Raw genomic sequence first — 121,757 nt, forward strand, 5'->3', positions numbered from 1 at the left:
ACAATCCGTGATATTATTTGTAAAGTTTTTTCAGATATGTTACTCCTAATATCACAGGGGCTGTACACCCTGTCATACTATTCGTAATATCCTAAAGAAATGTTACCACCAGTGTCACAGGTGGTGTATACCGTGGGGTATTATTCCCAATATTGTAGGGTGATGTTACTCCTAATGTCACAGAAGGTCTTCACACTCTGATAATATTCGTAATACCCTAAAGGGATGTTACTACTGATGTCACAATGCAGGTACACAATCTGATATTATTTCTTATATCCTCGGGCGATGTTACTTCTAATGTCACAGGGGGTGTAAATTTTTGGAAATTATTCATAATATTTTAGAAAGATGCTACTCCTAATGTCACAGAGGGTGACATGGGGGTGACCACCATGTACATCACTGAGGCCACTGCACCCTGTCTCAGGGAAGATGACACATCTGAACTGAGGTAGCTTCCAACGCCTGTTCCATAAAATCAGCAAACAATTGACAGGTAAGACCCACAGGTGGAGAAGACCTTATACTTCCCACCTGATGATGAAACCCTCAGAATGGAGGAAACAATTTTAGAGTAAGAGAAAAGGGTCCCCAAGATGGGAGGAAAACCAAATATGGCAGCAGGGAAATGCATGATTATGTTATTGGTGAAGGTGTCACAACATGCAAGATGGGGGAGTTGAGAAGGGTCACAGAAGAAATTAGGAATTTCCACATCCTTGAAGCAGGTCATTCATAAGGCAATCAAGTTGTGCAGCTGGGCTTCTAAAAGACCGAGAAAAAAAAAAAAAAGACAACAAAAGTAGGAAGCCACAGAAACACGGGTTCATGGTGGCTGAATGATATAGAGGGTGACAGATGGCTACAAACCAGTCATAGGCTATCACACTCAGGAGCATGTCTCTCTTCCATGCCTCCAAAAATGGCAAAGAGAGACATGTGAGTCAGACGGCCTACATAGGAGATGACTCTGCTGTGAGATTGGATGTCCACAACCATCTTGGGGACGGTGGTGGAGGTGAAACCGATGTCAGGCAAGGACAGATTGGAGAGGAAGAAGTACACGGGGGTGTGGAGGTGGGACTCAGGGCTGACAGCCAGGAGGATGAGCGGTTTCCCCAGCACCATGACCAGGCACATGGACAGGAACAGCCCAGCGACGACCAGCTGCAGTTCTGGATCCTCTGAGGTTCTAGGAGGAGGAATAGAGAGAATCTGTTAGATTCTGTGGGTCTGTAGAGTTTGGACAGCTTTTGCCTAGAAAAGAGGGTTGAAAAATCGGAAACAACTAAACCAACACCCAGCATTGTGTCTGCATTTTGGATAGAAGCAATTCACAAGTAATGTTTTCAGATTTCAGAGCAATCCACACTCAGCAATATTTTGCAGTTCTGACAAACTCAATTGTCTTCTAATGCTTTCATCATTGATTTCTGTGTTATTCACTTCTTGCTATACACACCTGCCTTAGAGATACTAGATTCAAGAATGCTCCAAGAACCAGATCGTCATATAGAACAACAAATTCGTAATTGCTAGAAAATACAGCCTATCTTTTCCGAAGAAAAATATGTAATAAAACCATTCTCTTCACTTTAAGAAAATGGTTATCCTAATTAAAGGAAATTAAGAACTCAAATATTTTATTTGATTCGAATAGATTGATACAAATTCCCTTGATTTAGAACATTTGTAAACACTGTATAACAGCTGAGACCATGCCATCCAGAAATGAAATGAAAGTTGATAGTTCATAAGCAGAAAATAGTTCCACATGCCAGTTAGGTCCTAGTGATTTCATCATTGTGTTTTCGGACTTTTCTCCTTCGAGAGAGTAATTGCTTAATCACATCGGTGGGTCTTGTTTTAAAATTCATGGAAGCTCTAACTCCTGTCCTTAGCTTCGGTGGACTTAGAGTTTTCATCAGAAAGTTTGGCCGGACGCGGTGGCTCACGCCTCTAATCCCAGCACTTTGGGGGGCGGAGGAGGGCGGATCACGGGGTCAGGAGATCAAAACCATCCTGGCCAACATGGTGAAACCCTGCTTCTACTAAAAATACAAAAACTTTGCCCGGTATGGCGGCGCGCGCCTATAGTCCCAGCTACTCGGGAGGCTGAGGCAGGAGAATGGCTTGAACCTGGGAGGCAGAGGCTACAGTGAGCCGAAATCACACCACTGCACGCCAGCCTGGGCAACGAGAGCAAAACTCTGTCTCAAAAAACAAAAAACCAAAAACACACGCTCTGTGACACTGACGTCACACTGATGACAGCCAATTTTTGTGAACCAAGGAAGTGTCAATGCAATAATTCACATAGGTGTTTCCTTTTGCTGTCTCCTATGTGCCAAGCAAGATATAGGCTCTGGGGAATCAGAAACAAAAGAGAATCACTTGTTCCTCTCACAGTACTCAGTCCTTACTGAGAGAAGGAAAAAACAAAATGTCCTGTCTGGAATGCAGGGAAACCAGAACTTCAGGTCAGGGGATATTTCTGTTGAACCGTGTGGAGTTTAAGCTTAAAATATTAACGAATGTATCTAAAATTCACTTTGCCTTTACTTTACGCGTCCATCACATAGAGATCACGCAGCGGGCACCCACGATCGGTTTAATCGTCGCTCACTTCCATTGGATCAACTAGAAATCAACTCAGATGAGAGTGCTGAATCTCAGAGGATGGACGTCTCACCCTTTGCCATACAGATAAGTAGAAAGGGTGGTATTGAAAATTAATGGCCAGACTCTAAGTCCCGGGCAATATACTTGATGGTCTCCCAACACTCAAAATGTTTGGGTTCTCTTTTGTTTTTGTTTTTTATTTTGAGACGGAGTCGTTCTGTTGCCCAGGCTGGAGTGCAGTGGAGTGAGCTCGGCTCACTGCAACCTCCGCATCCCAGGTTCAAGCTATTCTCTTGCCTCAGCCTGCCGGGTAGCTGAGATGACAGAGGCCCGCCACTACGCCTGGCTAATATTTTTCTCTTTTTAGGAGAGAAGGGGTTTCACCATGTTGGCCAGGCTGGTCTCGAATACCTGACCTTGTGATTCGCCTGCCTCAGCCTCCCAAAGTGCTGGGATTACAGGCGTGAGCCACCACGCCCAGCTTCCAAAAGTTTTCAACAGAGCTCAGAGGTCTTAACCACAGGCACATCGGAGGAGCATTTTTGAAACACTTTCCAGCTTCCTCAATAAGAATGGAAGCCAAACCCCGAAATGATGAGTCCTTTGAGGAAGTCGAGAGCTGTACGGAAAGCCAGGAACAGGGGCAAGGGAGAGATGCGTCCTGAATGATCCTGTGCCAATTCTTTCTGGAATCCTCGATGTGATCTCAGCTGCCCTTTCCATTCTTGACACAGTGATTGTGGCACCCACTGGTCTAGCTGTGGTCTACAAGGAACCCCCAAAGGGAAGGGCACAGTGAGCAGGGGCATCGGCCTGAGTGATGAGGATTTGAGAGGGCAGGTTGATTGCAGGGAGAGGACTGGCCAAATGCCATGTGTCTGGACTTAGACTGCCTGGTTCAAATTGGGCTTCACCCTTTTTGACTTCATGATCTGGTACAAGTTCTATGAAAATGTGGTGCTCCTTTTCTAGTCTGTAAAATCATCATGAAATGTGCACTAATAACTGGGAGACTACGCAGATGAAATGAAACAAGCTGCATAGAACACAGAGCTCAGAGCCTGGCCTTTAGGAAGCCCTCAGGAAGGGTTCATGATGCCATGGTGTCTGTCATCATCCTCTTTATCCTCATCATCACCTTCATCATCTTTTTGTTCTTCTGAGGGAACAGTTTAGAGGGACTCATTCCCTGCTATCATGGGTGAGATGTCTATGAAAAGGACAACAAGTGGGGGAGGGAAGCAAAATTTTGAAGAAGATTCCTGAGAGAGACCCCCCACCACAACTAAGAACAGGAACTCCACAGTCTGCTGAGCTGACAGTTTGCACATTGGTCTCCTCTCGTCTGCCCACCGCACTGTCCTGTTTGTCCTGAGGATGAGGAAACAAACAAGGTTCCCGACCGTCCCTCAGCACTCACTGAACTGCCCTTCCCCTCTGCTAGGCCATGACCACTGAGAACAGGTCCACTGTTCTCCCTGCATGGTGCACATTGGAGGCTCAGACTCCATCCACAAGGCTGGCCAGAAGACAGGATGAGACATGAGCCTCCCGATACAGGTGACGGTTGTGGAGCCCACAGGACTGCAACCTCACACTGCAGGGCTGGAGGCACAGACTGAGTATTTACTATTCTATGGCCTGGGGGGCTCAAGGCACAGAGCCCCGCATTAGCCAGAGTCACCCAAGTTCCCCAAGCTCTAAGGATTTCCTCATGATCATGCAAGAAGAAGAAGAGAAAAGCGAGTGTCCATAGGAGCTTTGGGGCTCTTCCTCTAATCAGGAGAGAGCTTGTGTGTATTATTCGCTTCTTTCTTTTCTTTTACAAGATCCAAGTGCTTTAATTTTCATCTTTTATTATGGGAAAATATACCACGTATAAATGTTAAAAATTATAAATATAGATTATTTCATATAGAATGGCCAGTATAAACATTTACAATTTCCACTGTTTTTCAGTTTATAGTTTAATCACATTAGATACATTTGCATTGTTTAGCAACCAACACCGCCATCATCTCCAGAACAGTTTTATCGTTGAAAATGGAAATTGCACCCATTAAACAAACTCTCCATTCCTCTCTCTCTCGCCCACCCCTGGGGGCCACCATTCTAGTTTGCAACTCTATAACTTTAACTACTCTAGACACGTGATATAAGTGGAATCATACCGTGTTTAATTTTTTTGGTTTGTTTGTTTTGGAGACAGAGTCTTTCTCTGTTGCCCAGGCTGGAGTGCAGTGGCGTGGTCTGGGCTGACTGCAACCTCCACATCGTGGGTTCAAGTGATTCTTGTGTCTCAGTCTCCCGAGTAGCTGGGATTACAGGCGTGCGCCACCACGCCCAGCTAATTTTTGTATTTTTAATAGAGACAAGCTTTCACCATATTGGGCAGGCTGGTCTTGAACTCCTGACCTTAAGTGATCCGCCTGCCTCAGCCTCCCAAAGTGCTGGGGTTACAGGTGCGAGCCACTGAGCCTGAGCGTGTTCATCCTTTTGGGATTTCTTTATTTCACTGATGAGAATGTCTTCAAGGTTCATCCGTGTTGCATCCTGTGTCAGAAGTGCCTGTCTGGGTGTTTGGGTGTTTTTTTTTTTTTTTGGTTTTGTTTTGTTGTGTGTTTACATGGAGTCTCACTCTGTCGCACAGGCTGGAATGCAGTGGCACAATCTGGGCTCATTGCAACCTCCACCTCCCGGGTTCCAGCGATTGTTGTGCCTCAGCCTCCCGAGTAACTGTGACTATAGGCACAGGCCACCACGCTCGTCTCATTTTTTGCATTTTCAGTAGAGACAGGGTTTCACCAAGATGGCCAGGCTGGTCTTGAATTCCTGACCTCAGGTGACCTGCCCATCTCGGTCTTCCAAGATGCTGGGATTCCAGGCATGAGCCACCGCACCGGCCAGAAGTGCCTGCCTTTTGAAGGCTGAATAGTCTTCCATTGTATGAAGGAACTGCAGTGTGCTTTTTCATTCATCAGTCCACGAACCCTTGGGTTGCCTCCACATTTTGGCTCTTGTGAATAATGCTGCTATGAATTTGGGTGTACAAATCTCTCTTCCACTCCTGGCTTCTAATTCTTTTTGGCAGGTACCCACAAGTGCAACAGCGGGAACATCTGATAATCCTGTTTCTACTTTTTCCGGTACATACCATACTATTTTCCCTGTTCCTTCATGGTTTCACATTCCCTCCAATCAGATTCGAGCATTCCTACTTTCCTCTAGTCTCACCAATGCTTGTTTGTTTATCATATCCATCCTAATGTGTGGTATCACATTCTTGGTTTGATTTGCGCTTCCCTATGATGAGTGATTTTGAACATCATTTTAGATGCCTATTGGCCATTGCTATATCTTCTTAATGACGCGTCTACTCGAGTCTTCTGACCATTGTTAATGGGATGCTTTGGGTTTCTTGTTGTTCAGTTCTAGCTGTTCTTTTTATATGATGCATATCAGCCTCTTTTCAGAGATATGATTTGCAAATATTTTTCCTAATCCATGGGTTATTTTTTCACTCAGTTCACAGTGTTTGCTGATGCACAGAAGTGTCTGTCATTTAGATGTAATCCAAGGAATCTAATTTTCTTTTGTTGCCAATGCTTTTGGTGTCATATCCCAGAAAACATTGCCCAATCTGATGTCATGAAAGTGTGGCCAATATTTTCTTTTAGGCATATTATACTTTCAGCACTTGGGGTTAGGTCTTTGACCCAGTTTGTGTTAATTTTTGCACCTGGTGTGACATAGGGTCCACCTTCATTCTTCTGCATGTGGAAATCAAGTTTCTCCAACACCATTTCTTGAAAAGGCTGCTTTTCCACCAATGAGCTTTCCTAGCATTCACGTTAAAAATCATTTGAACATATAGGGGAGAAGTTATTTCTGGGCTCCAGAACAAACCAACAACAGACAACAGATAAGGATACAGCATGGGCCAGGCACGGTTGCTCATACCTGTAATCCAAGCACTTTGGGAGGCCGAGGTGGGCGGATCACCTGAGGTCAGGAGTTCAAGACCAGCCTGACAGACAGGAAGAAACCCCCATCTCTACTACAAATACAACATTAGCTTAGCATGCTGGGGCATGCCTGTAATCCCAGCTGCTCGGGAGATGGAGGCAGGAGAATCACTTGAACCCAGGAGGCAGAGGTTGCGGTGAGCCAAGATGGCACCATGACACTCCAGCCTGGGCAACAAAAGTGAAACTCTGTCTCAAAACAAAAAGCCAAAAACAGAAAATCCAGCACGATTTCGAGAGCAGAAAGAGAGTAGCTGAAAAACCAGCATAATGAGAAAATGGGGAAGCTTCTTACCAAAGCATCTGGAAATATGCAAGCAATTCCTGTGAACTAAAATTTTCATACTGTACTATCAAACACTAGAACTCACTTATTCCATCTTTCTGTATTTTGGGACCCAATTATCCACTTGTCTTCATTCCCTGTCCCACCCCTTTTCTTCCTAGCATCTGCTAACCCCCTTTATACTCTCCACCTTCCTGAGATTCCTTTTGTGTGTAGGTGTGTGATGGAGTCTCTTTCTGTTGCCCAGGTTGGAGTATACAGGTACAATCCGGGTTCACTGCAAGCTCTGCCTCCCCAGTTCAAGCGCTTCTTGGGCCCCAGCCCTCCGAGCAGCTGAGACTACAGGCACGCGTCACCACGCCTGGCTAATTGTTTGTGTTTTCAGTAGAGACGGGGGTTTCACCATGTTGGCCAGGCGGGTCTCGAACTCCTGGCCTCAAGTGATCCGTACGACTCGGCCTCCCACAGTGCTGGGATTACAGGCCTGAGCCACCACACTTGGCCAAGATTTTCTTTTTTGTTCCTACATAGAAGTGAGGACATGAAATAGTTGTCATTCTGTGCCTGGCTTATTTCACTTCATATACAGACCTGCAATCTCATCCATTTTGTCTGCAGTGGAGAGAATTTTATTTATTCCTTTTTAGGCTGAATAATACTTCATTGTGTGTGTATACCACAGTTTCTCAATTGAAACAAATTTCTAAAAAACAAATATTTTTAACATGTCTCGGAATGTGAACCTTCAGGGATACTGTGCCCATTTTATTCTTTTCTATTTCCCATCTTATGTATATGCAAGTGTATAACAAAGCAGCAATCAATGTGTGTATAAATCTGTAATTTCAACAAATGTAAAATGAAAATGCTAAGTGGTGGCTGGGCGCGTTGGCTCCCGCCTGTAATCCCAGCACTTTGGGAGGCGGAAGCTGACGGATCACCTGAGATCGGGAGTTCAAGACCAGCCTAACCAATATGGAGAACCACTGTCTGTACTAAAAATACCAAAAAAAAAAAAAAAAAAAAAAAAATTAGCCAGGCATGGTAGCGCATGCCTGTAATCCCAGCTACTTGGAAGGCTGAGACAGGAGAATCGCTTGAATACAGGAGGCAGAGATTGCAGTGAGCCGAGATCGTGCCATTGCACTCCAGCCTGGGCAACAAGAGTGAAACTCTGCCTCAAAAAGAAAAAAAAAAAAAAGAAAGAAAAAGAAAAAAATAGAAAATGCGAAATGGTAAGAAACAACAGCATAATAAACATTGGTACGGTGTTGATGGACAATGCATTTGAAGACAATATTTGAAGAAATCATATTACAATTAACTTCTGTTCTTACTCATTGGAGCTTGATGCCTCTAAAAACTTCGTCATTGCAACCCCCTCTGGTGCTTAAAAAAAAAAAAAAAAATCCACACACTCACACAGGTGCAGAGAAATCAGAATCTCAGGTATTGAGACCCAGGCCTCATCATGTGTAAGCTCCCCAGGTGATTTGACTCAAAGCCAAGATTGAGGAACGGCGACATGGATCTCTACACAGAACCTGCCTAAATAGATTCTCTAGAAGCAGTTTATAAATAAATTCCACATGAACTGTGGAAGAGGATATGAATTTGATGTACAGTATGTCCTCACTTAACATCTTTGAAAGTCTCTTGGAAACTTCACCTTGAGGCAAAATTAGGAATAGTGAAACCACTTATTCCTCTCCAACATTATAACTACACAACTTTGAAGAACCAGTGGTGTTGGAGGACCTCCTGTACATTGTTTCCATAAAGTCAATTTTCAAGGAATTCCAAAATGAAGTGAGGACTTCACGTATATAAAAAGATGGTTGTGATTCCACCTGGATGACAGTGTTATTGCTCAGAAACCAAAGGAGGCCGCCTAGGTATAGACGATTCAGTCATGAGGTTTAAGCTAAACAAAGGATCCCAGAATCCTCACCCATTCCAGTTAAAGACATAAAGAAGAAAACAATATTCACATAGGAAATGCGGAAAGGAATAAAAGCCATCAAGCCACAAAAATAACGTGACTAAGGGGCAGGATTTGCAGATGTAGAGATTTAATGTGGTTGCTCTTTCTCACCCACACAAGAAAAAGGATGGAACAGATCATGAGATTCCACTGTTCTGCTGAGCAGCCTCCGCAGGGCACTTTGTATGTCCCTGTTTCTCAGGCTGTACATGAAAAGGTTCAGCATGGGGGTGACCACAGCGTACATCACTGACACCACCACACCATTCCTGGGGGGTGGTGACACAGCTGAAATCAGGTACATGCCAATGGCTGTTCCCTAAAACCAGCAAACAACTGCTAGGTGAGAGCCACAGTTGAAGAAGGCTTTATACTTCTCATCTGATGATGAAATCCTTAGAATGGAGGGGCCAATTTTATAGTAAGACAAAAGGATCCCTGAAATGGGAAGAAAACCAAACATAGTACTATCGAAATATATGAATACGCTATTGATGACGCTGTCAGAACAGGCAAGTTTGAGAAGTTGAGAGGGGTCACAGACAAAATGAGAGATTTCCACAGTCTTGATTATGGTGAATTGTAACACAATCCAACTGTGCAGCTGGGAATCCAACAGGCTGAGGAAAAAGGACACCAAAACACAGAAGACACAGAGGTGAGGATTCACGATGACTGGGTAGTGCAGAGGGCGACAGATGGCTACAAAGCAGTCATAGGCCATCACAGTCAGGAGCATGCCTTCTATACATGCAAAACGGACCAAGAAAGATATCTGTGTCAGGCAGCCCGCATGAGAGATGACTCTGCTATGCGACTGCATGTCCACAATCATCTTGGGAACCGTGGCCGAGGTGAAACCCATGTCAGCCCAGCACAGGTTGGAGAGGAAGAAGCACACGGTAGTGTGGAGGGGGGAGTCAGAGCTGACAGCCAGGATGCTGAGCAGGTTCCTCAGCACCATGACCAGATACATGGACAGGGACAGGGACAGCAAAGCGAGGACTGGCTGCAGTTCTGGATCCTTTGAGAGTCCCAAGAGGAGGAATTCTCAGACACCTGTGAGATTCCGTGGCTCTGTGTGTCTTGGACACCTTGAGAAGGAAAGAGGATTGGAAAAATAAAAGTTAAAAATCAGCCCTTAATGCTAGATGCGAGCAATTCACAAGGAACATCTTCACACTTGCGGACCATACACCACCAGCAATGTTTCTCAGTTGTGACAATTCCAAAAATCTCAGAATTATTACGTGATTTACTTTTTAGCTATAAGAGGCTTCCTGTACATACTACTTTAGAGAATATCCACTGAAGAACATTATAAGACTAAAACTTCATATATAACAAATCCGTGATCTCAGTAAAATACGGCCTCCTTTTTTCAGAAAAAATACAATGCAATGACAATGTCCTTCTCTCTTTAAGAAAAATATCTCAGTCTAATTGAAAGAAATTAAGAAGCCATGAAATACACTCTATTTTATTCTGACACCGTGCTACAACTTCCCTTGATGTAGAATATGTAAAAGGACGACACAAGAGCTAGGACCCCATTATATGAAAATGAAATCGAACCTTATAGTTCTCAATCGGAAGACCTTTTCACATGCCTGTTACTTTTCATATTTATTATCATCCTTCGGCTTTCTGACATCATTTCTTCATAAAAGTACATGCACATTGAAAGATGGGAGCTGTGTTTCCAAATGAACAGACTCTATAACTCCTGGCCCAGCACCATGGCTCACACCTGTAATCCCAGCACTTTGGGCGGCCGAGGCTGATGGATCACCTGAGGTCAGGAGTTCCAGACCAGCCTGGCCAACGTGGTGAAACCCCGTCTCCAGTGAAAATAAAAAAATATTAGCCTGGTGTGGTGGCGGGTAACCCTAGCTACTGGGGAGGCTGAAGCAGGAGAATCCCTTAGAACCTGGAAGGCAGAGATTGGACACCCTGTGATAGGATTTTTGATATCCTAGGGAGATATTGCTCCTGACAGTAGAGTGGGCGTATACCCTGTGATATTATTTGTAATATCCTAGAAAGATATTGCTCCTAATATCATGGTGGCTCTACACCCTGTGATCTTAATTGTAATATCCTACAGAGATCTTACTCCTAATAATACAGTGGGTGTACACCCTGTGATATTATTCATAATATATTACAGAGATGCGACTCCTGACATCACAGTGAGTGTACACCATGTTGGTACACCCGGTGATCTTATTTGTAACAACTTAGAAAAATATTACAGCTAATATCAAAGTGGGTGTACACCCTGCCATGTTATTTGTTATCTACTAGGTAGATATTACTCCTAATATCACCTAGGGAGATACGATTCCTAATATTACAGTGCGTGTACACCCTGTGATAGTATTTGTAATATCCTAGGGAAATATCCTTGTATACCCTGTGATATTGTTTGGGACATTTGAGGGAGCTATTTCTCTTAAAGTCAGAGTGGGTGTACACCCTGCAATATTCTTCCTAATATCACAGTGGGTGTACACAGTGAGTGATATTTTTTTCTAATATCCAGCGGGGGAGAGGATGATATTGCTTCCAATATCACAGAAGTTGTACACCCCCCCTGTGATATTGCTCCTAATATCCAGGGAAGGAGAGGATGACATTATTCGCAATATCACTGGGGGTGTACCACCTCCCGCCGGGATATTGTTCTTAATATCCAGAGGTGGAGAGAATGATGTTACTCCCAATATCACAGGGGGTGTACACCACCCCTGTTTGTAAACACCCCCTGTGATATTGTTCCAAATGGCCTGTGAAAGAGTAAACATGACTCCCATTATCGCGGCGGGTGTTCAGCCCTGATGATATTGTTTTCTAACATCCAGGGAAGGAGAGTGTGCTATTACTCCCAACATCGCGGGGGTTGTACACCCTTTTGTGTTTTTGTGCCCAATATCCAGGAAAATAGAGGATGGTATTACTCCCAATATCGAAGTAATTGTACAGCACCCCTGTGATATTCTTCCTAATATCCAGAAAGGAAAAGAATTATATTACTCCCAACAGCATAGGAAACGTATAACCGCGCTGTGGTATCTTTCCCCGTATCCAGGTGGGGAGAGGATCCTATTACTTCCAATGTCGCAGGGTGTGTACACCCCCTCTGTGATCTCGTTGCTAACATCCAGGTTTGGGGAGGACGACATTACTCCCAATATCGCAGGGGGAGTACACACCCCCATGACCTTGTTAGTCATTTCCTGGGTGGAGAGGATAATCTTACTCCCAATATTGCAGAAGGTGTACACACCCCTGTGAAAATCTTCCTATATTCAGAGGGAGAGAGGATGATATTACTCCCAGTACCGCAGAGGGTTTCCACAGCCCTGTGATACTCTTCCTAATATCCACAGGGAGAGAGGATGATATGACTCCCAATATCACAGGGGGTGTACACAACCCTGTGATATTGTTCCTAACATCCAGAGCGAAAGAGGATGATATGACTCTCAATATCGCAGAGGGTGTACACCCCTCCTGTAATATTGTTCTGAATACCCTGGGAGGGAGAGGATAAGGTTACGTTGAATATCGCAGGGAATGTACACCCTCCCCCTCTGATACCCTTCCTAATGTCCAGGGGAAGAGAGGAAAATTTTACTCCCAATATCACAGAGGCAGTACAGCCCACCTGTGATGTTGTTCCCAATATGCAAGGGGGCAGAGGATGATACTACTCTCAATATCGCAGGGCTGTTCACATCCCCAGTGACATTTTTCCTAATATCTAGGGGAGAGACAATTCTATGACAGCAAAGGTCGCAGGGTCTGTACATCCCTTCCTGATATTATTCCTAATATCCAGGGAGGAAGAGGATGATATCAAATATGAAAGGGGGTGTACACCCCCCACCCCTACGATATTGTTCTTAATAATCGTGAGGGGAGATGATGATATTACTCCAAATATCGCAGGGGTTGTTCATAACCCCCTGTGATATTGTTTCTGATATCCAATGGGGAGAAAATCATATTACTTCCAATATTGGTGGTGTATTGGTGTATACACCAAAATCAGGTGGTGTATACCCCACCTGAAATATGGCACCGAATATCCAAAGAGGGAGAGGATGGTATTCATACCAATATCGAAGTGTGTGTACACGCCCCTTGTGATATGGTTTTTAATATCCAGTGGGCGGGAGGATGATATTAGTCCCAACATCCCAGAGGGTGTACACTAGCCCTGTGATATTGTCCCTAACTTCCAGAGGGGAGAGGATGATATCACTCCCAATATCTCAGAAGTTGTACATCCCCCATGATATTGTTCGTCATATCCAGGGAGGCACAGGATGACATTCCACTGAATTTCGCGACAGGCGTACACGCACAGTGTAATATTGTTCCTAATATCCAAGAAGGGAGAGGATGATATTACTGCCAATAAAGCAGTGGGTGTACATTACCCCTGTGTTATTGTCTCTAATATCCGGGGCCGGGGGAGCAGAGGAGAGGATAATATTCCCTCAAATTTAGCAGGTGGTTTGACGCCCCTTGTGGTGTTGTTTCAAATATCCAGCGGGGAAGACAATAGTACTATTTTTGATCGTCCGATTCATCCGCTCCACCTTTCCGGAACTCTGAGGCCGGGAGACATCATGCAAATTCCATGTGATCCCCAATACCTTCGCCGTCTTCTGTATCAAGGCAGCCAAAAACGCAGGCCCGTTATCTGAGCCGATCCGTAACGGCAGTCGAAACCTAGGAATCACATCTCGAAGAAGCACAGGGGTTACCTCACAAGCTTTCTCAGTTCGTGTTGGATAGGCCTCCACCCACCCAGAGTAGGTATGCCGAAAAACTAGTACATACTTGTTACCTCCACACTTTGGCATCTCTGTGAAGCCTACCTGGAGATCTTCAAAGGGGGCTGCTCCATAAGCTCGTATGCCTGGCGGAACGGCTGGACTTTGCCTCACATCATGCTGTCGGCAGGTAACACACCGCTGCCTCACCGTTTTGGCAAGGGCTGACAAAGGCGAGATGTACAAATACCGGCCTAACAACTTTTCCAGTGACTCCTGACCTCGATGGGTGGTTTCTTGCACTGCCAGTATAACTGCAGCTCCTAGCAGCTGTGGCACAGCTACTCTCCCATCTGGTAACCGAATTCATCCTTCCTCCATCACTTGTCCTTCCCTCTACCTGGAGAAAGTCCTTTTCTTCTTTAGAAGAAGCAGGTCCAAGATCAGGTGCTTGAGGGAGCACTGATGCCTGGAAGGGGGCAGATGCTGCTTTCCAAGCCTCTGAGTCAGCATGCGAATTCCCCAAACCCAGCAAGGTGGAAGCTCACTGGTGTCCTCTGCAATGGGTAACTGCCACCTTGTGGGGTTTCCATACTGCTTCTAATCATTGCAAGATTTCTTGTGGATATTTTCTGTCTTTTTCCCCCAGAGTTCAATAGGCCTTTTTCTTTCTATCATGCTCCATGAACTTGAAGGGTCAAAAAGACATACGAGAATCAGTGGAAATGTTGAAAGTCTGACCCTCACTGAGTTCTAAGGCCCAAATGAAAGCAATGAGCTCAGCTTTCTGGGCTGAAGTGGCCTGGGGCAACGTTCTGGCTTCAAAAACAGTGTCCAGAGTTATCACTGCATACCCTGCACCTCTCTTTCCTTGGGGGTTGAAGAAGCTGCTCCCATCCACGTATAGTTCCCAGTCTCCTGATGCCCAAGCCTGGTCCTGGAGGTCAGGTCTGCTAGAGTCAATTGAGTCCAACACTTCTACACAATCAGGCTTGACAGGGCTCTCTGATACCGGCAGCAAGGTGGCGGGGTGTAGGCTGTTACAAACTTCAATGGTTATATGGGGATTTTTGCAGAGCAAAGTTTGGTACTTGGTGAGTCTGGCATTCGTTAGCCAATGATGTCCTTTAGTACTCATTAAAGTTACCACAGCTTGGGGGGCCTTTATGTTCAGGCTTTGCCCAAGAGTCAGCTTATTTGCTTCTTGTACTAGCAGGGCAGTTGCTGCCAAGGCCCTTAAACACTGGGGCCATCCTTTAGAAACCCTGTCTGGTTGTTTAGAGAGGTAGGCCACCAGCCTCGGCCAGGGCCCCACAGTTTGGGTTTAAAGTCCAGTTGCCATCTTTTCTCTCTCTGACACATATAATGAAAAAGGCTTTGTCAGATCGGGTAGCCCCAGGCCTGGGGCTGACATAAGTTTTTCCTTTAGGTCATGAAAGTCTTGCCATTGTAGGGATCCCCATTCAAAAGCTTCCCGGTCCCCCCCCCCTTTGTGACCTCACACAAAGGCTTGGCTAATACTGCAAAGTTTGGGATCCACAGTCTACAAAACCCCACAGCTCCTAAGAATTCTCTCACCTGCCTTCTGCTCTTAGGCTCTGCTAGATTGCAAATGACCTGCTTTCTTGCTAATCCCAGGCTGTGTTCCCCCTGTCAGATAGTAAATCCCCAGAATGTACCTGCTGTCAGCAGATCTGAGCTTTCTTCTTGGACACCTTATACCAACAGTCCTCCAGGTGCCAGTGTAGGGCATCCATTCCCTTGGCACACCCAACTGCCGTGGGGTGTCCCAGCAAAAGTTCATGAACCTACTGGAGCAACACGCAGCCAAGGTCTCTGGTGGGAAAATTCTGGAGGTCTTGAGACAATGTCTCCCCAAAGATGGTGGGGGAGTTCTTGAACCTTTGGGGAAGCCGGGTCCTAGTGTACGGAGTAGTGACACCTGACTCTGGATCTTCCCACTGAAAGGCAGACAGCTTCTGGCTCTCAGGGGCTAATCCAATACGAAAGAAAGTGTCTTTCCAGTCCAAACAGGTGAACCAGCTGTCCTTAGCTGGAAGTAACCCCAACAATGTGGACGGGTTAGGTACTGTTGGATGTAAAGTCAGTGTAGCTTGATGAAGCAAGCACAAATCCTGTACCAGCCTGTAGTCCTTGGTCCCTGGCTTGGGAACAGGCAGGATGGGAGTGTTCCATGGAGACTGACAAGGAACTCTAATTCCAAAAGTTCTTAGGTGCTTGAGATGGACCTGGATACCTTGAAGGGCTTCTCTGGGGACCCGGTCCTGTTTTTGCATAACCAGCTGGGCCCCAGGATTCACTTCTATGAATATGTGGGCTGGGTTGACTGCCAACCCTGGAGGGTTGTGTCCCACCCGTACTCTTGGCCACCACTTAGCCAGAGCTGGTCTTCACTCTTGGCAGGGCTCAGTTAAGAAAAGTCTCCATTCCTCCTCTCGGGGGACCATAAGGGTCATAATGGCTCCCGTTCCAGGTAACTTTAGCAGCAAAGAGCTGTGCTCTGTAAAAGAGATAGTGGCTCTCAGCTTGCTAAGCAAGTCTCTTCCCAACCAGCGCAAGGGACAGTCAGGCATGGACAAAAACTGCTGAATCACTTTATGTCCTCCTACAGCACAAGTCCGAGGCAAGCAGAAAGCTTGCTTTGCTGAAACCCCCGTGGCTCCGATGATGTCAATAGCCTTTTGGGATAAGGGGGCGACCGGGGTAGTTACTACCGAATGTTCAGCACCGGTATCTACAAGAAAATCAATGTCTCTACCCCCGACTGTCATTCTCACCAGAGGCTTTTTGGGGACACTTGAGCCCGGTCTCTCTCAGTCCAGAAACACTTCTGCCAGGTTGACCAGGGCCCCTTCCTCCTTGTCCAGGGCCTCCTGCTCTCAGTCACCTGGTTTTCTTTTTAGCTGAGGGCATTTGTTCTTCCACTGTCCTATTTCTTTACAATCAGCAAACTGGTTACGTTGCAAACTCTGACAGCCAAGCTGAGTTTCTTTCCCGGGGCCCCCCTTCCCTTGCCCTTTGTGGTGACCCCTCTGATTACTGCAGCTAACAAACAGGTTGGCATTTATCCGGGCCTGACGTTCATTCTCTTTGCCATTTTCCTTACGGCTTACTGCTTCCCTGTTTACAAACACCTGGTTAGCTATTTCTAATCATTGCGATGTATTCATCCCTGCAAGCCCAGCCTGTTTCTGCAGTTTTCTTCTAATGTCTTCTGCGCTTTGACTGACTAAAGCCATGTTAATCATGTGCTGATTTTCAGGGCTATTGGGATCAAAGGGAGTATACATACCATAGGCCTCACACAGTCTCTCCTAGAATTGTGCTGGACTTTCTTCTTTTCCCTGAATGACCTCAGAGAGCTTGTTAACGTTTGTGGCCTTCTGAGCTCCCCTCTGTAATCCTTCCAAGAGAGCTTCTCTGTCTTGGTTTAGCCTTTGCATATCCTCTCTTTCATGTGGGTCCCCCTGGGGGTCGGTTCCTGGTAACTGGGTCCTTCCATACTCTTGGGGGTTTTGATAATCAGCTGGTGCGTGTTCTGCTAGCCACTTAGTTGCTGCTTGGAGCACTCTCCACCTTTCATCTCTGTTAAAGAGGAACATGAGCAACTGGTGGCAATCAGCCCAGGTGGGGTTGTGGGTCCGGATATTAGTTTGGAGTAAATCAATTAGAGCTCGTGGCTTTTCAGTATAGGGCGGGGTATTATTTTTCCAGTTGAGAAGGTGGGCAGAGGTGAAGGGCTGGTTCCCAAAAACACGCCTCCCCACCAGATGACCATCCTCATCTATCCCTGTATACCACTGCTCTCTCAGGGGCATTTGGATCCCCGTTTTGGGTCTTAAATGAGCTGCCAAGGGAGGGGTTTCTCCCGAGTCCTCGCCTCCTCTCTTGTCTACTCTGGGTGGCCTGGGGATACGCTTGTCTTACAGAGGCGCAAGCACTGATGGCTCAAGAGTGGGGAGCCTCTTTTCCTGGTAAGGGGAGGACACCAATGGGATCTCTGGTGCCATCTCCTGCAATGGATCTTCTGATGCTGGGTGGAGCAGAACTTCAGGAGCTGATTTCTCTGGGTGGGTGGAGCGGGATCCTTCCTTAGCCATCTGTCCCTTTGGTACTAGTATTGCTGCTGCCTGCCCTCTTAGCCAGTGTGGGGGGTCTAGCACCAGCTGTCACCAAGTGTCTATGTATGCGAACTGGTCTAGGTATCCTTTACCAGTTACCTCGTGCCACACCTTAGAAACAAGGGACATGTCCAGGCTTCCTTCGTATGGCCAACCCACTTCTAATTGTGAGCAATCTATTTCCCACAAGGTTCTAGGTCCCCCTGGTAGTCTAGTGGTTAGGCTTTGCCGCTCTCAGTGCCGCTGCCTGGGTTGGATTCCCAGTCACGTGAACCAAGAGATGGAGCAGGAGGAGCTGCAGAATAAGCCCCTCAGACAGTGGATTGAAGAAGGAAGAGATTTTAAGCCCCTCAGACAGTGGATTGAAGAAGGAAGAGATTTTTTTATTCAGCCGGGAGTGTCGGCAGACTCTTGTCTTAAGAGCCCAACCCCCAAAGGAAGACAGGGTTCCTGGCCCGTTTAAGGGCTTACAACTCTAAGGGGTTCCACGTGAAAGAATCGTGATGGATTGAGAGCACATGCGCTTAGAGTGGGGGTGGTTAATCTTTTCACCTCAGGCCGGCTCATCAGTGCCACCGGCTGGTCTTGCCACCGACTTCATTCCTGTTGTTTTTCAACTTTTACTTCCTCCTTCTCTTCAGAGACAGGAGACAGCAGAGAAATGGCTTCTCTCCTCAGGTTGACAGGATGATATTACTCCCAATATCGCAGGGGGTGTACACAGCCCTGTGATATTGTTCCTAAAATCCGGAGCAAAAGAGGATGATATGACTCTCAATATCGCAGAGGGTGTACACCCCTCCTGTTATATTGTTCTTAATACCCTGGGAGGGAGAGCATAAGATTACATTGAATATCGCAGGGAATGTACACCCTCCCCCTCTGATACACTTCCTCACATCCAGGGGAAGAGAGGATAATTTTACTCCCAATATCGCAGAGGCAGTACACCCCCGTTGTGATATTGTTCCTAATATCCAAGGGAGGAGAGGATGACACTTCTCCTAATAAAGCTGTGGGTGTACATTACCCCCGTATTATTGTCTCTCATATCCGGGGGCGGAGGGGGGGGGCGGAGAGGATAACACTTGCTCAAATTTGTCAGGTGGTTTGACGCCCCTTGTGGTATTGTTTTTAATATCCAGTGGGGGAAGACAATAATACTGCTCTCAATATCACAAGAAATGCACATCCCCCTGTGATATTGCTACTAATATCCAGGGGTAGAGAGAATGGTGTTACTCCCAATATCGTCAAAGTGTCCACCCCCCCTTTGCTATTGTTCTTAATATATGGAAGGCAAGTATTATATGACTCCCAAGATGGAAGGGGGAATACAAGCACCGGTGATATTGTTCCCAGTATGCAGTGGAGGAGAGAATGATATTACCCCCAATATCGCAGGAGGTGTACACCCCTCTGTGATCTTGTTCATAAGGTTCAATGGAAAAGATGATCTTACTGGAAATATGGTAAATACACTGTGTGTCCACAGTGGCTGCTAACATGCAGGGAGGGACGGGGATTGAAATTACTCTGCGCATCAGCGGAGAGTGTCCACGCCCCTGCGATGTGGCTCCTAATATCCATGGGGAAAGGGGATAGATATGACTCCCCGCATCACTGGGAGTGTCCACCCCCCTGCGATGTGGCTCGTAATATCAGTGGTGGGGGGGGGGGTGATATTTCTCCCCGCATCGTGGGGGTTGCCCGCCCCGCTGCGATGTGTATCGTAATAGCAAGGGAAGAAGAGGGGGATGACATTACTCCCCGCATCGTGGAGGAGTCCATCACAGATCGGGATACTATCCACCCTCTGGCATATGGGGAGTACACCCCCTGTGATATTGGGAGGAATATCATACTCTTCCCCCCTGAATATTAGGAACAATATCATGAAGGGGGTGTTCACCCCCTGCCATATTGTGAGTCATGTCATTTTCTCTACCCCTGGACATTAGGAGCAATGTCACAGGGGTGGTGTACAACCCCTGCGAAATTGGGAGGTATATCTTCCTCTCCACCTTTGGATATCAGGGACAATAACACAGGGGAGGTCTACACGTTCTGGATTATTGGGATTAATACCGTCCTCTCCGCGCCCGGATATTAGCTACAAGATCACAGAAGGGATGCCCACCCGGTGCGTTATTTGGCGTAATGGCATCGTCTACCCCTGGCTGTTAGGAACATCACAGGGGGGGTGTACGTTTTCTGCGATACTGTGTGGAATGGCGCAATATTACTTATCGGAATTAATAATATCAATTATGAATTAATAATATCAATTAATAGTATCAATTATTAATTACTACTAATAATTATTAGTATTTATTGGTATTAATTATAATTATCAGTATTAATAACTGATAATATAATTTTTAAAATCAATGCCGATAATAATGATAATGAATATTAAATAGTTATACTAACAATAACAATAAATGATTGATATTAATGATTAATAACGCCTCATATTAATAACTGATACTGATCTTATTCATTAGAAAACAGTAATATTAGCTCCTAATAATATTAATATTAGTAACCTGAAAACTTTTTATTAGCAATTATTTCTAAATATTAATATTGGTAATTCATATTCATATGAATAATAAATGAGTAATAATGAATACTAACATTACGCCTAATACCTCAGTGGGTGTACACCCACCTGTGATATTGTTCCTAATGTCCAGGGAGGGAGAGAGCATGATATTCCGTTCAATATCACAGTAGGTGTACACCCACCTGGTGATATTTATCCGAATATAATCTCCAGGGGGTGGAGTATGACGTTACTCCCAGTATAGCAGTGGGTGTACATCCACCCAGTGATATTGCTCCTCATATTCACGGAAGAAGAGAATGCTATTACTCCCAGTATTGCAGGCAGTGTACACCCCTTCTGTGATATTGTTCCTAATATCTGGAAGGTGAGAGGGTGATATTACCAATATTAATGGGAGCCTCTAGGCACCCTGCAGAGGCAAGCAAAATCGTTTTTGGAGCAAGGTAGTGTCATCCTGGACCTGAAATGATTACTATAAATATATTTTTAGTGCAATGAGCAGCACACAATGAAAGGTAACCTGACACCAGAAGAAAATAAGGTACTGTGAGGAGAACCAGGAGAAAGAACAGGCAAGAGAATCAGATCTACAAATGCTTTGACTGCTGGAATAGTCAGAGAGGGACTCTCCCACTGACACACACAAAAATAAAACCCACCAAAAATATAATTAGCATGCTTAAGGAAATATAGAAGAAGCTAGGAAATATCTGCAGGAAACTTTCAAGAGCAATATAGCAGATTTTTTTTCCTTCTCTTTCAATGACTTTGAAACACAGCAGATTTTAAAAGGAAGCAAAAAGAACTTGTACAAATGAAAAATACAATAACAGAAAATTAAAAGTTCAGTAATGAATGGGCGTAACAGCAGATTGGAAGCAATTAAAGAGAGAATTAGTGAGTAGGAAATTATCCAGAAGAAATTAAGCAGAATGCGACATGAAGAAATGAGATAATGGAAAACAGAGAAGAAAGGATAAGATATATAGAAGACAGAATAAGTTTAGTTGAATCCCAGAAAAGAGAATAGAATAGAGGCAATACTTGAAGTGATAACAGTTAATTATTTTCTAGAATTGATAAAACGCCCAAATCCACAAATCAAATCTAATAGAATAAATCGTTACCTAAATAAATAAAACATACTTCCACACATCTTAATAAAACTGAAGAAAACCAAAGTCAAAGAAAAAAATCTTAAAGTAGCCAGACAAAAAAGGTAATAATATAATTCGGAAGGTAATCAAATTCTTTCTTTCTTTCTTTCTTTCTTTCTTTCTTTCTTTCTTTTTTTTTCTTTTTTTGAGACACAGTCTTGCTCTGTCACCCAGGGTGGAGTCAAATGGCACAATCTTGGTTCACTGTAGCCTCCACCTCCTGGGTTCCAGCGATTCTCCTTCCTCAGCCTCCCAAGTACCTGGGACTACAGGTGTGTACCACCATGCCCATCTTATATTTGTATTTTTAGTAGAGACGGAGTTTCACCATGTTGGCCAGGATGGCCTCCATCTCTTGACTTCGTGATCCACTTGGCTCAGCCTCCCAAAGTGCTGGGATTACGGGTGTGAGCCATTGTGCCCGCCTCTTTTGTAATTTTCTATTTGTCCTGACTGTTCTGTGTTTGTTTTTCTCTCCTTCTTACCATCACTTTTTAAATTTTTTATTTATTTATTTATTTTTGAGACAGGATCTCGCTCTGTTGCCTAAGGCTGTAGTGCAGTGGTATGATCACAGCTCACTACGGCCTCAACCTTTCAGGTTCAAGTGATTTTTCTGCCTCAGCCTCCATACTAGCTGGCATCACACATGTGCACTACCACCACACCCTACTCATTTTTAATTTTTATTTATTTATTTATTTAACTTTTTATTTTGAGCAGAGATGAGGTCTTGCTATGTTACCCAGGCTGGTCTTGATCTCCTGAGATAGAATGATCCTCCCACCTTGGCCTCCCAATATGTTGGGATTACACGCAAGCGCCACCACTCGCAGTCAATAGCACTCAATTTTACACTTTGATGAGAAGTTAACTCTGTATGTTTAATTGCTAGGGTAATCATGATAAAATAGCGCATATACTTTCCAAATTAGTAGAGGGGAAGAATGGAATGATAAAATTAAATAAAGTGATGAAGAGCCAGGTGTGGTGGCTCATGCCTGTAATCCCAGCAATTTGGGAGGCTGAGGCAGGTGGATTGCTTGAGCCCAGGAGTTTGAGATCAGCCTGGTCAACATGGTGAAACCGTCTCAACAAAAAATTTTAAAATTGGCTGGGTGTAGTGGCTTCCACCTGTAATTCTAGCTATGCAGGAGGCTGAGGCAGGAGAATTGCTTAAACACAGGAGGTTGAGGCCATAGTGAGCTGTGATCACGCCACTGTACTACAGCCTTAGGCAACAGAGCGAGATCCTGTCTCAAAAAAATAAATAAATAAAAAATTAAAAAAGTGATGGTAAGAAGACAGAGAAAAACAAACATAGAACAGTCAGGACAAACAGAAAATCACAAAAGAGGTGGGTGCAGTGGCTCATGCCTGTAATCCCAGCACTTTGGGAGGCTGAGGCCAGTGGATCACGAAGTCAAGAGATTGAGACCATCCTGGCCAACATGGTGAAACTCTGTCTTTACTAAAAACACAAATATAAGATGGGCATGGTGGCACACACCTCTAGTCCAAGCTACTTGGGAGGCTTAAGCAGGAGAATCGCTTGAACCTGGGAGGCAGAGGAGAGATCGCACCACTGCACTCCAGCCTGGTGACAGAGTGAGACTCCATCTCAAAAATAAATAAATAAATAAGTAATTAAATTAAAAAAAGAAAATTACAAAAGAAGTGGTAGGTTTAACTCAAATATGTCAGTAATGACATTAAATGTAAATGCACTAAGTGCTCTTCTTAATAGACAGATCTTAAGACCATATAAGGTAACTCCACCTGGAGCATAGAGAGGAAACTCACCTCCCTCACGTCCACCAGGAGCCATGGCAGGGCCAGCAGCTTGGGTGACCTGCTTCCTGGTCCTGTGTTCTGTCAACTCTGCCCGATTCAATTCAACCCAGCCCGTTTATGTTGAACAGCCTGTGCTGGTGAGGCGGGGGACAATTTCGGAACATACAAATATATTAAACAAGGTTTCTATCCTGAAGGCATTTTCCCAAGTGAGGAGAAAGTATGCTGTAGCATGAATTCTCGGGATACATATTCCTCTAACGGCCTATGGACACATCATATCTTCACGGGGTGCTGAAAACAGCTCAGTCGTGGAGACCCTAACCCAGTGGCACTAGAGGAATTAAAGACACACACACAGAAATATAGTGTGGAGTGGGAAATCAGGGGTCTCACAGCCTTCAGAGCTGAGAGCCTGGAACAGAGATTTACCCATGTATTTATTGACAGCAAGCCAGTGATAAGCATTGTTTCTATAGACTATACATTAACTAAAAGTATTCCTTATGGAAAATAAAGGGATGGGCAAAAGTAAAGCGATGGGTCTGGCTCGTTATCTGCAGCACGAACATGTCCTTAAGGCACAGATCCCTTATGCTATTGTTTGTGGTTTAAGAACGCCTTTAAGCTGTTTTCCACCCTGGGTGGGCCAGGTGTTCCTTGCCCTCATTCTGGTAAACCCACAACCTTCCAGCGTGGGTGCGATGGCCATCACGAACATGTCACAGTGCTGCAGAGATTTTGTTTATGGCCAGTCTTAGGGCAGTTCATGGCCAGATTTTGAGGCCTGTTCCCGAACAACGGGGGCTGAGTTGGGGGTGGTGATGTTTTGGGGCTGTGTCCAAGAATGGCTCTGCCTGTGCCTGGCTGTCCACCGCGTTGGACACATGCAGGCAGTGGGCAGGGCTGGAGTAGGTGCTTTTCTGAATGGAAATTCATCAATGCGCTTGTGTCTGCTGTGGTTATCAGTGTTGCTATTTCAGTAAGTAATGGTAAAGCCTTCACCCGGCTCATGCCAGATGCGGAGGGTGGGGGCACGGGCCTGTGATACGGCTGGGGTCCTCTGTCGTCAGAAAACATGAGCTCATGCCAAGGTTTCCGCAGGTCACCGAGATAGCACCGGCTCTCTGGAGACAGGCGTGACCCCCAGGTCGGCTCCTTGTCATTGAACTAAGTGGGCTCAGTGTCAGCTTGAACGTTAGTGGTGATAAGGGCCGGATAATGGTAGCCAAACTCCCACGGCCTCTTTAGGCCTCCCCCGGGGCCCTGAGGCCAGCAAGAGGGCAGGTCAGGGAGGGGCCAGGAGGAGGAGCAGGCAGGGAGGCTGCTGGTGCCTTTGGCTCAGCCAGTGGGGCTCTCAGCCCTCTGGAGTGTGCCCTAGGGACCAGTTTGTCCATGCCCCTGCCTCCAGGCCAGTCACTAGGACCAACAGATGTCCCAAGGAAGACACCGGCCATGACTGCATCCTGGAACCATATCAAACTGGCAGCACTTACTTCTCTGGACTTGTTTTTGTTTCACCAAATTTGCTGGATCTGTTGGCAAATTTGAGTGAGTGGGGAAGTTGTGGATGTGTGTTCAGGCTCTGCCGTGGACCTGGGGGCCAGGGTTAATCTGCTGGCGGTTTCAGGTGGGAAAGACCAGAGCTTGATCACAGCACACACAGCACCTGGGGATATTTCTCAGCCTCTGCGCTCCCTGGTCCTGAGTCTGTCACCTGTGAGGTCAAGCTTCCTAAGCCTTCCTGGGCCTGAAAGTAAGCCACACCACTTCCAAAATAATGACACCTGTGTGCAACCCAGATGGGAGCATGGTCCTGGCCGTGTGTCTGCATCTCTGGGCTGCTCCCCAGCACACAGGGGAGGGCAGGAGGTGGGTTTTATGCTGGGAGGGCCTCAGGTGGCCTCCTGGGTCAGCAGCATGCATGCTGCCCTGTCCGTCTCATGCCCCTCTATTGCTGGTCCAGGACTGAACCTTTTCTTTCTCTGCCCAGAGCAGCCTCCAGGGAGCCATTGTCAATGGACAAGAGGCGGCATGTGACATGGGATTATTTGCCACCCCTGAATCAGTCCAACTCTCCCATTCTCAGAGGAGGGCACTGAGGCAGGGAGGGGCCTGGCCAGCCCAAGCCCTGTCTGCTGCTCGGCTGAGCAAGAGGGACATGAACGCAGCTCTTTGTCCTCTGCCCTGTGCTTGCATTCTCTTGAGCTTCCTCTCTAGGTAAAGAAATCATCCTTTTTGTTAATTTTTTTAATTTTATTTTTAAATTTTTATTTATGTATTTTGAGACCAGGTTATGAGACTGGCTAATTTTTGTGTTTTTGCTGGAGATGTGGGTCTTGCTATGTTGCCCAGGCTGATCTCGAACTCTTGGCCTCAAGTGATCCACCTGCCTCATCCTCCCAAAGTGCTGGGATTACAGGCGTGAGCCACCACACCCAGTCACAACTGAAATCATTCGAGGTGTCATTGTTTCCGATGTTACTTTACGTTTTGAAAAATAAAGCTACTGCATTTTGCAGGTGAACAGTCTCAGACTGCAAAGCGAGTCAGTACTACCACAGAGGGAATCCCAAACTCGCTGCTGAGAACAGAACAGCTGTGCCCTCGCCGACTGGGACCCGAGTGACATCTACTGGAGCAAGCAGGGGCTGCACGTGAGCAGGCAGCCATTCAGTCACTCCCCGTCATTCCAACACAATCGAATTTATGTAGAAAATTTACGTGCATCATAGGCTATTTATGAATATATGCACACGTAGAAAGAGGAAAAATATGCTTGGAAATGGTAAACATAACTTCAAGATAGTAGTTACCTTTGGGTTGGGTAGGGGTGAAGGAGTGGTAAGGGTTTTAGTTTTATCTTTATCCATTTCTTTTTTCACTTATTTATTTGTAGAGATGGGAGTCTCACTGTGTGGCCCAGGGTAGTCCTGGTCTCAAGCAATCCTCCCACCTTGGCTTCCCGAAATGGTTGGATTACAGGCGTGAGACACCATGCCTGGACACAATTTGGTTTCTCTTTCAAAAGATCCGATACCAGTGTGCCAAAGTATTGACATCTATTAAATCTTTCAGGTGGTCCTACTGAGGTCTGTTTTTCTGTGCTTATCTCTAAGTTTAAAATCGTTCATAATAAACATATAGTTTATATTAATAGTAATAATATACAGTATATATTATACTATATATTTATTATATTGTATACATTTTATATTCATTATATATTGTATACTTACATTTATGGAAGGAAAATAAAAAATAAAAATGGAAAATTTGTTGTCCAGATTCTTGGTCCCAATGGTAGCAGGGCAGTTTAATAGCAAAAGTTCTTAATACTTGTTGGCTGCTGTTACCATCATTAATAAGTATCCTGGAGTTTACTGGAGTAACTGAACAGCAGTCGAAGCTCATTCTAGGCTAGAGGAGAATCACGCTCTTCAGCAGTGGTGACAAGATGAAGATACACTGAGAAGACTCATTTATTTGCTATTATTGAAAAATTGTTCATACCCAATTGCAAGATGTGGCATAGAACATCAGAATGTTCTTAGAATTGGGAAACTCTCACGTAGGAGGCTGAAAGAGAAAGCCAAAATGACTATTTTATTTCCAGATTAAAGTTGTGCCTGGAAATGATCACAAACACAACCTCCCACTGTTAGAACCAGAGTCCAGAAGCACCTAACACAGGCAGCAGTACTAGAGCAGGGCTCACGATATTTTGATAACTCAAGTTATACCTTTATGAGCTTTTACATATCTAGGTACCTATTGTACGATTATTTGTATAATATATTTTTAAAACCTCACTTTTTATGCCAGAGGTTTGAATGTAATTGGTCTGGGTTGTGTCTTGGGATTTTAAAAAATGTCCCCAGTTGAATGTAAATATAAGCCAAGATTGAAAACCATTTCTTCAAATCAAGAAAGGGGAGTCCCCAATGCCAGAGATGAAGAGGACATGGAAAGGTACAGTGGCGGTGGGGCGTGGTGGCTCACGCTTGTAATCACAGCACTTTGGGAGGCTGAGGCAGGCAGATCACGAGGTCAGGAGATCGAGACAACGGTGAAACCCTGTCTCTACTAAAAATACAAAAAATTAGCCGGGCGTGGTGGCATGCACCTGTAATCCTAGCTACTGGGAGAGGCTGAGGCAGGAAAATGGCGTGAACCCAGGAGGTGGAGCTTGCAGTGAGCGGAGATCATGCCACTGCACTCCAGCCTGGGCGACAGAGTGAGACTCCGTCTCAAAAAACAAACAAACAAGCAAAAACACAAAAAACAAAAAGAAAGGTGGAGTGGCAAGTGTGAGAGCTGATGTGGGGGAGCTGGAGCCTGGGTGGGGCACATTCTGATGCACGCTCATGGGGACAGGTGATGAGGCCTTAGAAAGGGGAGCTGGATCTGAGATTTGTGCAAAAGTCAGGACCCTTGAAAAGCTGCCTGCTCAGTGAATGGGGGACCAGACAAATCCTACCTGCTGGTGAGGGAGACTTCAGTTGCTTAGGCTCTCGGTGGGGAAAAAATATCTCTCATGTAATAAACTGAAACCTAAGCTGAGAAATTCACTTAAACATTGGTCCAAACAACTCAAATATCCATCCATGGATGAATGGACAGACTAAACGTGGAATATACGTACAATGGAATATTATTCTGCCTTAAAAAAGAAAGGAAATTCTGATACATACCATAACATGGGTGAACCTTGAGGACATTAGGCCAAGTGAAAGAAGCCAGATGCAGAAGGACAAACACTGTATAATTCTACTTACATGAGGTACCTAAAATAGTTAAATTAATAGAGACAGAAGGTAGAATTGTGGTTATCAGGGCTGGGAAAGAGTGGAATGGGGAGTTAGTGTTTCATGGGCACAGAGTTTCACTTTGGGATGATGGAAAAGTTGTGGAAATGGATGGTGGTGACGGTTGTCCAACAATGCAAATATACTTGATGCCACTGAACTGTACACTTAAAAGTGTTTAAAATGGTCAATTTATGCTATGTGTATTTTATCACAATAGACAAAAATGATCCCAAGTTTATGATACCCTTCATGGAGCATCTGGAAGAATCAAATAGTAAAGTACATGATTCTCTTCCCAGTGTGTAGAATTTCTACAATAGAATGGCAGGGAGTGGGGTGGTAAATCCTCACTGAAATAAGTGAATAAGTGAATCTGTAAATCCTCACTGAAAATAAGTTCAGTAAATTAAAGTTCAATAAATTAATAGTTCAATAAATTTCTACAATAGAATGGCAAGGAGTGCGGTGGTAAATCCTCACTGAAAATAAGTTCAGTAAATTAGAGTTCAATAAATTAATAAATTAAAGTTCAATAAATTAAAGTTCAGTAAATTAAAGTTCAATAAATCCACACTGAAAATACATCACAAAACACATAGAAAAATATCTTGCCATGATAGCCAGTAGGCACAATGAATAGCAGGATTACTGCCAAAGATACTGAGATAATGGTACAATGTGAAAGCAAGCAAATAAACATGTGAAAGATGAAACTATAAGAAAATGCTATTATGAGAAAGATGAGCTATTTACACACAGCTAAATAGAAAATCAACAAATGAGAATAGAAATCTGAGGAAACTGCCACATATGAGGCTCAGAGCTAAAAAGCAATGAAAAATATAGAAATGAAGCCAAGAGATATGAAAGATCAAATGAGAAGTTTCACTATAAATTTGAAGATGATGCTGGTAATGCATTGTGTTAATTTGCTTGACCCACCTGATTTTGTGCAGCCATAGTTCAATGCCAACATTTCATGCACATTTCATGGGCAATGCCGGCATCCCTTCTCAACTGCAGACCACAGTGTCTTTCTGTTCTTCTGACTCTGGGCTTTTCCCAACACTGCAAAAGCCCATTTAGCTTATGCACAAATAGTTCAGACTTTTGAAGGTGTTGACACAGCTGGCAGCAGCCCTCAACTAATGAGGGATGAGAAGAAGTAGATAAGTGTATCAACTCAATTGTCCTTTGGTGAGACAATATAAGGCATTCTCTATTAATTTACTCAAAGAATCCTCAGCAGGACTGAACCCCAGTGAATCTCAGTGGTAGCCAGCTCATAATCCAACTTTATTGGATTTTCTGTTTTATTCTTCTGATTCCATCACTTCTGTTCACCGTGATCACCTCTTAAATTAACTCAAGTCTTCCTTTCAGGTTCTGCTTTCATAGGAACTTAAACTAAGGCAAAAGGGAGAAATGCAAAGAATTAGGGAAAGGCAATATTTGAAGCGATAATACTTGAGAGCTTTTCACAATTGATGAAGGACAGATATCCTTAGATTCAGGAAACACAAGTCCTAAAAAGGTTTTAAAAAATTGATTTCCATGTGCATTGTAGAATACCAAAGATAGGGGGAAATTTTCTAAAGCAACTAGAGAGAAAGAATGGATTAGCAGGCCAAGGCACAGCATTTTGGTGGTCAATAGACTTTTAAACAGTTATAAAAAAACAGAATACAATGGAATAAGCATTGAAGGAAAATGACTGGTGATCTGGAATTTTATACCCAACGAAACTGGGTACTGCTTGAGAATAACGGGGGGAAAATAAACCCAAAAAACCAAAAACATGTTCATACAAAGATGGAGTTTATCTACTCACAGACACTAGTTGAAAGAACTATTACATTATGTACCCTTGATGCTGGTTCTATTCCTTGTAGCCACAAGAGCAAAATTCAATCCATTTTCCAAAGGATCCTCTTATAGTTCTTCTTTGGGCCTGTGGTGGAGGCGTGAGGGATGATTTCTTCTTCAATAGCTCTGTTTAACCTTGGCAGCCCCCTTCTGAATAAAGTTGCCATCTTGACAAGGAGATTTGGGATGGGGTGGTTCAGTAGGCTCTGGGAGCTTTAGTCTTCAGCTTCTGGTTCTAGGCTTCCTGGTTCCCCTCTCTCCTCATAGAGTTAGATTTTGGATTGTGCTGGCCGTCAGTATCTGTGGGTCGGCTCACATTCAAGAACTTTGCCAGAATTTCTCCTTGGGAGGAGGAATGAAAACTCATTGGTGTCTACAGATTGAATTTCCCTCTCCTCCTCCACTTACACAGAGAGAAAGAGAAATAATTGTAGACTTGCAGAAATTAATTTTTACTTTGGGTGTGATACTCTACCTCATTTTTCTCAGTCCAGGCCTCAGTTTCGCCATTGATAAAGACACAATGGTGACCCAAATTAAACCCTTTTCTGAATTTAACACTGAGGAACACTTCCAGCCACCCCCGACCCCGAGTTCCCTGCAGTGGTAGCTATTTTTCCAGGATGTCCTGGCATTGGGGCTGCCTTCTTCCCACCTGCCTCTGCTCCTGTGTCCCTCTCCACCTCACCTGGAGAAGGGGAATCAGGCTACATCACAGTTGCCACAGAAAACAAGGTATTTATTTTCTTTCTTGGCTTTTGTTTAGATCGTAGCATCTACAGTGACTGGATTCTACTCTTGCTGATTTTAAAAAATCAAAAAGTGTTTATAATTTCATAAGTATGACAGAAACTTACTTCCATTGTAGAATAATTCAGATAATGCACAGAAAGCAAATGATACTTTTCCCACCTTCAATTCTAGTCCTTCCTTTTAGAGGTGACCACCACTGTCATTTTAGCATTTACTCCTTCCTGCTCTCTCTCTCTCCCTCGAGATATATATACACACATACACACACATATATATGTGCTTTTTCCTTTTTGTTGCTTATATGGTATAATCCATATACATTTTACAATTTTTAAAAACTTACATATTTGGGGAATCTTTTCATTCTGGTATAAAGACTTTTCTTGTTCTCTCTGACTGGTACATAGTATTCCAGAGCACTGTTATACTGTGCTATAATATAATTTATCTAAGGAAACATCAGATATAAGAAAGAAAGAAAAAAACTAAAGGAAAGATATAAAAGCAACAACAAAATACTATATTTAACCACTCCCTTGTCAATTAACATTTAGGTTGTTTATAATTTTCGCTACTACAGATAATTCTGCATGAGCATTCTTGTACATATTCCTGTGTGTCTAGATGCAAGCATTTCTCTTGGGAAGATATGGAAGGTACACTTCCAATCAAGAGAAGACACATTTAACATTTCAACATTTTAGCATTTAGAGATTACTCTCCATAAGGGCTGTATCGATACACACCCTCATAATCAGTGTATGAAAATACCCATTGCTTCATCCTTTTACCAAAACTAGTTGTTTTCCATTTTTAAAATGTTTTTTCCCTCTGATTGTTGTCTTTCTCCTTAGCATCCTCCACTTCTTGTCTCCCTTCTTGCCATCTCCTTCTCATACAGCACGCCCCAGGCAGACATGATTCACAGAAAATGGTCCCAATGTATAGCCATGCGGTCAGAAGTCATGGGATGAAAACACTCAAATAGACACATACAGGAGTTTGCAAAATCACATGCGCACGTCTTCACACACACAGTATTCTTTCCAGTCAAGATAAGAATATTAGTGGGAAAAGTAGTGCTGGACTATCTCATTTCCCTGTGTGGGCGGCTCAGATAAGTGGCCTCTCAGGTCTGGACAATAATACCCAGCCCGACAGCTTGTCTGTGGCCTCTCCCGCCCCTCCAGAGAAGCCTCCGCAAGGATGACTGTTCTGGGGTGGGGTCCAGCAGTGGGTGCACAGCTCTGAGCAGACCCAATGGGCAGACAGTGATGGCAAGAGGCGCTCTTGGGGCCTGGGAGGGGGATGCAGCTCACGGCGGCGGCAGTGCTGGGGATACACCGGCGCCAGACCGGTGCCCAGAATCACCGGGAGTGTGATGATGGGGCACATCAGAGTCATTAGAGTAACTGGGGGGGGCCCAAGGAATCATGCTAGGAAGCAGGGACGCGAGGTGGCTCAGCTTGTGGGTGGCCACAGCAGCTTTGCAAACCTCCTTCCTCCCTTTCTTCCATTCCCAGGGCACACAGGCAGGATGGTGCCTGAAAACAAGGCCTCCCACTTCCTCCGCGGCATCCCTCCTCTCCCACACCTCTCAGGCTCTATCCTGCGCCTCTTCTTCAGCAGTTTAGGAGGTTCCTGGGACTCTGCTAGTTCTGGAGAATACAAAGAATAAGCCCCATTCCTGCATCCGAGGACCTCACGATCTCGGGGGCCCTCCAGGGCCCATCTGCCACTGCAAGTCTAGATGGTCTCTCCCGCTTCTTGTGGTGCAAGGAGTTGCACACAGCCCCTTGCAGCTCTCCCTGATATTTATGGTCTTGGTCCCACTGATTCAGGTTGCTTTTGCTATCCATTTTAAGTCATTTTGTCTTCTTTTTAAAAGTTCTTTTAAAACAAATTTTTATCTTTGTAGAGATGGGATCTTGCTATGTTGTCCAGGCTGGTCTCAAACTCCCGGCCTCAAGTGATCCTCCTGCTCTGGCCTCCAAAAGTGCTGGTATTACAGCCGTGAGCCACTGTGCCCAGCCGTCATTTCCTCTGCATGTCAAGTGAAGTCATGGGGAAGGGCATCTGGAGTGGTGAGTGGGGCTCTCACTTCCTCAGGATGGCGGGAAGTTCTATCTTGATCTGAGGCCGGGGATCAGGTTGCTCCTTGTCCCCACATCCAGGGTTGGGAGGAGAGGCTGGAGCCCGGGAGACTCTGCTTGGAAACCTGGAGACTGTGGCAGGCATTGAAGAGTGTGGAGTCGCCCACATTGGTGGTCTTGTTTGATTCCTACCACCTGGAAGGGAGAAAGAGCAAGACTTCTTGTATCTGTCACAGATGAGGAAACTGTAGCCTACAAAGGTTAAATGACTCACTCAAGGTCGCACAGCCGGGAAAGAAAGAACCCAGGTCTCTGGACTTCAAATCTGGGGTCCTAGCCATGGGCCATGTTCTTGGAAACTTGCACCACATGGTAGCACCCTAGAAGGAGGAGAGGAAGGAGGCCAGATGCTCTGGAGGGCATGCTCTCAGGTCTGAGGCCAGATGCTCTGGAGGGCATGCTCTCAGGACTTAGACCCCTGTGGACACCCTTAGTGAGGGGTGGACAGAGAAAGTTACACTTATGCGCTACGCAGCCCTTAACACTGGTAGTAGATGTCACATTGTTAAAAAGGGGGAAAGAAACATTAAGGGTGGACTTGAGGGGCAGCCTGTCTGGAAGTTGGTTATGAGCTGCCTGCATATATGCCTAATATTTTCAGCTCTAGTTGATGAAGTTACTGGCCTTTTTCTTAGACACAGCCTGAGTCATTTTCTCTCCAGTCTGATTGAAACCCCAAACCCTCAGATTTTTTTTTTTTTTTTTTTTTTTTTTTTTTTTTTTTTGAGACTGAGTCTTGCTCTGTCGCCCAGGCTGGAGTGCAATGGTGTGATCTTGGCTCACTGCGACCTCCATCTGCCAGGTTCAAACAATTCTCCCTCTTCCCAAGTAGCTAAGTTTACAGGCACCCGCCACCAAGCCACCACGCCCGGCTAGTTTTTTGTATTTTTAGTAAACAGAGTTTTGCCATGTTGGTCAGACTGGTCTTGAACTCCTGACCTCAGGTGATCACCTGCCTCAGCCTCCCAAAGTGCTGGGATTACAGGCGTGAGCCACCACGCCTGGCCTGACTTTTTACTTTTTATTTTCTCCTTTCCTGCCTTCCTTCCTCCCTTCCTCCCTTCCCCCCTTCCTCCCTTCCCTCCTTCCTCCCTCCCTCCCCTCCCCTCCTCTCCCCTCCCCTTCCCTTCCCTTTCCAACAGGGTCTTGCTTTATCACCCAGGCAGGAGTGCAGTGGTGCAATCACAGCTCATTGCAGCCTCAACCTCCCACACTCCAGAGATCCTTCTGCTTCAGCCGCCCAAGTAGCTGGGACTATAGGTGCACACCACCACACTGGGCTGGGCTAATTTTTAAATTTTTAGTAGAGACCGGGACTCACTATGTTACCCAGGCTGGTCTCGAACCTCTGGGCTCAAGCAATCATCCCACCTCAGTCTCTCAAAGTGCTGGGATTACAGGTGTGAGCTATTGTGCTCAACCTAGACCCACCCGCCCCTCCTTCCTTCCTTCCTTCCTTCTTTCCTTCCATCCCTTTCTTTTTTTGAGGCAGAGTCTCGCTCTGACGCCCAGGCAGGAGTGCAGTGGTGCAATCTCAGCTCACTGCAGCCTCCGCTTCCTAGGTTCAAGCAATTATCCTGCCCCAGCCTCCCGAGTAGCTGGGAGTGCAGGTGTACACCACTACACCTGGCTAATTTTTGTACTTTTAGTAGAGATGGGGTTTCTCCATGTTGGCCAGGCTGGTCTCAAACTCCTGAATACAAGTGATCCCCCCACCTCGGCCTCCCAATGTGCTGGGATTACAGGCGTGAGCCGCTGCACCTGGCCTACTTTCTTATTTACTGAATAGCTGATACCCTCATGGCAGTAGCAGTCACATCCCGGGTGCCATGTGCTCAGGCATGAGGGGCCATTGGGAGCATCCTACCAGGGTCCGTCTGTCCTGGGAAGAGTCAGAGAGGTGAATCCAAGCCAAAATTTTGTAAAAGAATTGAGGGTTAGGCTGGGAGCAGTGGCTCATGCCTGTAATCCCAGCACTTTGGGAGGCCAAGGCGGGCAGATCACGAGATCAGGAGTTCAAGACCAGCCTGGCCAACATGGTGAAACCCCATCTCTACTAAAACTACAAAAATTAGCCAGGCATGGTGGCATGTGTCTGTAATTCCAGCTACGCGGGAGGCTGAGGCACAAGAACCCCTTGAACCCAGGAGGCGGAGGTTGCAGTGAGCCAAAATCGCGCCACTGCACTCCAGCCTGAGCAACAGAGTGAGACTCCATCTGAAAAAAAAAAAAAAAAAGACAATTCAGGGTTAATGTCAGGTGCACAGAAAACCAAACACAAACAATGGGGTCAGGGCAGGAATGAAGCTGAGGAGAGCAGCCAGGGATTTGGAGTTGTGTTGAGAGGAGATTTGAGTTGGACATGAGGTTTGAAATGAGAGGGGAGGGTCAAGAACACTGGAAGTGCCTTTGGGACCTGGTTTTTAAGCGTTGTGAGCTGCAGAGTCCAGTTGTGTCCCAAAAGGTTTGTTTCGGGTTTGCTATTCCCCGTGAAGTGTGGCAGTGTCTGTTGATGGGCACTTTCGCCAACACTCATTCTCACCATTAAAAAATGGCATCTCATGAAGACTGTGGGCCTGGAGGGTCTTCCCGTCTAGGGGCATGTAGGTGCCTGGGGGCTTCCCCAGTGCTCAGCGCATGGCAGGGCCTCCATGGCCTCAGCAGGAATCTCTGCAGGTCATCAGTAACCATGACTCCCAGGCTGTGCAGAGAGAGGCGTGGAGGTCAGCACTCTGGGACCTTACTCAACTGTCACTCTAGGGACAGAGTGAGCATCCTCTCTTGGGGTAACTGGCTGGACATCGGGGCTCCTCTCCAAAACCAGAACCAGAAGACCCTGATCTGATTTTGGAAAAAGCTGCTTGGCAGGGTGGTCACTGGCTCTCTCCTCTCCGTGTTCACAAGCACAAGATGGAGACCCATAAACACCCTCCCAATCTGCGGAGGTGTCGTGGGGCAGGGAACGCACGCTAGTCAGGTAGAGAGACAGAAGAGCCTAATGCACATGCAAGGATCCCTCAGAGGTGGGCAGAAGATGGGTAAAAACGTGAAATCTAACGAGAAACAGTGTCCACGGCCCTTCCTGCTCCTGGGGTTACTCCCTGACCCTGTCCCACATCCACCCTTTAAGAGACAGGAGCAGGCTCTACCATGGAGATGAGTCCCAGCCACAAAGAGGTGAACGAGAGTCACTCAGAGTCTGCACAAAGGCTCAACAGAGTAAACTGGCCTCTGGTGCCCTGAGATGCATAGGAAGTTGCTCCCAGGGAGTGGCGTCTGAGTGACAACATTGACTTGGGGAGATTCGAGAAGGGGAGGGCATTCTCCATCCACTGGCACCTGCGCCTCTTAGGGAGCTTTGAGAAGGGAAGAGCATTCTCCATCCATTGGCACCTGCCCCTCTGGGTGCAGAAGAGGCATGACACAGTTCTCTTCTGTTTTTTGTTTGTTTGTTTTTTGATACAGAGTCTCACTTTGTCACCCAGGATGGTACAATCTTGGCTCACTGCAACCTCCGCCTCCCTGGTTCAAGCAATTCTCATGCCTTACCCTCCCAAGCAGCATGTGCCAGCATGCCTGGCTAATTTTTTGCAATTTTAATAGAGATGGGGTTTCGCCATTTTGGCCAGGCTGGTCTCAAACTCCTGGCCTCAAGTGATCCACCCGCCTCGGCCTCCCTAAGTACTGGGATTACAGGTGTGAGCCGCCATGCCAGGCCCAGTTCTCTTCTGATGTTGGGCAAAGCCTACTTCTCCATCTAGTGATTCTGATGTGTCTAGACACCAGGAATTGCAGTGTGTCCCATCCCAGGCTGAAACAGAGAAGGACACCTGAAACCCACGATCCAGCACGTAGGAGTCCGGGGCTACCCTGGGGGTCCAGAGCCCCCACTTATACACTCGAAGGGTGGTGTAGTCGAACTGAGAAAGTCCGGCTGAAGCTGACTACCCCACCAAGGCCATCATATATCATAGAAACCCTCACCAGCAGACAGACCCAGGTAACAAAAGTAACTCATGGAGGTCAAGGCTGCAGTGAGCTATGATCGTGTCACTGCACTCCAGCCTGGGCAATAGAGGGAGACCCTGACTCTATTTAGACCAAAACAAAACAAAAAAACTCACATTTATTGAGTGCTTACTATGCACTGGGCATAAAGTAGTAATTATTACAACAATGTGCTGAGATGGTAACAATTATGTCGCCGTTTTACAGATGAGACCACTGAGGTCCAGCAAGGTTAGGTAACTTACTTGCTGCAAGCTCACATGGCTGTGGGAAACCCAAGCCCAACTCCAGTGCGTGCCCTCTTAGGGGTGCTCCATTCCGTCCAGGGCAGCCACCAGTACTTCTAAAGCATTGGACCAGGTGGAAAAAGACCAACAGTAAAGCCACCAGTGCAGTGACATGCCGAGGTGGGATGTAGCCGTTTCCCTGGGGCCACTGCCTGCCTGAGCAACTCTCCCCACACTCCCTGCGGGCCCCTCCATAGTCACATATGGTGCCGTCAAGGAAGGGGGCTGAGGAGCAGGAGAGTGGACACCCGGATCTAGACAGTGATCGAGGCTTTAATTCCTGCTCTGGATTAAAAACGACTGGACTGCACTGAGACTTTCAACGTGGACCAAATGAATGGTCTGTGGTCAGCAGCCTGGGGGCTCAGGACGGGGAGCAAGGACTCAGAAAGGGAGGCTCCTCTGTCATCTGTTCCTAACTCAGCTGCTGTGCACCCCAGCGCAGTGTGGAGGAGGGAGGAGGTCAGGCTGGGAGAGGCGGCCACGTGCAGGGGCAGTGCTGGCCCAGGGTGGCAGGGACCCTGGAGCAAGGCTGTGGCTCCTCTGATTTGAAGGCTGTGGCTGACACTCCACAGAGCCCCGTCCTGTGCCAAAGTAACCAGAGCAGAGGCCAGCCTTGGTGCTCCCTTCCGCTCCCGTTCCGGAGGGCTGGCTGGCTGATAGCTGAATCCCTCAGTGAAGTCATCTGTTTTGGTGCCAGGGAAGGGAAGGGCTGGGGGAGCCGGCGGAGGGGCCATCAGGGCCCGTGCTCTGTCTGCTTTTCCCAGGCTGGCGCCGCAGGGAGGAAAGCCTGGGTCTTGTCTGGGAGTGCCCATCGCTCGGGAGGCAGTGGGTGGGTGGCTCGAGGGCAGGGCCTGTGCATTGTTAGAAAATCAGGAAGGGAGAACAGGAGCTTGGTTGAAATGTCAGCGGGGCGGTGGGGGGTTGGCGGGGGGGCGGGGCGGTCTGTAGGCTTCTTGCTAATGTTCTCTAGCTAATGTTTTGAATGATTTCCTCCGTGATCGGATGTGAGCACGCATCTTGGAAGACACACTGTCCTACAGTCTATGGAAGATGAAAAGGACTGAAAGGGCATTCAGCACTGTAAACACTTGGCCCTGCTGTCAGGCACTTCTGTGATTTGTTGCTCTTTGAGGGAAGCCCTACGCAGTTTGCAAATTTTCTATCTACACCTCAGCAAAGCTTGGATTTTTGATAAATTCTATCTTGTCAAACGGAATCTGGGTGTAGGTCTGACATGTGCTATCAATTCTTATCATCAATGAATAGAATCAGATGCACTCAACATCTATTGAACTCACATGAGGTACTAGATATTGTGCTAACTGCATTAACTTCCTCATGCTGTATAGTGCAATTATTATTTTTCTGTTTACCAGTGAGTAACTGAAGTTCAGAAAGTTCAATACCTTTCCTAATGTCATGTAGCTAGTAAGTGACACACTGAGCAGAGCCCAGGCTGACTGCATCCAAGTCTCTAACATCTTTCAGTGCTGTTCTCTTGGTACTCTTTTTTTTTTTTTCTTTTTTTTTTTTTTAGGGGGTCTCACTCTCACCCAGGCTGGAGTGCAATGGTGCAATCTTGGCTCACTGCAGCCTCTACTTCATGGGGTCAAGTGATCCTCCCATGTCAGCCTCTGGAGTAGCTGGGACCACAGGTGTGCACCACCACATCTGGCTACATTTTTTTTTTTTTTGAGACAGAGTCTCACTCTGTCACCCAGGCTGGAGTGCAGTGGTGCAATCCTGGGTCACTGCAACCTCTGCCTCCGAGGTTCAAGCAATTCTCCTGCCTCTGTCACCCAAGTAGCTGAGATTACAGGCACGCACCACCACACCTGGCTAATTTTTGTATTTTTAGTGTGGGGTTTCACCATGTTGGCCAGGCTGGTCTTGAACTCCTGACCTCAAGTGATCTGCCCACCTCTGCCTCCCAAAGTGCTGGGATTACAGGTGTGAGCCACAGCACCTGGCCCCAGCTATGTTTTTATTTTTAAAAGAGATGTGCGGATGGAGGGTGGGGGGGGGGTCTCTCTATGTTGCCCAGGCTGGCCTCGAACTCCTAGATTCAAGTGATCTGCTCGCCTCAGCCTCCCAAATTGCTTGGATTACAGCCGTGAGCCACTGGGCCAGCACGGTGCTGTTCTCTTCACTGATTATTATTAATATTTTTGTTTTGCCTCCACCTGCCTTGTTTTCCAAATTTGTGTCTTTCCTTTTATAAACATTTTGAATGTACAACTTTTTACAGAATTAAACCCAATTGATGCATCTTATCAACTTATCTTTGCTAAGGATTTCCACTTTCTAAGTGGTCAGAAACTGATTTCCACCCATCGTTTTTGCCAACTTCCTTCCTTAAATGCACATGGTGTGGTGCATGGGGCACTGGGCTGCCCCTCCGCAGACCTGGGATCCAGTGCGGTTTCTGGCCTCCCTCACAGTGTGTTCCTGGCAATGTTCCTTTGCCTCTCCGAGCCTCAGTTTACTCATCTTCAGAGGTGATTTCCAAGGGCCTTGCCAGATCCATCTCCAGGCATGTGTGTGTGTGTTTGCAGGCGAAGGAGCTGTCATGGGCAGCTTGGCCTTCTGGCAGCTGTCTCATGGGCCCACAGCAGGTGCTGCTTTCCTGCGTCAGACCCAGCAGTGGCAGGAGGGTCCCCCTGGGACAGCCTCACCCAGTGCTCAGCCTCCCGTTATCCCACCATTAGGAAACTCACTGCTGTGCTCCTTGGTTTGAATGTTTATTTGGGCCCTAGCTCCCCCTTGCTGCGAGAGGAAGGCCACAGCTGTAACCTCATGTGCCTTTATTGTTGTAAACTGTCAAGTTCTGCAAACAGGTCACAGAGAATTTGGAGAGCGGACATTCTTGTAGAGAAATTATGCAAAGAGAGGCTTTGCCTTCATTAATCTACTTTGCATTTATTTATTTATTTATTTGAGACGAGCCTCGCTCTGTTGCCCAGGCTAGAGTGCAATGGTACGATCTAGGCTCACTGCAACCTTCGCCTCCTGGGTTCAAGCGATTCTCCTGCCTCAGCCTCCCAACCAAGTAGCTAGGATTACAGGTGTAGGCCACCACGCCCAGCTAATTTTTGTATTTTTAGTAGAGACAGCGTTTCACCATGTTGGCCAGGCTGGTCTTGAACTCCTGACCTCAGGTGATCCACCTGCCTCAGCCTCCCAAAGTGCTGGGATTACAGGCACAAGCCACCGTGCCCAACCCATTAATCTACTTTGCTTTTAAATTTTGTGTTATTGTTATTATTTTTGATAGAAATGATAACAGGAGGTGTAAGCACATGATGATGAGCGCCACCTTGGGGTTGGGGTTGGGTAAAGAAAGGCCTGATTTATTTATTTATTGAGACACAGTTTCACTCTTGTTGCCCAGGCTGGAGTGCAATTGCGCGATCTCAGCTCACTGCAACGTCCGCCTCCCAGGTTCAAGTGATTCTCCTGCTTCAGCCTCCCAAGTAGCTGTGATTACAGGCATGTGCCACCAGGCCTGGCTAATTTTGTATTTTTAGTAGAGACGGGGTTTCTCCATGTTGGTCAGGCTGGTCTCGAACTCCCAACCTCAGGTGATGTGCCCACCTCGGCTTCCCAAAGTGCTGGGATTTCAGGCATGAGCCACCGCGCCCGGCCTATTTTTTTTATTTTTTACTTTTAATTGTGCTGCAAAACATATAACATGAAATTTATCTTCATAACCACTTTTGAGAGTACGGTTCAGTCGTGTTACATAGACACACATTGTTATGCAATAGGCCTCTAGAACTTTAACTTACAAACAAAAACTGTGTCTGCTTTGCTTGTTATTGAATGCTGACTCTATCCAAAGCATTGTGCTGACCACGAGGACCAAAAAGAAAAGGAAGCAATTGATCGCCAAGCAGAACTTCAGAAAAGATACAGAACTCTATCAGCTTGTCCACCCCCAACTCCCACCGACACTAAGCAGGCAGGAGAGGTGGCACAGCAGGCAAAGTCTGCCACCTGGTGGCAGGAAAGAGTCACAGCCCACAAGGGAGGCTTCAAGTGGATCCCACAAAAGAAGTGGGGAACAGGAAAGCGGAAGAAGACATTTAGTGCCAGGTATGCAAAACAGCAGGAACTGTTGGATAAATGGAAGTGAAAAAATATTTTTCGCCGGGCACGGTGGCTCACGCCTGTAATCCCAGCACTTTGGGAAGCCGAGGCAGGTGGATCACCTGATGTCAAGTGTTCAAGACCAGCCTGGCCAATATGGTGAAACCTCGTCTTTACTAAAAGTACAAAAAAAATTAGCTGGGCGTGGTGGCGCATGCCTGTAGCCCCAGCTACTCAGGGAGGCTGAGGCAGGACACTCGCTTGAACCCAGGAGGTGGAGGTTGCAGTGAGCCAAGATTGCGCCACTGCACTCCAGCCTGGGCAACAGAGGGAGACTCTGTCTCAAAACGACAACAACAAAAATTTTTAAAGAGACACATTTGGATAATTTTAAAATTATTTTTTGTTTGGCAGGGCACAGTGGCTCACGCCTGTAATTCCAGCACTTTGGGAGGCCGAGACAGGTGGATCACCTGAGGTCAGGAGTTTGAAAGCAGCCTGGCTAACATGGAGAAATCTTATCTCTATAAAATATACAAAAATTAACCGGGTGTAGTGGCATGCTACTCGTGCTGGAATCACAGGCATGTGCCACCGTGCCCTGCCAAACAAAAAATAATTTTAAAAGGCTGAGGCATGAGAATCATTTGAGCTGGGAGGCTGAGGTTGCAGCAAGCCAAGATCGCACCACTGCATTCCACTCTGGGCGACAAAGGGAACCTCTGTCTCAAACAAGACAAAACAAAACCCATGAAAAAACAATGAGATACCACTACACACCCACCAGAAGGTGAAAATGTAGAAGACAGACAATGCTGAGTGTTTGTGAAGATGTGTGGCAAATGGAGCTCTCCCTCTTTGCTGATGAGAATTAAATTGGTGCGAACAACTTGGAAACTTCAGGTATTTACTAAGAAATCAGTGCATGTATTTAAAAAAAATATGTGTACAAAAAGGTTTATAGTAGCTTTTTTTTTTTTTTTTTTTTTTCCTGGCAGAGTTTTGCTCTTGTTGCCCAGGTTGGAGTGCAATGGCATGATCTTGGCTCACTGCAGCCTCCACTTCCTTGGTTCAAGCAATCCTCCTGCCTCAGCCTCCCAAGTAGCTGGGACTACAGGCGCCCGCCACCACACCCAGCTAATTTTTTTGTATTTTTAGTAGAGACGGTGTTTCACCATGTTGGCTAGGCTGGTCTTGAACTCCTGACCTCAGGTGACCCACCCACTTTGGGCTCCTAAAGTGCTGGGATTACAGGCATGAGCCACCGCCCCCTGCCAATAGCTCTATTTTTAATAACCAAAAAGTGAAGGCAAGCCAAATGCTCATCAATAGGAGAACAGATACATTGTGGTATAGACAGTAATAAAAAAGAATGAACTGCTCTTCCACAAACAGAATGAACCTAATAAACATAACCTTGACCAAAAGAAACCAGTCACACGAGACTGCACACAGTGTGATTCCATTAACACCAAGTTCAGTCACAGACAAAATTCACTGATGGTCACAGAATTCAGAGTAGTAGTTGTCTCTGGTAGGGTTAATGCCTGAGAATGGCATGAGGGACTTTTCCGGGGTGGTGGGAACATCTGATATCTTGATCTGAGTGTGGTACGTACGTTGTGCAGCACATTACGTGTGTATGTATGTACACACGTTCACACATGTACATATATAAATCTTTCCCTGCACTCTTCCTTCAAAACAATTGCCATTTTTGTAATTATTAACTTGTTTATTTTTATTTATTTTTTAGTTTATCATCTCTACTATGCTGTAAACTCAGAGGACAGACCTCCAGGCTTTTTGGAGGGTGTCTACTTACATAGTAGGCGAGAATTATATGTTTGTAAGAAAAACTGAATGAATGAATAAATGAATGAATTTTGGCATTTTGGGATGCTCTAGAGGGAATAACACTACTCAGAATTGCATGGAATGGTCAGGAGTAGTGTTCATCAGAAAGCTTTTTGAAAATTTTTAAAATTATTTTTAAATTAAAAAAAATTTTTTTGAGACAGGGTCTTGCTATGTTGCCTAGGCTGGTCTTGAACTCCTAGGTTCAAGTGGTCCTCCCACCCTGGCCTTCCAAATGCTGGGATTACAGGTGTGATCCATCTTGCACGGCCCCATTGGGAAGTATTTTTTTATCCTTTCATAGATAAAGCAACAAAAGTATCAATTAGTAAGCATCTAACTTGTTTCAGGCCCTGTGCTTTGCACATGTGTCATTTAAGCTTCATAACAATCCTTGGGGATAAGCATTGTTTCCTCAAATAGGAGGAGGAGCTGAGATTTAGAGTTCATAACTCATCCAAAGTCATACTGGAGGGCTGAGGACGGAAGCTGTGCGGGTGATTCAGGCACTCCATTTTTGCCGTTCCTCCTTTGCCCTCTGGTCTCTGTGCTCCCTTTGGTATTCCTGGAGAGAAGGCCAGAGCCTTGTTCACACAGCTCCAGAGGGAATGGGGCACTCCCTGGGGCAGTGTGGGGACTTCATCTCTACCTTCCCACGGGCCGAGCACAGTGCCTGGCACACAGCGAGTGCAGGGTAAACCCTCTAGGAGTGAATGGAAAAGCTGTGATGATATGAAAGAATATTATTACATGTTCCCCCTTCCTATACTTACTCATCTTTCACAAACGTGTAGATTAGAAGCTGCTTGAGGGCAGAGTCTTGGTGCAAGCTTCTCTGTGTGGCACTCTGTGGTAGGCCACAGCAGCTGAAATGTCCCATTGGAGTAGGAGTTGGCAAATTGCACCCTGTGGGCTAAATCTGACAACTGTCTGTTTGTATAAATAAAGTTTTATTGAAACACGGCTTCACACATATATTGTCTACAGCTACTTTCACTCCATCACAGAGTTGAGTAGTTGTGATGTGGACTGCATGCCCTGCAAAGCCTACAATATTTACTCTCTGGCCTTCACAGAAAAAGTTTGGTGATCCTTACAATTGAGATTCCCTTTGTGGATTCAGCTTGTCTCAGCCTCTTTGAGATGAACATTGCTGAGAGTGGGGTGGCAGGTGCTCTGGTGAAGGAGGAAGTAACCAGCAGTAGACAAGGGCAGAAGCCTATAAAGCTTGACCTCCCCCACCTCATAGTTTACTCATTGTTGCCCCAAACTTACACTACTCAAGACAGGGATCACAGGATGAAGTCGCGGGGTACAGGCGTTCCCTAAGCCTAGCTGGTTGCACCTCTCTACCAAAATAATAGTAATCCAAACGCAGCATTTCATGAGGCTGAGGCAGAAGGATCACTTGAGGCCAGGGGTTTGAGACTATCTTGGGCAACATAGTGAGACCCTCCCCCCATCTCTATAAAAAATTAAAATTTAACCAGGCATGGTCGTGCACACCTGTAGTCCTAGCTACTCAGGAGGCTGAGATGGGAGGATTGCTTGAGCCCAGAGGATTGAGGCTGCAGTGAGCCATGATGGTGCCACTGCACTCCAGCCTGGGTGACAGAACAAGACTCTGTCTCTTAAAGAAAAAAATCCTGGGAGAGGTGCTGTCCATCTCTCCCATCCCTACAATGAGTTTCTTGCCATGCCAGAGGGTGGCAGAATCTGAAACCTAGATGATATCAACAGGTTGGCATGAGAGGCCAAGTCTAATAAAATGAAGGCAAACTGGGATAAACGGAAGGTTGCACCCTCAGGTAAAACCAAAATCAGTACCATAAGCATCCATTTTGGGAAGATAAAGGTTAATTACCATCTTTGAGACAAAGCATGACTGGCTTTTGTAGATGGAAAATTCATATGAGTAGTCATTGGTGTGACTCCCACAAAATGAGTTTGGACTCAAGCTGTATTCATGGAATTTTGGAATCTGAGATTAGAGACAAGAGCATCCCATTCTTTCTCTGTCTTCGGGCAGGACCAGATGTGAAATATCCTGCTTGAAACAAATGGGAGTGCAGCAGGAGTGGGGGCTGCTCAGACACAGCTCTGAGCAGTGTCCTGGGAATCAAAGCAGCTGGGTGCTTTAGCCTAGAGATCAGAGCAGAGTGAGGGCTGAGAAGAGGAGCGAGCTCACTTGTCTTGGGAGGTCCCCAGGGTTGGATGTGGAATATGTGTCCTGAAGTTCTGGGCAGAAATTGCAATGTCCATCTCTCTTACCTGTAAGTTCGATCTTTGAGCCCACGAGTACTTTCTGGACACATTCCGGGCAGCAAGAGTTTGGGGAGATGGGGTTGGGATTAGCTTTTAGTAGATGATAAAGCTTAGGCCAAAATAATCAACCTGGTTCTTCTTTTTTCACTGCATTCGAATGGAAAGAGCGCTAGACTGCGAGTCAGGACAGCTGCCTGGACTCCCAGCTCTCCTACTCACTAGCTATATGGCTTTGTAGAGATCATTTTACTGTCTGAGCTGCAGTTTCCTTCTCTAAAAGAAAATGGAATAATGAACTCTGTCCACGTTATGTGAAAGCAGCTCATGAATCCTGCCGTGCTCTGTGGGTGAGGGACTCGCTCAAGAGTGCTGTTGGGAGAAGCCTTCAGGTGCAGTTCCTCGGCTCCCTGGACACTCAGCTGGGGGCTCATGGGTCCCGGGGAGGGCTCCGGATGCAGGGGGCAGTGATGGCCAAGGCCCTTGGGGGCTCTCTGTTGGGGCCACTCACAGCAGGGATGCAGATTTTCAATATCAGCACCCCCTCTCCCAGCATCTGGAGAAAGAGCCTTGCCACTGACTCCAAGCAGGCTCTAGATGATCAGCTGATGATGAAATTTACATCTGAGCCAGTTCCCTTGAGATCTCACCCATGATTCCATTTTGGAACCTTTCCCATCCCCCTCATTTCCTTCCCAAACCTCTTCTCTCAGTGGGAAAGGGTATCATCTCCCTCCAGGGTACCCGGGAAATTCCCATAGAAACGTCCTCAGGGCTTTTCCACCGGGGAACATTGGGCAGCCCCTCCTCCTGGTTCCAGCAGCTCTTAGAGAATTGAGATTGACTCTGCAGGTGGGTGATGCAGGGAGGCCTAAGTATGTGTGTGAAGGTGACTCCAAACCTCCTGGGTCCCAGAAGCTCTCGGGCAGCTCAGGGAGGAGGACCTGGACAGCAGAAAGCACATAGATAAAGAGAGAAGAGGAAGCATTCCTCCAGCGACTCCTCCCACTTATTTTCCAAGCAGATCTTTGGCCCTGGCCTTGCCTGGCCCAGCACTTGTCAGGGTCCCAGGGCTGGGCTTGAGCTGAGCAAAATAATGAAAATGGTGATAAACAAATCAAAAAGCAACTCATACTTGTGTAACTCTTTCAAAGACTCATATATATAGTATCTCAGTAGATCTTCACAAGTGGGTATGGCACAAACCATCTCCATTTATAGATGAGAAAACCGAGCTTCAGAGAGTCTACTTGAATAGCTCATGATTTCAGAGCTGGTACAATGAATATTCAAGCCTATATTCTCTTTTGTTGGGTATGTTTTTTCAACCTAGATAACAGACAGAAAGAAAATGATGTTTATTCAGGAATGGGAATTGCAATGGGAATACATCCAACTAAGAAGTGTAATGCAGGTTTGGGAAACAATGTTTTTTCTCTCCTTTTTTTTTTTCTAGAAAAATCATGTTTATTTGGGGGGAATAGAGCATTGCAATGGGGCTACATGTCTACATGTTTCCTAGTAAACTATGTGCATATTGGGAAAAAAGAAGACAAATGTTGTTAAAGGAAAAATGAGGAAGATCACATAATTGTTTGGAGATAATTATCCTTGGCTACAAGGATCAATAACAGGGGTGGCACCTGTCTGAGGCTGGACAGGAAGCTGCCGGGCAGCTTCCCTCACAAAAATATTTGTGTGTGTGTGTGTGTAAGGTTGTGACGGCTTTTGTGCAAGGTTGTGGTTTTTGCAGGGTTTTTGTGATAGTTCTGATTGGGCATTTGTGCAAGACAACCCTCCCTTCTCAACCTTCCCTGGCTCTATTTGTTAAGGTTTTTGTTTTTGTTTTTGAGACGGAGTCACTCAGGCTGGAGTGTAGTGGCACAATCTTGGCTCACTGCAACCTCCATCTCCTGGGTTCAAGGAATTCTCCTGACTCAGCCTCCTGAGTAGCTGGGATTACAGGCATGTGCCACCATGCTTGGCTAATTTTTTTTTTTGTATTTTTAGTGGAGGGGTTTCACCATGTTGGCCAGGCTGATCTTGAACTCCTGACCTCAGGTGATCCACCCACCTTGGCCTCCCAAAGTGCTGGGATTACAGGCTTCAGCCCCCACGCCCGGCCTTCTTAAGGTTTTTTTAACACAAGGGACTCCGTTTTGATGCCGGAAACTTTCCCAGTTTCCCTGCCAGGTACAGAGCAGGGAGTGGGCACAGTCAGGAAGTAAAGGTGAAAGGAACATCAGGAGCCCAAGAGGGTCGAAGGCTCCCAGCTAGAGGTGATCTTAGTGAGACAGGGTGGGGAGCATTCAGCAGCCAGAGCAGAGAGAAAAATAATATGATTCTGGCAAAGGGGGCTGGGCCCTGGCATGGAGCATTTTAGGGAATGCGTGAATCAGAGAGGTGGGAGGCTGTGGCCCCCGGGCAATGGCACACCAAGGTGGAGGACAATGGGACTGACTGCCCTCGCCAACCCCCGGGAGTGTTATCACTAACCTTGTCTAGAATTGCTGGAGCATGGTGATAATAAATAATACACTCACTCTTAGTCGCTTTTATGATTGTTTTGAAATTCTCTTGTGACGATGCCACTTCCCTTCACCCCTGGCAGGAAACTGACCATGGGGCACTGCATATTCCTCTTTCTTCTTCTTTTTTTAAGAGACAGGGTCTCACTCTGTTGCCCAGTTGGTATGGTGGTGTGATCATGACTCACTGCAGCCTTGACCTCCAGTGCTCAAGCGATCCTCTCACCTCAGACCCCCAAATAGCTGGGATTATAGATGCACACCACCATGCCCAGCTAATTTTGTATATTTTTTGTAAAGATGGGGTCTCACTATGTTGCCCAGGCTGGTCTTGAACTTCTGGGCTCCAGCAGTCCTCCCATCTCAGCAACCCAAAATGCTGGGATTACAGGTGTGAGCCACTGCACCCGGCCCTGCGCTGTGTATTTCTGCAATGCCTCCACGCTAGTCATGAGCTGGTGCTTCCTGGGCACTGTCTACTGTCTCCAGATGTTTTCTAGACTGGTGCCCTCTTTCTTCCTTAGTAGGGAGCACCATGGTACCTCAGTCCTGCATGGTACCATTGCAGGCAGTTGAGGTGACGTGCCTAGAGTCATAGACACGGTCAGTGCATGGGTGAGGAAACCCCCGACTCCCAGACCTGGGCTTTGCTCATGAGCCACGCGACCTCCTAGCAGGCAGGTGTGAGGCTGCTAAGGGAAGGGTGCTTCTGGGGGAGGGGTGCTGCTGTGACTGGGAAGACAGCATGGCTGTGGGAACTCTCTCCCTAATGGGTGGGCCACAGACTCTCCTGTCCATTAATGGGTACATCTAGGAACAGGTCCTTCTAACTGTTAGTGAATCTGAGCCTATGGGGCACTGGAGGTGGCTGTCCTGGTCCGTCGTGCCATTGACATGGCGCAGCGGGAAGATAATTCGGCAAGAATTAGAAGGCAAAACCCACTTCCAAATAACAGCAGCAGCAGCAGCAGTGACAGCTACTACCTGCTGAGTGCTTATTTACTGGTTACTACTCATCGAGCACTTGCTATTTGCCAGCCGCCAGGCTCAGTACTTTTTAAGCTCACTTAATCCTCCCAACAGTCCTGTGAATTAACTTCTCTTATTATCCCTGTCTTAGGGAAGAGCACATTGAAGCTGACAGAGGTTAAATGACTCGTTCATAACCATCCAGCTAATCAGTGGCTCAGGAAGAATCAGGTTTGAGATCCAGCTGTTCAATACTAAAGCCCACTCACAACCAGCCCATGGTCCTGCGCCCATGGATGACATTTGGGTGGCATCCCAGGCCCCTGTTCCCAGGACAGGCAGCCAGCGGCCCTGGGAGCAGCATGTGCTCCCTGCCTGCCCTGTCCCTACTGCCTCTCATGCACTCTGTCATCGGATATTTCTTGAATCCCACACCAGGTGTCCTGCAGGCACAGGTCAGGATGCTGCCTCGGCTAAGTGGGTAGAGGGGTATGGAGAACGAGTTCTTAGCCATGGTGGTTTGCCATGGGCTGAGCAGAAAGTCAGCATACCCTGGGCCAGCACAACCCAGTATTTATTTGTAATTACTCTGTGTATCCTCCAAAGAGTCTGCTTTACGTGAGACAGAGAGGACTAAGAAGGAGAGCGAGAATGAGGGTGAGGGATCTTCATGGCTTAGACACTTGCCTAAGCAGCATTTCCTTTAGAGAAACGAAGGGGAAACATCATGTTCTTCCTCAATGAAGATGTGGAGCATTGCATTACTTTCCATTTTCCTTTGAAAGACATTGAGAGAAGAATAAATAGATTTTGTCCTAAAATGAACCTCTTGCTGCTTCCAGAATAACTAAGGCTTCTGAGCCCACAGCCGGGAATTGCAGAACTGGGAGGGATTTTAGATTCCCCTAGAGCAAAGGTGAAGAAAAGCACAAGTACCTTCAGTAATATTAGGCTGGGTCTCCTGAGGGGCTTTTTAAATTTTAATTTTTGGGACAGGGTCTTGGTGTCTCACCCAGGCTGTGCACAGTGGTGCGATCATGGTTCACTGCAGCCTCAGTCTCCCTAGGCTCAAGTGATCCCCCCACCTCAGCCTCCTGAGTAGCTGGGAGTACCGGTGCGAGCCACCACACCTGGCTAAGTTTTGTATTTTTTGTAGATACGGGGTTTCGCCATGTTGCCCAGGCTGGCCTTAAACGCCTGTGCTCAAGCAACCCGCCCCACTTTGGAGTTCCAAAGTGCTGGGATTGCAGGCATGAACCATTGCACTCAGCCCCAAGGGGCTTTTATATTTGGGCCTGGCTCACAGTTCTTAGCATTTGAGATGAAAAAAAACCCAGCAAATAGAAGTTCAGAAACTTGATTTGGCTGCATTCCCTAGAAGCCATTTAGGTTGTGGTTACCAAGCCCACAAGACATCTGCTTGTAAAGTCAGAAAGCCACTGATTTCTGGTGTGTGTGAAGGGCGCATTCTACACAGAACACCTGCTCAGTGTCAGGAGGCCCAGCTGCAGCTGCAGATGACAGGGCCTCGTGAGTGTACACGGAGAGGGTGTAAGGCTTTCGATATTCTGCCAAATCCAATAAATGCCTTTCCCTACTCCAGGGAGGTTTTGGTCTGTGAAACAGACCTGAGACACCAGCAACATTTGTACTCCTTCTGCCCTTTTCCAGGCCCATTGAAGGCCATCAAGATACAGGATGCACCTGTCAGGACTCAGGTTGGAGCCGGCCAGGAACCCGGGAGTCAGCTTGCCCCTGAGGTTGTGGGAGGAAAAGCACCATCAAATGCAGCCCAAGACTTTGATTCAAGGTCTTTTATCCCTCTGGGAGTGAGCTAACTCCAGGGCAGTTGAAAGAAAGGTCAGTTTCTTCTGCAGCTTCTCCTTCTTCTCAGTTCCTCTCTTGTCTAGCTCCCCAGTTGAGCAGAGCTGAGCAGTGCTAACCTCTGGGGGAAACCAGACAGAAGCTAGAGATCTGCCCAGATACTGGGAAGGGAATTTCTCAGACGAGGTTCAACCTGTCAGGTCCTGTCAAAGTCCCAGGCTATGAGCTTAAGGATCCCTGCCTCATGGTCTGGTTTGAAGGGAGAATTTCTCCTGACATCCTGACCCATGCTTTTCTAACCTGACTCCACATCTCCAGAAAGTTGCAGTTCACCTCTTCCCCTTCCTGTTCCAGCAGTGCTCTGAGAGAGACTGAGGCTTCATGTTACAGATCAGGAAGCAGAAAGGGAGTGGCTAGATCTGTGTTTGAATCCCAGTTTTGCACACTGATGAGTTGTGTGGTCCTGGGAAAATGTCTTGCCTGCTCTGAATGTTAGTTTTTACACCTGTACTTTAGTTATGAAAGATTTTACACTATCAGGTCCCCTGATGGGTTGGCAATTAGTTGAGTAATCTGCTTCAATATTTTTTTTTCGAGACGGAGTCTTGCTTTGTCACCCAGGCTAGAGTGCAGTAGTGCCATCTCGGCTCACTGCAACCTCTGCTTCCTGGGTTCAAGCGATTCTCCTGCTTCAGCATCCCAAGTAGCTGGGATTACAGGCACCTGCCACCACGCCGGCTAATTTTTGTATTTTTAGTAGAGATGGAATTTCATCATATTCGCCAGGCTGGTCTTGAACTCCTGACCTCGTGATCTGCCCGCCTTGGCCTCCCAAAGTTACAGGCATGAACCACTGCACCCAGCCAATTTGCTCCATTTTTTTTTTTTTTAATTGAGTCAGAGTCTCGCTCTGTCGCCCAGGCTGGATGGAGTGCAGTGGTGTGATCTCGGCTCACTGCAAGCTCCGCCTCCCGGGTTCACGCCATTCTCTGTCTCAACCTCCGGAATAGCTGGGACTACAGGTGCCCGCCACCACACCTGGCTAATTTTTTGTATTTTTAGTAGAGATGGGGTTTCACTGTGTTAGCCAGGAAGGTCTCGATTTCCTGACCTCGTGATCTGCCCACCTCGGCCTCCCAAAGTGCTGGGATTACAGGCGTGAGCCACCGCGCCCGGCCAATTTGCTCCAATTTTAGAGAATAAGATTGGAAGACTTCCTTACATACAACCTCAGGAATCAGGGCGAGGAATCCGTCTGAACACCTCATGCTCACAGTCAATTGCTCCTGTATTGCACACTCGTCCTGGCTCCAGCCTGAGTTAAGAAGCCATGACGTAGGCTGGGCGCGGTGGCTCATGCCTGTAATCCCAGCACTTTGGGAGGTCGAGGCTGGTGGATCACATGAGGTCAGGGGCTCAAGACCAGCCTGGCCAACACAGTGAAACCCCTTCTCTACTAAAAATACAAAAAAATTAGTTGGGCGTGGTAGCCCTTGCCCGTAGTCCCAGCTACTCAGGAGGCTGAGGCAGGAAAATTGCTTGAACCTGGGAGATGGAGGGTGCAGTGAGCCAAGATCGCACCACTGCACTGCAGCCTGGCGACAGAGAGAGACTCCATCTCAAATAATAAAAAAAAGAAGCCATAACTGAGGTCTAGAATACTGTCATTGTCCCTTCAGCATGTGGCCATTGGCATTGCCTGCTTAAAGCCCTAACTGTGAGGGTTGACACGGCTTGTGAAATATGCTGCAATATGAAGCAAACAGGTATCTTTCGGAGGGAGCTTAAGGAACTGCTACTCCCATCAACTCTGTGCGATGGAATTGCTTTTGTCCTCAGAAGCAGATGACTGGGCTAAGAAGAGCTGGGACATCTCATAATTTGAGAAAAAAGCTGTCCGTGTGCCCAAACCAAAGCATGAGCAGATAAAGAAGGCACTATTGTCCCAACAGGTTGACTCCAGGATTTCCTGCCTGATCGGGTCAGAAGCTCTCTGCTGGTGCTAGCGGAGAAGGCCTGAGCAGCAGAGGCTTCCACCTAGATTTTGTGGGGATAACACACCACCTGGATCCGATAGGTGGAGCTCACTATTGCTCGATGGTCGGGGGAAAGAAGGCAGGGATTTTAGCTTCTATACCGCTGTGGCTGACCATACTTTCCAATAGGCCAGGCCTGAACCTCAGGGTCTGCCTGTGACCCACCAGCCATGCCATGCTCAGTCCCATCTGCTGGGATGTCTGGGCATGAGCCCAGCACAGTGGGTGGTTATCGTGGAGATGGGAGACATGTGCTCCCTGCCAAAGGCCAATTTCAGGAAACTGATGAGACCTCTGCTCTTATTCGGGATCTCTGAACATCCAATGGTAGGCACAGCTAGTCTTGCTAACAGAATCCTTCCTTTCTTAGGGTCTGACACCATCTCAGTGATGGTGGACATCATAATGATCTCGGGGGACACAACACGACCTGGTTCTGTTGTGCAGAAGTTGATTGCTCTTCTCAGGTCCCCTCACTTCCAGACCAATGACCAGAGGGAGAACTTGAACTGGTTTCTAGAAGGGCTCCACAGAGGCAATAATACAACAGCGCCCTCTCCTTTTCACTCCTCTCCTCCCACTTGCTCATTCCACTAAAAATGGTTGTTTCCAGCATGGTTTTTGGAGTTCTTGAGATGCAAAATCAGGAACTGGGTAGTAAGAGGAGTCTGACGTTTGTTGAACAAAACTGAGCTTCTGCATACGTGGATCTTGAAAGGCAGAGATGCTGGCTTTTGGAAAAGTGCTGTGGCTCCAGATCTGAACCCTTTAATGTAACTTGACAGACACAGGATGGGGAGTCCTCAGTGATTATTATTTGACAGCTGAGTACTTTTGAAAATATGTGATTTGGCCAGTTGCGGTGTGTCTACCTGTAATCCCAGCACTTTGGAAGGTCGAGGTGGATGGATCACCTGAGGTCAGGAGTTCGAGACCAGCCCAGCTAGTTTTTGTATTTTTGTAGAGATGAAGTTTCACCATGTTGAAACTTCCCAAACTCGGCTTCCCAAAGTGCTGGGATTACAGGCATGAGCCACCACACCTGGCCAGATTTCTTGGTTTCAAGTAACAGACATTAACTCTGGATGTCTTAAGCATACAGAGAGTATACTGGGAATACATCTTACCCCCACAGAATAGATGTGAGACGTGCCCATAAAGCAAGGGGGCTCTGCAGGGCTGTTCTGTCCAATCATGGCCCTGAAACAGTTTGCTGCACCGGGACGAACTGATATCTCAATGGCACCCATGTGATTCTGTCATTCACCCCAGTAAAATTTCTGGGGATATAGGTCTCTAAGCCTAAATTGTGGACCCTCCTCATGGCTGCCCTGGGACTTGGAGAGTGAGATTGACACCTGTGGCCCCCTCAGAGACGCTGCCCACTGACTCAAAGTCCACACCCAGTGGGCTACAGGATCAATACATTATGCTGTTTGTGTGTGATAATTTAGTATTCTTGTTTCTTGTGTGGGTTTTCAGCAAAAGTAATTGTAAATGTTTCAGTCCTCTCTGAATGCTGCTGGAGAGAGTTGTGTCTTTTCTGCACCCCACTGTCAAACTTAGAGCAGCATCTCCACCAGGCTGGAGTGACCATGGCCTTAGAAACTGCAAGAAAAGGGTTGGAGTTTTTGGCTTTTTTGAGCATTAGATCCTTTTGACATCTGGTGAAAGAATATCTGCTTTTTCCCTTCGCCCAGTTTTCTCTTTTATTTTCTATTTTTATGTTAATTTCATTGCATTGATATTGTTTTGTGAACTTTTGCAATGTCCTTCCCTGTTTTTTTTTTTTTTTTTTGATAAGGGGTTGGTTTGAAATGAGCACGTGCAGGTGGTCTGATGCCACAGGACCACTGTAGACACACTCACAGACCCGAAGCGATCAGCTGAAGCATGATACCCTCGGAGGCTCGCCTCGTGGACCATGATGATCTCTGATATTTCTTGTTTGCTGGAATTTGGGTGATTGATGTTGAGGCTGGGCTCTGAGCATTCGGCTCACCCCTGCTTAGCATTCGGTGCAGACTTTCAGAGTGTGCCTGCCAGGCACGTTTGTGGAGAAGGGAGATCCGAAACTCAGCTACCCTTCTCTTTTCTTAGTAGAGAATGAGGAGGGTCTCAATGCAGACCCGAGGCCTCTGCCTCCAGGTGGGAACCCTGGAGTGGAGGGTGAGGACGTGCTGTTGGACAGTGCTGCCTTCAGACAGCTGCAGGTTTGGAATGGGTGTATGGTCCAGTGTGTCACCGCAGTGGTGAAAGAAGCATGTTCGGTGTGTGGGATTTTAGGGTGACACCGATCGTGACTCATGAAAGCCACTGAGTACAGAGCCATGAAAGCAACTTGGCAACCAGAAGCATGATGGCTTTAAACCACAGGATGAGCACTGAGGGTCTTGCCATTCGGGGGGTCTAGTTGGATTCTTGCCTCCTCATTGGAACCACAATCTAGCTTGATTCCCATGCTTACTAACGGAGAGGTGGTGCAACTTTACACTCAAGACACTGCGTGCAGACTCTGTGGATTTAAACCTGGGACTAACTCTTGTCGTGTGACCTTGGAAAATATTCTTCATCTGCAAAATGGGAGAAATTGTAGATTTTATTGTGTGGAGTAAGTTCCCTAATAGATGTAAACTACTCAAATGTGTGACTGGTGTGTGGTTAGCTTTTGTTTCTATGGCCAGAATATATCATCCCTTGGGCCTGTGAACTTGTATTAATCAATAGAATTTGAATTATTATTATTATTTTTTGAGGCGGAATCTCACTCTGTTGTCCAGGCTGGAGTGCAGTGTCGTGATCTCTTCTCAATGCAACCTCCGTCTCCCGGGTTCAAGCAATTCTCCTGCCTCAGCCTCCTGAGTAGCTAGGATTACATGCACCCACCACACCCGGCAGATTTTTGTATTTTTAGTAGAGATGAGGTTTCACCATGTTGGCCAGGCTGGTCACAAACTCCTGACCTCAAGTGATCCGCTCACCTTAGCCTCCCAAAGTGTTGGGATTACAGGTGGGCAGGCGTGAGCCGCTGCGCCTGGCCTGAATTTGAATTTGAAAGAGGAATGAGTGATTGGAGATGGGAGGGTAGGAAAAATAACAGGGGATGCATTTCATGGCCGTGCTGCCTTTACAAAATGTTTCTGGAATTTTGCCAGTAAATTGTCAGAATGTGGTCCTCATTTCTGCGCACGGCTCACTTACGAGCTCTAAGATCCTGACACACAGATGAGGAGCTTAGTACTTTGAGCCATTCACATATCCTTTTAATGAACCCATGGATCTTTGGCTTGCAGGGGTTGAAAACGTGTCATATTTTTACAGCAAGACAGAATATTGTGGCAGAACGCAATCCACCTGTATCCTGGCGGACACCCGAAGAAACATACGGCTTTCTGGCTAGTGCAGGTGCGAACTTTGACTCCATCATTCCCAAACATACCTTTTCCTGAAGCGGGGAGAGACCACAGAAAAGAAAAATCAATCTTAATGAGGCTGGGAGAAATCCTAGGCTTGCCATCACCTCCTGGTGGATGGCTTGTTCGTTGTGATTTACCTCACCTCTTATCACAACTCAGCAAGGCAGATAAAGCTCAGGGTAGCCAGAGGCATTGGAGGGGAGATAGGAATCTGGGTGGCTGCACGATCTGTGTGCACAATGACATCCACCCCCCTCCCCGGTGCCCTGGCAGATCTTCCAGCTGCAGCAACAGCAGAGCAGGGCAGGAGCTGGGGTCCGCTCACCATGCCCCTAACATGCTGGCCCATCTGATATTGGTGTCCTGTTGCTGGGCTTATAGTTAGAGGGTTTTTTAAGCATCTCAATATTTGGGAACACCCACTTTTATGTTCAGACCCATGCCCACTGTCTTACCTGAAGGCAGTAAGATCACCAGGAAGAAGAGTAATGAAGAAAGACAGAGGTTCATGGCCGAAGAGGGCACAGAGTTGGAACTCCCAGTGGTGGCTGCCTGGGAGGCTCCTTTATAGAGCCAGGCTGGGCTGAGTGGGGCTGGACCCTGGCCTCACTCTTCCTGGAGGGGCAGACTGAGGAGATCACAGGGTTCTGCAGAATTCGAGGAAGAAAAGGCCCTGGCCTTTCAGTGCTACCTCCTTTTCTACAAACCACGGGAAAACAAGAGACTCAGCTAAGGCTGTCACGTTTCCTGATAGCAGAACAGGAGAAAAGACCAGGATCCCCATGCCTAAGCCTGAGCACTTTCCCTCTGCCTTCAAATGTACTTTGATATAAACATGGCAGTGAAAATATCTGCTCTGTCTCTCCTTTCCTCTGGAGCACCACTGAAAGCTCAGGAGCACAGAGAAAGGGTGTTATGAAACACAGGCTGAATTTAAGCCTGGAAAGACAGTTCCAACACACGGAGTCTCTCAAGTTGTCAACCAGTGGCCTGGCCAAGAGAAGGTATGGGCTCAGAACTAGTGGAGAAGGGACAGCTTCCTTGTCTAGCGGCTGACTTATTTACCTGGCTGAAGGCAGATACTGCAAAAAAAAAAAAAGTCCTGGAAAAGTTCACTGATGGACTTTGTTCTCCAAATGGCTGGTATGAAATGTTGGCTAGGATTAGGGGACTCTGAAGGTTCTAGGAGAGATTTCTTTTTTGGAGTTGAGGAGGTGAAACTCTCCCTTAGAAGAGTCGGTTCAGTGCTGTGTTCAAGGTTGGACGCACAGTGTCCAGAGTGGAGCCAGACTGGGCTTCTCTGGAGTGACAGAGACTCAGCCCTGGAGAAGGGCCCTTAGGCCTGTCCCTCTTGGGGTGATGAGGGATGTCGGAGAGTGAAGATGACACTAACTTTGATTTTGTTCTGACCCTGAAGGCAGGCTTTTACGCAGGCAGCCAACGACCACAGGGCTGTGTGTGGTGTGTCAGTGGAGCATGGCGTTCCTGGCTACACTCTGCTTTGCAGGCCTACACCCTCAGATGCATTATTTAGCATCTCAGCCTCAAGATCTCCTCAAAAAGTGCATTGGAAGGTTTTGCGTGGTTTTTTTTCAGGATGAAATGAGATACAGCTTATAAAATGCTTTGCACGCACACTGCCATACAGTAGGTACTCAATATTATTATTATTATTGTTTTTTGAGACAGTCTTGCTCATCACCCAGGCTGGAGTGCAATGGCCCAAACTCGGCTTACTGCAACCTCCACCTCCTGGGTTCAAACGATTCTCCTGCCTCAGCCTCCGAAGTAGCTGGGACTACAGGTGCCCACCACCATGCCTGGCTAATTTTTGTATTTTTAGTAGAGATGGGGTTTTGCCATGTTGGCCAGGCTGGTCTGGAACTCCTGACCTCAGGGGATCCACTTGCCTCAGCCTTCCAAAGTGCTGGGATGACAGGCATGAGCCACCCCACCCAGCCAATACAGTAAGCACACATATTCTTAATTTTCTGGTTCTTGCTTACTAATCTTTCCCTACTCTCAGGTCATAAAACTATTTCCTATATTATCTTTCTTTTTTCTTTATTATTTTTCTTTCTCATTTAGCTCTATAACCACCTGTGATGATTTCTGTGTATGGTGTAAATTAGGGGTCCTATTTAGTTTTCTTTTCCCCTATGGAAAACCAATTGTTTCAAGACCAAAAATTATTGAAAAGATTGTTGTTTCTCTACTGTCTAGCTGTGCCACCTTTGTTTTAAATCAGGTTCCACATATGCGTGAGTCTGATGCTGGGAACCTTAATCTGTTCTATTGTTCTATTTGTCTATACTTGCACTAATGCCATGCTGTCTTACTACTATAGCTTCATAATAAGTTAATAAACTTTTAAATAAGATCTATCTATCATCTATCTATCTATCTATCTATCTATCTATCTATCTATCTATCTATGAGTCTGTCTCCAACAGAGCCAAATCTTCTCACTTATCTTTTTTGTGTGTGTGAGTGTCTTGGCTATTTTTGGTTCTTTTCATTTCCATACAGATTTTAGAATCAGATGGTCAAATTCCCCCAAACAACAGTTCATTATGCTGTTAGTCTTGATTTTTCTCTTTTGTGATGTACAACCTCCTGAATGCCTGTGGGCTGTTGTGTTTGTGGATTGAATACATCTTGTATTCATGCTGTAATGAACACTTTACACGAAATAAAGTTGGAAAAGATTCTGCTTCCTAGAGAACAGTAAAATCCCAAGGACCTGTCTCCCCATCCCATGAATCTCTTTGGCTGTGAATAGCATCAGTGGTATCTGTAATTTCCTCAGTGGCTTGGCTGCAGTTGCTAATGGAAGCCATGGTGAGGCTTTGCTGGGGATAGGGATGCCAGGTTGGCCAGTCCTCAAGCCCTTGTAGTGATAATGACAGACAATGCATACTTGACCTTGGGTCACTGGATGGTGTATGTGGGCACCAGTGTTAGCAGGTCCAGGTGGGCGAACTCCAGGCAGATTTCTTGGTACTGGCAGTGGCAGTGGAGGGCTGGATGAGTGGGTAGGTTCTCAGGTCCCTGGGCAGCATGAATGGTGTGAGTGAGGGTAGCAGTGGTGCAGGATAACACTCAGGCTCCCAGGTGCACTTCCTAATGTTAGTGGTGGCTATGATGGGCTTGGCAGGCTAGTCTCTAGGCTCCTAGGCAACACATGTGGGTGGCTGTGGTTGGTGGTGTTGGCAGCAGGCTAGGTGGGCCCATCTTCAGGTCCCTAGGAGGAGTGTACAAGGACCAGAGATGGTGGAATGGATCGGGTAATTCCTAGTCTTCAGATGGGGTGCTCAGTATCTGGGGGCATGACGTCAAGGCTTTGGTGGCATGCAGGAGTGTAGCCTGTAGTAGGTGGGGCTGAGCGATCTGTGGTGGTGAGTGGAGAGCCTGACCTCAGAGGTTGTGCTAGAGCACAGCAATCCTGCTGCTGGTATGGGTAAGGTTGCTCTCAACTGTCCCTTGCAAGGAACTCTCAGGCTCTGGGAGTTCACACTTCATTTCCAGCAGTAGCAGTAGCTGCCATGGTGTATATGGGGAGGGAGCCTGTATTCGGAACACAAACGAAAGCACAGAGGATGTGCTTCTGATAGGGATGAGGTTGGTGATCACAGCCCTAAGCAGAAAATTCTCAGGCTCTGAGTAGTGCTTGCTTCAGCTCCTGGCTGCAGTGTTGTTCAGGGCAGCGGAGGGATCCTGCCTTCTGCGTGTGAGCTCAAGCACAAAGGCCTTGCTACTGGTCAGGGAGTGGTCGCTATTCACAGACCCAGACAAGCAGCTCCTGGGTTCACTCGCATTGGCTGCCAGTAGCAGCAGCAGCAGCTGTAGTGTTGTGCATGGGAGTGAAGGAAGAGACCCCACCTTCTGTGTATGGGCTGGAGCACAGGGGCTGTACTGCTAGTGAGGGCAGGGTGTTATTCACAGATCCAGAGAGGCAGCTCTCAGACCAACTTGTTTTGACTCCTGGCGGGACCAGCAGCTGCTGCAGTGGCCTAGGGGGTGAGCCCAAGCATAGATGTCATTCTACTGGTGGGGGCAGGGTTGCTTCTTACAGTCCCAGACGGGAGCTGTCAGGCTCTGGAAAGCTCACAGTAGGGCTCCCTTTGTCCCCGCGAGAGTCTCCTGGGTGCACTGCACCATCCTTTCCCCAGGGAGTAGTACTCCACTTGGGCTAAAGTGCTGGGGTCTCTGTAGCATCACTAGGTTCAGCCAGTGCCGAGCCACTGCAGCCATCTGGGTGGACGTCAGGGGATATCAGTGGGGGTTCTCCTCTGTGGAGATGTGGGGCCTGTTGGTTCCCAGGACAGGATTCGGTCTGGTGGAGGCTGGGCGCTTGCACTAGCACTGTGCTGCAGCCGCTTAGATCTCAGGGGATGTGTATAACTCAACATGACTTCCCTGTGTGGAGCAATGCCCTTGAGAGGTATCCTGATCACCACCCACGCTAATCTCAGGGCCCACGTGGGAAAAAAGCCCTCGTGTTGCTAGGGTTACAGTAGTCTGAGATGGAGATGTGAACCCCTGAGAGGCTCTCATTTACCTTTTCCCAGCAAATGGGAGCCATTCCAGGCTCCTAGCCAACCCACATCCTGCTCCTTCTATGGCTCCAGTGTTTCCTGTGACTTCTCTGTTGAACTCTGGAGTTTTCTCATAGATGTTCTATCCTAGGTGTCATTCACAATTTTGGTTCTTTTTTTCTGGAGAGGGAGAGTGTCCCATGTCTTTACTCAGGCGTCTTGACAAAATGAAACTTTGTACCCTTTGACCAATGTCTCCCCTCTCTGCACTCCTGGCCCTAGCCTCTGGAACCACCTTTCTTCTCCCTGCTTCTGAGTTTGACTTTTCTAGATTCCACATATAAGTAAGATTATGCAGTATTTGTCTTTCTGTGCTTGACTTATTTCACTTAGCATAATGTCACTAAGGGTATTTTAATGCTGTGCTTAGGAGTTTAAGCTGGGGGAATCAAGTCCACACTTGTTTTAATATGGGTTTATGGTGTTGTAAAATCAAAGTCATGGAGACCCATGACAAGGCTTTATGACTCCAAGATCAAGTGAGAAGTAAAGTAAGAGTATTGGCAGTAGTGTAAAAAGGAGAATGTTCATCTCAAGAGCAATAAGAAATAAAATAAATAAATATTTGATTTTTAATATCTGTGGAATTTAGAAAGAGAAAGGTAGTTAGGATAATTTCCAGGTTTCTGATTTAAGTTTGTGGGTTCAGTGCTGAAGTTCACTGGAAACACCAGAGGTTTTGGGAGGAAGGATGAGAAAACAATTAGTAATGTTTTGGATAGGTTGAGTTTGAGCTTCCTGTAGGATGTCTAGGTGGAGCAGCCAAGTAGACAGTTCGGAAGTTTAAAAGAGGAACTGAGATTGCATATATAAATTTTAGAATCAAAAGTCAAAGAGTCATAAAAAGGAATGAATTCAACAAGAGAGATTCAGAAGAGTAAGAAGAAAATAAGATTGAGGAGCAAACCTCACATCAGCATTTATGGCAAGAAAAGGGGAGGTAGAATTGTGGAAAAGACTCTGACAATGTGCCTGAAAGGTACAAAGCAATCCAGGAAGATTGTGATGTGATACAGAACAAGAACATCATCTTAAGAAGCAAATACCTGGAGAGGATGCTGATAGGGTTTGGCTATGTCCCTACCTAAAATTCACCTTGAATTGTAATAGTCCTGACCTGTCAAGAGTGGGGCCAGGTGGAAGCCATCCTGAAGGATTTTCCACAGGGCAAATGCATAAATCAATTTCAGTTTTATAAAAGGTCATTTTGGTTACCAAGTGGAGGATAAATGGTAAATATCTAAAAATGATATGGGAGCCATTTAAGAGGCCATTTACTGAGTTTGGTGACAGCGGTGATGGCATGGACGCAGTGGCAGCAGTGGAGATGGAAATGGGTGAGTGTAAAATGCATGCTGAAGGCAGAACTGGGAACGTTTGATGAGCAATTCAATGTGGACAGGGTGAGGGAAAGGCGGTGTCCGGATCATGTCAGGTATCATTCTGGAAATGGTATGGGGCTGGCAGGAGATTGTGAAGTGGGGTTTACTTGTCCCCTGCTGTGTGGAGCCTCCAGATTTGTTCTTTTTGCTTAGCCTTGCTTTAGCTATGTGGGCTCTTTTTTGGTTCCATATACATTTTAGGATTGCTTTTTCTAGTTCTGTGAAGAATGATGGTGGCATTTTGATGGGAATTGTGTGCAAAGTTAAGTGAATTTAAATTCTCTGACATCAATTTTCTCTGTGAAGTAGGAAGCCAGAGGTTCTTCTGAGAGTAGGATGGGGGTGGGGAGTGATTAGGGCAAATAGCATCTGAGGTTGACTAGAATGTATAAAAAGAAGAACAACCAAATTTCTAAACTCAGCTTTCCTGTGGAATCGTGTGATGTGTTCTAGTGGCTTTCAAAAGCTTGAGAGCAGAAGCAGTTCTATAGATGGCTTTTCTTCTGGGTAAATGTGGTGAAAGAAAAATGAAGAATAATTAGTGTTCTAGAAAAAGAGTTGGTTGCTTTGATGTCATTTGGGTCATAGAGATTACTCAGGAAGATCAAAGATGACCACTTGTTAGGGGTTGAATTGTAACCCCACAAAAGATGTTGAAGTCCTAACCGTCATCACCTGTGAATGCAACCTGAGTTGAAAATAGGGTCTTTACATAGATCAAGTTAAGATGAGGTCATTAGGGTGGACTCTAATTCAATATGACTATGTCCTTATAAGAAGGGCAAAGTTGGACACAGACACAGATATACACAGAGAGAAGACGATGTGAAGACACAGGAGAATACCACCCAGAACGAGCGAGTGCAGTGACTATCAGAAACCAGGAGGCCTGGAATAGTTCCTTTTCTGACAGCCCTCTGAAGGAATCAACCCTGCCAACAACATGATCTCAGATTTCCAACCTCCAAAACGATGAGACAACACATTTCTGTTGTTTAAGCCACTTGGCTTGTAGTACTTTGTTATGGCAGTCCTAGAAAACTCACATTTTTTTTTAACAAAAAAATTGGATTTTGTCGATCTGATATCACATATATGCGAGAACATGGTCCATGCTCTTATTGAGCTTGTAGTCAAGTGGAGGAAGCAAATGTTGAAGAAAAACAAATGCACAAATATAAAATTCTAATATTCTACATGCTCAGGATGAGAAAGTGTCCTTTGAGAGAGATTTACAAGACAGAACCTAATTTTTATTGGGTTTCTTCCGTTCTGTGGAACAGACGGATACTGTCCCTCTAAATGAGACTGAATGTTAGGTGAGGATGAGAAGGTGAGTGGTACAGATTTCCAGGCTGTGCAAAGAGCACATGTGAAAGCTTTGAGGTCGACATGTTTGGGGATAGTGAAGGCCAGTATGGCACAATGCAGTGAGAGACAGAGAAAATGAGAGGACTTGGGTGGGGGGATAAGCCAGGGGCCAGGCCAGTATCCACGCTAAGAACTTTCCACTTTAACCCAAAAGGAAGCCATCCTGAGGAGTTTTCCACAGGGCAAATGCATGAATCAATTTCAGTTTTTATAAAAAGGTCATTTTGGTTACCAAGTGGAGGATAAATAGGATAAATGGTAAATATTTAAAAATGATATGGGAGCCTTTTAAGAGGCCATTTACTGAGTTTAGTGACAGACAGTGATGGCATGGACGCAGTGGCAGCGGTGGAGACAGAAATGGGCGAGTGTGAACTGTATGTTAGACGCAGAACTCGGAATGTCGATGAGCAATTAAATGTGGACAGGGTGAGGGAAAGGCGGTGTCAGGATCATGTCAGGTGTCGTTCAGGAGATTGTGAAGTGGGGCTTACTTGTCCTCTGGTGTGTGGAGCCTGGGTCAATGAACAGCTTCCAGTCACCAAGGCTGCCAGGAAGCAGTGTCCTTAGAGAAGGACCTAGCATTTTGCCAAGACACAGAGATGGAAGAGTGTTCTTGGGGAAGACATAAAGTAGAAGGTATGTTTATAGTAGAACTGTGGTTCTGGATGGCACAGTGGGAAGGGTTGAGATGGAGACAGAGGGAGTTTCTTGGAGAACAGAAGATCAGGACCATGGCAGCTGAGAGAGTGCAAATCAGGCTGTGCCTAATGCTGCAGGTTGGAAAGTGGGTCTCAGGAGAGTCCCTTAATGCATTTGTGCTTGCTTAATCTTTTCTCTTTGTGCCCCTCAAAACTCAGGTCCTCTACTCTTTCTCTATTTACTGATTTACTGCTCTGCAGTTCTTTATGAGTCTTTCACAGATGTGCAATCTCAACCACATCACAAACATCCTGAAGTTGGAAAACAAGAGTCCATTGAAGTGGCATACATTTGATGCATTCTTGTGAATAAAACAGGGACAGAGAGAGGGAAGCATGTGTTCCTAGTCTGGCTATTTCACTCTCTAGCTGGAGAAGCAACATCTCTAGTTTTATTTCTTTAAATAGAGAAAGGGGTCTCACTATGTTGCCCGTGATGATCTTGAATGCCTGGCCTCAAACGATCTTCTCATCTCAGCCTCCCAAAGTGCTGCGATTACAGGCACATGCCACCACACCTGGCCAATATCTATAGTTTTAAATGTCTTCTTCTGTTACATGAGTCTAATAGTTCCTTAAATATATGTTCTATAAAGGACTGTCCTTAAGAGTTACTTCATTTGGCCTTGCGACAAGCCTTCCTGATAGGTGGGACTGATGGAGTACAAACTTTTTTTTTTTTTTTTTTTGTTTAAGACAGAGTCTCACTGTGTCACCCAGGCTGGAGTGCAGTGGTGCAATCATGGCTCACTGCAGCCTTGACCTCCTGGGTTCAGGTGATTCTCCCACCTCAGCCTCCTGAGTAGCTAGGAGTACAGGCGCTCACTATCATGCCTGGCTAATTTTTGCATTTTTTGTAGAGATGGGGTTTTGCCATGTTGCCCAGGCTGGTCTTGAACTGCTGAGCTCAAGCAATCCACCTTCCTCAGCCTCCCAAAACGTTAGAATTATAGGCATGAGCAACTGCACCCGGCCAGGTGTACAACCTTCTTTCCAAGTGAGAAAATTGATGGTCAGTGAGGTAAAGTACGTGCTTTATTAAAAGCTTGTCAAGCTACTGCATGCAGAGTCCACACCAGAAAGACTTTCTGATTCTGGGTTTTGTGTTCTTCATACAGTATCAAATAAAGTTGTTGAAAAACTTAAAACACTTCAAAAACTGTCAAACACTGTCGACTTTAGTCCCTCCAAGCAAGAATTTTGTCATAAATTCTTTGTATGCCCCCCCATTACCCGGCACACAGCATATGCTCAATGGGGAGCCATAGACTCAGTGTTTTTCCCTGGGTCATGTTGCGGGTGTTATGGGGACTTGCTTTTTCCATGCTGTTTTTGAGGAGCTCTTATTTTCCTAAAGACATTGCAGCTATACAAGAACTGGGCAACGCCATACTTTAGTACTTCTGTATATAGGAGTCAGGGAAGCCTGCTTATAAATCATGTTGCTACCATTTAAGATCTATGTGAGCTTGAGAAAGTCATTTCTTCTACCTGAGACTCTTAATTTTTGTTTTTAAAATGGAGAGAATCATGCCTACCTGGACTTCGTGTGTGTGTAAGGTTGAAAAAAAAAAAACAAACTCTTTGTCAACTATGTAAGGCAGCCTTATGGTTCTCTACACACTATAGGCATTTCAGTGGATGTACAATGAAGATACACAGACACCTACACAGCACCCTACCAGGGCCTAGAATAGGGCTGCCTACACAGTGTTCATGCAGTTGCTAGCATGCATGTGGCACCCAGGAAGTGTGCTTTAATGAAGGGATGTCATGTTCAAACAGACATTTTGCTGATTGGATTGCTCAGTGGAGCAGGCAGATGTTCTTGTTCCAAAAGGTTCACTAGCCATGCAGCTCCCCGTCTCTTCAAAGCTGCGTAGACAGTGACTCTCCGTTGAGTCACAGCTGCTTCTTTGCTGATGGGTATGGCCACAAGGAGCGTCCTCTTGGCCCTCGTGGTCCTTAACTTACTCTTCTATGTTCCACCAGGTAAAATGGAGTCCCCACCTTGTAGAATTAGGAATAGTAAAGGGAAAAAAGGTGTGAGGTTCTACAAGAGTGAGAAAAAGGCAGGACTTGGACAAAGGAAGCTGCAACAGGGAGGAAGGTGAGCAGAGATGGACATGCTGGGCTGGTCCAGAGAATGGAGAAAAGATCCAAAGGACATAGAACAGGAGGTAGCTCTCTTCAGAAAAGAAACTGGTTATGGATTTTGGTTTGGGGAGCTGGTGAAGTTTGAGGGGAAGGCTGGACTGTTGGTACTGGCAGAAGTAGGGCAGAGCAAAAAGATGAGACTTTCAAAGTATAGGGAGGACTTGGGGATGAGAAGAAGACTGTTCTTTGAGGGCTCTTAGAACTTGCCTTCTACAGTCAGCCACCCATGTTATTTTTCACTCATTTAGAAGCCAAGGTAAATTTTATGCTGAGCAGAATCCACAGACACAGCTGGTTAAGATGTATTACACTAACTTATAGCATGATGAGGTCCTATGAAACATCAGTTTGAGAGGTCAGAATTTACATTCTCTGGACAGAAGCCAGCAACTTGGTGATAATGAGAAGAGTCTACTTCAGTCACTAAAGTGGAGGTTCTCAAAACTGTTTTGCTTGTGGTTTTCTGGGGTCAGCAGAGAGCCTCTACCCTTTGCCTCAAACCTTCATATATAAAGTGTATCACTCAAGGACCAAGTGTGAAGTGTTTAAAAGACAGATATGAGGCTGGGTGCGGTGGCTCACGCCTGCAATACAAGCACTTTGGGAGGCTGAGTCGAGTGGATCACCTGAGGTCAGGAGTTCGAGATCAGTCTAGCCAACATGGTGAAACCCCGTCTCTACTAAAAATACAAAATTAGCCGGGCATGGTGGCGCATGCCTGTCCCAGCTACTTGGGAAGCTGAGAAAAGAGGATCACTTGAACCCAGGAGGCGGAGATTGCAGTGAGCTGAGATGGTGCCATTGCACTCCAGCCTGGGCAACAAGCATGAAACTTCATCTCAAAAATAAAAATTAAAAAAAATAAAACGAAGACAGATACGAATGAGGACCATGTTGAGATGACGGCTGATGTCCTGCATGGTGGGACCTCTGACACTTTGCAATGTGTCTCTACTGGACTCCTTTGTCCCCAGAAAGGTGCCTGAGGTCTAGTGAGCACACGGTGGGCAAGTTTGCCTGCTAATGGCCCTTGACCATACCACATTGATTATTTTCACACCACAAAGGTTCAATCCATGGACTCATGGGGGCACCTGGGTGGAGAAACTGATAAGACTTAGAATGCAAGAGCAGGTGATTCAGTAGGGGCAACTCAGGGCCACCCTTACTCTCTTAAACTGCCTTCCTATTACCCCTCCTCCACCCTCTGGTTTCCAGAGGCTCCCAGTTCTTAAGGTGTAGAAAAATTACTAGCAATAAATTTCCATATTTGTCTCAGGTATTTCAAACCATTTCACACTCATTCTCCCATGGGTGCAAAGTACCCATGGGAGAATGGGTACTTCTTAAGTACCTTGTGATTAAGCACTTGACAAAAAGTCATGCAGAATATTATGGGGGAATACAGGGGTAGAACTGCAGGCTTCTAAAATTCCAGTTCAGTGATCCTTCTTTCTTTATGCTGACACTTTGATAATCACAAACTGCCTCAAGTAGCTATTCCAGACCCTGCATGCCTCCTGGTATGGGACCTCTGCAGGCTCCTGGGATGACTTTGATGTCTGAATATTCTTTCTGAAGCAAATAGTCTCAAGCTGAATATGCTGGGTCCTGTTAACTCCACATAGTTGATCAGTAATTCATGTAACTAACTGTGGATTCATATAATGGCTTATAATAGGGCCCCTGGAAAACAAGGTAAGAGCAACTGAAAAGGGGCATCCAGCTATAAAATGTCTTGAGTATCTTTGATCACGTCTAATTCATTATTAAAAAGTGAAAACTATGGTCTGAGGTCTAATTTTATCCATGACAACATGACACTTCAGGACACTAACTGTGCATTAACCTTTGTTTCTCTTGGCAGGTAGAAGTGGACCCAATGTCTACATACAAAAAATCTTTACTTCATGTTGGCGACTGCAAGGTACTTGCCGGCCAAAATGTCTAAAAAACGAACAATATCATATTTTGTGTAATACTATACATTTGTGCTGTGTAAACCCAAAATATTTACCTATACTGACTGGGAAATAGTTGTGAGTACCTGAAAGCTGTTGCTGATTTCCTCTGGGAACCCAGATCCCTCTCAGTTGCACCATTCGATTAAAACAATGGCTTTAGCCTATCAGTGTTCCTGTGTCTGCTGTATTTCTCTTTATTGTCTCTCTTACAGAAATACTCTAATTCCTTGTATTGAGTATTTTTCTTTTTATTAATTTATCGCTTCTTAAAAGTCTCTTAAGAGCTTTTTGAAGTATAACATACAATTAAAAAATGTACAAATCATGAGTAAACATCCTCATGAACTGCACAAATTTAACACACCTGTGTAACCAGCATCCTGCCCCCCCAAAAGAATATTACAACATCCCAGGCACTACCAGTCACTACTCCACACAAAATAATTCCTAGCCTGACTTTTAATAGCAAGGCGCTGACATCTATTTTTGAACTTTATATAAATGGAATTGTAGGTATTCCTTTGTGTCTGGCGTCTTCCCCACTACATTACTTTGGTGAAGTTTATTAATCTGTTTCATGTAATTGTAGTTTATCCTTCTCAATGACATATTGTAATACATTGGGAAAGATATTACAATTTATTTGAATATTGTAAGTGAAGATGGTCTTATTTGTAGTTTCCAGTTTTCACTTTTATAAATAGAGTTGTGGTGCAGGGATTTCTGTGGGGTTATATACCTAGGAGAGAAATTCCTAGGGCACAGGCTATGCATACATTCAGTTTTAGTAAATACATAGCATCTGATTGTTTTCCAAATTGGTTGTACCAATTTATACTCTCATCCACAATGTGTGAGCATTCTTGTTGCTTTACATTCTTGTCCACATCTAGTATTTTATGCCTTTAAAAAGATATTCTAGGGAGAATATAGTGATGACATATGGGGTTTGATTTGTGTTGCATGGATGACTAATGAAGCTGAGTACCTTTTCAGATGTTTATTGGCCATTTAGATATCCTTATTTGTGATATGACCCTTCAAGACGTTCGTCCATTTTCTATTGGATTGTCTAACTTGGGAACCTACTAAGGAACACTCGTGGTTTGATGTTGAAAACAATGAAGTGAAAGTCATATTGAAAATATTTACGGTGAAATATTGAGTATGTTATAGTTTGCAATGGACAAAGACGTTTTGTGCTATTTAGGATGACCAGGCCATAAAAATGTTTCTATCCTTGAAAAATTAGGAATGCTTTTCCAAAATGGTGGATTAGAGGAACTGCTAGCGTACCTCTTCCACTTGGAAGGACAAAATAGTGTGTACAGATTCACGTTGTGAACTATTTTTCGAGAAGCAACGCAATAACTGAACAGGAAAACCATAGGAATCTATTGATGTTTTGAAGGAAGCAGGAGACTGCAGCCTACACTGAGTCAGTCGAAGGGCTGCGAGTCCCCTGAGTGTGACAGAGGGAATTTGCCTCTGGGATACACATCCCCGCTAGGGATCCTGAAAGTCCAGGACACAAGGTGGGGGTTCTGGCGGGGAAGCCCTAACCCGAACTAACGCAGGAACCGACTTGGGGAGGGTTATGGAATATAAACTATTCCATACTTTTAGGGGGAGACCCTCGCATGCACTTCCAGATCCCAGCGTAGATTAAGTGCAGCCATTCCTTACTGTTCCTCACAGGAGGCCTTGCGGCCAGCTACAAAGTTCAGGCGCTGGTTGCAGGTTGAAAGAATCTCCCAACGGGGTTCACAGTACAACCTCGGTGGGGACGAACTTCCTTGGCCAGGGTCGGGGTTGGGAGGGTGAAAAGTGGGCTGCAAGTGCAGGAGCCGTAGGTGCAGAAGTCGTGGGTGCAGAAACTGCAAGTGCAGGAGCCACGGGAACACGCCAGCTTTGCAGCGGACAGGGAGGGGCGTGGCCTGAACGCCTGGACGGCAATCTCTGCGGGGAAAGCTTATGACTCCCGGCAGCCGCGAGTTCTGATTACAGGCTGACAGGAATCAGCTCGCTGCTTCCAGTGGAACACCGTGGGAGTGGATCTGCCTTGTCAAGTGGGTAGGAACTGTGGAGCTTACCACCGCCTGCTACTCCCTACTCCTTGCACAGACTCTTCTGTGCAGCAGGGGCAGCAACGCTGCCCTCTGAAACATTAACCTAGTGGCCTGAGACCCGCTCCCATCCCCCAATACCCATAGAAGCTCCTGCTTTCTCTGCACACGGAGACCAGTGTGCAAGCCCGCCCGACCCAGCCCCTACCTGGCTTTGCCCGGCCACCCGCCCTGGTAACTCAACGCAAAGGACAGAGTCTCCTGGGAGCTACATGGCCCCGCGCATGTCCAGAGAAACCAGAGTATCCCCCTCTGGGCAACATCAGGCAAGCAAAAATCCCACTGCTACTACCGCAGCTGCTGCTCTTTTGCAAGCGCCACCTCCTAGCTGGAGGCCAACCCACACAGTCCTTGACAGTATCTCCTGGTAGATTAACATTGCACCCAGGAAGGAGAAAACCGCTATGGGATCTCAGCTATCACCGCTGCCTGCACCACTCTGGCTAAACAGGAGGTCCTGAGTCCGTCCACATGACCAGTTCATTACTACTATAACCCGCATTCAAGAAAGCTAACACACTAAGGCTATCAGTAACCCAGGAATTTCACAGAATCTATGTCACAACCTTGCCACTCCCATTAGAGCTGGTGCTGCTACCCACTGCAGGGAAACTTGAGCATAGGTCACATAACTGGATCCCTTGCAGACATTCCCCAACACCAGCCTCGAGTGTGTCAACTTCTCTGGGCAGCTAGACCCAGAGGAGCAAGAACACTCACAGTGACCTGGCTCCCAGGGACTTCCAGGGACTCCCACTTGCAGGGGAAGGAGGACTGCACCACATCAAGGGAACAGCCTGTGGGACAAAAGAACCCAGGAGGCAGGCCTTGAGCACCAGATGGAAGGCTTCCTTCAGTAGACGCACAGTTGAAGTGCTGGGCTCAGCAGGGAAGGTCTTCACTCTACCCCAACAGTCAGACAGCTCTGGCGCATGTGAAGGGTCTTGGAGAAAAGGAAGTCTTTCCCATGTTATCCACCACCATAGGCACAGTTGGGCTTCTCCCATGGGAGCTTAGTGTGGGTGCAACTATAGACAGTCTTCCTGGAACACATCCCCACAGGAGGAGCTCCCTCTAGGTTCAAGGTTGCATGAGAGGCAGAGCCACAATTCCTCTCTATTTGGAACATCAACATTCCTACAGATGAAAAAAAGGTCATGAAGAAAAGGCCTGTCAGTCAGCTCCTGAACAGCAGGAACACTGGGACAGGAGCATGCCTGAGAGGTGGGTAACTTTCCTGGTGATCTGGCAGCAGGGCTGAGGTGGCTCCAACCCTTCCCACAATAAGACCCCAGTGTAACTCACTGAGAGCTCCTCCGGCCTCCTCTGTCAAGCCTGGGACATCATTCACCCACCTGCTTTAGCCACAGCTGGTTCCTACCCAGGGACACCTCCCCTACTGGCCTGAAGCATGAACAATCAAATTAGTAAATAAAATACTGGGGGAAAATTAATAAATAAATAAGTCCACACTATGGGGGAATGGGATAAGCTTTAAGAGACCTCTACCATTCCAACCCCATGGGACACAGTGAACTTGCTCACACACTGAGCACATTGCTACTACAACTAGCATATAAGAAAACCATCATACAAAGACTCTCTATAACCAAGGGTCTTCACCCTCTAAAGCACCAAGAACTGAATTAGGCTATAATTAACTATAAGAATTAAAGTCTCATCCTTAAGGGGAAAAAAGAAATTTAAAAACAAACAAGCAAATAAGAGAAACACAGTCATATCAAATATAAATTCAAGAATAATGAGAAGAAGTAGTCTATCCAAATCAGAAGGAACCAGAAAAATAACTCTAGTAATATGACAAAACAAGGTGCTATAACACACCTAAAAGATCACACTAGCTATCCAGCAATGGACTCAAATCAAGATGAAATCTTTGAAATACCAGATAAGAAATATGAAGATTGATTATTAAGCTACTCAAGAAGATATTGGAGAAAGGTGGAAACCATCTTAGAGAAATTAAAAAGCAGTTCAGGATTTGAATGAAAAATTTTCCAGAGACATAGATATCATCAAGAAAAAAACAACTGGAACTTTTGGAAATGAAAGACACACTGAGGGAACTACAAAATACAGTGGAAAGTTTTAACAATAAACTAGAACATGTAGAATGAAGAATTTCAGAGCTCAAAAACAAGACTTTTGAATTAACCCAATCAGACAAAAATAAAGAAAAATAATAAAAGGAAATGAACAAAGTCTCTAAGAAGTATGGGATTATGTAAAGTGGCCAAACGTAAGAATTATTGGTGTTCCTGGGGAAGAAGAGAAAATACTAAGTCTGGAAAACCTATTTTAGGGAATAATTGAGGAAAACTTCCCTCGCCTGCCTGGAGATCTAGATATGCAAATCCAAGAAGCTCAAAGAACTCCTGGGAAATTCATTACACATTCACTAAGGCATATAGTCATCAGGCTATTTAGAGTCAACATGAAGGAAATAATTCTAAGAGCAGTAAGAAAAAAGCAGCAGTGAAATTACAAAGGAAAACCTATCAGACTAACAGCAGACTTCTCAGCAGAAACCTCAGGGGATTGGGGTTGTATCTTCAACCTCCTTAAACAGAACAACTGTCAGCCAAGAATTTTGTATCCTGCAAAACTAAGTTTCATAAATGGAGAAATAAAGTTATTTTCAGACAAAAAATGCTGAGGGAATTTGTCACTTCCAAACCAGCACTCCAAGAACTGCTATAAAGGGTTCTAAACTTTGAAACAAAAGCTCAATATATATCAAAATAGAACCTCTTAAAAACTTAAAACTCACAGGCCTATAAAACAATAACACAATGAAAAAACATATCCAGATAACAATTAACATGATGAAGAAAAGTACTTCATATTTCAATATTAACATAGAATGTAATATTAACATCGAATGTAAATGGCCTAAATGCTCTACTCGAAAGATATAGAATGGGAGAATGGATTGAAGATCACAATCCAAATATCCACTGTCTTCAAGAGACTCACCTAACACAGCAGGATTCATACAAACTCAAGGTAAAATGGTGGGAAAAGGTATTCCATGCAAATGGGAATCAAAAGAGAGCAGGAGTAGCTATTCTTACATCAGGCAACGATGGGAAGGTGGGAGGTGTTGCAGATCCCTTATTATATCTTCCCCCCCTTGGAGTTTAGACACAACTGACCAGCATTAACATTAAAACAGCGATCTTAAGGCTGAGAAAACAGACTGTGCCAAATTCCAACCTGAATCTGGTATAATATCACATGATAGATAGTGGGCCCCAAAGAAAATAAAAGTATTTTACCCTGAAATACATTTCTTTGACATATTTTGAAATAGCCCTGCAAAGCTGTCTCTTGATGGGGAAATTTACTTTCTGTAGAGAATCTCCTTCCTTTACTAGGGCTCTTCAGGAGAGTCTGACACTTTTTAACCCATTGCCCATTCAGAAAAAAAAAAAGTGCAGATGGCCAGTACTCATATGATTTTATATAACATGCTTTTTGAAGCTGATGCAAATCTGACTCACTTTCAATGTGAAAATAAAATATAAAAACTGTTCTTGGAGTCATTTGCCAACAGAAATTGTCTGTAATCCTAATGCAACAGAAATGTATATGTTACATTAGGATTAGAGACAAGAATATTCTCAGGGCAAACAGGAAATGGGTTAAGGTCCAATAAGAGATATCCACATCTATTCTCTCTGAAGCCTGCAAACTAGAGGCTTCATCTACACGACAGGGACCTTGGCTTCCACAATCCCACCCACCCCCTTCCACCTTACCTTACCTTAAATTAACTTAGGCTGACTTTAACTCTTTAGGCAGAGCTTAACTCCTTCAAACAAATGCCACCCAGGACATCTCTGAATCCACCTATGACCTGGAAGCTCCCCTCCCCCTGCTTTGAGATGTCCTGCTTTTCAGGCTGAACCAATGTATATCTTTCTTTTTTTTTTTTTTGAGACGGAGTCTCGTGCTGTCGCCCAGGCTGGAGTGCAGTGGTATGATCTCGGCTCACTGCAAGCTCTGTCTCCTGGGTTCAAGGCATTCTCCTGCCTCAGCATCCCGAGTAGTTGGGACTACAGGCACCTGCCACCATGCCCAGCTAGTTTTTGTATTTTTAGTAGAAATGGGGTTTCACCGTGTTAGCCAGGATTGTCTCGATCTCCTGACCTTGTGATCCACCCACCTCTGCCTCCCAAAGTGCTGGGATTACAGGCGTGAGCCACCGTGCCCCGTGAACCAATGTATAGCTTACATGCATTGATTTATGCCTTTGCTTGTAACTTCTGTCTCCCTAAAATGCATAAAATTAAGCTGTAACCCATCCACCTTGGGCACATGTCCTTAGGACCTCCTGAGGCTGTGTCATTGGCCACTTTTCTTAACTTTAACAAAATAAATGTCTAAATTGATTGGCTAAAATTCGAATAATTTTAGCAGGTGCTGGAGTCTAGGGAATATCCCTGATTGCCTGGTACTTGGGTGATTAGGGTGAGTGGATAGGGTCCCGTAGTATGAAGGCCTGATAAAGGAGGTGGTTGAGGTGTGGACTCTGAATTGGTTGGTTTGAAAAGCACACTGTGGGCAAGTATGATTTGAAAAGCATACTGTCTCTAGGAGTTGGCTAACTCTGGGAGTGGCAGACCCTCCAGGTTCAACAAGGCTTCAGATGTCAAATTATCAGAATACAGAAAATATAAGATGCTCTCTCTGCCTTTTAGAACTGCTGTAGTAAAATTTCTCAGATGGGGTGGCTTAGAAACAATAGAAATTTGTGGTAATCGTTACATGATGTATATGTAATCAAGCCATGTCCTGCACCTTGAATATACAATTTTTATTTGGCAATCATATCTCAATAAAATTGGAAAAAATGTCAAAAATTAGCTCTAAGTAAAAATGAGTTTCCCTAAAGACAGAGCTTGTTCTTACCCTTGAGGCTTCTCAGAATCTCTATTAAAAATTCTAGATATCCCAGATAAATTCTAGATGTTGCTTTTAGACAATGCAGTTTTCACTACTGAATGAGTAAGATTTCAGGGAGCGATATTCAGAAAGAATTTTGAAGAGAGTTTGCTCCATATTGTGACAAATCCCTTCCCCATTTTGTTTCCATACAGATAGATTTGGTAAATAATTAAATTATTTTTTAAAAAGCTTTGGATCTTGGAATTGGATTTCTTTTGGAAGTGTCAATGTACAGAGACCAACCAAAGTTAGTGAATATCTGTTCAGGTTCCTTCAGCAAAGCTGGAGAGTGTGCATATAACATACACACTTTCTCTCAAAAGAATAAAGTTTGCAGCTACCTTGGTTGTTACAGAGTTCATTTCCTGACAGGGTATATGGCTTGTCAAGGGTAAGGTGAAGGCAGTGCAGGATTAGCAAATTTCCATTGGAAGGAGCAGGGAGTTGGGATAAGCAGGTTTAATATTGGCTAGTGCGAATAGTAGAGCAGGGTCTAAGGCATAGAGGTTGCCTGGCCCTGATGTAATAGCCTTATTTTGATATCATGCAGCAGTGGAAAGTTCTGTCCATGCAGGACTTAGCCAGATTCCAGAGAGTACTTTCTAGCATAGAGAATGTAGACTCACTCCCTGGCTTTGGGGATCAGCTTTCTAGTTAGTCTGTAAAGTGTCATCACACCTCATTCTTCAGATTGTCAGCAGGCTGGATTGTTTTCAGGTTTCTCTTTATCTGTATGTGTAGAGAACTTGCACCCAACTAGGAGGAGTGAGATGAAAAGCAAGCCTAAGACTGCTTTTCCAGGATGTTATGAGGCCAAAGTTTCAGAAGATTTGGTGCTCTTCCAGTAGGGACCCCTCTGTCTCCCTCAGTGTCTCACAGTTTTCCTAGCCATGTCTGGATGCATTTACTCTGCACACTTAGTAACCATAGTTACAATTCCAGGCCATCTCTGATCCCATTCAATTTTAACCAAACTCCTTACAGTCTACATAGGGAGTCTGGGCCTCAGAGAGGACACATTCTACTGGATTTTTAGTACCTTCCTCTCCAAAGACACCAACACTGAATTTGCTCAAAGGTTGGACATTTGCTGGAAGTACAGAACTCCTTACAACCCCTCATGCTTTTTCACCTGCTGTTCTCTTTTCATCCCTTCCCAGCAGCCATGTGTGGTTAGGCAGGCAGTACTGTCATCTCAGCCCCAGAACTAAGACGCTGTATCCTTTTCCTTGTACCACATCAGCAACTGGCTATTTGCGGCAAGAGCCCCACACTCTCAGTCTCACATCACTAGAGAGCCTGAGCCATATCGAGCACTGAAGATAGTGAAAGTTGCTCCACAGCCAGAATCTACTCTCCTTTGCCACCCAGTCTTTATCGTGAGCAGCAGATACAGAACTCACACATTCATGCATCCATAAAGGTGAATGTTGTTGAAAAATCAAGCAAGAATTCACCAGCGTAGCCAGTAGGGTCAGAAGCAACATGACAGAAGTTGCTAAGTTTTCCTGTTACACCTTCATAAAGTTTATTGGTAAAGAAAATCATGAGTCCAAATGGATTTAGGCAGTTTATTAGTTACACATATAGCAAAGCAAGATCAGCATGGTGTTAGCTCTTAAGCCACAGGATAACACCCATCCAGAGGAGTCAGATGACAGGCAGCAGAGGTGGCATCACTCTGCTGCTAAGGAACCAACACTAAACCACAGGACGGCAGTCTTATAGCCTGTAGCTGAACCCTAGGGGCTCAGGTGGGAAGTTCCATTGCTCAACTGAAACTAGGGAGGTGGATGAGAAATTACCTTGTTCCAGCCCATCACAAGATGGCCTCTCCTGTTCCAAAGGAACTTCAGGGTCAGACTCAGTCCAGACTCGGGCCAGCCTGTAGTTAAGCCCTGCCTATGCGGTTTATGTGAGAGATGTACAAGGTTGTCAGAAGGCCATGGCAAATCTGCTTCTCTAAAGTTGGGAATTTCACAGAAATGGGAAATGCGAAGCTGAAGCGAAGGTAGGACACGACTTAGGTGTCAAAAGTTGTTTCCCTTGAAGCCTTTCTAAATAATAAGAATATCCTCTATGATTAGAGGGAGAAACAGGTGCTGATGAGCACACTGGACATCACTTTGAGGTGAGAAAATATCTTCTACACTGTTTTTGTGAAAAACCGAGCTCTTTTAAAGAAGGCTACAGCTCAGCTCTTTAAATTTACGACCACGAGAGTCTGCTGGTTTATAAAAATGCTAAAAACCAGTAGTCATGGACACATCATGGTGTCACAGTTGGATCTAAATTCCCTGGTTTTGTGAAAGATGGCAGAATCAAGGGCCTACAGGATAGTGGCCATTCATTGGTTTCTTATGTCAGGGTGCAGGATTTCCTTTGACACAGCACTCCAGCTGAAACATACAGTAGGCAACTAACATTTCACTCTCATAGCATTCAAGTCTGCAGATGCCATTTTTATAGCATTTCTTGTGCATTTCTGATGATAATGAATTTATACCTGGAAGGAAAATGAATAGAAAGATAATTCACTACAGGCCTTTTTGGACCATAAAATTGCTAGTCCCTCAATTTTTATCCAACCGGATACCAAGGAGATTTGGTTATGATCATTGATCCTGTAACTGAAAAAATTAATTAGTAGTAGGGGCTGAATTGTGTCACCCCAAAATTCATATGCTGAAACCCTCACCCCTGATGTGACTGTCTTTGGAGATAGGGCCTTCAGGAAGTAATATAAGTTAAATGAGGTCATGATGGTGGAACCCTAATCCAATAAGATCGACAGGCTAATCCAATAGGATTGATGTTCTTATTAGTGAAGGTCACAGCAAAAAGATGGCCATCTACAAGCTTGAAAGCAAGCCCTCATCAGAAATTGAATCAGCTAGCACCTTGATCTTGGATTTCTCATCTTCTGGAACTATGAGAAAATAAAGTTTGTCTAAGCCACAGTCTGCGGAATTTTGTTATCGCAGCCCAAGCTGACTAAAACAAGTAATAATTTGGAAGTTTCCCTGAATTTGTCAATGAATATAACCCAAACAATCAAGCTAGCTATTCACATAGTCATTCACTCATTATTTTTTAAATAATTACTTACTCATTATTATTCATAAACCAATTTTTATAAATCCTGTGAATCAAGGACTGTTGGGGTACAGATTTGAGTATGATATAGACCTTAACCTCAATGAATTTTCATTCTAGACAAAAAGAGAAGAAATACAAAATATCTCTCTGAGAGAGGATAAAACATGACAAGTGCAATGATGTATTTGCAATGTGGAATGGTCTTGTGAGTTTGAAGGAGGATGAAATCAATTCTGAAGATTTGAGAAGTCTTATTGAAGCTCAAGGAATCTGTAGAAATTTTGAGCAAACACATACCCTATCTGAGTCATAATGCCCTGGAGGATAATTGTCCTACAGGAACAAGAAGGGATCAGTGTTACTTAGTTTGCAAGACAGAAGCCCTAGAGGACAATCTGTAACACTTTTGGGAAGATGAAATATAATGGTCTATAAAATGAGACAAGAAATTTCAATGGAAATGACAAGTTATGAGAATGCAAAAGGAATTGAAGGGAATATTGTACACTAGATGCGGTTCTTTGTCTGGAGGCCACAAATCCATTGCCATAAACCGTAGTGGAATTGGTTGCATCAACAGCTTTAAGAGGCCTTGATCCCATGATTTCTTAAATTTAGCCTGGTGAGTCACATAATCTGAATATCTGATTCATTTGCCTGGAGAATACTTCAGGCAAACACTTCAGTCCATCTAGGCAGATGAACCAATCTGACTGGACTGATTCAGTAACACTGAGTGAAAAGAATTTTCCAGATGAGATTGCTAAAGTCAGAAAGGATATGGTGAAGCTAGAGCACAGGGCCACTCACACTCTCTGTCATGTCTCCCTAGCTGCTATCTCATCTGATCAGGCATTTCTTCTATCACATGAAGCTCAGTGATTCTCTTGAAACTAGCCGTTCTAAATCTGTTTCCTCATGTAACTAATGGATTCACAAATAGTAAATTAACTGTAGGAAACTTCAGTATATTAGAAAATTAACAAATTGTGTTGTCACTATTTTCTGGTTTTGACTGTTATACTTAGATACATTCTTGAATTAGAGACAAAATAACAGCAGGAAGACAGGATGGGCATTACTAATGAAAATACAATGATAGCTCTCATGAGCCAGGTACTTTTCATATTATGTATGGACATATTCCATACATGATCTGATTTAATCCTTGTGAGACTCTTCATTTCCATATTTCCATTTTTCAAATGAAGAAACTAAGGCTCACTGGTGCTGATCAGTTTAGCCAAAAAAAAAAAAAAAAAAAAAAAAAAAAAAGGAAACTAAGGCTCAGAGAAGCTTAGACCTTTGTCCAAAGTTATATAGTTAACAAGTTGGACAGCCAGATTCAAGCCCAGGTCTTGCTGACATCAAAACTAGTTGATGCTTTTTTCTAGCTTGAAAATTAAAGGGCCCATGGGTGGAGTATGTTTATTGGGTTGTTTAGTGGCATTGTTCTTCTATATGAAGCACCCCTACCCCCCAAAATATGCCAGTTTTACCTGCCAGCACTGGATCCCAAAGGAAAAGAAAGACAAACACAACAAGGAGAGGCTTCATGGCTGGGAACTTCTGTTAAGGAGGCTAGTGGCAGGGTCTGACATCGGCTGTCAGGGAATAGAGAGAAGAGGTTGAGCACACAGTCCTATACAAACCTCTCAGGGCTGGGGTATGCCTCGCTTCAGGTAGATATGCTACACTGAACACCCCTGAGGCAGCTGTGTTGGCAATGCTCATCTGAGGAAAAAAAATGGACAGCCCTTTCTTGTTTGACAGCTTTTCCTATTGACAAAGACACTGTTCTTCCACCCAGGTTTTCCAAAAGTACATGGAGGCCTGAGAACTATGTGCTCTTACTCTTTTAAATGAATAAAATTAAAATTTGATAGGCTTTTGTTACAATAAAAATGTAATTGCTAATTTTAGAAAATTGGTAAAATATTAAACATGACAAGGATGGACAAGTTACAGATGAACTGCTCTTCTCAGAGACAAACTGTCATTCTAAAGAAAGTTTCATTTATGCCTAGTTTGTTGTTTAATATTTTGTTTTACATAGCTATAAACAATATTCTTATAATTAGGTATCCTGCTTTTGTAACTTGATATATACTATATATCAGTGTCACTATAAACTTCATAAATAGTATTTTTAAGTGTTGCACAATATTTTGTCAAGGTCATTTAAAATAATTGTTACTATTTAAAAAAACATTTTTTATTGAAGTATAAGTGACATACAATAAACTTCAAACAGTAAAGTGTATAATCGGATAAGTTTTGCCATATCTATACGTTTGTGAGACCATTGTCACATTCAAAATAATGAACATATCCATTCCCCCTAACATTTTTTCATGCCTTTTGTAATATTCCCCTCCTGATTCTCTTTCACCTCTCAGTCTAAAGGCCAAAACTTTTCTGCTGACACTATAGATTACTTTGTATTTTCTTGGAATTTCATGTGAATAGAATAATATATTCTATACTCTTTCTTGTTGGGTTTCTTTTACTCAGCATAATTATTTGAGATTCGTCCTTGCTATAATATGAATTAGTTGTTCATTCCTTTTCATTGCTGAGCACCATTGCATGGCTATACATCTATGTGTTTATCCAGTCACGTATTGATTGATGTTTGATTATTTCCAGTTTTTGGCTATTGAAAATAAAGCTGCTATGGACATTCATGTACAAGTCATGGTATGGATATATGCTTTCATTTTTCTTTTGCAAATATTCAGGAGTAGAAAGGCTGGGCCACAGCTGTATGTTGTCATCAAGACATCTCACACGCAATGACATTCATAGCCTCAAAGGAAAGGGATGGATAAAGATCTAGCAAGCAAATGGAAAAGAAAAAGAACAGTGGTTGCTATTCTTATTTCAGACAAAACAGACTAAAAGCAACAATGATCAAAAAGGACAAAGAAAGGCATTACAAAATGATAAAGTGTTCAATTCAAAAAGAAGACTTAATAATCCTAAATATATATGCACCCAATATTGGAGCACTGAGATTTATAAAACAAGTTCTTAGAGACCTATGAAGAGACTTAGATAACCACACAATAATAACGAAAGACATTGACACCCCACTGACAGTGTTAAGCAGATCATTGAGGCAGAAAACAAATAAAGATATTGAGGACCTAAACTCAACACTTGACCAAATGGACTTAACAGACATCTATGGAACATTCCACCACACACCAACAGAATACACATCCTTGTCATCTGTACATGGCACATACTCTAAGATCAACCACATGCTTGGCCATAAAGCAATCCTTAACAAATTAAAAAGAATGCATATCAGTAACATTCTCAGACCGCAATGCAATAAAAATAGAAATCAATACCAAGAAGATCTCTCAAAACTATACAAGTACATGGAAATTAAACAATATGCTCCTTAAAGACTTTTGGGTAAAGGATAAAATTAAGGCAGAAATCAAGAAATTCTTTGAAACTGGGCCAGGTGCAGTGGCTCACACCTGTAATGCTAGCACTTTGCAAGGTTAAGGAAGGTGGATCACTTGAGTCCGGGAGTTTAAGGCCACCTTGTGCAACATGGTGGGACCCTGTCTCTACAAGATTAAAAAAAAAATTAGCCAGGTGTGATGGTGCACGACTGTAGTCCCAACTACTTGGGAGGTCGAGGTGGGAGAATTGCTTGAGCCTAAGGGGTTGGGACTACAGTAAGCTGTGGTTGTCCTGCTCCACCCAAGCCTGGGTGATAGAGTGAGACACTGTCTTAAAAAATAATAATAAAAAAAAAAGAGACGTTCATTGAAACTGATTCAAACAAAGGTACAATACCAGAATCCCTGAGACACAGCCAAAGCAGTGTTAAGAGGAACATTTATAGCATGAAAATGCCTACACCAAAAAGTTAGAGAGATCTCAAATTAAGAACCTAACATCACACTTAGAAGAACTAAAAAAACAAGAGCAAATCAACCCACAGCTAGCAGAGGAAAGAAATAACCAAAATCAGAGCTGAACTGAATGAAATAGAGACATGAACCCACACAAAAGATTAATGAAACCAAAAGTTGGCTCTTTAAAAGAATAAATAAGTCTGCTTATTTAGACTGCTAGCTAGACTAAAAAAAGAAGATCCAAAAAAACACAATCAGAAACGAGAAAGAGGATATTAACACTGACCCCAAAGAAATGCAAAAAACCCTCAGAGACTATTAGGAGCATCTGCATGCACACATGCTACAAAGCCTAGAAGAAACTGATAAATGCCTGGAAAAGTACAACCTCCCAAGGTTGAACTAGAAAGAAATTGAATGCCTGAACAAACCAATAATGAGATCTGAAATAGAATCAGTAGTAAAAAACCTACCAAACAGAAAAAGCCCAAGGCAGGAACCTATCATTTCTACCTTAGGTTCCTACCTTGGTCTCAAGTGAGCCCCAGCTGGAAGTTCATACTAAAACTGACACAAGGGGTGCCTTGTCATATCATGTCCAATTTCTTAGCAACCAGCCAGTGAGGGCATGGGTTAATGAAAAGCAGGTATGGGAGTATAAAGGTCATAAAGAGTATAAAGAATTACTGGCTGAGGCTCCCAAAGAAGCCAGCAATCACTCTGAGAAAAAAAGACCTGGAAACCTCAACCTCAGAGAGGACATGCTCAGTGGGATACTGGCATTGCCCATGCAAAGAAAGCGTTGAATATGACTCAAGGAGAAATAATAAAGCAATATACTTTTATCTATGTTGATAAACAGCTGGAAGAGGCTTTAACCCAAGCAAAAATAATGTTGCTTACAAAGCCAAAGTTAAAAAACCCCAAGACCATTACAGTGCCATATTCTTTTCCCCAGAACGGACTATTACTATTATTCTCCCACTATTGATAAGGAGCTCGTTCACTGACTAGGTCACCAACTCCCAGCAATTCGTGATTTTACTTAAATATCAGAACAGGACAGCCTCTGAGTTTTGCTCTAAGAGGTAAAGAAGAATTTCAACAACTGTCAGAGATTGTCTCTTGTTATCTAGACCTCCCCTGGCTCAGCGTCTGGTTCACTGTAGGTGCCACGAGTTGGGAGCTGACCTAGTTCATAGACTTTAGAGATAAAGAAGGGAGATGTGCGCATCATTTGAAAAACAAGTACGTGGCTTACCCGCACACCAGCTTTTTCTTTTCATCCATATATTCCCCTAAGGCCACATGGTGCTCTGGGATTAGAAAATGGAGAAGTACAGTATGCTCCATGCTAGGACTAGATGGCTCTTTCTTCTACCTCCTGGGTTTGGTATTTCTTTAGGGTCATCATGCTACTCTTCTCATCTTCCTGATCTGTGGTTGTTCTGCAACTGCCATACTCTCAGCTGCAATTGAAATGTCCCTGTCTGACCCTGAGCCATACAGATTCAATATGCAGCCTTTGCAAATGACGATCCTAATAAACAGAAATGTATTCTAGCCAACAGTGGGAGATGCAGAAGGAAGCAGCTTCTGTATCCTCTGTGAAGAGATGGTCCTCTTTCCCATTACAAATTTTAGAGCCCCCATTCCTTTTTTTTCATAGCACTTGTCACAATTGTTACTATATAAATTATTTGTGTCTCTATGATTAGACAGTGAGATCCGAGTACAGATTCCTTGACTGTCTTATTTATCATTTTACACCAGTATTGGGCTGAAAGTCTAGCAGGCCATCAGTGCCAAAGGTATATTTGTTGAATAAATAAATGAACTCTAGATATTAGGTTTATACATTTTTACTGGATCTTTGTTTGCAGAAGAGTTCTAGGTCAGGTGGGCAGAAGTCTAATCTGAATCATAAAAACAGAGTCACAGTCCCCAGTCAATTCCCAGACATAAGCCATGAGCAAGACTCCCAGACAACATCCGGGAGCAACCCCAAGACTGGGCAGGGGGGGCTCTGATGCCGCCCACGGCGAGGAGGGCCGCCCGTGCTGCCTAAATGGGTTCAGAATGAAGGCCGCCCTCCCAACTTCAACCCGGGGCAGGCCACGGAGCCTCCCGCCGCCCCTACCCCGCGTCGCCGGCACCCCCGCGCCCGCTGCACCCCCGGACCCCCGCGCCCGCTGCACCCCCGGACCCCCGCGCCCGCGTCACTTACTCCTCTGCCGTCGCCACCTGTCTGGGTGCCGGTCTCCTCCCTGCCCGGCCGCGGCGCGTCCTCCCCGTCCTCGCAGTCCTGGGGCTGTGCGCTTCCCCCTCCAGCAACAGCCGCAGCCTCTTCTCTTCGGGAGGGACGTCGTCCTCCTCCCTCCTGGGCCGGCCATCCCTGCCTCGGGACTTGCCAGTGGCTTCGGAGCTGCCGGAAGGCCTGGCCATGACTCCGGGGGCTCTGCCTGCACTGGGAAGAAGAAGGACCCGGAGCAAGCGGCCTCTCGGCGGAGCTGGGGCGTCTGAGCGCGGGCTCGGTGAGTCCGCGCGGCGCGGAGATGGGCACCAGTGCCGGCGCGGGCTCTTCTGCGGGCCACTCCTGGCTCTCTGGCGCCCTCTGCTGGCCGCTCACGCGCACCGCCGCCACGCCGGTCCCGGGCCTGCGCTGCTCTCACCTGTCCTGGCCCAGGAGGTCTCTGTCCTTTGCCCGTCGCCAGGCCCGCTCTGGCCAGGCCCTGCACCTCCTCACCGCCCCAGGCAGGTTGCACCCCGATGGTCTCCCTGACTAAGGAGGAGAGAAGAGAAGGGACGCCCCGAGAGGGTGGACATCGGCCACAGCCACCTTGTCTTTGCTGTTACCCTGTGTCTTCCATGATTTGGAGGTGGTGGGAAAACCGAGGCTGCTCAAAACTCGTGGAGAATTCCTCCTGCAGGATGACATGAATGCACCTTCGCATTGCCTACCAACAGATCTTTTTTGAGCATCACTGTGGACCAGGAGTGGTGATGGGGGAGGGGATATTGTGGTGAACATGACAGGCATTGCCTTCACCCAGTGGGGCTCAGCGCTGGCTGAGAAGGCATTGAGAATGGACATTGTCAGTTGGGCAAAAGGAGGCCAAGAAGAAGTGCTGGGGGCATGGGAACTGAGAAAGACAGGAGGCTCAGCAGGTCTTGGAGCTGGGAGAGGGACAGCAGCAGCGGCTGTTCCAAAGGAAACAACAGCTGAGAGAGGCCTCAGAAAGTTGTTCTCAGCCCAGTGGAGGGTGTTCAGGCAGAGGGAACAGCGTGTGCAAAAGCCCAGAGGCTGGGAAAGAAGCAGAAAGAGGACTGTGGGTCTGGAGCACGGTGGGCAAGGTGAGAGAGGTGTGGTGGGCGGACAGATTGCCTGGGACCGAGCCGTGCAGGGGCAGAGGAGATAGGGGATCCTTGCAGGCCCCCAGCTGGGGCTGAGGCACAGAGACAATGCAGGTGGTCAAAGGGAGGAGACGTGGAGAAATATTTTGGAGGCATGCCCTGATGAATGAGTCCAGGATGCAGCCTTAGTGTCAGTGTGGAGCTCCTTCCTAGGTTGTGTGATGAGCTGAACCCGGGGGTATTTTCTGGACATTGAAGTGCTACACCCAGAGTCCAGGACAGGCTAAGTGAGCACCAGCAGCTCCTGGCCCATCTCAAAAGCAGGAGAGACAGGGGAGACTGGGGAGGCCACGGCGGAAGGGGAAGCCAGGAAGGCAGGAGAGGCCAGGGAAGCAGAGGAGGCCAGGGAGGCAGAGTAGGCAGGAGAGGCTGGGACGGCTGTGTCCTTTCCATGATTCTGCCCAGGATCCTAGGCCCCTGTACTCCCTGAGCTTCCCCACCCCAAGTGCTGGAACCATGTTGCACAATGGTCTCCCCACTAAGCTCCTGATGGCAGTGCCTACCCTGCTGTGCTCCCTATTTCAACCCTAACAGCTCTCACAGTGGGCAGCACATAGTAGGTGCTCAGGAAACACTGGTGGGAGAGCACATGGATCTGCTCAGCACCTTCCTCTCTCCTCCAGCTCTTCCCTGTCACGAAATAATTCTGATAACGACACATGGGCTTTGAGACCCTCTTCTATTACTTTCCATATGTTAATCCATCTATACCTCACAGCAGCCCTCGGGGTGGGTGCAATGAGGATGCCCGTTTTATAGAGGAGGAAACTGAGGTATAAAGAGGGTAAGTGACATAGGCACACTACAGGGGCTGGGGCCAAGTGATCAGAGCACTCAATCCCCAAAGGCAAGGTGGATGCAGTTACCATAAAAGACAGCAGACTCAAAGCTGCAACCAGAATAGCCTGACTCGCAGAGACCTATGGTGCCAGCTGATTGTGGCATTCCTAGAGGTGAAACAGATAAGAAGCCTGCCACATTTTTACTGGATCTGTGTTTGCAGAAGTGTTCTAGGTCAGGTGAGCAGAAGTCTAATCTGAATCATAAAAACAGAGTCACAGTCCCCCGTGAATTTCCAGACATAAGCCAGTTCACAGACCCGGAGTCCCTTGTCTGAATGGGAAGCCAGGTCCCCTCCAGAAAGGACTCTGCTCCACTGCCAAAAATTTATACTGTCAATCTGTCTCCCAGCCTGCCCCCAAGGGAATACACAGCCTTTTACCAGGATGACTGAACAGGAGAAAAGGAAGTAATGAGACATGTGCAGGATCACTGGACACAGGCTCTGAACTGGCACTAGGCTGAGACTAGGGTCTACCAGTCAGAATAGGCATTTTGGAGATCACGTGAATGTTGGTGCAAGTTCATGTCATGGTAGATCCATTGGGTCCCCAAATCCATCCTCTGGTTATATACAAAATGGCCATGTTGAGATTTAAATTCAGGGTATCCAACTTAGAGGCTGTGCTCTTACTCATGAAACATTCTGACACTACTAACCAATTTAAAAATGCAAACACCTCCTGGGGCTAGCGAGAGTCCTCCAAACAGTCATGTAAATTGGTTCTGTCAAGGATTTCCTCCTACCCACCGCCCCTCCACCCCCCGCACCCCCCCCCCCCCGCTGAGAGCCAGTTGCAAGGAGAGACTAGGGAAGGGCGTTGGGTAACTTTGCTGCTAAAAGCTCTTCTGGATAAAGAAGAGCTTTATCCAGGAAAAAGAAGCAAAATAGAGTTCAGCAGAAGTTGAGAAAAGAAGCAATATGTTTGACCAGGCATGGTGGCTCACGCCTGTAATCCTAGCACTTTGGGAAGCCAAGGAGGGCAGATCACGAGGTCAAGAAATCGCACCATCCTGGCCAACATGGTGAAGCCCCGTCTGTACTAAAAATTCAAAAATTAGCTGGACATGACGGCACACGCCTGTAGTCCCAGCTACTCGGGAGCCTGAGGCAGGAGAATGACTTGAACGCAGGAGGCAGAGGTTGCAGTGTGCCGAGATCATGCCTCTGCATTCCAACCCGGTGACAGAACAAGACTCCATCTCATAAAACAAAACAAAACAAACAAAAATGTAAGCTTATTTTTAAGCCTGAACAAGTGTAGTGGTTTAAGGGTTCTGCAAACACTGCCCCAATCAGGCTACAAGATGTTGTGGCAGCAATATTTACAGCCAGTCACTCCTGGCCGGCTGAGCCACTTTTCAAAACACCCTTGCACGGCTGTGCAGAGCGGCTGGCTCCACTGGCAGCCGACAGAGCCATAACTCACAGTGTCACCACTGCCCTCAAACCCCTTTGGTAAGCACTTTGTATTTTTGAGACGGAGTCTTGCTCTGTCATCCAGGCTGGAGTGCAGTGGCACAATCTCGGATCACTGCAAGCCCTGCCTCCTGGGTTCATGCCATTCTCCTGCCTCAGCCTCACAAGTAGCTGGGACTACAGGCGCCCGCCACCATGTCCGGCTAATTTTTTGTATTTTTAGTAGAGACGGGGTTTCACCGTGTTAGCCAGGATGGTCTCAATCTCCTGACCTTGTGATCTGCCTGCCTCGGCCTCCCAAAGTGCTGGGATTACAGGCGTGAGCCACCGCGCCCGGCCTGGTAAGCACTTTTAATCAATGCAACAGGAATAAACATTTGCTGCAGAGCGGCAATGTGCAGGCAGGAACATGCTTCCACTCAGGCTCAGAAAGCAAAACCTCCTGGCTGTTTGCATCTATGCAAGAGCTCGCAGGAAAAGCCCTCTGTGTGGCTGCCAGCCTCACACACTTCCCCCAAGCGCTGAGTTTCTCTTCCCATGTTAATCTATGCTCTGACGTGCCATCTGTCAACCACCACACCATTCTCAGTTGCCATTTCAAAGCATCTTTCCCTGTGAATGGTCACCAGCCCTGCCCTGCAAGCCCCCAGGTGACATTGAACTTAAATGAGAGATAACAGGTTTCAGGGTGGATTTCAGTTCAGCATCTTGGAGTCTCTGTGTGGACATGAAATCTGTCTCCCCAGCTGTGGGCTGCATCTTTGTTTGTCATCTGGTTTGGTTCTTGGGGACTTGGAAACTCGTGGGAACCTTTGCAATTTGTCAAGAAGCTGCACGGCCCTTCCAACAAAAGCAAGGAATAGGAAGAGAAGCCCAAGGCTTCAGATCAAGGTGCAACTTAAAGCAGCCTCAGTGTAAAAGCAAACAAGAGTCAGAGGGATGCCTAAGGCAGAGTCTAGTCCCCAAGGCAGCTATAACGCAAAGAGAAAGAGAGAGAGAGACGGAGACAGAAAGACAGAGAGAGATGGGAGGAGACATGAGGTACCCAGGCCTCTGCATCAAAATCCGTACAAGAAGGGCCTCCTAAAAATGCAGGAGGCTGAGGTGGGTGCACACAGAAGTTCAAGACTAGCCTGGGCAGCATAGCAAGACTGTGTCTTTACAAAAAATACAAAAATTAGCCGGGTGTGGTGGTGTATGTCTGTGGTCCCAGTTACCCAGGAGGCTGAGGTGGGAGGATGGCTTGAGCCCAGGAGGTAGAGCTGCAGCGAGCTGAGATAGCACCACTGCACCCCAGCCTGGGGAACAGAGTGAGACTTCATCACAAAAAAATTTAACAAAAATTTTAAAAAGGATCACTCTGGCTACTTGAATGGGTAATAAGAAGGTAAGAGCAGAAGCAAGGAGACCAGCAGGGAGATTCTGCAGGTGGGAGTCCACGGAGGCTCAGACCAGGCTGGCACTGAAGACTGCCTGAATTCTGTATATATTTTGATGATGAAGCAACTCACCGACTCTTGAAGAGTGGGCTCTAGGAGACTGTATTTTTAACAAGCTCTCAGAGGATTCTAATGCAGGCTGAAGTTGAAGAACTGGTTTAGGTGAAGCTTCTGTTTCATCCTTGGGGAAGTACCTACTGACTTTTCTCTAAGCCACCTCAAAAGAGGTGCTAGACAAGATGTGCTCCAATGTCTGAACATGTGTGCACAGCTCTAGAGCCAACCTCAGGACACTGAGTCAAAGGTTAGGAGTACAACAGTGAACAACCACTGTCCTCTTTTCAATGAGCTTTGCATTTAATGAGAGAAATAAAAAGCAAAAAAAAAAAAAACATTTTCAACTCAGAATGGTAAGAGTTATGGTGACAGTATGCCTGGGGCAATGGGAGCAAATAGAAGGGGCACCCGATTGGCTAGGTGCAGTTGTTCTTGCCTGTAATCCCAGCACTTTGGGAGGCCAAGGTGGGTGGATCACTTGAGGCCAGGAGTTTGAAAACAGCCTGGCCAACATGGTGAAATCCTGTCTTTACCAAAAATACAAAAAAAATTCGCCCGATGTGGTGGCAGGCACCTGTAATTCCAGATACTCAGATGGCTGAGGTGGGAGAATTGCTTGAACCCAGGAGGCGGAGATTGCAGTGAGCCAAGATCATGCCACTGCACTCCAGCCTGCATGGTCAGAGCGAGACTCCGTCAAAATAAATAAATAAATAAATAAAAGTCCGGAGGTGGGTGGGCATGCAATCTCTATCAGGTGGTGAGAAATCCTTCTCCACCACAGGACTCCTCAGTTGAAGACTAGAAAATGGTAGGAACTAGCCAGGTCGATAGGAGAGGTGTGGAAGATCATTCCCAGCAGAGGGAAGAGCATGTGCAAAAATCGAGACGTGAGAGGGTGAGGAGCTGAGAGATGTTCATATAATTATAAAAAGTGACCAATATAGAGGTAAGTTGGAGCCAAATCTTAAAGGCTCTTTGTCGTGTTTATCCTGTAGACAAAGGGAGACAGTAGATGTTTTTAAGCAGGGGAGTAATGATCCACTTTGTGCTATAAAAAGAGCAGTCTGGCTGGAGGAGAGTGGGAGGTGAGTAGACCAGGTAGGAGGCTGCAATACGCCAAGTGAGACAAGATGGTTGGCGGACCAAGGCTGTGGCAGTGAGGATGGAGAGGAGACAGTAGACTAACTTGACTGAGAAAGAGGGAGGAATGAAGGAGGAGGCCCAGGTGTTTTGGAAGCTGGGTGGATGGTGGTGTGAATCTGACGTGGTGAGCCCAGGCAGAAGAGGAAATCAGGAGAGGCAAGGTAAGATGAGGTCAATGCAAGAAAGACAGCCAAGTGGAGATAACAACTGGGCCGTTGGATTCATCAGCCTGGAGTTATACAGAGAGCTCTGGAATGGAAATAAAGAGGAAAGGACTTTGGGAATAGGTGAATCCTCCCAGAATAATGTGTAGAGAAAGGAGAATAGAACACAGGGGACAGAAAAAGGGAAGAGATTTGTTATTAAAACCAACCATCCATCAGACATCTTCCAATAAAACACTTGTTAGAGGTTTCCTCAGTGTGAGTTATTCAGGACCAGAGCTAAAGACCATATTCCCAATAAAATCACTGGTGGGAAGGTCTTCATGAAAACATTTAATGCTGCTCTTAAAACAACAACAACAACAAAAAGGCTTTAGCTACCGCACAGATCCTGGAGCAATTTTTTGTCAAGAGTCTATCAAACACGAATCTGATCTGACTCAAGGAGGTGTCATATCAAGTGTAGAAATCCAATTCCAATGTCCATAAGAGCCTTTCTGCCAGGTACAAGACCCTAATCCAGTTGAAGTGATTTTCTATTGATTAACAGTCTGGGAATACACAGGTTGTTGGTTTATGAGATTTCCCTCCCTGTGCCTTCATGCCAGCTGTGAAAGAGTCAAAAGGCTCCTAACTGTCAAAATAAAAATGGTACTTGGTCACGGAGGAAACAGATTTTAGGTCAAACACATTGATGACTTTTTAACTATGAGAAGCCATTAATGTTACTGAATAAGCAAATCTGTTTGCATAACCAGATTTTTAGAGGCTACTGGGAATAAAGGTTTTCCTAAGTGGGTGATTTGTACAACGATAGCCTTGGGGTCTCTGATGGAACAGCTCTGATGAGGAAATGTTCCTTTAATTATGTGGAAGGCCAATTACCACATTATAGCCACATTGTTTTGCAGATTGCATATAATTTCACCATTTCCATAGCTTCAGCACTATAATTCTGGAGAAAATTCAGGCACCAAGGAGACACTTGGGGAACATTATGCTGGAGACAAAGATGTTTTAACGAATTCAATTTAAGCTTCAACATTAAAGTTATTTTGTTGAATAAAACATAATGGAATAATGAGCTTGTGTATGTCAACTCTATAGTGGAGGTAATAATAGCTAGAGACAGCCTGTCCCGTCTCCTCTTTTTAATGCTCACTCGAGTAATACATAATGCTATAGAGAGAACCTTTCTCTAATATGTGCTTCATCTCAGGCTAAGCGTGTTTTGGGCAACTGTGCTTCATGAAAAAAAAAAAGATAAAGGATCTAATTTTGGAGCCATTCACAAAAGTGCTACCACTTGATTTTCTTTTTATACTCTGAGATTTCTTATTCCCAGTGCCTACCAGGAATGGACTTTCTGGAGAAGCTCAGATTAATCACTCCTTATGAGAGGTGAGAGCATGCTGGCAGCCCTCACAGCCCTCGCTCGCTCTGGGTGCCTCCTCTGCCTGGGCTCCCACTTTGGCGGCACTTGAGGAGCCCTTCAGCCCGCGGCTGCACGGTGGGAGCCCCTGTCTTGGCTGGCCAAGGTTGGAGCTGGCTCCCTCAGCTTGCAGGGAGGTGTGGAGGGAGAGGCGTGAGCCAGAACTGGGGCTATGCATGCTGCTTGCCTGCTGGCTGAAGTTCCAGGTGGGCATGGGCTTGGCGGCCCTGCACTAGGAGCTGCCGGCCGGCCTTGCCGGCCCAGGCAGTGAGGGGCTTAGCACCTGGGCCAGCAGCTGCTGTGCTCGACTTCTCGCCGGGCCTTAGCTGCCTCCCCACAGGGCAGGGCTCAGGACCTGCAGCCCACCATTCCTTAGCCTTCCCCCCTCTGTGGACTTCTGTGCAGCACGAGCATCCCCGATGAGCACCACCCCCTGCTCCACGGCGCCCAGTCCCATCGACCACCCAAGGGCTGAAGAGGTTGGGCGCATGGAGAGGGACTGGCAGGCAGCTACACCTGCGGCTCTTGTGTGTGATCCACTGGGTGAAGCCAGCTGGGCTCCTGAGTCTGGTGGGGACTTGTAGAACCTTTATGTCTAGCTAAGGGATTGTAAATACACCAATCGGCACTCTGTATCTAGCTCAAGGTTTGTAAACACACCAATCAGCACCCTGTGTCTAGCTCAGGGTTTGTGAATGCACCAATCGACACTCTGTATCTAGCTACTAGGGTGGGGACTTGGAGAACCTTTGTGTGGACACTCTGTATCTAGCTAATCTAGTGGGGACGTGGGGTGTCTTTGTGTCTAGCTCAGGGATTGTAAACGCACCAATCAACACTCTGTCAAAAGAGACCACTCAGGCTCTCTGTAAAATGGACCAATCAGCAGGATGTGGGTGGGGCCAAGTAAGAGAATAAAAACAGGCTGCCAGAGCCAGCAGTGGCAACCCGCTGGGGTCCCCTTCCACACTGTGGAAGCTTTGTTCTTTTGCTCTTTGCAATAAATCTTGTTGCTGCTCACTCTTTGGGTCCACACTGCCTTTATGAGCTGTAACACTCACTGAGAAGGTCTGCAGCTTCACTCCTGAGCCAGCGAGACCACGAACCCCACCAGAAGGAAGAAACTTCGAACACATGCGAACATCAGAAGGAACAAACTCCAGACACTCCACCTTTAAGAACTGTAACACTCACCAGGAGGGTCTGCGGCTTCATTCTTGAAGTCAGTGAGACCAAGAACACACCAATTTCGGACACACTTATACACTTGGCACTGGGAGGTCTGTATGGAGCAAGTGAAGAAATCAGCAGAGTGAAGATAGAGGGAGAACAACATGATGGGGGAAAGGCAAAGTTACTGCCATGTTGGTTTCAATTCTGCCACTCATGAGTGAGACCCATGACCTCCTCTGTCTAGGACTCTGTTGTTCTTATCTGTACAGTGGAGGAATAGAAGGGCCTTTTAAAGTATTAACATTTCCTGACCTATCTGTAAAACACTTTCATTCAAACTGATGGGAATTTTGACTACTTTGCCAAGAGGACATAATCATCAAGCTGAATGTACCAAACAACATTGCCTGAAACTATCTAAGCAAAAACTGAGAAAGTTACACAGGACAGACAAACCTCCTATGAGAGTAAGAACTCTTCAGCACATGCTTAGTGTGTCAAAGACAATGCTGTATTCACACCATTCCTCTTCCTGGACATGCAGAAAGACTACATTTCCCAGCCTCACTTGCAGTTAGTTTGGAACCATGTGACTGCATTTCCACCAATAGGAATGTAAGAAATCACTTCTGGGCCAAAGTTATCAAAGGCAAGTGTGAGCTATGTTCCCTCTCTCCCTATCCATATGGCTACAAGTGATAATCTCTGAGATGGCAAAATTAAAAGATGGAAACCTCCAGAATCTCTGAATCACTGTTGGACAAGGGCCCCCAAGGAGAACCCCTGCCCTGCACCAGACTATGCTATGGGTGCCAACCCACTGAGAGTTCAGGGTTTATTCGTCTCAGCAGCAGTCTATTGTTACACTGACTAACATCCTAAGGTTTGAGAGATCTAGCATATTGTTAATTGAAGCTAGATTTTAATTACACTGAGAACCTTATCTATTGAGAAATAAAAACTCTCCTAAAAAAACAAATAATCCACATTCCTTTTAACCACATGTGGCAAATTTGCCAAAAAAAAACAAAAAACAAAAACAAAAAAACTGGCCACATATTAGGCCATAAAGAAGTCTCAACAAAATCCACTATACGATTGACATTGTCCAGACCACATTTTCCCGACCATAATGAAACAAAATTAGAAGTCAACAGCAAGAAGATAGCTAAACACAAGCACACATTTGGAAAATTAAAAATATCCTTTCAGGAGTTAAATGAAAAATCACAATAGAAATTACTAAACATTTACAACAGAATGAAAATACAACTTTATACATATATATATATACATAATATATATTTTTTTGTGAGTCTTCCAACTTCGTTCTTCTTTTACAAGGTTATCTGGGAAATTCTGGGTTTCCTGCAATTCCTCATACAGTCTTATGCTGTTTGTCAATTTCTGTGGCTGGGATGAACTTATAGTAGTTCTCATAGACCAGGGTTTGCATATCGCTGTCTAGAGCCCGGATCTGCTGCACCATGTCGGCCTCACTGTCCATCAGCTGGGCAAGAGGGCACTCTCTAGGCAGCTTGTCTAGGTAAACTTCTGGGTCGAAGTGCGCCCCGTTCAGATCGGTAGGGTCCAGCGGGTCAGGCCCCGCAGGAAGTCCCACCGCCTCCCCTTCCGAGAGGCTGTTGTAAAGCTTTAGCATCCTGTGCGCCTTCCACCAACGCTCCGTGAGCCTCCCCCTCCAGCCCTTCTGGGGAGTCCCCAGGTCCACACCTCGGGCTAGGCCCAGTGACAGCTGCCGCCGCCATAGCTCCAACTGCAGCCCACAGGTGTAATTTTTATATTTTTAAGTTGGATACATGGAGCTACTTGGCTTTTGCTTTCATCACACCGTTGAGGAAAGAGGTGGTTGCTTATGGTACCCCTGTTTTTACTGCATCCTGTAATGGATGAGAACCTCCCTGTTGCAGAGAGCAAAACACTGAACTAAATTGTGCTGTAACACAGCCCTGTGATGGGGGATTGGGAGTGATCCTGCAAACGGTTGCAAATCTGTACAGTGACAGAGACAATCGTTTGGGCAGCTGTTCACTATAGGAAAAGGCAATTGACCAAAAGTCAGTTACTGAGCTATCTCAACACTTTCATTTTATTTTAACTTTTGGCAGCAGGGTGCAATTAAAGGAGAGAAAGAAAACAAAGTGATAAGTGTAAGATAATGTACACACAGTGTAAAAGAAAATGACAAGACAGGATGACTATTTGTCTCTTGGTTAGCTCCTTGGGCTCTATGTCTCCTTCCTCAGAGAACCTCGTTTTCCTTTGTCCAGATTTCTTAGGGTGGATAATCCAGGCGCCTGCTCCCCCGTGATGGAGGACAAAGACTTCCCTGGAGCCGCCTCCCACTGCATCCTTTCCTGCACTGCCCACATGGACACAACTCAGCCGATTAGACTTCCTCTCAGAACTTTAGTCTTGAGCAAAGAGATTAAAGGGTGAAGTGACTGAAGGTATGCCCTTCCAAAGTGGTACGTGAGCTAATGGCTAAAGTTTGCCAAGCCCATCCAAGCACTTTTTTTCGTAATTTTTATTTACTTATTTTTTTGTGACAGAGTCTTGCTCTGTTGCCCAGGCTGGAGTGCAGTGACGTGATCTCGGTTCACTGCAACCTCTGTCTCTCGGCTTTAAAGGAGTCTTCTGCCTCAGCCTGCCAAGTAGCTGGGATTACAGGCATAGGCCACCATGCCTGGCAATTTTTTTTGTTGTTGATGTATTTTTAGTAAAGACAGGGTTTCACCATGTTGGCCAGGCTGGTCTCGAATTCCTGACCTTGTGATTCGCCTGCCTAAGCCTCCCAAAGGGCTGGGATTACAGGCGTGAGCCACGCGCCCAGCTTCAAAAAGTTTTAAGCAGAGCTCAGAGGTCTTAACCACAGGCACATCGGAGGAGCATTTTTGAAATATTTTTCAGCTTCCTTAGTAGGAATGGAAGCCAAACTCCAATTGATGACTCCTTTGAGGAAGTCGAGAGCTGTAAGGAAAGCCAGGAACAGGGGCAAGGGAGAGATGTGTCCCGAATGATCCTGTGCCAATTCTTTCTGGAATCCTTGATGTGATCTCAGCTGCTCTTTCTATACATGACACAGTGATTGTGGCACCCACTGGTCTAGCTGTGGTCTCCAAGGAACCCCCAAAGGGAAGGGCACAGTGAGCAGGGGCATCGGCCTGAGTGACAAGGATTTGAGAGGGCAGGTTGGATACAGGGAGAGGACTGGCCAAATGCCATGTGTCTGGACTTACACTGCCTGGTTCAAATTGGACTTCGCCTTTTTTGACTTCGTGATCTGGTACAAGCTACATGAAAATCCATTGCACCTTTTCTAGTCTGTAAAATCATTCTGAAATGTGCACTAATAACGTGGAGACTACACAGTTGAAATGAAACAAGCTGCATAGAGCACAGAGCTCAGAGCCTGGCCTTTAGGAAGCCCTCAGTAAGGGTTCATGATGCCATGGTGTCTGTTGTCATCCTCTTTATCCTCATCATCGCCTTCATAATCTCTTTGTTGTTCTTAGGGAATAGTTTAGAGGGACTGATTCCCTGCTATCATGGGTGAGATGTCTATGAGAAGGACAACTAGTGGGGGAGGAAAGCAAAATTTTTAATAAGATTTCTGAGACCCCCAGTGCAACAAAGAACAGAAACTCCACAGTCTGCTGAGCAGAGAGTTGCATATTGGTCTCCTCCCATCTGCCCACCGCACTCTCTTGTTTGTCCTGAGGATGAGGAAACAAACAAGGCTCCCGACCGTCCCTCAGCACTCACTTGAAGGAGTGGCCTGCCCCTCCACACCTGTGAGTATTTCTAGTTGGGCGGGATGAGAGACTGAGAAAAGAAATAAGACACAGAGACAAAGTATAGAAAAACAACAGTGAGCCCAGGGGACTGGCGCTCAGCATACCAAGGATCTGCACCGGCACCGGCCTCTGAGTTCCCTCAGTTTTTATTGATTATTATTTTTATTATTTTAGCAAAAAGGAATGTAGTAGGAGAGCAGGGTGATAATAAGGGGAAGGTCAGCAACGAACATGTGAGCAATAGAATCTATGTCATAATGAAGTTCACGGGAAGGTACTGTGACTGGACCTGTACTTAAGCCAGATTTCTGTTTCTCTCCACCCAAACATCTCAGTGGAGTAAGAATAAAAAGGCAGCATTGCTGTAAACACGTCTCACCTCTCAACATAGGGCCGTTTTTCTCCCATCTCAGAATTGAACAAATGTACAATTGGGTTTTATATCGATACATTCAGTTCCCAGCGGCAGGCAGGAGACAGAGGCCTTCCTCTCTCTCAATTGCAAGAGGCTTTCCTATTTGACTAATCCCCCTCAGCACAGACCCTTCACGGGGGTCGGGCTTGGGGATGGTCAGGTCTTTCTAATCCCATGAGGCCACTTTTCAGACTATCACATGGGGAGAAACCTTGGACAATAAGCCTCTTTCAAGGGCAGAGGTCCCTGGGGTTTTCCACAGTGTATCTTGCTCCTGGTTTATTGAGACTAGAGAATGGCGATGACTTTTACCAAGTATACTGCTTGGAACCATCTTGTTAGCAAGGCACGTCCTGCACAGCCCTAGATCCCTTAAACATTGATTTCATACAACACATGCTTTTGTGAGCTTCAGGTTGGGTCAAAGTGGTTGGTTCAAAGTGACTGGGGCAAAGCTATGGATTAACAACATCTCAGCAAAGCAATTATTGAAAGTACAGGTCTTTTTCAAAATGGAGTCTCTTATGTCTTTCCTTTCTACATAGACACAGTAAGTGTCTGATCTCACTTTCTTTTGCCTACATTCACTGAACTGTCCCTCCCCTCTGCTGGGGCATGACCGCAGAGAACAGGTCCACTGTCCTCCCTGCGTGGTGCACCATGGAGGCTCAGACTCCATCCTCAAGGCTGGCAAGAAGACAGGGTGAGACATCAGACCTCTGATAAAGGTGACGGGAGTGCAGTCCACAGGACTGCAACCTCACACTGCAGGGCTGGAGGCACAGACCTACTATTGACTATTCTGTGGCCTGGGGGGCTCAAGGCACAGAGCTCCTCATTAGCCAAAGTTGCCCAAGTTCCCCAACCTCTAAGGATTTCCTCATAATATTGCAAAAAGAAGAAAAGTGAGTGTCTATAGAAGCTTTGGGGCTCTTCCTCTAATCAGGAGAAAGCTGGTGGGTATTCTTCGCTTCTTTCTTTTCTTTTTAAACATCCAACTGCTTCAATTTCCATCTTGTATTATGGGAAAATATACCACGTATAAATATTAAAAATTATAAATACATATTAGTTCATAGAGAACGGCCAGTATAAACATTTACAATTTCCACTCTTTTTCAGTTCACAGTTTAATGACATTAAGCATGTTCACATTGTTTAGCAACCATCACTGCCATCGTCTCCGGAACAGTTTTATCTTTCAAAATGGAAATTCCATCCATTCACCAAGCTCTCCATTCCTGTCTCTCACCCACCCCTGGGGGCCACCTTTCTAGTTTGCAACTCTATGAGTTTAACTACTCTTGACAATTGATAGATAAGTGGAATCATACCGTGTTTAATTTTTTTGTTTTGGAGACAGAGTCTTTCTCTGTCACCCAGGCTGGAGTGCAGTGGCGTGGTCTGGGCTGACTACAACCTCCACATCGCGGGTTCAAGCGATTCCTGTGTCTCAGTCTCCTGAGTAGCTGGGATTACAGGCGTGCGCCACCACGCCCAGCTAATTTTTATATTTTTAATAGAGACGAGCTTTCACCATATTGGCCAGGCTGGTCTCGATCTCCTGACCTGAAGTGATCCGCCTGGCTCAGCCTCCCTAAGTGCTGGGGTTACAGGTGCGAGCCACTGAGCCTGGGCCTGTTTATCCTTTTGGGATTTATTTATTTCACTGACGATAATGTCCTCAAGGTTCATCCATGTTGCGGCCTGCGTCAGAACTGCCTGTCTGGTTTTTTTTTGTTGTTTTTTGTTTGTTCGTTTGACTTTGTTTTGTTTTGTGTTTCCATGGAGTCTCACTCTGTCACACAGGCTGGAGTGCAGTGGCACAATCTGGGCTCACTGCAACCTCCGCCTCCCAGGTTCCAGCTATTCTTGTGCCTCAGCCTCCCGAGTAGTTGGGAATATAGGCACACGCCACCAAGCTTGTCTCATTTTTTGCATTTTCAGTAGAGACAGGGTTTCACCAAGATGGCCAGGCTGGTCTTGAATTCCTGACCTCAGGTGATCCGCCCACCTCGGTCTTCCAAGACGCTGCGATTACAGGCGTGAGCCACCGCACCGGCCAGAAATGCCTGCCTTTTGAAGGCTGAATAGTCTTCCATTGTATGAAGGAACTGCAGTGTGCTTTTTCATTCATCTGTCCACGAACTCTTGGGTTGCTTCCACATTTTGGCTGCTGTGAATAATGCTGCTATGAATATGGGTGTACACAAATCTGTCTTCCACTCCTGGCTTCTAATTCTTTTTGGTAGGTACCCACAAATGCAACTGCGGGAACATCTGATCATTCTGTTTCTAATTTTTCCAGTACACGCCATACTATTTTCCCCATTCCTTCACGATTTTACATTCCCTCCGATCAGATTTGAGCATTCCTACTTCCCTCTAGTCTCACCAATCCCTGTTTGTTTATCATATCCATCCTAATGTGTGGTATCACATTCCTGGTTTGATTTGCGCTTTCCTATGATGAGTGATTTTGAACATCATTTTAGATGCTTATTGGCCATTGCGATGTCTTCTTTAGGGACACATCTACTCGAGTCTTCTGACCATTGTTGATGGGATGCTTTGGGTTCCTTGTTGTTTAGTTCTAGCTATTCTTTATATATGATGGCTATCAGCCTCATTTCAGATACATGCTTTGCAAATATTTTTCCTAATCCATGGGTTATCTTTTCATTCAGTTCACAGTGTTTTTTGCTGCACAAAAGTGTCTGTCACTCAGATGTAATCCAAGGAATCTAATTTTCTTTTGTTGCCTATGCTTTTGGTGTCATATCCCAGAGAACATTGCCCAATCTGATGTCATGAAAGTGTGGCCAATGTTTTCTTTTAGGTGTATCATACTTTTAGCGCTTGGGGTGAGGTCTCTGATCCAGTTTGTGTTAATTTTTGCACCTGGTGTGACATAGGGTCCACCTTCATTCTTCTGCATGTGGAAATCAAGTTTCTCCAACACCATTTCTTGAAAAGGCTGCTTTTCCACCAATCAGCTTTCTTAGCACTCATATGAAAAATCATGTGAACATATAGGTGAGAAGTTATTTCTGGGGTCCATAGCAAAGAAAACAACAGACAAAAGATAAGGATACAGCACGGGCCGGGCACGGTCGCTCACGCCTGTAATCCCAGCACTTTGGGAGGCAGAAGCGGGCGGATAACCTGAGGTCGGGAGTTCAAGACCAGCCTGACCAAAATGGAGAAACACTGTCTCTATTAACAATACAAAAAAAAAAAAAAAAATAGCCAGGCATGGTAGCGCATGCCTGTAATCCCAGCTACTTGGAAGGCTGAGACAAGAGAATTGTTTTAATACGGGGGGCAGATGTTGCAGTGAACCGAGACCGTGCCATTGAACTCCAGCCTGGGCAACAAGAGTGAAACTCTGACTCAAAAAAAAAAAGGAAAAGAAAGAAATAGAAAATGCAAAATGGTAAGAAAAAACAGCATAATAAACATTTGTATGGTGTTGATGGACAATGCATTTGAAGATAATATTGGAAGAAATCATATTACATTTAATTTCTGTTCTTACTTATTGCAGCTTGATGCCTCTAAGAACTTCGTCATTGGAACCACCTCTGGTGCTTTAAAAGAAAAAAAAAAAATCCACACACTCACACAGGTGCAAGGAAATGAGAATCTCAGATATTGAGACCCAGGCCTCACCATTTCTAAGCTCCCCAGGTGATTTGACTCAAAGCCAAGATTGAGGAACGGCGACATGGATCTCTACACAGAACCTGCCTAAATAGATTCTCTAGAAGCAGTTTATAAAGAAATTCCACATGAACTGTGGAAGAGGATATGAATTTGATATAGAGTATGTCTTCACTTAACATCTTTGAAAGTCTCTTGGAAACTTCACCTTGAAGCAAAATTATGTATAGTGAAACCACTTATTTTTCATCAACAGTATAACTACACAACTTTAAACAGCCAATGCTGTTGGAGGACCTCCTGTACATTGTTTCCATAAAGTCCGTTTTCAGGGAATTCCAAAACGAAATGAAAACTTCGTGTATATAAAAAGATGGTAGTGATCCCACCTGGATGACAGGGTTATTGCTCAGAAACTAAAAGAGGCCGCCTAGGTATAGAGGATTCTGTCATGAGGTTTCTGCTAAACCAAGGACCCCAGAATCCTCACCCATTCCAGTTAAAGGCATAATGAAGAAAGCAATATTCACAAAGGAAATGCGGAACGGAATAAAAGCCATCAAGCCCCAAAAATAATGTGACTAAGGGGCAGGATTTGCAGATGTAGAGATTTAATGTGTTTGCCCTTTCTCACCCACACAAGAAAAAGGGTGGAACAGATCATGAGATTCGACTGTTCTGCTGCGCAGCCTCCGCAGGGCACTTTGTATGTCCCTGTTTCTCAGGCTGTATATGAAAATGTTCAGCATGGGGGTGACCACAGCCTACATCACTGATGCCACCACACCATTCCTGGGGGGTGGTGACACAGCTGAAGTCAGGTACACACCAATGCCTGTTCCATAAAACCAGCAAACAGTTGCTAGGTGAGAGCCACAGGTGAAAAAGTCTTTATACTTCCCATCTGACGATGAAATCCTTAGAATGGAGGGGCCAATTTTATAGTAAGACAAAAGGATCCCTGAAATGGGAAGAAAACCAAACATAGTATTATCAAAATATATAAATATGCTATTGATGACGCTGTCAGAACAGGCAAGGTTGAGAAGTTGAGAGGGGTCACAGACAAAATGAGAGATTTCCACATTCTTGATGATGGTGAATTGTAACACAATCCAACTGTGCAGCTGGGAATCCAACAGGCTAAGGAAAAAGGACACCAAAACGAAGAAGACACAGAGGTGAGGATTCACGATGACTGGGTAGTGCAGAGGGCGACAGATGGCTACAAAGCAGTCATAGGCCATCAAAGTCAGGAGCATGCCTGCTATACATGCAAAAAGGACCAAGAAAGACATGTGCGTCAGGCAGCCCGCATGACAGGTGACTCTGCTATGCGACTGCATGTCCAGAATCACCTTGGGAACCGTGGCCGAGGTGAAACCGATGTCAGCCCAGCACAGGTTGGAGAGGAAGAAGTACATGGGGGTGTGGAGGGGGGAGTCAGAGCTGACAGCCAGGATGCTGAGCAGGTTCCTCAGCACCATCACCAGATACATGGACAGGGACAGGGACAGCAAAGCGAGGACGGGCTGCAGTTCTGGATCCTCTGAGAGCCGCAGGAGGAGGAATTCTCAGACACCTGTGAGATTCCGTGGCTCTGTGTGTCTTGGACACCTTGAGAAGGAAAGAGGATTGGAAACATAAAAGATAAAAACCAGCCCTTAATGCTGGATGCAAGCAATTCACAAGGAACATCTTCACACTTGTGGACCATACACCGCCAGCAATGTTTCTCAGTTGTGACAATTCCAAAAATCTCAGAATTATTACGTGATTTACTTTTTTGCTATACGAGGCTTTCTGTACATACTAGTTTAGAGAAAATCCACGGAAGAATATTAGAAGACCAAAAGGTTAGATATAACAAATCCGTGATCTCAGTAAAACATGGCCTACTCTTTTCAGAAAAAATACAATGCAATGAAAATGTCCTTCTCTCTTTTAGAAAAATATCTCAGTCTAATTGAAAGAAATTAAGAAGACTTGAAATACTCTCTACTTTATTCTGACATGGTGCTACAACTTCCATTGATGTAGAATATGTAAAAGGATGACACAAGAGCTAGGACCCCATTATCTGAAAACGAAATCGAAACTTATAGTTCTCAATCGGAAGACCTTCTCACATGCCTGTTACTTTTCATATTTATTATCATCCTTCGGTTTTCTGACATTATTTATTCATAAAAGTACATGCACACTCAAAGATGGGAGCTGGGTTTCCAAATGAATTGAATCTATAACTCCTGGCCCAGCACCATGGCCCACACCTGTAATCCCAGCACTTTGGCCGGCCGAGGCTGATGGATCACCTGAGGTCAGGAGTTCCAGACCAGCCTGGCCAACGTGGTGAAACCCCATCTCCAGTGAAAAAAAAAAAAAAAAATTAGCCGGCCGTGGTGGCGGGTAACCCTAGCTATGACAGCAGAGTGGACGTACACCCTGTGATATTATTTGTAATATCCTAGAAAGATATTGCTCCTAATATCACGGTGGCTCTACACCCTGTGATCTTAATTGTAATATCCTACAGAGATCTTACTCCTAATAATACAGTGGGTGTGCACCCTGTGATATTATTCATAATATATTACAGAGATACAACTCCTGATATCATAGCGACTGTACACCATGTTGGTACACCCTGTGATCTTATTTGTAACAACTTAGAAAAATACTACAGCTAATATCAAAGTGGGTGTACACCCTGAGATGTTATTTGTTATCTCCTAGGTAGATATTACTCCTAATATCACAGTGAGTGTACATCAAGTGTGTACAGACTGTGAAATTATTCGTAATACCCTAGGAATGTATTAATCCTCATACCATAGTGGGTGTACACCGTGAGTGCTATTTTTTTCTAATATCCGGGGGGAAGAGGATGATATTGCTTCCAATATCACAGAAGGTGTACACCCGCCTGTGATATTGTTCCTAATATCCAGGGAATGAGAGGATGGCATTATTCGCAATATCACTGGGGGTGTACCACCTCCCGCCGGGATATTGTTCTTAATATCTGGAGGTGGAGAGAATGATGTTACTCCCAATATCACAGGGGATGTACACCACCCCTGTTTGTAAACACCCCCTGTGATATTGTTCCAAATGGCCTGTGAAAGAGTAAACATGACTCCCATTATCGCGGGGGGTGTTCAGCCCTGATGATATTGTTTCCTAACATCCAAGGATGGAGAGTATACTATTATTCCCAATATGGTAGGGGTTGTACACCCTTTTGTGTTTTTGTGCCCAATGTCCAGCAAAATAGAGGATATTAATCCCAATATGGAAGTAATTGTACAGCACCCCTGTGATATTCTTCCTAATATCCAGAAAGGAAAAGAATGATATTACTCACAACTGTGTAGGAAACGTATACCCGCGCTGTGGTATCTTTCTCAGTATCCAGGTGGGGAGAGGATCATATTACATCCAATGTGGCAGGGTGTGTACAGTCCCTCTGTGATCTCGTTGCTAACATCCAGGTTTGGGGACGACGACATTACTCCCAATATCGCAGGGGGAGTACACCCCCCCGTGACCTTGTTAGTCATTTCCTGGGTGGAGAGGATGATCTTACTCCCAATATCGCAGGGGGTGTACACACCCCTGTGAAAATCTTCCTGTATTCAGAGAGAGAGAGGATGACATTACTCCCAGTACCACAGGGGGTTTCCAGAGCCCTGTGACACTCTTCCTATTATCCACAGGGAGAGAGGATGACATGACTCTCAATATCGCAGAGGGTGTACTCCCCTCCTGTAATATTGTTCTGAATACCCTGGGAGGGAGAGGATAAGGTTACGTTGAATATCGCAGGGAATGTACACCCTCCCCCTCTGATACCCTTCCTAATGTCCAGGGGAAGAGAGGAAAATTTCACTCCCAATATCACAGAGGCAGTACAGCCCACCCGTGATGTTGCTCCCAATATGCAAGGGGGGACAGGATGATACTACTCTCAATATCGCAGGGCTGTTCACATCCCCAGTGACATTTTTTCCTAATATCTAGGGGAGAGACAAATATATGACAACAAAGGTCGCAGGGTCTGTACATCCCTTCCTGATATTGTTCCTAATATCCAGGGGGGAAGAGGATGATATCAAATATGAAAGGGGGTGTACATCTCCCACCCCTACGATATTGTTCTTAATAATCGTGAGGGGAGACGGTGATATTACTCCAAATATCGCAGGGGTTGTTCACAACGCCTGTGATATTGTTTCTGATATCCGGGGCGGGGGGGAGAAAATCATATTCCTGCCAATATTGCAGGTGGTGTATACCCCACCTGAAATATGGCACCGAATATCCAAAGAGGGAGAGGTTGGTATTCATACCAATATCGAAGTGTGTGTACAGGCCCCTTGTGATATGGTTTTTAGTATCCAGTGGGCGGGAGGATGATATTAGTCCCAACATCCCAGAGGGTGTACACTAGCCCTGTGATATTGTCCCTAACTTCCAGAGGGGAGAGGATAATATCACTCCAAATATCTCAGAAGTTGTACATCCCCCGTGATATTGTTCGTCATATCCAGGGAGGCACAGGATGACATTCCATTGAATTTCGCGACAGGCGTACACTCACAGTGTGATATTGTTCCTAATATCCAAGAAGGGAGAGGATGATATTACTCCCAATAAAGCAGTGGGTGTACATCACCCCTGTGTTATTGTCTCTAATATCCGGGGCCAAGGGAGCAGGGGAGAGGATAACATTCCCTCAAATTTAGCAGGTGGTTTGACGCCCCATGTGGTTTTGTTTTAAATATCCAGCGGGGAAGACAATAGTAGTATTTTTGATCGTCCGATTCATCCGCTCCACCTTTCCGGAACTCTGAGGCCGGGAGGCCGCATGCAGTTTCCGTGTTATCCCCAATACCTTTGCCGTCTTCTGTACCAAGGCAGCCAAAAGCGGAGGCCCGTTGTCTGGGCCGGTCCCTAAAGACCGTCGAAATCTAGGAATCACATCACGAAGAAGCACAGGGGTTACTTCACGAGATTTCTCAGTTCGTGTTGGATAAGCCTCCACCCACCCAGAGTAGGTACGCCCAGGAACTAATACATCCTTGTTACCTCCACACTTTGACATCTCTGTGAAGTCCACCTGGAGACCTTCAAAGGGGGCTGCTCCACAAGCTCGTATGGCGGGCGGAACGGCTGGACCTTGCCTCGCATCATGCTGTCGGCAGGTAACACACCGCTGCCTCACCGTTTTGGCAAGGGCTGACAAAGGCGAGATGTAAAAATACCGGCCTAACAACTTTTCCAGTGAATCCTGACCTCGATGGGTGGTTTCTGGCACAGCCAGTACAACTGCAGCTCCTAGCAGCTGTGGCACAGCTACTCTACCATCTGGTAACCGAATCCATCCTTCCTCCATCACTTGTGCTCTCTCAGCCTGGAGAAAGTCCTTTTCTTCTTTAGAAGAAGCAGGTCCAAGATCAGGTGCTTGAGGGAGCACTGATGCCCAGAAGGGGGCAGATGCTGCTTTTCGAGCCTCTGAGTCAGCGCGGGAATTCCCCAAACCCAGCAAGAGGGAAGCTCGCTGGTGTCCTCTGCAATGCATAACTGCCACCTTGTGGGGTTTCCATACTGCTCCTAATCATTGCAAGATTTCTTGCTGGTATTTTCTGTCTTTTCCCCCAGGGTTCAATAGGTCCTTTTCTTTCTATCATGCTCCATGCACTTGAAGGGTTAAAAAGACAAACCGAGAATCAGTGTAAATGTTGACAGTCTCACCCTCACTGAGTTCTAAGGCCCCAATGAAAGCAATGAGTTCAGCTTTCTGGGCTGATGTGGCCTGGGGCAACGATCTGGCTTCAACAACAGTGTCCAGGGTTATCACTGCATACCCTGCGCCTCTCTCTCCTTGGGGGTTGAAGAAGCTGCTCCCATCCACGTATAGTTCCCAGTCTACTGATGCCCAAGCCTGGTCCCGGAGGTCAGGTCTGCTAGAGTCAATTGAGTCCAACACTTCTACACAATCAGGCTCGACAGGGCTCTCTGATACCGGGAGCAAGGTGGTGGGGTGTAGGGTGTTGCAAACTTCAATGGTTGTACGGGGATTTTCGCAGAGCAGTTTGGTACTTGGTGAGTCTGGCATTCGTTAGCCAGTGATGTCCTTTAGTGTTCATTAAAGTCACCACAGCACGGGAGGCCTTTATGTTCAGGCTTTGCCCAAGAGTCAGCTTATTTGCTTCTTGTACTGGCAGGGCAGTTCCTGCCAAGGCCTTCCAACAGGGGGGCCATCCTTCAGAAACCCCGTCTAGTTGTTTAGAGAGGTAGGCCACCGGCCTCGGCCAGTTTGGGTTCAAGCCCAGCTGCCATCTTTTCTTTCTCTGATGCATACAATGGAAAAGGCTTTGTCAGATCGGCTAGCCCCAGGGCTGGCGCTGCCAGAAGTTTTTTCTTTAACTCATGAAAGACTTGCTGTTGTTGGGATCCGCATTCCAAAGGTTCCCGGTCCCCGCCCCCTTTGTGACCTCATACAAAGGCTTGGCTAATACTGCAAAGTTTGGGATCCACAGTCTACAAAACCCCACAGCTGCTAAGAATTCTCTCACCTGCCTTCAGATCTTAGGCTCCGCTAGATGGCAAATGACCTGCTTTCTTTCTGATCCCGGGCTGCGTTCCGACCCCTGTCGGATAGTCAATGCCAAGTAACGTACCTGCTGTCAGCAGATCTGAACTTTCTTCCTGGACACCTTCTACCCACAGTACTCCAGGTGCCGGTGTAGGGCATCTGTTCCCTTGGCACACCCGACTGCCGTGTGGTGTCCCAGCAGAAGGTCGTCAACCTACTGGAGCAGCACGCAGCCTAGGTCTCTGCTGGGAAACTTCTGGAGGTCTCGAGTCCACGCCTCCCCGAAGATGGTGGGGGGAGTTCTTGAACTCTTGGGGAAGCCTGGTCCAAGTGTACTGAGTAGTGACACCTGACTCCGGATCTGCCCACTGAAAGGCAAACAGCTTCTGCCTCTCAGGGGCTAATCTGATAGGAAATAAAGTGTCTTTCAGGTCCAAGCACGTGAACCAGCTGTCCTCAGCTGGCAGCAACCCAAACTATGTGGATGGGTTAGGTACTGTTGTATGTAAAGTCAGTGTACCTTGATGAAGCAAGCGCAAATCCTGTACCGGCCGGTAGTCCTTGGTCCGTGGCTTGGGAACAGGCCGGAGGGGAGTGTTCATGGAGACAGACAAGGAACAATCGTTCCAAAAGTTCTTAGGTGCTTGAGACGGACCTGGATACATTGAAGGGCTTCTCTGGGGACCGGCTCCTGATTTCTGCCTCACCGGCTGGGCCCCAGTCTTAACTGGCCAATCCCGGAGGGTTGTCTTCTGCCGCACTCTTGGCCACCGCTTAGCCAGAGCTGGTCTTCTCTCTTGGCCTGGCTCAGTTAAGAAAAGTCTCCATTCCTCATCTCGGGGGACAATAAGGGTCATAGTAACTCCCGTTCCGGGTAACATTAGCAGCGAAGAGCCGTGCTCTGTCAGAGAGATAATGGCTCTCAGCTTGCTGAGCAAGTCGCTTCCCGAAAAGATCAAGGTACAGTCAGGCGTGTACCAAAACTGATGAATGACTTTATGTCCTCCTACAGTACAAGTCCGAGGCAAGCAGAAAGCTTGCTTTGCTGAAACCCCCATGGCTCCGATGACGTCAGTAGTCTTCTTGGATAACGGGGCGACCGGGGCGGTTACTAGCGAATGTTCAGCACCGCTATCTACAAGAAAGTCAATGTCTCAACCCCCGACTGTCATTCTGACCAGAGGCTCAATGGGGACGCTTGAACCCGGTCTCCCTCAGTCCAAGAACCCTTCTGCCAGGTTGCACAGGGCCCTCTCCTCCTTCTCCGGGGCCTCCTGCTCTGAGTCACCTTGTTTTCTTTTGAGCTCAGGGCATTTGTTCTTCCACTGTCCTATTTCTTTACAATCAGCACACTGGATACGCTGCAAACTCTGACAGCCAAGCTGAGTTTCTTTCCCAGGGCCCCCTTCCCTTGCCTCTTTGGGTGTCCCCTCTGATTGCTGCAGCTGACAAACAGGTCGGCGTATCGCCGGGCCTGACCTCCATTCTCTTTGCCGTTTTCCTTACGGCTTACTGCATCCCTGTTTACAAACACCTGGCTAGCTATTTCTAGTAATTGGGATGGATTCATCCCTGCAAGCCCAGCCTGTGTCTACAGTTTTCTTCTCATGTCTTCTGCTCTTTGACGGCCTAAAGCCATGGGAATCACGCGCTGATTTTCAGGGCTATCGGGATCAAAGGGAGTATACATACAATAGGCCTCCCACAATTCTCTCTCGTACAATTGGGCTGGAATTTCTACTTTTCCCTGAATAACCTCAGAGAGCTTGTTAACGTTTGTGGCCTTCTGAGCTCCCCTCATTAATCCTTCCAAGAGAGCTTCCCGGTCTCGGTTTATCCTTTGCATATCCTGTCTTTCATGTGGGTCCAACTGGGGGTCGGTTCCTGGCAACTGGGTCCTTCCATACTCTTGGGGGTTTTGATAATCAGCTGGTGCATGTTCCTGTAGCCACTTAGTTGCTGCTTGGAGGACTCTCCGCTTTTCTTCGCTGTTAAAGAGGAACATGAGCAACTGGTGCCAATCAGCCCAGGTGGGGTTGTGGGTGTGGATAACAGGTTGGAGCAAATCAATTAGAGCTTGTGGCTTTTCGGTATAGGGCGGTGTATTGTTTCTCCAGTTGAGAAGGTCGACGCAGGTGAAGAGCTGGTACGCAAAAACACGCCTCTCCACCAAGTGACCATCCTTATCTATCTCAGTCTACCGCTGCTCTCTCAGGGGCATTTGTGTCCCCATTTAGGGTCATAAACGAGCTGCCGAGGGAGGAGTGCAATGGTGCAAGGCGACTTACCGCAATTAATAATCTCAGTTATTAATTGACACTAATAATTATCAATATTAATAACCCATAATATAATTTTTGAAATCAATAGCGATAATTACTAATGTTAAATAGTTATACTAATGATAACAATACATGATTACTATTAATGATTAATGACGCCTGATATTAATAACTGATAATGACTTATTCATTAGAAAACAGTAATATTAGATCCTAATAATTAATATTAATATTAATATTCTGAAAACTTTTTATTAGCAACTATTTCTTAATATTAATATTAATATCAGTCATTCATATTCATGATAATAATAAGTGAGGAATAATTCATACTAATATTACGCCCTAATACCTCAGTGGGTGTACACCCACCTGCGATATTGCTCCCAATGTCCAGGGAGGGAGAGAGCATGATATTAAGTTCAATATCGCAGTAGGTGTACACAGAGCCGGTGATATTGATCGGAATATAATCTCCAGGGGGTGGACTATAATGTTACTCCCAATATAGCACTGGGCGTGCATCCACCCGATGATTTTGCTCCTAGGATTCACGGAAGAAGACAATGCCATTACAACCAACATCGCAGGAATTGTACACCCCCGTGTGAGATGGTCCTTAAAAATATTCCAAGGCGGAGGGATTGACTTGACCACATACGTGTCAGAAAGTGGAAACCCCCAAGGATATTGTTCCCATAATCCCGGAGGGAAGAGGATAATATTACTTGCAATATCACAGAAGTTGGACACGCCGTCGATGACACTGATTCTAACTGCAACGTGGGAGACGAGAACATGACACCCGATATTCCAGGGAGTAGAAACACCCCTGTGATACTGTTCCTAATATTCAGGGAGGAAGAGGATGATATGACTCCAAAAACAGACGGGTGTACAACTTCTGTACACCGAGGGTGTACATAGGTCTGTGAAACAGCTCATAATCTGCAGAGGGGGAGATGATATTAACCACAATAAGACAAACAGGCAGTGAGTCCACCGCGGATCCTAAGAGCCAGGGGGGCGAGAGGGGCTGGCTCTTTACTCCCCGCCTCGCGGGGGGCGCCGCGCCCCCCTGCGATGGGGGTCCTAAGAGCCAGGGGGGCGAGAGGGGCTGGCTCTTTACTCCCCGCCTCGCGGGGGGCGCCGCGCCCCCCTGCGATGGGGGTCCTAAGAGCCAGGGGGGCGAGAGGGGCTGGCTCTTTACTCCCCCGCCTCGCGGGGGGCGCCGCGCCCCCCTGCGATGGGGGTCCTAAGAGCCAGGGGGGCGAGAGGGGCTGGCTCTTTACTCCCCGCCTCGCGGGGGGCGCCGCGCCCCCCTGCGATGGGGGTCCTAAGAGCCAGGGGGGCGAGAGGGGCTGGCTCTTTACTCCCCGCCTCGCGGGGGGCGCCGCGCCCCCCTGCGATGGGGGTCCTAAGAGCCAGGGGGGCGAGAGGGGCTGGCTCTTTACTCCCCGCCTCGCGGGGGGCGCCGCGCCCCCCTGCGATGGGGGTCCTAAGAGCCAGGGGGGCGAGAGGGGCTGGCTCTTTACTCCCCGCCTCGCGGGGGGCGCCGCGCCCCCCTGCGATGGGGGTCCTAAGAGCCAGGGGGGCGAGAGGGGCTGGCTCTTTACTCCCCGCCTCGCGGGGGGCGCCGCGCCCCCCTGCGATGGGGGTCCTAAGAGCCAGGGGGGCGAGAGGGGCTGGCTCTTTACTCCCCGCCTCGCGGGGGGCGCCGCGCCCCCCTGCGATGGGGGTCCTAAGAGCCAGGGGGGCGAGAGGGGCTGGCTCTTTACTCCCCGCCTCGCGGGGGGCGCCGCGCCCCCCTGCGATGGGGGTCCTAAGAGCCAGGGGGGCGAGAGGGGCTGGCTCTTTACTCCCCGCCTCGCGGGGGGCGCCGCGCCCCCCTGCGATGGGGGGTCCTAAGAGCCAGGGGGGCGAGAGGGGCTGGCTCTTTACTCCCCGCCTCGCGGGGGGCGCCGCGCCCCCCTGCGATGGGGGTCCTAAGAGCCAGGGGGGCGAGAGGGGCTGGCTCTTTACTCCCCGCCTCGCGGGGGGCGCCGCGCCCCCCTGCGATGGGGGTCCTAAGAGCCAGGGGGGCGAGAGGGGCTGGCTCTTTACTCCCCGCCTCGCGGGGGGCGCCGCGCCCCCCTGCGATGGGGGTCCTAAGAGCCAGGGGGGCGAGAGGGGCTGGCTCTTTACTCCCCGCCTCGCGGGGGGCGCCGCGCCCCCCTGCGATGGGGGTCCTAAGAGCCAGGGGGGCGAGAGGGGCTGGCTCTTTACTCCCCGCCTCGCGGGGGGCGCCGCGCCCCCCTGCGATGGGGGTCCTAAGAGCCAGGGGGGCGAGAGGGGCTGGCTCTTTACTCCCCGCCTCGCGGGGGGCGCCGCGCCCCCCTGCGATGGGGGTCCTAAGAGCCAGGGGGGCGAGAGGGGCTGGCTCTTTACTCCCGCCTCGCGGGGGGCGCCGCGCCCCCCTGCGATGGGGGTCCTAAGAGCCAGGGGGCGAGAGGGGCTGGCCTCTTTACTCCCCGCCTCGCGGGGGGCGCCGCGCCCCCTGCGATGGGGGTCCTAAGAGCCAGGGGGGCGAGAGGGGCTGGCTCTTTACTCCCCGCCTCGCGGGGGGCGCCGCGCCCCCTGCGATGGGGGTCCTAAGAGCCAGGGGGGCGAGAGGGGCTGGCTCTTTACTCCCCGCCTCGCGGGGGGCGCCGCCGCCCCCCTGCGATGGGGGTCCTAAGAGCCAGGGGGGCGAGAGGGGCTGGCTCTTTACTCCCCGCCTCGCGGGGGGCGCCGCGCCCCCTGCGATGGGGGTCCTAAGAGCCAGGGGGGCGAGAGGGGCTGGCTCTTTACTCCCCGCCTCGCGGGGGGCGCCGCGCCCCCCTGCGATGGGGGTCCTAAGAGCCAGGGGGGCGAGAGGGGCTGGCTCTTACTCCCCGCCTCGCGGGGGGCGCCGCGCCCCCCTGCGATGGGGGTCCTAAGAGCCAGGGGGGCGAGAGGGCTGGCTCTTTACTCCCCGCCTCGCGGGGGGCGCCGCGCCCCCCTGCGATGGGGGTCCTAAGAGCCAGGGGGGCGAGAGGGGCTGGCTCTTTACTCCCCGCCTCGCGGGGGGGCGCCGCGCCCCCCTGCGATGGGGGTCCTAAGAGCCAGGGGGGCGAGAGGGGCTGGCTCTTTACTCCCCGCCTCGCGGGGGGCGCCGCGCCCCCCTGCGATGGGGGTCCTAAGAGCCAGGGGGGCGGAGAGGGGCTGGCTCTTTACTCCCCGCCTCGCGGGGGGCGCCGCGCCCCCCTGCGATGGGGGTCCTAAGAGCCCAGGGGGCGAGAGGGGCTGGCTCTTTACTCCCCGCCTCGCGGGGGGCGCCGCGCCCCCCTGCGATGGGGGTCCTAAGAGCCAGGGGGGCGAGAGGGGCTGGCTCTTTACTCCCCGCCTCGCGGGGGCGGCCGCGCCCCCCTGCGATGGGGGGTCCTAAGAGCCAGGGGGGCGAGAGGGGCTGGCTCTTTACTCCCCGCCTCGCGGGGGGCGCCGCGCCCCCCTGCGATGGGGGTCCTAAGAGCCAGGGGGGCGAGAGGGGCTGGCTCTTTACTCCCCGCCTCGCGGGGGCGCCGCGCCCCCCTGCGATGGGGGTCCTAAGAGCCAGGGGGGCGAGAGGGGCTGGCTCTTTACTCCCCGCCTCGCGGGGGGCGCCGCGCCCCCCTGCGATGGGGGTCCTAAGAGCCAGGGGGGCGAGAGGGGCTGGCTCTTTACTCCCCGCCTCGCGGGGGGCGCCGCGCCCCCCTGCGATGGGGGTCCTAAGAGCCAGGGGGGCGAGAGGGGCTGGCTCTTTACTCCCCGCCTCGCGGGGGGCGCCGCGCCCCCCTGCGATGGGGGTCCTAAGAGCCAGGGGGGCGAGAGGGGCTGGCTCTTTACTCCCCGCCTCGCGGGGGGCGCCGCGCCCCCCTGCGATGGGGGTCCTAAGAGCCAGGGGGGCGAGAGGGCTGGGCTCTTTACTCCCCGCCTCGCGGGGGCGCCGCGCCCCCCTGCGATGGGGGTCCTAAGAGCCAGGGGGGCGAGAGGGGCTGGCTCTTTACTCCCCGCCTCGCGGGGGGCGCCGCGCCCCCCTGCGATGGGGGTCCTAAGAGCCAGGGGGGCGAGAGGGGCTGGCTCTTTACTCCCCGCCTCGCGGGGGGCGCCGCGCCCCCCTGCGATGGGGGTCCTAAGAGCCAGGGGGGCGAGAGGGGCTGGCTCTTTACTCCCCGCCTCGCGGGGGGCGCCGCGCCCCCCTGCGATGGGGGTCCTAAGAGCCAGGGGGGCGAGAGGGGCTGGCTCTTTACTCCCCGCCTCGCGGGGGGCGCCGCGCCCCCTGCGATGGGGGTCCTAAGAGCCAGGGGGGCGAGAGGGGCTGGCTCTTTACTCCCCGCCTCGCGGGGGGCGCCGCGCCCCCCTGCGATGGGGGTCCTAAGAGCCAGGGGGGCGAGAGGGGCTGGCTCTTTACTCCCCGCCTCGCGGGGGGCGCCGCGCCCCCCTGCGATGGGGGTCCTAAGAGCCAGGGGGGCGAGAGGGGCTGGCTCTTTACTCCCCGCCTCGCGGGGGGCGCCGCGCCCCCCTGCGATGGGGGTCCTAAGAGCCAGGGGGGCGAGAGGGGCTGGCTCTTTACTCCCCGCCTCGCGGGGGGCGCCGCGCCCCCCTGCGATGGGGGTCCTAAGAGCCAGGGGGGGCGAGAGGGGCTGGCTCTTTACTCCCCGCCTCGCGGGGGGCGCCGCGCCCCCCTGCGATGGGGGTCCTAAGAGCCAGGGGGGCGAGAGGGGCTGGCTCTTTACTCCCCGCCTCGCGGGGGGCGCCCGCGCCCCCTGCGATGGGGGTCCTAAGAGCCAGGGGGGCGAGAGGGGCTGGCTCTTTTCTCCCCGCCTCGGGGGGGCGCCGCGCCCCCCTGCGATGGGGGTCCTAAGAGCCAGGGGGGCGAGAGGGGCTGGCTCTTTACTCCCCGCCTCGCGGGGGGCGCCGCGCCCCCCTGCGATGGGGGTCCTAAGAGCCAGGGGGGCGAGAGGGGCTGGCTCTTTACTCCCCGCCTCGCGGGGGGCGCCGCGCCCCCCTGCGATGGGGGTCCTAAGAGCCAGGGGGGCGAGAGGGGCTGGCTCTTTACTCCCCGCCTCGCGGGGGGCGCCGCGCCCCCCTGCGATGGGGGTCCTAAGAGCCAGGGGGGCGAGAGGGGCTGGCTCTTTACCTCCCCGCCTCGCGGGGGGCGCCGCGCCCCCCTGCGATGGGGGTCCTAAGAGCCAGGGGGGCGAGAGGGGCTGGCTCTTTACTCCCCGCCTCGCGGGGGGCGCCGCGCCCCCCTGCGATGGGGGTCCTAAGAGCCAGGGGGGCGAGAGGGGCTGGCTCTTTACTCCCCGCCTCGCGGGGGGCGCCGCGCCCCCCTGCGATGGGGGTCCTAAGAGCCAGGGGGGCGAGAGGGGCTGGCTCTTTACTCCCCGCCTCGCGGGGGGCGCCGCGCCCCCCTGCGATGGGGGTCCTAAGAGCCAGGGGGGCGAGAGGGGCTGGCTCTTTACTCCCCGCCTCGCGGGGGGCGCCGCGCCCCCCTGCGATGGGGGTCCTAAGAGCCAGGGGGGCGAGAGGGGCTGGCTCTTTACTCCCCGCCTCGCGGGGGGCGCCGCGCCCCCCTGCGATGGGGGTCCTAAGAGCCAGGGGGGCGAGAGGGGCTGGCTCTTTACTCCCCGCCTCGCGGGGGGCGCCGCGCCCCCCTGCGATGGGGGTCCTAAGAGCCAGGGGGGCGAGAGGGGCTGGCTCTTTACTCCCCGCCTCGCGGGGGGCGCCGCGCCCCCTGCGATGGGGGTCCTAAGAGCCAGGGGGGCGAGAGGGGCTGGCTCTTTACTCCCCGCCTCGCGGGGGCGCCGCGCCCCCCTGCGATGGGGGTCCTAAGAGCCAGGGGGGCGAGAGGGGCTGGCTCTTTACTCCCCGCCTCGCGGGGGGCGCCGCGCCCCCCTGCGATGGGGGTCCTAAGAGCCAGGGGGGCGAGAGGGGCTGGCTCTTTACTCCCCGCCTCGCGGGGGGCGCCGCGCCCCCCTGCGATGGGGGTCCTAAGAGCCAGGGGGGCGAGAGGGGCTGGCTCTTTACTCCCCGCCTCGCGGGGGGCGCCGCGCCCCCTGCGATGGGGGTCCTAAGAGCCAGGGGGGCGAGAGGGGCTGGCTCTTACTCCCCGCCTCGCGGGGGGGCGCCGCGGCCCCCCTGCGATGGGGGTCCTAAGAGCCAGGGGGGCGAGAGGGGCTGGCTCTTTACTCCCCGCCTCGCGGGGGGCGCCGCGCCCCCCTGCGATGGGGGTCCTAAGAGCCAGGGGGGCGAGAGGGGCTGGCTCTTTACTCCCCGCCTCGCGGGGGGCGCCGCGCCCCCCTGCGATGGGGGTCCTAAGAGCCAGGGGGGCGAGAGGGGCTGGCTCTTTACTCCCCGCCTCGCGGGGGCGCCGCGCCCCCCTGCGATGGGGGTCCTAAGAGCCAGGGGGGCGAGAGGGGCTGGCTCTTTACTCCCCGCCTCGCGGGGGGCGCCGCGCCCCCCTGCGATGGGGGTCCTAAGAGCCAGGGGGGCGAGAGGGGCTGGCTCTTTACTCCCCGCCTCGCGGGGGGCGCCGCGCCCCCCTGCGATGGGGGTCCTAAGAGCCAGGGGGGCGAGAGGGGCTGGCTCTTTACTCCCCGCCCTCGCGGGGGGCGCCGCGCCCCCCTGCGATGGGGGTCCTAAGAGCCAGGGGGGCGAGAGGGGCTGGCTCTTTACTCCCCGCCTCGCGGGGGGCGCCGCGCCCCCCTGCGATGGGGGTCCTAAGAGCCAGGGGGGCGAGAGGGGCTGGCTCTTTACTCCCCGCCTCGCGGGGGGCGCCGCGCCCCCCTGCGATGGGGGTCCTAAGAGCCAGGGGGGCGAGAGGGGCTGGCTCTTTACTCCCCGCCTCGCGGGGGGCGCCGCGCCCCCCTGCGATGGGGGTCCTAAGAGCCAGGGGGGCGAGAGGGGCTGGCTCTTTACTCCCCGCCTCGCGGGGGGCGCCGCGCCCCCCTGCGATGGGGGTCCTAAGAGCCAGGGGGGCGAGAGGGGCTGGCTCTTTACTCCCCGCCTCGCGGGGGGCGCCGCGCCCCCCTGCGATGGGGGTCCTAAGAGCCAGGGGGGCGAGAGGGGCTGGCTCTTTACTCCCCGCCTCGCGGGGGGCGCCGCGCCCCCCCTGCGATGGGGGTCCTAAGAGCCAGGGGGGGCGAGAGGGGCTGGCTCTTTACTCCCCGCCTCGCGGGGGGCGCCGCGCCCCCCTGCGATGGGGGTCCTAAGAGCCAGGGGGGCGAGAGGGGCTGGCTCTTTACTCCCCGCCTCGCGGGGGGCGCCGCGCCCCCCTGCGATGGGGGTCCTAAGAGCCAGGGGGGCGAGAGGGGCTGGCTCTTTACTCCCCGCCTCGCGGGGGGCGCCGCGCCCCCCTGCGATGGGGGTCCTAAGAGCCAGGGGGGCGAGAGGGGCTGGCTCTTTACTCCCCGCCTCGCGGGGGGCGCCGCGCCCCCTGCGATGGGGGTCCTAAGAGCCAGGGGGGGCGAGAGGGCTGGCTCTTTACTCCCCGCCTCGCGGGGGGCGCCGCGCCCCCCTGCGATGGGGGGTCCTAAGAGCCAGGGGGGCGAGAGGGGCTGGCTCTTTACTCCCCGCCTCGCGGGGGGCGCCGCGCCCCCCTGCGATGGGGGTCCTAAGAGCCAGGGGGGCGAGAGGGGCTGGCTCTTTACTCCCCGCCTCGCGGGGGGGCGCCGCGCCCCCCTGCGATGGGGGTCCTAAGGCCAGGGGGGCGAGAGGGGCTGGCTCTTTACTCCCCGCCTCGCGGGGGGCGCCGCGCCCCCCTGCGATGGGGGTCCTAAGAGCCAGGGGGGCGAGAGGGGCTGGCTCTTTACTCCCCGCCTCGCGGGGGGCGCCGCGCCCCCCTGCGATGGGGGTCCTAAGAGCCAGGGGGGCGAGAGGGGCTGGCTCTTTACTCCCCGCCTCGCGGGGGGCGGCGCGCCCCCCTGCGATGGGGGTCCTAAGAGCCAGGGGGGCGAGAGGGGCTGGCTCTTTACTCCCCGCCTCGCGGGGGGCGCCGCGCCCCCCTGCGATGGGGGTCCTAAGAGCCAGGGGGGCGAGAGGGGCTGGCTCTTTACTCCCCGCCTCGCGGGGGGCGCCGCGCCCCCCCGCGATGGGGGTCCTAAGAGCCAGGGGGGCGAGAGGGGCTGGGCTCTTTACTCCCCGCCTCGCGGGGGGCGCCGCGCCCCCCTGCGATGGGGGTCCTAAGAGCCAGGGGGGCGAGAGGGGCTGGCTCTTTACTCCCCGCCTCGCGGGGGGCGCCGCGCCCCCCTGCGATGGGGGTCCTAAGAAGCCAGGGGGGCGAGAGGGGCTGGCTCTTTACTCCCCGCCTCGCGGGGGGCGCCGCGCCCCCTGCGATGGGGGTCCTAAGAGCCAGGGGGGCGAGAGGGGCTGGCTCTTTACTCCCCGCCTCGCGGGGGCGCCGCGCCCCCCTGCGATGGGGGTCCTAAGAGCCAGGGGGGCGAGAGGGGCTGGCTCTTTACTCCCCGCCTCGCGGGGGGCGCCGCGCCCCCTGCGATGGGGGTCCTAAGAGCCAGGGGGGCGAGAGGGGCTGGCTCTTTACTCCCCGCCTCGCGGGGGGCGCCGATGGGGGTCTAGAGCCAGGCGAACGCTCTTTACTCCCGCCTCGGGGGCGCCGCGCCCCCCTGCGAGAGGGGCTGGCTCTTTACTCCCTTTTTCGCGGGGGGCGCCGCGCCCCCCTGCGATGGGGGTCCTAAGAGCCAGGGGGGGCGAGAGGGGCTGGCTCTTTACTCCCCGCCTCGCGGGGGGCCGCCCGCGCCCCCCTGCGATGGGGGTCCTAAGAGCCAGGGGGGCGAGAGGGGCTGGCTCTTTACTCCCCGCCTCGCGGGGGGCGCCGCGCCCCCCTGCGATGGGGGGTCCTAAGAGCCAGGGGGGGGTCGAGAGGGGGGGCTGGCTCTTTACTCCCCGCCTCGCGGGGGGGGCGCCGCGCCCCCCTGCGATGGGGGTCCTAAGAGCCAGGGGGGGCGAGAGGGGCTGGCTCTTTACTCCCCGCCTCGCGGGGGGCGCCGCGCCCCCCTGCGATGGGGGTCCTAAGAGCCAGGGGGGCGAGAGGGGCTGGCTCTTTACTCCCCGCCTCGCGGGGGGGCGCCGCGCCCCCCTGCGATGGGGGTCCTAAGAGCCAGGGGGGCGAGAGGGGCTGGCTCTTTACTCCCCGCCTCGCGGGGGGCGCCGCGCCCCCCTGCGATGGGGGTCCTAAGAGCCAGGGGGGCGAGAGGGGCTGGCTCTTTACTCCCCGCCTCGCGGGGGGCGCCGCGCCCCCCTGCGATGGGGGGTCCTAAGAGCCAGGGGGGCGAGAGGGGGCTGGCTCTTTACTCCCCGCCTCGCGGGGGGCGCCGCGCCCCCCTGCGATGGGGGTCCTAAGAGCCAGGGGGGCGAGAGGGGCTGGCTCTTTACTCCCCGCCTCGCGGGGGGCGCCGCGCCCCCCTGCGATGGGGGTCCTAAGAGCCAGGGGGGCGAGAGGGGCTGGCTCTTTACTCCCCGCCTCGCGGGGGGCGCCGCGCCCCCCTGCGATGGGGGTCCTAAGAGCCAGGGGGGCGAGAGGGGCTGGCTCTTTACTCCCCGCCTCGCGGGGGGCGCCGCGCCCCCCTGCGATGGGGTCCTAAGAGCCAGGGGGGCGAGAGGGGCTGGCTCTTTACTCCCCGCCCCTCGCGGGGGGCGCCGCGCCCCCCTGCGATGGGGGTCCTAAGAGCCAGGGGGGCGAGAGGGGCTGGCTCTTTACTCCCCGCCTCGCGGGGGGCGCCGCGCCCCCCTGCGATGGGGGTCCTAAGAGCCAGGGGGGGGCGAGAGGGGCTGGCTCTTTACTCCCCGCCTCGCGGGGGGCGCCGCGCCCCCCCTGCGATGGGGGTCCTAAGAGCCAGGGGGGCGAGAGGGGCTGGCTCTTTACTCCCCGCCTCGCGGGGGGCGCCGCGCCCCCCTGCGATGGGGGTCCTAAGAGCCAGGGGGGCGAGAGGGGCTGGCTCTTTACTCCCCGCCTCGCGGGGGGCGCCGCGCCCCCCTGCGATGGGGGTCCTAAGAGCCAGGGGGGCGAGAGGGGCTGGCTCTTTACTCCCCGCCTCGCGGGGGGCGCCGCGCCCCCCTGCGATGGGGGGTCCTAAGAGCCAGGGGGGCGAGAGGGGCTGGCTCTTTACTCCCCGCCTCGCGGGGGGCGCCGCGCCCCCCTGCGATGGGGGTCCTAAGAGCCAGGGGGGGCGGAGAGGGGCTGGCTCTTTACTCCCCGCCTCGCGGGGGGCGCCGCGCCCCCCTGCGATGGGGGTCCTAAGAGCCAGGGGGGCGAGAGGGGCTGGCTCTTTACTCCCCGCCTCGCGGGGGGGCGCCGCGCCCCCCTGCGATGGGGGTCCTAAGAGCCAGGGGGGCGAGAGGGGCTGGCTCTTTTACTCCCCGCCTCGCGGGGGGCGCCGCGCCCCCCTGCGATGGGGGTCCTAAGAGCCAGGGGGGCGAGAGGGGCTGGCTCTTTACTCCCCGCCTCGCGGGGGGCGCCGCGCCCCCCTGCGATGGGGGTCCTAAGAGCCAGGGGGGCGAGAGGGGCTGGCTCTTTACTCCCCGCCTCGCGGGGGGCGCCGCGCCCCCCTGCGATGGGGGGTCCTAAGAGCCAGGGGGGCGAGAGGGGCTGGCTCTTTACTCCCCGCCTCGCGGGGGGGCGCCGCGCCCCCCTGCGATGGGGGTCCTAAGAGCCAGGGGGGCGAGAGGGGCTGGCTCTTTACTCCCCGCCTCGCGGGGGGCGCCGCGCCCCCCTGCGATGGGGGTCCTAAGAGCCAGGGGGGCGAGAGGGGGCTGGCTCTTTACTCCCCGCCTCGCGGGGGGCGCCGCGCCCCCCTGCGATGGGGGTCCTAAGAGCCAGGGGGCGAGAGGGGCTGGCTCTTTACTCCCCGCCTCGCGGGGGGCGCCGCGCCCCCCTGCGATGGGGGGTCCTAAGAGCCAGGGGGGGCGAGAGGGGCTGGCTCTTTACTCCCCGCCTCGCGGGGGGCGCCGCGCCCCCCCTGCGATGGGGTCCTAAGAGCCAGGGGGGCCGAGAGGGGCTGGCTCTTTACTCCCCGCCTCGCGGGGGGCGCCGCGCCCCCCTGCGATGGGGGTCCTAAGAGCCAGGGGGGCGAGAGGGGCTGGCTCTTTACTCCCCGCCTCGCGGGGGGCGCCGCGCCCCCCTGCGATGGGGGTCCTAAGAGCCAGGGGGGCGAGAGGGGCTGGCTCTTTACTCCCCGCCTCGCGGGGGGCGCCTCGCCCCCCTGCGATGGGGGTCCTAAGAGCCAGGGGGGCGAGAGGGGCTGGCTCTTTACTCCCCGCCTCGCGGGGGGCGCCTCGCCCCCCTGCGATGGGGGTCCTAAGAGCCAGGGGGGCGAGAGGGGCTGGCTCTTTACTCCCCGCCTCGCGGGGGGCGCCTCG

The 121,757-nt window shown here is 48.4% G+C and overlaps 2 protein-coding genes and 3 pseudogenes across 2 annotated transcripts; all 5 read right to left on the minus strand.

Annotated features, from left to right (window-relative positions):
* Nucleotides 1-269: 269 nt before the first annotated feature.
* LOC129393031 (olfactory receptor 7E24-like) lies at nucleotides 270-26,605 on the minus strand (annotated as a pseudogene).
* On the minus strand, nucleotides 7,647-12,887 carry LOC129398576 (olfactory receptor 7E24-like; annotated as a pseudogene).
* Nucleotides 26,606-50,928: 24,323 nt separating the features above from the next.
* DEFB136 (defensin beta 136) lies at nucleotides 50,929-84,833 on the minus strand. Its single transcript, XM_034965604.3, has 3 exons — nucleotides 84,712-84,833; nucleotides 56,690-66,296; nucleotides 50,929-56,263 (listed from the first exon to the last, which is right to left on the minus strand). Exons 2-3 carry the CDS (start codon nucleotides 56,742-56,744, stop codon nucleotides 56,082-56,084), a joined length of 237 nt encoding a protein of 78 aa, XP_034821495.1. The 5' UTR covers nucleotides 56,745-66,296; nucleotides 84,712-84,833; the 3' UTR covers nucleotides 50,929-56,081.
* Nucleotides 71,685-84,106, minus strand: LOC134730962 (beta-defensin 134). Its single transcript, XM_063606651.1, has 2 exons — nucleotides 80,103-84,106; nucleotides 71,685-78,010 (listed from the first exon to the last, which is right to left on the minus strand). The coding sequence occupies exons 1-2, from the start codon at nucleotides 80,158-80,160 to the stop codon at nucleotides 77,868-77,870; spliced, it is 201 nt and encodes a 66-aa protein (XP_063462721.1). The 5' UTR covers nucleotides 80,161-84,106; the 3' UTR covers nucleotides 71,685-77,867.
* Nucleotides 84,834-102,147: 17,314 nt separating the features above from the next.
* On the minus strand, nucleotides 102,148-104,974 carry LOC134730963 (putative gustatory receptor clone PTE01; annotated as a pseudogene).
* Between the last annotated feature and the right edge of the window lie 16,783 nt (nucleotides 104,975-121,757).

Source organism: Pan paniscus, chromosome 7 (genome assembly GCF_029289425.2).
Source record: "Pan paniscus chromosome 7, NHGRI_mPanPan1-v2.0_pri, whole genome shotgun sequence".
In the NCBI taxonomy this organism is placed as follows: domain Eukaryota; kingdom Metazoa; phylum Chordata; class Mammalia; order Primates; family Hominidae; genus Pan; species Pan paniscus.

Coding starts and splice junctions, on each gene's coding strand:
- DEFB136 (XM_034965604.3), bottom strand. CDS start 56,744: ATGAACCTCTGTCTTTCTTCATTACTCTTCTTCCTGGTGATCTTACTG. Junction 56,264..56,689: donor GGTGATCTTACTGCCTTCAG/GTAAGACAGTGG, acceptor TCCCCGCTTCAG/GAAAAGGTATGTTTGGGAAT.
- LOC134730962 (XM_063606651.1), bottom strand. CDS start 80,160: ATGAAGCCTCTCCTTGTTGTGTTTGTCTTTCTTTTCCTTTGGGATCCA. Junction 78,011..80,102: donor TTGGGATCCAGTGCTGGCAG/GTAAAACTGGCA, acceptor TTTTCCTTCCAG/GTATAAATTCATTATCATCA.